Below are 121896 nucleotides of genomic sequence, written 5' to 3' on the forward strand. Positions count from 1 at the left end.
CTTGCGTTCACTTTGGTCGAGATCAAATTTCCACTTAAGTCAACGCAAGTTTTTCACAGTTTGGCCACCCAACGCAAGGCCATTTTTTACTGTTAACTTTAAATACTTAATTGCAGCGCGTAGCATTTTAAATGGATTTTTTTGCAAACTTGCTGGCACTTGTGACTAAGCTTGCGAGTCCTTTTGGCCACCCAACGAAAGTCTGTACGCAAGTTCAACTTGCGAATACTTGCGTTACCGTTTAGCTAGGGCTTTATATGGAAACAAGTACTAGTAAGGGTGGTGTGGGGAGTCCTCTCCGAGAAGTGGCTGATTGCGTCATGCTGGCGTAACAACTTTCAGCAAGAGAAGTAGGAGCGCATGTGTTATTATAACGAAAAAGCACCCTTTGAGTGAACTCAACGAAGATTCGCCAACAAGGCTCTTGTTCGTGCCCTGCGCCCTCTTCCGAACGGTAAAGCAAATACAAGGACACTGAAACACGAAAAATGCGCATCATGACTAATGCTCGCGCTGAAGTTTTAGTGTGCTTTACTTTAATATTCATTCATAAACCAGACTTACACATAAGTTCTAAAAGACATACCTAAAGAGTTTTGTTTTTGCCCAAGGATAAATCTTCCACCACCTTGAACTTTTTCGTTGGTTTTGTACCCGTCTCCTTGTCGAAGTTGCTGATCAAAGTAAATGCGATATTCTCCTCTTACGGACCTCCAGCTCACACAGATATGATGCCAACTCCCATCAGTCAAATTAGAGTCAACAGAGACCGCTAGCCTAGTAAAGGAAAAATAGAAATACAATCAAAACTCGCCCAGCGACCACTCTAGTATCGACTCTATCTAGCTAGTAAGCGATCGACATTGTACGTAAAAATCCGTGTCACTCAAACTCTGTAAGTAGTAGATAAAATATGAGCGGGAGATCTGTATGGGCGTTTACAGGGAGGAGGCGAGCCATTGTAAGCGCCCATACAGATCTACTTGTGAAATGAAAACAATAAATTGAATACAAAGTATTGTTATGCGAATCAGTACTCTTATAAAGTTTTTTTTTTAGATCTGTATCAAAAGTTAATGAATACTTATTAGCTGAGCAGGAGTTTGTATCAAAAGTTAATTCTATTGTTTGATTTGTATTGGGGTTTACAGTTATGTACATGTGATCTGAATATGGTACTGGGATTGGTTTGCACCCTTATGAATAATTAATGATTTTTACAATTAATTATAAATGCTCCCGTAAGCAGGGCTGTAACCAGATCTTTGGCATAGACGAGGGAAAATCCTGCTAAGAGGTTCTGGAGGATATTCCCTCCAGGAAATTTGAAGAACTAGAAGCTCTGATACTCTTTTTAACACTTTTTGTAAGGTATTTCTTGACAAAAATCAATCTTGTTCAACTGGGGATTATTTTTTCCCAACTAATCTTTTTTTTTAAAATTTTAGGTTAAAATCAAGACGACGCAAGTGCCTCGTCGTGCCTCGTGCTAAATACAGCCCTGTTCAGGAATTATTAACTGGTCATTTCCTTTGCCTTTATTTAGCCCTCGTGAGCGACCAGACAAAAATTCTGATTCGGATTCGTATAAGCAGAGTTCATCACTTAAATAAAATACAACATACTACAAAAGATCAAATTTACCATAATATATCATCGTTCAATATAATGCTCGTTGGTAAAGATCTCGACTTGAAAGTTATCATGACTTTTGGTTGTAGTAAGACTGAGTGTTATCCTGATACCAAATTACAGTCAACTCTCTCTTAACGGACACCTCTATAAGACGGATACCTGGTAATGTATGCCTTATTGCCTGGTAATGTGTGCCTTATTGCCTGGTAATGTGTGCCTTATTGCCTGGTAATGTGTGCCTTATTGCCTGGTAATGTGTGCCTTATTGCCTGGTAATGTGTGCCTTATTGTCTGGTAATGTGTGCCTTATTGCCTGGTAATGCCGTTTTTCAGTTATTTTACTGTAACTAAACTGCCTATATGACGAACACCTCTCTTAGACGGACAACGGAAACTTTGAAATCGTTAACGGATACTTCGGAAGTGTTTTTTATTAGTGAAAACGCTTCAAAACTCTGTATCGAACTAAAGGAAAGTTAGTCATTGCCTTCGAGATACCAAGCTTACACACCAAAAACAACGGATTATTTCTCTGCTTAAGTGTATGGCTACTAAAGAGGTCGTTTTCTACTCACATTATTACAGTTATAGTATTACATCCTCGATCTGCGTACCGGTAATTCTTCTTACTAGTCAGCCGCATCCAATAATAACTAAATATTTATTTCGGATTTAGGGAGGTGGTTATAACAAGTGTACTCGACGAGGACCCACATTGTGTAGGGGTAGGGGGCTATGCAAGACACCACCTGTCTGAGCCAAATGGACAAAATTTATTGATCCCAAAATTCAAATTGAAACTTTTATATTAGGTGTGCATGAAGCTTGCATTGCTGGAGAAATGGCACACGGAGGTTTGAATATTTTTCTTAGTTTCTACTCCTGATAGAGTGTTGGGAAGGGGGGAAGGGGGGAGGAGGTACATGAAGAGACCACCTGTCTTTTTTCAAAGTGGTGGGTCCTGTCTGAGTACAATAGTTTGACCATTTCCCTTTATGCTAGATGTACCTCATATCCCATGCATTGATATTCAGTTGAATGGTGTTTCCGTCGATAATTAACCACACAATAGCTGTGACGTGGACATCATTTGAGTAAGAAAAGATGGTGAGTTCACCAGACCACGCTGTCGTCTTTATCCACGCGCATGCGCTAATTGTTTTCAGTTCATCAACATTTTTATAACTTGCAATAGCATAGCTGTTGTTTGACTTTTTGGAAAAGTTGAGTGTGTAGTCGCTTTCTTTTGCTACAAAAGAAGAAGAAAGAGAATAGGTCTCATCTAAAGTAATTTTATAGGAAAATGGAAAGTGTTATTTTACTTGCCACACACGCCCTCTTAAATCATCAATGTCGAACAACAGCAGCCTACCACTTTAGTTAGAGAAATTGCTTATTGAGATATGTTAATTAACTTCAACGTTCTCAAAACATAAGGAGCTTTAACTCGCACAGCTTACCCGTGAGTTCAATGTCATTGTTATAAGAGATCTCAACACTTCCCATGATTCCCTCTCTCAGCATGGACCACGCAAGTGCATCTCCACTCTCTGTACCAGGCTCCCTAGCTAACGCTGCCACAGCTCTTGCGGAAAGCGCCTTTGTCCAGATGTTAAACCCATTAAGATCTCCCATGAAAGCTTTTTCTGGATCATAAGCTCCATCTGATACAAACTGACCAAGGTGTAAAACACCTCCACCGTGTACCGTGTAATCTTTTATTTGACTTTTTATTTCCGTAAACTGCACAACACCATCTAGGTAAATATGCCAAACAGTCGTGCTGGAATTCCAATCTACACAGAAGTGATGCCAGTAGCTGTCTCCAATAGGCGGAAACTCATATACAAGTCTAAAATGTAAAACAATTAATTTGCTTATTTATCATTTTGTACACATGGATATACAGACTCCTCCCATAAGTAGACACTGAGTCATAAATAGCCCCCTCCCCATATGCAGACTTGTCAGACATGTCTCTTAAGTAGACGCTTCCTGGGCGCTTACAAAAGCTTTGACTTTTTTTTTTTTTTTTTTTTTTGGGGGGGGGGGGGACAAAGCGAAAAAATGTCATTCAATTTTTATTTAATTTATTTTATTTTTGCATAAAAATTAGACGAAGATCTCAGCGCCAGCAAGTTCGAGGTTTCAATCGTCGGGTACCTGGTGAGAGACGAAGCTCAGAGCCAATCAATAAAAACTTCTCTTCATGTGATGTGATTTTCACGAACGCCCGTCCACCGTGACTTTACTAACCCTAAAAAAGTCTTACATAGTTCTAGCGTGCGTAGCAGGCGTCTGTGTAGTTTTAGCGCACGTGTGAAAAATGCGATAGGCGCAAGCAGGAGCCCATCAACTGGAGCCTTCATCTCCCATACTAACCCTTGGAGTCAACCCTTTCCCGTATTAATTTATTTTTAGAACTCATCTCCCGGGGTCTCTCGCGGGAGTTTTCGCACCTCTGTCAATCATTTGTCGCATTCCGCTGTTAGTCCATGAGCCAGGACCTCAAAAATCTATTTCCGTAGCACCCCCAACCGAACAAAGTTTCATTGGTACCAAAACAAAGCTCAGGGCCTAGTGTTTTATATTCAACTTGTTTCCAGCTGTAAAAATGGAGCTTAACGAAGAAAATGAGGTGTTTGTAACAGGGGGTGGGTGGGGATAAATTTGAAATATTAGATCGGTGTTATATAACAATGCTGATATCTATAACATCGTTACACCAATATTCATTAAATTGGATGAGTTAAACAATCGATCATACTCTATAATATGAGATGCTATTTAATGAATTAGCGGACGCCATAGAGGCCATTGCTAAGGCCTATTTATTGAAACAACGACACTTCAAATCCTGAGTTTCAGCATGAAAGTTAAATGGCTGCGTTTTTAATAAAAGCTGTATTAGCGCAATAAAGGTTTAAAATAGGAAGCAATATACAAACTAAACTACTCTACGGGTGAAGAATTTCGGAATTAGCAAGTATTTTTTTGCATTTTGAGGTATTTAATACTTTAGCAACCATTTGTTTACATGCAAACCTTTGTGTACAGTATGCACACTGTCAAGCACACTGCACGGTTATATCCGGCAAGTACAGCGGTAATGAAAAAAATGTAGTGAAATATATTGTGCTAGAATGAAATGTAGTCGTTTTTGTACCAGTTACGTCATTATGGCAAAGATTGCTAGGCAAGGTTATTGAAAACGTTGTTCTTTATTACCATACGGAATGGTGAGTATACTGTACTTCACGAATAGCTGGTATATCAACTTCACAAACCCATCTCAGTTTTGTGTTCATATATGTTCCTAAACTCATTGAAATTCCGCGAAACATGAAGAAATAAGGAACCGTTAAAAATAGGGAGAAACCTATTCAAACAAAACGACAGCTTCTATTTACAGAAATGATGGTAAATACAAAATGCTATTGATAATGCCTCCGATGGCTCTAATCATTCTTTGACACTCAAAATGTTATTATAATAATAATAATAATGATAATGATAACAGTAGTAGTAGTAGTAGTAATAATAATAATAATAATAATAATAATAATAATAATAATAATAATAATAATAATAACAATAACAATAAAAATGATAACAATAATTATAATTAAAACACATTTAAACAAGATTACTGCATCATTTTTATATCAATGCAGGTCCTGAAAAGAAAAAGATCTAACAATATGTATAAAGAATCACAATATTTGAAAAATAGTACATAAAAAAGAAAATTTCAAACGTTCCAATGGAGTCGCAAATTCTAAAAAAAATGTGTTTTTCTACACATATTAATTATAGGTATTAACTAAATTAAAAGTCAGTATCTTCGGGGTCGCTCTTATCCCCGTCTATGTCCTTCTTGCTTGAACAGCTGGTGCAACTACTGTCCTCGCAAAGACATGCATCTCTGCAAAGCATACCACTTCTTTTCCAGGATCAGCGCCGACTCTGGCACTGTACCTTGCAGCCACAACACTGAAACCAGCTCCATCACCGCCTCAGGTGCTAGAGCTTGGTCTGTATAATCAATATTCAGCTCCTAATCCTTTTATATATCATCCGTTACCAACTGAATTATGGGCTGTCGGGTTTGCCTCCAAAGCATTTCTCCAAATATAAGCCTGTAAGGTTGCTGTATATGTTTCTTGAGGGCAGACATTCAGTGGCTTATGGAGGTGGTGCGACTGTAATTCTTCATTTTGCAGAATAAGTGGTATCTAACTTGATTAACATCTTTCCCTGCCTTTCCATACAAAAAGCACACAAGTTCTTCAACATCTGCTTCATGTTTATCCCTCACATGTTCATTATCGTGGCCAAGGGGAAGAACTAGTTCTCGTAGTTTGTTATTTCCTTAATATAACTAGCTTAAAAGCTTTCATTTTCCGTTTGCCGGAGAAGGCACTAACCGAATCACAGCTAGTCAGTGCATGAAGGCCCGGAAGCACTTTACATACTACTTCCCCTAACTGATTGCAAACACTGGTTCACGATTCGTGAATGATTCTGAGTCCTACTTACGATGGCAATTCTTGCTGGGATGTTTGTTTGATGATGGCTTGCGAGCACTTCCACGTCGGCATCAGAAGATTAAATACTCAATCGTCGATGACCATTGTGAATGCATCCAGAACGTGCAAAAACATCCCAGTTCTTCCTGCTCGGTATAAAGCTCTGGGACTGCCGTTGGCAAAACACGACCATCGCTTCCCGTAAGTCTTGTACACAAGGAGCCATCTGTGACGTACAAAACACGTCCTTCTAGCTTGTGAGAATACGAATGTCTTGCTCATTCACAAGCTAAGCAAGGAAATGAAGCAGGCAAGTCTTCCCAGTGCTCAGAAATGTCTTCCAATGTCATGAGCAACGTTGCTGTTGAGCTACTAATCTCCACAGTCTGTCCATCCCGACTGCGCTTGCTTCTTTCAGCATTTTTGATTGAAATTACAGGGTACTGATGCCCGGCTAATAGCACTATATGCACTGAAATTGTCTGGCACATATGTCATTGCTTGAATCACAGCCATGGTATCAATGATAAAAAAGGTAGAAAGTAGTAAAGAGCCGCCAGCACGGAACATTTTTATCCAGCAGTTTAGGCAAAACGGCTTTGTTTGTCTTTGCCAGCAGTGATCCATTAAGTGCTGCTAAAGACCAAGGTAGCGCGCCTAGTTGGTGTGCAAACACGTCTCTGATATACCTTGCGATTTTCATCTGGAGTCTGACCAATAACAAGAAGTCTGGCGATGAGATTTCTGTCTGCCTTGAGAATTACATCCCTGCCTCCTGTCTCCGCGGCTTTTCATTTCACTGCATTTGTAAACGTTTACAGCTTCAGTTTGGTGGGGGTGTCGAGGGTGGCATTTGTCAGGATTTGTTACCAAGATACTAGATTGACAGACGCGCTTTTGTACGGGCTCATTGGTCACTTCCTCGTGTGCTGCTGGTTAAGAGGAGAGTTTCACTTTTTTCTATCAGCTCTTGTCGCGTGGTCTTTATTTGTGCATGGCCAATAGCACCTCTTGTGATATCCTCCCTTAGGACCTTCGCTCTAACATCCTTCCATTACTCTAAACACTTCATCTTTCCTGATTTGCACAGGTTTAAAATGACTTCTATAAGTCTTATTGTTAAAGACACACAGATTGCCTTTAACATTTTAACGTGGCAAAGGCATTTACCTCACTGAGTTTGGTTTACTACCAGCAGGCAATATGGTTCAAGTCGCTACATTGTACATACAAAATATTCAAAGCTTATAAACAAAGGCACTCGAAACCCTCTAAATGAAACACACAGTCAAGAAAATGATACTCGAACATTGTGCAAATGGCATTCACTATTGATGCTGCAAAAATTTGTTATCTTATTCAAATATAATCAGCAATAATCTTATTAGATAATTACAAAATAATAGTATTGATAATTAGTATAGGTACCAACCACAAAAACCACAGATACAGAATAATGCAAAAAAAAAAACATTGGGAACTTTTGCAATCGTAATTCTCTGTTTATATATACAATATAACATTTTACTATACTCGACAGTCACCCATGAAAAATGAGTTTTGAAGATCATGCTCTCGTTTTACTTTTTTAATCGTGCGATTGGTTACAAAATCAGCGAATTGGCTGATTTTGGTGATGTTCTCAGAAAACCCAAGGAACAGCCACATGAGAATCAAGTTACTGGCATCGTATATAAAGTGGAATGCAAATCGTGTCCTTTTGTATACATTGGTGAAAGTCAACTATCCTGGAACTCTCGAGGGGCAGAGAACTAACCTGGCACTCGAGGCAATAATGAGTCTAAAAAGAATAAAATAATCTTTAAAGAGGAGGCTCCCCTCACATGACGTCGTTTTCAGGGAGGTCTTCAAATAAAACTAATTACAAGGTTAAAAATCAAGTTAAAAATCAAGTCTGCTATAAAACAGCACTCGGAGACCACTGGACATGACATTCATCCAAACTTTGTAGAACGAGGCGTTTGCAGCCGAAACAAAAGCTTATTTTTAAAATCTTTGCATTCCACTGTAAACACCGAAGCTGTTGATGAACGCCAGCCTTTCCCTAAAGCGTATTTGCCACTTATTGTATGCCTTAGGGACCGTCGGAAGTTTTAAACTTTTAAATTTATTCTTTTAGTAATTTCATTCTGAGGAAGGCAACAGAAACGTTGCCGAAATTTAATTTTAACATTTTAAAGGTAAGATACAACTATATTTTTAATTTTATTATGACCACTGATCACCCAAACAGCAATAATTTTTGAAATACTGCTATATTTCAGCTGATCGTACTACTTTTACGTCCCAGCTGTTCAAAAGTCTACATGTAAACAAATGGTTGCTAAGGTACTAAATGTCTCAAAATGCAAGGAAATATTTGCTAACTGAGGAATTTTTAACTCGAGGAGAAGTTAAGTTTGTACATTTCTTCCAATTATAGCTTTCATTGCGCTATAACAACTTTTATTAAAGGCGTGACCATTTAACTTCTATTCTGAAACTCAGGATTTGAAGTGTCATTGTTTTATTATATAGGCCTTAGCAACCGTCTCTATGGTGACAGTTAATTAATTACAACGCATCTTATGTTAAAGAGTATGATCGATTGTTTAATCCCTGCAAGTTGAGTAAAGTTTGATGTAATGGGGTGGGAGATATGGGCCTTGTTATAATACACCGACCTGAATGTTCTAAAGTTATCCCCACCCACACCCTGATAAAAACCTCTCGTTTTTTCCTTTGAGCTCCATTTTCGCGGCTGGAAACAAGTTGAATATAAAACACTAGGCCCGTAGCTTTAATTTGGTACCAAGGAAACTTTGTTCGGTTGGGGGTGCTACGAAATTGCTTTTCCAGCCACTTTTTACGAATTGGCTCATGGACTATGTGGTTACGCAAGCTGTGATATCTAAAACAATGGCGAAACGAGAAGGGAAGACTGCAGAATGTTGTTCCTTGTCGTGCTCTAAATTCAGTATTTCTTCGAAGGAAGACTTCAAGTAATGCTATGACTTAAAAACGGCGGAATTTTGTACAAGTCTGTCAAACAAGTAAGAGCAATTATTCGAAACGCCGAGACCGATCTCGCAACTGCTAAATTACAAATATTTTTGAAAAGAGAATGGATAGGCGCAACAGATCGGTCAATATTATTTGCCGTGTAATTCTTCCGATAAGAAGGCAACTAGATAAAAGCTGATCGATTCTAATCGTAGTTGTGAACAATAAATTTTACTGGGTTGATAATACACTCACACCAAACGAACGTATCAATGGAATAAATTTATAATCAAGGTACGCACTTTGGCCTGTACCAACACATTACAAATCAAATTCTACAAGGCATTCAAAACTCTGAGTGGCAATAATTCAGACAAGCACTAGCTTGTGAACGTTAAGGGTTGACAGGTTTGGTCCTTCGTGGCGAAGGCACTAGACAAACATTAGAATAAAAATCTAAACAGCCGATCCGGCTAAACGACCCGTTCGGCTCAGTTTAGAATTCTCCAGATAGTACAGGCATAGAGTTCTCTTTGAAAAATACAAAGCAAAAGAAATGTACGGGGATTGAAATAAGCGGATCACACGGTCTCTAACCGAAGAAAGATGTAACATTCAGGCCGTTGGCCTGTACGCGTATAATTTTAAAATTTAAGATCGCAATATCTCACCTCTGCAACAGCGACTCAACGATCTCTGCTAAATTCCAGTTGCTGAACTTTAGAAGAAACAAACACATATCATTTTCCTGAGGTTTTATTCGAAGCATGATGATCTTTATATTGGCTGGATCTTGGAGCATACGGATAGTCAAAATTTGCATCGAAGTCATCGCGTTTATAGTGTTCATCGCCGTATCAAAGAACACGCGTTCGCCACAGCTCGGCCCATATTTCTGCTTTCGTTCAGGAATAGATCTTAAAAATCCAGCGTCAAATCTCACAGTACTGTTTACGTCTAATACACTGCATGTAAAAAGGGGGTACAAACCAGAAATTGGTCAGATTCAACACAAGCAACTGAAGCAATCACATATTCCCGATCAACGCAATGCTATATTAAAACTGACTTCATTTTCAAGGACAAAAAAGTGGTTTATTAATTAACTTTTAACCGTTATTCATTCACGAGAAAACCAGGCTCTCTCGGCTGTAAAATCAGGAAAGAAGCAAAAATTCTAAAGGAAAACGGACAGGGAATGTGCGTACGACATTGGCCGCCATTTTTTTTTTTACATCGTCGCTCTAGCTGCGCTGCATGTGGTCTGACCACAGGAGCAATGTTTTCGCGGGAAGTGTGTTTCTAAAAATAAAAATATACGGGAAAGGGTTGACTCAAGGGTACAGTACGTATGGAGGCTCCAGTTGATGGGCTCCTGGCGCAAGACGGCCACGCGAGGGAAGAGGCTTTTATTTTTTATCTTGTTACCTCCCATTTTTCTCTCACGTGGCCGTCCGCGCCTTTCGTGTTTCTTAAGGACGTTCGCGCAAAAATTTTCTACTCGATAGACTTCTTTAATTTTTTTTGCTGCGGTCAGATAATGAGTTACTTGTGTCGGAAATGCAAAAAAAAAGTAGGGGTCCACCGACTTCGTTTCAGAGAAAAAGCGTGTGGAAAACTACCCTAATTTGGGAAATTGGCGCACGCTAATTCAGTATGGTTTGCAGGGTTTATTGTTAAAAATATCGAAGATGAGTAAACAGAGGCTAACGATCTTAATCACGTTTTGTAGAAGTGCGTCTGTTGCGTAAATAATTCTTAGTTTTGCCATCTTTTTTGTAAAATTTAAACCCTGATAAAACGAATTTGAAACTGTCGAACGGCAAAATGGAAAGCTCAAAAAGTGGAATTCAAACCGTCAATATGACAAAAAAATCAAACTTCCACTCGATAGATTTTTTTTATTTTCTCACAAAACGTAGATATCAATTAACAAAAGTAGTCCATTAAGAAAAAAGTAGGGGTCACCGACCATTTAAGAGAGCGAATTGCAAGCAAAGCGAGCACAACGGCAACCCACCCTATATGTTCTTAGAAATTTTACTCAGCGCGCGCGCTCAATGTATGGCGTGGCATGGCGTTGCGACATGAATTACGTGCGCAGTAGGGATGCGCATAAACAATTAGTGCGAACGTCCTTAAATGCGTGCTCAAAAACTACACAGGCACCTGCTATTTTCGCGTTTCTTAAATGCATGCTCAAAAACTACACAGGCGCCTGCTACGCAGGCTAACTTAGTTCAATCAAGAGTCAACAGTCGTAAGCTTACTTTGATGGGGTTAAGCTGAGCTGAAACCTCCAAGATGACCCAAAATAAGCCTCGATTGCTGGATTAAGCTCACCAGAGGCAACATAAGAGAACACATTGAAAGAGTCGTGGGAAGTTTTCATCCACCAGCAGATTGTTCCTGCACTGAGAGATGGCATGAAGGGGTTCCGAATAACCACGTTGTTAACGGATGCAGATGGAAAATCAAGAATAAATCTTGATTCTTCAGCTATAAAGGAAAAATATCGTAGTGATTACAACTGATAAAAAACGAACACCCGATCAAAATAAACAAGAAGAAAGGAACAGCTTGATAAATCAGTTTAAGGTGCTCGTGGCTCTATCTAGTTACGTCATCATACCAGGTTTGGAGCAAATTTCTGGCATATTAGTTATGGGCTGAGAACTGTTATTCATTATATACTTACCTATTATCACCTCCCCAAGAGGAACCAGCGGGGATTTCTGGAGATAATTGCATAAAACTGGATTTTTTTATCCCTTTTACGCGAAAATAAATAGTATATATATTTTACACATTCATTGTTCTTTTATTACGTCATATCGCCATGCAAGGTCAAGAAAACACGCAAAAAATATGAGACGGTATTACATTGTAGTATTCCGTATTATAGGTTTTCGTCTCGCAAAACTACGGTATTTAGTTTCAACTTATAACTTATAACTATATAACCTTATAACTTACATGTTGTGTTACATGACGACTGTAATCCAATCTGAGCATGCCCAGTAATTTCCTTCCGAAACTCACTCCAACACGTAATATTTCCAATCATTTGATTCTTGTCATCCAATATCGAGACATATTCTTTATAGTCGATTGTTCAATAACTTGGTCCCACAAGTTAAACTGAGTGATATTACCAACAAATGACTTGGCGGCATTGGTAGTGTTGACCTGGTCTTTACCCAGTACCAGTCTTCCACTTCCGTGTAATGACAGTCCAGTTCCCAGGCCACTACCACTGCCTCTCAATGCTCCATCCAAGTATACGTTCCAGTCTCCTGCAGCGCTACTCCACGTCAGGCAAACATGACGCCATTTCCCATCGTTCAATGATATCAGACTTAATTCTCTGTCAAAGAAACATAATTTTGGGGAAGTAAAACTTAGCCCCTAGCTAACGTCATTTAGATTTGCTACACCCTGCTGACGAGTCCCAATAAGAGCGAAACAGCTGTCCACGGTTCCAACCCTGCTTTGTCGGTTCTGGTCATGTTGGTGTCTCGCAAAGTCTACTTTTTTACGTAGTTTCAACCTTGCAGTATTGTTTGTTATATAACTTTTGGGGGTTGCAGATACGCACCAATGTTAAATATGATTAAGAGAAAGAAAGAAAGAAAGACAGACAGTTGAGTGTCATCGTGGATGTTTTAAGCTGCCAAGACAGCAAAGAGCGTCTTGAGGAGTCTTCTAAACAAAAAGGGGCAATGTCACCAAGATTTAGTGCCACTTGAAACTCCAATGAAAGTGTTAATATTAATTGGAAATCCACTTATAGTGGCCTGACCTTGCCAAAATACACCGTGCTATTCATGATAATTGTCAAAAGTGGTGTGGCTACGGGCGGATAGAAAAAAAGTGGCCAAAAGCTTGAAAAAGTTCGGCCGTCGTTTTCAAGTTCAGTTTGACAGTGTTACTTGGAAGAAAATCACGTAAAAACAGTCGGATAGGATTTATTCATTTCGTTGAATGAATTTATGCCTTTCTTTTATTGTTCAAGGGCTATGTTGTTAAACAGTGAGTGAGCCCTCGCAGTTCTAGCATGGTTTACATAAAAACTTAGAAGACTTCTTATGACACTGTCCCTTTTAGGTAAAATGGCCTGATTACTGAATAGCCGGCCGGACTGCTTGTTTTTTGCCAAAAAAGTGCTAAAATAATGATAATTTTTTTAAAAAGTGCTCGTGGGTTACATAAAAAAGCTCACTTTTTTCGGATTTTTTTAAACATAGAATATTACATTTTTCAGATTTTCAGTTACATTTTTCATTTTCTGCCTTGGCTGCCTAACTTCCATTGTTCCTCGATGACAACATGGATGACGCCATCTTGGAACGAGTGTGATGGACTGGGTTTCGAGAAGGCAACCGCTGACCTATCAAACCTATTCCCCAGGCCTCCTCGGCTCCTTTGACTAAAATGAGGACAAAATGCATCTGGGAGGCTTTGAACACCAAAAATAAAGTCAGACAGTGTGCTTTTTAACACAAAGTTATACAAATAATAAGTCGAAAATCCAAAATAATGCTAGCAGTGCTTTTTGGGATAAAATGTAAAAAAAAAAAATGTTCGCGAAGCCAAATAATGCCAAAAAAGTGCTAGCACTATCGGTAAGAGCCTAAACATAACGTGTGTTCACCTGTTTTCTTGTAGCATGAGTAATGTACAGTTTTCATTGGTTTCACATTCCAATGAAAGTTCTTTGGTGTCGACGTCATGGTGATTTCGTGTGACGTAAGAAAACAGATGAAAAGAACCTGGATCGGTTGTTTGAAGCCACATACACATTGTGAATGACGTAATTGTCGTTCCCATGCTTACAGCGGCAAACGTGGTTACGCTTTTGTTTGGAAATATGATGTCATAGTTAAACAGATTATCTGAGGAGAAAACAGTGTATTCAAAAATATGTCATCGTAAATATTTTTAAAATCCTTTCATTGTAAAATGTCCAATGACAGATCCAATGGTACTCCGCCTAAGCTTAATGCTTGTTGCATTTTGGTTGAGAAGCTGTCATTGACAAAAGATTCCTCTAAGTACTTTATTTGAGTGAAAAGTTTAAAAAATAGATGTAGTATACTTCTGTAGTATGTGAAAGAGGTATCTTCCAAAAATAAATTAAAGGATAAGGTTTAGGACTTTGAAGAGGCGCGCACTATGACTTTTAACTAGACTAGGCCTAAGATGGTTTAAAGAAGGAGTTATATAATTACGGATTTAAAAAGTGTGTTTCTTTCTCCCTATAATGGCCTATACGGGGAGGCTCGGCCCGAAAGGGGTACCTTTTTAAGGCTTCAGGTATATAAAAGGGTAGGGATTTTACGAGTTTAGGTATATGAAAGGGTATGGAAATCTGTCACTTAGGTTTCAAAAGGGCCTTATTAAAATATTTCGAACGGACGCAATTTATGGCTGTATTATTTTAATTTATTAAGCGCTACATGAAAATGACAAGAAAACGTCCTGTTTTAAGTCTACGTCACGTCTTTTAGGTTTGAAAGGGTTACCTTTTTCAGTTAAAGGTATACGAAAGGGGACAATCTGTCAAAAGGATATGAGGGTAAGGGGTAACCGGGGCGGAGCCTCCCCGTATAAAACTTGAGTACCCCGCCCCCCCCCCCCGGGATTTCTTTTATGTCAAGTTGAATGTAATTTACCTTACGTTTTTTAGGTGCCTGAACAATCCAGTGAGAACAAAATAAAAAGAAGCATCAGTCTGTAAAAATAACTGTTGTACTGAATTCGCAAGCATTTGGTGAAATACTTATTGTCTGCCAAATTGACGTGACCATTGGGGCATATGTTAATCAAATTCATACTCAAACGTTTTTATAAGCGAATTTTGTTGCGACGTCATTGAAATCAATAAGCAAAGTACACCACCTTTCAATGATTGACAGCTGTCACCATATGTTCCAAACTTGCACTCGCACGTGATCAGTGAATCAATCAAACAAGTCTCTACACACTTGCCACCATTCAAGCATGGAGACGAGGCACATTTGGAGGGAGTCTAGTCCACCGAAAGAAATGGAAAAAGATTAGCTGTACAGTTGAACGTCTCAAATACGGACACCGATTGGACAGAGCGAAGTGTCCGTGGGGTCTGCGTATTACAGAGGTCACCACTATGACGTCACTTTTATGACTCTACAAGCAGCTTGGAAGTGTTCAGCCAGAACTTATCATCTTTGCATCTAAATTTATTATTTGCAGCATTTAGAAACATTTTCTATCAGCTACATCTACTGTTTACGAATTACTGTTTTAAACGAAGTGATCTACAATGAAATGCTGCATGTAAAAAACACATTGCTGAAAACGTCTTAGGTGAATAAAGCCGGGGATTTTTTGTTTTGTAACCAAAACAGGGAAATTGTTTTACAAACACAAACTACGTATTATAAAGGTTTTTTTCTAAAGAAAATATGATAGAATTTTGTCGGGACCTCCGAGATGGTCCGCAATAGAGAGGTGTCCGTATTAGAGAGGTGTCCCGGGAAGTATGTGCTGGATAAAAAAGACCAAACGCAAGATTTCATAAGCAATAATCTGCAAACCTTTTGAGTGTCGAAGTATTTGTAACCGGGCCTTCTGTGGAAGTCACGTGACCTCGTCGCCATTGTGGCGTCATTTAGTTCACAGTTATTTATTCCTTCGTCTTTATAGTTGTATGACAAACACTGCTTGGTATTCAGACACTCGAACGTGCAAGATATGACATCCGGGACAGTAATGTTGGAAATCACATGACCATAAAGGCTATAATCTAAAAGAAAATTAGATGTCAGTTGCTTTATTTTCTAAAAGAAAAGAAATGGTTTTGTTGTTATGGCTTGTAGCCATTAAGTAGTTAATTTATCTAGAGCGATTGTTCTGTGAAACGGGATTGCTGTTGGTGAGTTGAACTGTCACCTTTCGAGTTTACTGAATCTTGTTTGAAAGATGTCGCGAGCGTATCCAGCGTTTTCGTTTGCCAAAATAAGAAGTCCAGAGGATAGTACATGCGCAGTATTGCTCAGTTTCTAACACTTTCAAATATAGCTTACTATACCAATTACAAGTTTACAGTGGAGTCAATAGGCTTGAGGAGTTGGTTAAACAAACTGTTTAACCAAGGAATCGCTAATGGTTTCGTACCGTTTCATAATCATTGCGCCGTTTGAAGCTAATGCTAGCGTCTGCAACAGGGCAGGTGATCACATATGAAACTTAAAGTTTTACCATATTTAGTCATATCTACAAAATAAACTAGAACTGTCTCGTAACGACAAGAGTGTCAGAGTATATATTTTCACTTTTTTGTCTTTTCTTAATGGTTTTACATTGTTTTGAAGTACTTAACTGTTTTCATATGTAATTAGGAAATTCATGGAAGGTAGACAAAATAACAAAGGATCTCTATGACTGAAATTTAGACTTTATCCTTGCATTAATCAATTGGAAATTCTTGTAGAGGTCGAGTATGCATTCACTTGGTAATAATGTCTTGATCTAAGCAAAGATGCCGAGAAAAAGCATTTACAGCATGAAGTTACATATATAACTTTAGCAAATTTCGGTTGTTTTGATCTTGATCAATAATTTTTCTTACCCAGACAAATCAAATGAAATTAAACCCCCAAAAGCTGATTTTTATTTCCTTTTTTGTCTATTTGAATAGGAAATCAGGATGTTTCTGTCGTTAATTAAACGTCGAGTGTTTTTTAACTTCATTAAAAATTTCGCCCTAAAGGTTATAAAGGTTATTTTAGACCCTGTCACACCAATGCTGAGACACGTTTTACAGCTGTTTAGCTTTAAATTTTTTTTTTCGACTTCAAATTTGGCACAATGCATCAGAAGCACAGGCTAGAGCTTACTTGAACCCTGTGTAGAATTTAGTCTCTCAATTTACTGTTGCTGGTTTTCATTTTGTTAAACTTCGTTTGACTGAACATGTTAAACGAAAGAAATTATTTTAACCACGTTCGTTGAGTATGCTCATTGTTTTTTTTCCTGAAATAATTCTCGTGCATTCTCCGGCGTCATAAAAAAATGAAAAAAAAAAAATCACTTTTATCTTTTTAAAAGTTAACGATTAATTTAAAATATTTCAAAACACGTATGGATTGTGGGCTAAAAACATTTATATTTACGCGGCCTGGAATTTATGTCAGTGCATTAAGAATTGTCAGTGCATGACGCTTAATGATTGCTAGCATGCAAAATAAAACAGTTCAGGAAAAGTTGAATATACCAAAACTAACCTGTGTAAGGCTGTTTGAAATCTGCCTCTTGTTTGCATTTGTTCCTTAAGATATCAGACGAAACATTCGATGGAATGAACCACCACATCAAACACACTAGAAACACTCTCTCCATCTTACAAAACAGCTCAAAAAAAATAAATTCACGAATTCTTGTAAAGTACGGTACGCAAGGAAAAGTTGTATCTGTACGTACTCTCAAACACTTGCCTTGCTCAGCGAAAACACTGGTCATTAACAAATAACCGATAAGAATAGAAAAAGAAAGAAAATAAAATTCTTTGAGTAGTACAAATTAATGAAACAATAGAAAAATTACAGATGTGATTAGTTGAAACATATTTTTTGCACGAAATCAATTGAAGCAATTAAATATAATTTGCCACAACAAATTTTTTAATGCAGTCGTTTTTTTGTACCCAAATGTCAGTATATGACTGATAAGGCCTATTCGCACTTGAACAATGCAAGTTTCGATACGTCTCGATATTTTCGACAAAAAATTGTCGCGACAAGTTGTCAAAGGCATCTTAAAAAGAACAAAAAGTGAAATTACTTGTGCTGTAAAACCTTTCACGTGCTGCTGGCATCCTGATACATTTCCCAGTCGCTTTATGCAAAGTAAAAACGCCAAATCACCAAATTCTTTCACAACCACATTAAAAGAGCTACGTCATTGAGATTTTGTGGATTTTTGGTCTAAGCTGTTCTAAATCTAGTAGTAGGCAAGTAAATCCGTGAAAAACATCAACTTTGAACATTTGAAGGAAGATATAACTTAGTTTGCGGAGAGAAATCAAACCACAGCTATAAATATCTTTTTTTTAAAATCGCGCGGAAACAACCTGAAAAGTTTAGCCTTAACTTTTCAAGTTGTTATCCATTTCCATTCTAGCCATCCGCGGTTTCAGTGTTCTAATATGGCAATTTTTATTACATGGACTATTATTGTTTGAATTCCTACGTGACAAACATTATTTGGCTGTTCCAAAAACTGTGAACAGCCCCTCTAATTTGAAAAGTTATGCATGATAAGACAAAAATTACGACGGTTATAAAACAATTCATTTTACCATTACATTTTTAGGCAAAGAGAAAATAAAATTTGGGTTTTGTAAACCTCAATACATTTATTCTGAGTACTTTAATTTCTCAGAAGAAAAAACATTATGGCCAATCAACAAGTCTTTTGTTACCCTTAATTAGAAACCGTCAGCGGTCCTTATCTGTTCATATAGAACTAACAGAATGAAATATTACAGTGGTAATTGAGTCAATCCTTCGGTGATATTCTCTTCCTTGAAGCAAAATGGAGTGTAAAAACGAAAATTCACTGCTATCTCCTTGACCCCCCCCCCTCCCCCCTATTTCCTCTAACTTTATTTTTTATTCTATTTTTTCGCGACGAAAATAAATTTCTTTCAAAATAAAAATTGAAAAATATCATATAAATGTTGCTTGTGTCAAAAGTGCAAATGTTCGGGGACCCTTCATCTTCTACCTTATTACTGAAAAACAAAAGTCCCGATAGTGTTCGACTCCAACTCTTCTCCCATCTTTACTTCGGACAGCCGCCTTTTCATGATCAACACTACCGTTTGTTCCTACAAACAACAAAGACAGCAACACTTTATTATTTTCACTGCTGGTAAATACCCGGGGTTCACGGCTTGTAAATGACGGGGATGATCGAATGGAGGCAAAACTCAGGACCCAAAAAAATCCCGAAGTCTTCCGACATTACCCAAAAAAATCCCTGGACCAAAAATAACCCCCCAAAAAAATCCCTTGTCAAATTACCACTAAATTGCCAGGAGGGGCAAAAACATAACACAAAGAACGCTCGTTTTGTCTATTCATCATACCATAAATACGCCAAGGCACTTTAGTTCGCTTTTAATACCCCCAAAAAATCTCCTATCTAAATCAAGTCACCCCAAAAAATACCTGCCAAATTTTCCAACCCCAAAAAATCCCGGAATCGAAAATTTCAAACCCCAAAAAATCCTTCGATCATCCCCGTCATTAACAAGCCAGAGTACCCCCCCCCCCCCTGGGGTAAATACGTGCAAAGATTATTTTGGGGCAGGCTTTAACTTAATTAAATACACAACAGTAACACAAATGTTACGTAGTCCCAAACACGTTTTGCGATAGTGATAGTCACTGCTTGTCAATGCATCTTCGTTGTAGCATCGCAGTCGTCTTCCGCTTTCAGAGCCGTGCAGATTAGCAAAGTCAAACAACGGGAAACTGTTCAATAATTGCCATTCAAAAGAGGCGCTATTTTGACACATTGCATTTCGTCTTTCTTGGACAGTGATATCCAAACGACAAAGAAAAGAAAACGGCGTATAAGGATCCCTCTTTTTAACCCCAACTCCAACAAATTGCTATGAAACTGACTCGTTCCTATTCTTCTATTATGAGAAAATTGTAAAGTGAGAAAAATGATGTTTCTTTCTCATCATTTCCAGCGTCTATCTTTTAGAGAAAGACTGGGTCTTCAAAGGATAAACAAGCCCCTTCGCGTCAAAAAATTAACTTCGTAGTGAGTAGGGTGATCATTACCTTTTCAGAACTAGACTGTCCACAGCCCTCTATTTTTTCGTGTTTTTTCGATCGATGAGCGCGCGGTGAGAACGGCGGACGCCAGCGCAAAACGGAAGAAGCAAGGGGGTGGGCTCGCTTACCGCCCCCCTCCCCCCGCGCGCTCGCTTCGTTTGCTTTTTTTGCGTTGAAAAATCGAGAGGCTGTGGACAGTCTATTTCAGAACCTAAGTTTGAAACTTTAGTTATCGTTGTAATAGAATTAAAGAGGTTTACAGCGCGACCACGTGTACTAAGCATTAGCTGAAGTTTGACTCAAAATGAAAGGTTTTGTTTGCCGTAAACTTGAGCATGCGAGGCACACCTTCAATTTTAGCATCCGGGTAAGGAATTTTAATAATTGGCAAAGGTATGAGCTTACCTGGTACGAAACACTCAGAGCCTGGAATAACTTGAACATCTCCACCCAGGCTGGATTTCGAACCCACGCCAACGAACCATATTGCCATTAATTCCACAGACCACATCCTCTCCCCATGTTCTCGACGTATGGTAACTCTAATTTTTCCATCCAGACATTTACTCGAGTGATTTCCCTCACATGTGTCAAAATCATTCTGTCCTGTTGAAATGGATATAGAAATTGCAGTTTATAAGCAAGATTTTGTTTGTACTTTATTTTATGTCAAATAATTTTCCACTCTTCTCAACATCTTCGTGGTCCCGTTTTAGCGTGCAGAGACGCAACACTTGCAGGTCTATTGTGTCATGTTGGCTTACAATCATTCTCGTCCCCAGAGCCCACGATCCTTCTGCTCTGCGCGTAAACCAGAAGGATTGTGGGCTCTGGGGACTAAAACGGGGAGTTAAAACTCTCCCAGCAACCACTTTAGTAAGTGAAAAACTGTGTCACACAAACTCTCTAACTAAAAGCAAGAATTATCAGCTGGTCGTTTCATTTTTCTTTTTGCAAGATCGGGCGCCCCATAGGATCGCAGAGCGGAGCCTCATAACCATAGAAACAGGAAGATCATACGTCAGGTAGAAATTAAAATTTTTCATGGTTATCATGCCTGCATGGTTCGCGAAAAAAGGAAATAAAAAAGGATGCGTGTGGAGAGGGCCTGAGCTTCATTCATATCAGAATTATGTAGGAAAAAGCATATATAGAAGGAAATTGTCCTTTTTAATTAAACAAGGTTCTGAAATTGTAGATAATTAGCACCTCTTACATGCTAAAATGATTTGACAGGTCTCATAGTTAACTAGTTGAACTGCGTATATTTTGGCAAAAACTAATTGGTGTTTCTTTTTTAAATTATTAGTGCTTTAATACAACAACAACAACAACAATTTTATTGGTATTAAAACATTAAATGTTTTCGCAGCTTTAAAAGTTTGTTCGTTTAACTGAAGACAAACTTGTTATCCTAAAACCCAGATTTGGTAATTTCGCGTTTTTGCTTTGAATGAGGGATGCCAGCCGCACATGCAAAGGTTTTGTACAAGCAGAAGCCCATTGTACACGTAATTTCACCTTTTGTTCTCTTCAAGACTCCGTGCCTCCGATGACTAGTCTCGACAACTGTTTTCTCAGAAATTTCGGCATGGACTTATCAAACGTTCATTGTGCAAATGCTAATTATCGGCTATTTCAGCCGACATGTAGCTACAAACAAATGACTGCATAAGGAGAGTGCTTGTGATAATTGTATTTAATTGCTGCAAGTGAATCCGTGCAAAAAAATATGTTTAAATTAATCACACCTGTAGTTTATATAAGTTATTGTTTCATTCATTAGTACTACTTAAATAATTTTTTCTTTTAATATTAACGCCCAAAGGTTTCGCTGAGCAAGGCAAGTGATTAGGAGTACGTACACATACAAGTTTTCCTTGTGTAACTTACTTTACAAGAATTCGTGTTTTTTTCGAGCTGTTGACATGAAGAGAGTGTTTCTCCTGTGTTTGATGTCGTGGTTCTTTCCATCGAATGTTTCGTCAGATATCTTGAGGAACAAATGTAGACGAGAGGCAGATTTCAGGCAGCCCTACACAGGTACGTGACGGTACATCAGGTACATGTTAGTGAGCGTATTTTTCTTTAGAAATTCAACTGTTCCTGAACTGTTTTGTCTATCTAGCAAGCATTTAAGCTCAATACTCGACACAACAGATTTCCGGCCGCGTATAAAATATGAATGTTTTTACCCCACACTCCATACGTATTCTAGAATGATTTTTTTAACAGAAACTGCAAAAAAAATAGAAAGTAATTTTTTTTACGTGTAAACGGCGGATTAAGCACAATAATTATTTCAAGAAAAACTTTCTGAACATCGAACATACACAACGTACGATCGTAGCTAAAATAATGTCTTTCTGCTGCGTGAACACATTGTATAATTAACCTAATATCTCATTAACACCAACAAAACCTGTCTTGTTAAACGAGGTTTATTAACAAAATGAAAATCAGTATCAGAAAACTTAAAGGTTGAATTTTACTGTAGGGTTCAAGTAAGCTCTAACTTGTGCTTTTACTGCATTGTGCCAAATTTGATCGCAGTCGAAAAACCTCGGTGAGTAACTTTTAAAAAGAAAACAATTTTAAACCGTGTTCCAATAAATATTTGATGAAGTTAAAAAAAAATGAAGATTAGGGTGTAAATTAACAACAGAAACATACTAATTTACTGTTCAAATAGGCCAAAAAGAAAATAGAAATCCGCTTTTTTGAGTTTCCATTTGATTTGTCTGGGTAAGAAAAAAATATATTGATCAAGATCGAAACAATCGAAATTTGCTAAAGTTATGTAACTTTATAAATCCACTGCTTTAGAAAGCACTTTATTTCTTTATCTTTAATTCAGTTTTTTTATGTGGAAATGACGACTGTCGAAGACTATTTCGTGTTGAAATATAATTTCTGCTTCCCTGGCTTCGAAAGTCGTTAAATGCATGCTATTTCTCAGCATCTTTGCTAAGAAACTGTTACAAATGCATATTCGACCTACCGTAGAATTCCGGTTATAAGCCCTGGGCTTATACAACTTCGTAAGGGTTTTTTAGTGGGCTTATAAGCGGAGGGGCTTATATCCGGGAAGGCTTATAAGCGGAATGAAAAAAACGTTTCGAAACGAGCCCCGGGAGTGTTGATCGAAATACGTTTTTAAGTTAAAAAAGTACAAAAAAGCGACATTTAGCCCTGTTCAGTACTGTCATCCGGAAGAGGGGGGCTTATATCCGGGGGGGGGGGCTTATAATCGGATGTATGTTTTTGTTTCCAGGTTGACGGGCCTATAACCATGGGGGGGGGGGCTTATAAGCGGGGGAGCTTATAACCGGAATTTTACGGTATGCGATAATTTCGTCAACAGTTAGTCAATCTAGTAAACTTTGACATATCAAAACATGAATACCAAGAGTCAATCCAGAATTCGAGAAAATCAGGCTTGTTTGAAAACAAAAGAAAGCGACAATCGTCGCTATGGTAGCCTTTGTGACTAAGCGACCAGTAAAAAAATAATGGTAATAATTTATAATTATTAAATTTATTGGTCATATTTGATCATTATGGTATATTTTGGCAAAAACAATGATCGAAGATTGGCTTCCTTGATAATTTTTATATTCAAAACAACCACCCTAGGGCTTAAGAAACTACATCGAGCCTCCTTAACTCGAAAGGTGACAGTTCAACTCATCAAGAGCAACCTTTACAGAACTATTACTACAGCTAAATTATCTAAAAACATTTCTGGCTACAAGCCATTTATTTATTTTCTTTTAGATTATAGCCTTTATGGTCATGTGATTTCCAATATTACTGTCCCGGATGTCATATCTTGCACGTTCGAGTGTTTGAATACAAAGCAGTGTTTATCATACAACTACAAAGATGAAGGAGTAAATAACTGTGAACTGAATGACGCCACAATGAAGACGAGGTCGCGTGACTTCCACACGAGGCCTGGTTACAAATACTACGACACTCAAAAGGTTTGCAGAATATTGTTTATGAAATCTTGCCTATGGCCTTTTTTTATCCAGCATGCACTTGCACCAAGGCACACTTATAAAGTTTAATTACAGCTAATTAATTTTGGTTTCCATTTCTCTCGGTGGCCTAGACTCCCTCCAAATGTGCCTCGTCTCCATGCTTGAATGGTGGCAAGTGTGCAGAGACTTGTTTGATTGATTCACTGATCACGTGCGAGTGCAAGTTTGGAACATATGGTGACAGCTGTCAATCATTGAAAGGTGGTGTACGTTTTTATTGTAATTTATTCGCAGCAAAATTCGCGAATGAAAAAGATTTTTGGATTTTTCATTGTAGCGTTTGAGTATCCTAGTAGCTGTGACCATAACGATCGCATCAGGGCTTTTGAGTTGTGTTGCTGAAGTTGAAAATAAAATAAAAGAAATACCCTAATCTTCTACACCCTACCCTGGGTGTAGAACATTCGACACCATGTTTCGCTATATTGATTTGTTTTTATCTCAAAAAAAACTCAATTCACTATTATCTTGAATAAGGTAAAATAACCCAGTAAGCCACTACCTTTCTTATTCGCTTTTTTTAAACACTACCGGTCTCTATTGTTTTCTAGGGATAGGGGCATTATTGTAACCTGTTATCTATTGTTTTTAGAATCATTTTAAGGCATGTCTCGTACCGAGAGTCCAAATAACCCGCTGTTGCGAAAATGAAAAAAATGACGTTTTCACGCCCAAGGGAGGGTGGGGTGGATCGTGTACCTTGTGGAGGCGTGTGATAACATCGCGCATAATATTTACGTCGTTTCTTCCTTTTCCCTTCAGATGAGCTATTTAACTACGACATGATATTTCAAAACAAAAACGGCAACGCTTCTGCCGTTGTAAGCTTGGACACGACAATTACGTCATTTACATTGTGTTTGTGGCTTCAAACAACCGACCCAGGCCCTTTTCATCTCTTTTCGTACGTGACAAGGAATGATACCAAGAAGCTTTCGTTGGAATGTGAAAGCGATGAAGACTGTAAATTACTCTTGCTTCAAGATTACAGGTAAATTAACCTTCCTCGTCACGTAATTACCTGCAAACAGGCCGTAATTTTCTTGAAAAAGTCCGTTTTGCTTTGCTTTCCTTTTTTCTCATCGATCATTTTCTTCCCTCTCGTTGTTGTTTTTATGCTTTATTTTGGAATAAAAGACATTTTAATGTAGGTTGGTAATAATCAAGCTACAGTCAAACCTCTCCTTACGGACACCTCACCTCTAAATCGCTAGCTGTGGTTTATCATCGCTCCGTTATCAAAGACTTCACTCTGTGATCCCACTCAATTCATTTATTCACGTAACAAGTTACTTCGAAACCTAAAAGAATTAACAAAAGTTAAAAATCTAAACTAACAACTGCGACAAGATAAAAAATATCAGCAAAATACGATGCGAAATTATTGATATTTACCCAGTGGCCCCTATAACAAAGCAAACCCTCTAGATTAAACGACTTTTGATCATGATTTTGCCGCTACAAAATAACGAATTCGAATTATAAACTGACAAAAAAAATGCAAATAAATTGCTTCACTTCCACTATGCAAATTTGTAACATGCACGGGCACAAAGTTTCGTGCGCTATTTCGTGATCAAACGAAACAAAGACAGTTGTGTCCATTTAGTTTCTGTATTAAAGAGGTTCTACAGCACCATGATGCTCAACTTCTCGTACTTTTGAAGCCTACAGCATTTGGGAAACATAAATCACTTTTAGATCTACAGTTTAAGCTAAGTAATTTATAGGTACACACTTGTAATATTGCTATTTCCATTAAAGATAACACGCAGAAATTTTCAGCTGAAATAAATACTTCTCCCCCTCCCCCCCTCAAAATATGCACTCCACCCCTCCTTTCACGATGTTGTGCAAGGCACTTATATCTAGAGGAGTAAATACTCAATGCCTTAAAAATATTGTTTCATACAATGCCATTCGCCTTTAATAGTCATGAGAAAATAAATCAATAAACGAATAAATAAGTAAATAAATAGATAAATAAACAAATAGATTGATTAATTAATTAATAAGTAAATAAATGAATGAAAATGAATGAATGAATGAAGACTGTCACTGATTTAATTCTATCATTTTGCGTTTGTCTATAGTTAAACGACTACTTACCTTATTGTTACTTATTTTCGCGGGACTTAATTTTCGCGATTTTCAAAAATCGCGAAATTAAAGACCCGCGAAAAAAGGTTCTCGCGAAAAATAACGACGCGAACTTTAATACCCTTCTACATAATTCGTTATAATTAATCAACGTTATGGTCAGTTTACCACATACTGTTCTTGGTACAGTCGTCAAACTTGCTCTACTTTGTTACAAAAGAACATGTCAAACTGTTTTAAACGTCGTTTTGTTATGTGGTTTTGTTCAGTGCCATTGGAAAGTATTTTCGTAGAAAATTAAAATCAGTTTTGTTAATTTTGAGACTTACTGTTTGTTAATGTAGACTAGTATTTTGACACAGTTTTCGCGAAATTTAGTTCCTTAAAATGTATTCTTTTGGCCAAATCGCGAAAATAAAGTCCCGCGAAATATGCCCGTTATATTTTCGCGAAATTTAGTTCCCGCGAAAATTAGTAACAATAAGGTAGATAGGTTTCTTAAGCCGTAAGTGCTCTTCATTTCGCTTTTCATTAACAGACAAGTAAGCTTGGTATCATTGAACGATGGCAAATGGCGCCACGTTTGCCTGACGTGGAGTAGCGCTGCAGGAGACTGGAACGTATACTTGGACGGAGCAGTGAGAGGCAGTGGAAGTGGCCTGGGAACTGGACTGTCATTATACGGAAGTGGAAGACTGGTACTGGGTCAGGACCAGGCCAACGCTGCCAAGTCATTCATTGGTACTATCAGCAAGTTTAACTGGTGGGACCATGTCATCGATCACCCTTCTATCAAAAACATGTCGCAGTATTGCTACAGAAATCATTCTCTTGGAAATGTTTTGTTTTGGAGTGAGTTTCGAAAGAAAATGAATGGACAAGTTGAAATGAGATCCCAATCATCATGTAACACAACAGGTAAGATATAAAGGAGCGAATATTAATCAAAAATACTACACATTTTTATCCGTGCTTATCTTCTAGCAACTTTCATCAGATTGTAAAATATTTCCAAGTTTTGAAAATTAAGTATGCAACTATCTTCTGTTTAAAATAAGAGGGTCCTGAAAGGGGGGAGGGGGATATTAAATCCCATTTTCAGCCCAAATTTTGCCCAAATTCAATATTCCAGCCTATTGTTTTCCCAATTTTCAAATTGCAAAACCAGTTCTATTGTTTTGATAAGATTCCCATTCCCTTTGACCCAAATCTAATTTTCCCAGTGAGAATTCGCCCTTATCCAAGTTTTCATTTTTCCTTTTTGGGCCCTTCAAATATAACAAATGTATTTAACAATTAATATGCATATTATCATCTTAATACATAACGTTTGTGCCAAATGTTATTAGGGCGATCAGTGTTTGACATAATAAAAATTTGGTTTGCATCTGATCTTAAAATCGGTTTCAAAAGGTGGTAAAAAAACACGTATAAAACTGAATTTTCGGTAACTCTCTGTTACCGTCATCATAATTAAAATTGGTTCAGTTTTTGCATAATAAGTTTTTATACACCGCCGGTCTCTAGGGATGTTCCCATGTTAAATAAATAAACTTGTGAGAAATGCACATGCTCATTCACACAGTTCATGTCCTGGATAGAATGTAGCGCTTCTAGGAATAGGCGTTGTTGCCTATTGTTGACATTTTTTTCTAAAATTTCTACCTAATCCGGATGAATGTTAAGTCTGTTGTTTCCGCGTGAAATCTTATTGCGCTTTCGTTATTAGATCTTGTGCCAGGCTTGTGCTCTGCGCCGCGCGAATTCCACGATCTTTTGCTCTCTCTCACATAGGCAAAATCACATGTTTTGCATTTGACTTTGTACATAATTCCCTTGATCTGATTTGTGGCGGGGCGGTGTTTTGGTTTCTTAAAGATACTGCCCAATGTTTTAACAGGCTTGAAAGTCCATTCAGTTGTCTCACCAAGTTTGCGTTGAACAATATTAATCGCCAAATCGTAACCTTCCTGAATCCCATTTTTGTCAGCCATGAAAATTGTATTAAAATAGTTTCCCACTTAATAAAATAGCATCAAAGATACAAGTTTACCTTACTGTTTTGATGAAAATTTTGTATACATTTTACTAACCTGCACCAAAACCAGCGCCATCTTGTTTTGATCTCGCGCGAAACATGCGCCACCTTGTTTTGCGAAAACTGCAGGCCGCGCAAGTGAAACCGCTACGGTTGAGCCGATCGACGCTGTCAGTGTATCTGTTTACATGATACCGAGACAAAATTCAAGTCATTCCGGAATGAGTCAATTCCGGCTTTCATTCCGGAATGAAATTTTCGTTCTGGAATGAATTTTCATTCTGGTAGCGTGTAAACACAAAACGAATTTCGTTCCGAGATGAAACTGCATCTCATGAAACCGCATATGGAGGCCACAGTTTGAACTCAGAGCGAAAAAACGTAAAAGCATTTACTGTTTAGCCCAAAGAAGCAGTACTATAGTCAAATTGCTCACAATTAAACATGTTTGCGCGAAACATGCGCCATCTTGTTTTTATCTCGCGCGAAAACCACGCACGTCAAAACGCCTTAGGTTGAGCCGGTCTACTCTGTCATGTGAATGCAGAACGAACTTCATTCTGGAACGAGTTTCGTTCCGGAATGAAAATCACTACGGAATCATGTAAACAGGCCCTTAAAAGCACAGCGGTTATGTGACCCAGTAATAAATTGTCAAAAGTACAGTTTCAATACTATGATGATGTGTTTGTTGGATAGAGGAGCCATGTCCACCTGGAAAGAAGACAGATGATCCTCAAGGCCGTTGTTGTGTTTTTCAATTCGTGTATAAGGGAGTGTCTTACGATTCCTGCACCAGTATTAATCATACTAAGTTGTGGTGTTCGTTTGATGCCGTCTACGCTGGACAATGGGCTAACTGCGGTAAGCTCTGCTCTATATTTAATACCTTAAGGTTAATATTATTAGCGGCTACTAATTTTAGCGATTTTAGCGAGTTGGGCAAAAATCGCTAAATTAAGTGCTCGCTAAAATTTGTGTCAGTCTAATTTAATACTCGTTAAATTTAAGTAGCCCCTCCCACCCCAAGAAACAAAATTAAATATAGACGCCATTAGCGTATTAGTTTGTGATTTAATATAAGGTTAAGCATGACGTTTAAGGAAAACGGCAAAAATTTGCCGTCTCTATTCAGTTGTGTGTAGAGTAGAGTAAAATTATTTGTATTTGCAATGAATAGTAGGAGACGTTATTCCATTTTTGTGTGCTTTATTTACGGATTAGAAGAAAAGAACTCAGCCAAAATGGACAGATTTTAGAAATCAGTCCAATTTTCAACCTTCCTTCGAACGGACGAATCGCAGCGGTAAATCTGCTGTAAAGCAAATCATCCCGCAAATCGTAGCATGTAAACCGGTCTTTATGAAATCAGAAATGAATCCTGACGGATATGTTTATAGCTGTTCTTTTATTCGCTGTTACAGTTATTTTTCACTAATTAGGTTTTAATAACCTAAATATATTTTCTTGAGGGTTGAAAGAAAAGTCATTAAAACTTATAGCGTTGACGGCTACAAGACATGTTTCCAGCTCTTTTTGGTGAAGATATCGTCTTCGCTCGAAACAATAGATTCACACCAAGCGCGTTGCTAATCCCCCACAAATATTTCTGGAACTCCGCCGTTCAACGGCGCCTTTTGCACTAAGAAGCAACCTCTGGCTTGTTGTGTTTGTTTACATGTATGTGATTCCCATTCCAAGTGACCCAAATCCCATTTTCCCAGTGAAAATTTGCCCACATCCCAGTTCCCATTTTTCCTTTTCAGGCCTTCAAATATAACAAATGTAATTAATAATTAATATGCATATTATTATCTTAATACATAAAGTTTGTGTCAGAATTTTGCTTCTCTCCTCAAAAGGTCATGGAATTATATAAAATCTATAAAACTAGCCCCAGAGCGTTGGCCTATTGGTTAGCACATCGAACTCCAGATCGAGCGGTCCGGGTTCTATCCTAAGCCGGGGGTCACTGTATATTCTTTGGCAAGACACCTTACTTTCAGGGTGCCTTTCTCCAGCCAGGTGTAGCGAATTTAATGATGCGGGCAGTGGCTTGGGAACGAAATACTCCTAGACGCTGAATGCTACGAAAACCAGGATAAGCTCCGGCGGTATTGGACACTTAGCCCGACGTAGACATTTCTCAAACTTCTGTCACTTTTATAAGGAAGTTTCCCCACCCCCAACCCCGACTAAAATTTCCAGCTTGATCCTTTGTCGTTATTTAATATTTTGTTTAACTTTAAGTGCTGGGCTGATCAAACAGCTATAAAGACTGATTTTATAAATTTATTTTGGCCCAATCATGGTTCGGGTTGAACGTACAAAACCAACCTTTATCTTCATCAGGGGCGTAAGTAAAAATGGGAACAAACGGTTGCAAAAATTTAACCACAGCTACTTATTTTTTTCTTTTTCATTTATAGCTGACGAATCAAGGTTTATTCTTAATTTCCCATCTGCTTCAGTAAACAACGTTGTTGTTCGGAATGTTAATATGCCATCTCTAAGTGCAGGAACAATTTGCTGGTGGATGAAAAACGCTAAGAATGATTTCAATGTCTTTTCTTACGTGGCTCCTGGTGGACTTAACTCTGCGCTGGAGATTTATTTCGGCATATTTTGGAAGCTTCATTTGGGTTTAGGATCAACAAGGTAAGTACAATTTTCACTGTTGAAATTTTCCCTTCAAGCTTGTGACCGTTTCAAATGAGATGAAGAAATTATTCTTGCAATTCTTCAAAGCAAGCTACCAAAGCAGAGCTGGCGACATCCTCTGGACGCCTAGAAGGCTTTGGATAAAACAAAATACAGTTACACGAGGCAATTTTTGTTGCAACGCAAAGAAGACGACTTAAAAACATTGCAAGTTGCAGAAGGGGTGTCGCGTTTGCAATTTTTGTTCGCAATTTAAAACGCACCCGCTTAAAGTTATCGTCATGAAATTTCCCGCGAGCAAAGGGTGCGCTCTGATTGGCTCATTTTAATAAGATTGTGTTACAATGGCGAGTGACGTGTCACACAGAGCAACTTGTCTCGCAACGTAGCGAAAAGTAGAGAATAGGGAAGATGATCGTCTACTCGTTCGTCACATGATGGAATCGTTTTAAAGCGTTGATTGCTTCGACTGCTATTCTGCTTGTATTCATCAGGCGATGAGACCGAGTGTTTTACGTGTCGCTATTTGTAGCATTTTGTTTTTATTTTTATTTTGAATTTCAGAGTTACATACAGCGGCCCACCTCTTGCAGACAGTTATTGGCATCACTTGTGCACAGATTGGAATTCCAGCACGACTGTTTGGCACGTTTATCTAGATGGCGTTCTACAGTTTACGGAAACGAAAGGTCAAATAAAAGATCGCACGGTACAAGGTGGAGGTGTTTTTCACCTCGGTCAGTTTGTACAAAACGGAGCTTATCATACGCACAAACCTTTCCAGGGAATGCTAACAGGGTTTAATATCTGGACAAAGACGCTTTCCGCAAGAGCTGTGGCAGCGTTAGCTAGGGAGCCTGGTTCAGAGAGTGGAGATGCGCTTGCGTGGTCCATGCTGAGAGAGGGAATCATGGGAAGTGTTGAGATCTCTCATGGTAATGACGTTGGACTCACGGGTAAGCAGTTGAATTCGTCATTTTGAGCTAGAAAACAACCCTATCGCTCGCTTCCAGTGTAATCGATGCGTTGTGTGATGCGCAGAATATGTGCGCAATAAAAAAGGAGGCACCGTCCTTAAGTGATACCAAAATCTTCAATATACAATCTTGAAAGAAATTACCCCTGGACAAAATATGGGTCGCCCACTACCTCTCGGAACAAGTTAATTCATTGGTTCTTAAAACAGTAGATAACAGGTGACAACAATGCCCCTAGCCCTGAATAACAATAGAGGAAGTGTTTACAGCCGGCGAATGAAAATAGAGGTTCCAGAGAGGTAGTGTCTTACTGCAAAATATCCGCGCATCGAATAATAACTGAATGTACATGTATTACAATCTTTTGCAGCGAGGGCAAGCGAATACACTCTTAACTTCACTAGGAAGTCCAGCAACAGCTACGCTGACGTTAGTGGACCTAGCATTTACATGACTCAACTTAGCGCATGCGCGTGGATAAAGACAACAGCGTGGTCTGGTGAACTCACCATCTTTTCTTACTCAAATGATGACCACGTCACAGCTATTGTGTGGTCAATTATCGACGGGAACACCATTCAAATGAACATAAATGCTTGGGATCCAAAGTAAGTCAGTCAGTCCGGGCGCACAGGCTCGTTGGGACTATACACTTCTTGCGAGTGTGCTTGCAGCTAAATAGCTTATTACGCCATTTGCAATACCCTTGTTTTGTCAAATTACTTCAAAATTATGCCAGGTTTGGAAATTATGTAAAAAATTAACAACACAAATTCAAGAGACGCGGTAGCCTGATGGTTACCGCGCTGGACTCCGGATCGAGCGGGCTGGGTTCAAGTCCTGGCCGGGGTCACTGTGTTTTAACCTTGGGAAAGACACTTTACCCTCTTATTGCCTCTTTTAACCAAGTGTATAAGTGGGTACCGGCCAATTACTGCTTACTGCTAGCATTCTACCCAGGGGAGGGGGAAGAAATATACTGCTGGTCACTTCATGCTACGGAAACCGAGATTACACATCACAAGCTCTGGCCTGATGGGCCACTGGGATCGTATGCACACTACGCCATCCCTTCGCTGATAACACAAAAAAATTGCTAGTAGAAAATAAAGATAAAAATGAAAAGAAAGATGTAATTTTCATATGTTTTTCACTTACAACCAGAGGAGTTTCTGTGAGCTCTAACTTGGCGGACGGAAGTTGGCATCATGTCTGCATCAGCTGGAATATGAGACAGAGTGGACCATACTGGCTGTATGTTGATCAACAAACAGTGCTACATGGAACGGGATACAAAACAAACGATAAAGTTGTCCGCAATGGAAGATTCATCATTGGACAAAGACAAACATCTCTGGGTAAGCCATTTAGCCAACCTCGTTTCCAAGGTCTCTCCCACCCTCCGCCTCCAGAGTGAGAGAAAAGGGTCTCTCTTTCCTCGCCCTGGGGGAGGGGGAAAGTGCGGGGAGAGAGAGACCCTGGGAACGAGGTTGCCTATTAGCTTGGGTTGTATTGTAAGCCTGGTGGCCTTAAAATTAAAACAATGCGCAAAGTAGCAAACCTGCAATCATGCCGTCCCTTCACCACCCCCCCTTCCCCCCAAAAAACATAAAGGCGCCTGATCGCAAGTTTAAAGCGAGCAAGCTCAACGAAATGATATTTCCTGTTCTAATTATTTTCCATTCTTGCCCTTAGCAACTTGCATGCCGACGTTAAAACGTACCACAAAAGATCATAAAAAGTCCAGACAATTGCAAAGTAAAACAATATCGAACGTATAGCTAGTAAATCATGCCCACAAAATAAGAAATGCAATTTCTATAATTTCTTATTTGACAGTACAAAGTGCCTTTGATGCATCAAAAGCTTTTGTGGGTGAAATGACTCGACTGAATGTCTGGGATATTAGATTGGAGCCAGAATACGCGGAGAACATGGGGAGAGGATGTGGTCTGTGGAATGGAAACGTGGTTCGTTGGAGTAAGTTGAAATCCAATTTGGTTGGAGATATTCAAGTTATTCCCGGCTCTGAGTGCTTCGTACCAGGTACGCTCATTTGTGCATGTCAGCCATAACAAATAGCAAAGCGCGCGAGTGACACATAGCTTCAAACAAGACTGAGACAAACAAACTGGAATGCCCGACGATCTGAGCTCTCTTCATATATTAATCGAAGTGAAGCTGCTAAAACACTTTTCTGAAACGAAAATTTCCCCTACATTCCTTCTATTTCTCTTAAAATGTTGAAGAATGTCTTTGACGGGTCCAAATCCGGTTATAACTACACTGTAAAATATATTTGGTTTTATCTTTTAAGGTTATTCCACTGAAATAGAATCTGCACTGAGATTTCTGTCAAACTTTGCCTGTTGATTGTTTTTGTTTTTGGAACCTAAATTTTGAAATAAAAATGGGGGGGGGGGGGGTGCCCATGCACGTTTAGGAGCAACAGCACCTTGTTTATACCCAATAATTATATATAAATCGTTATAATAATATTGCCTGCTAAATTCACGTTTTCTACGATTATTTCCTATTCTACACTGAGGATTGGTTCAAATTTATTCTAACTGAGAAAGAAAGTTACTATTCATTTCAAAACAACAGAAAAAATGATAGGACACCGTACTCGTTTTCGAGATAATGACGATTTACCTCTCTGGCGAGGTCCAGCCGTAAAGCTAAAGAAAAAGCCGCCATTTTCTAGCTTTCTTTCCTTTGTATTATTTCCTCAGATATCAGTGTCCAGGAAAGACGCAATGCCATGTGTCAAAATAGCGTCTCTTTTGTCGAATGCCAAGGATTGAACAGTTTCTCGTTGTTTGACTTTGCTAATCTGCACGGCTCTGAAAGCGGACGACGACTGCGATGCTACAACGAAGATGCATTGACAAGCAGTGACTATCACTACCGTAAAACATTTGACAAAGTGAAAGGATCAACATGTGCTAAGAACATGCCTCAAGAACTGATGAACATAACTCGTTAAATTTTGTGTGGCTGTAATTCGAGTACTTAAAGTTTCCGAAAGTTTTTAAAGCTGTAAGGGCCTGATTATAGAGGCGGGGCTTGCCTCGAGTGACATGCCAAGATCACGACAGGAATTGGAAACAGTAAAAAAAAGTGTGTGTTATCTTTTCTTTCGCGTTGACAAGAAACTGGTGGTTTTTTTTAAAGAGTCTTAGTTCCTTGCCCCCGGGTGGGCGATAGGGCTGTTTTTTTTTTTTTACGAGTAAATCACGAAAATCTCAAATCCTTACACTGCACGTGCTTATTTGAACACTGTTTATAAAACAACTTTATCACTGCTTAATTAAATGATACTGACTCGTAAGAGCAGAGCTGGTGAATCAGTGGCCCTCCTGAAAAGCTAAAATTCAGGTGTGATCTTACAGTGGAACACGTTCATGATCATACGGGCACGTACCAAAGGAACACGCAAAAGTGTCCGTATTATCGGGGTGTCCAAATTAACCTAGTCTCCCTCGCAGCCGTTTTTAGTGTCGTCACGCAACATTAGGAATTTTTGTTGCGTGACGACACCAAAAACGGCTGCGAGGGAGACTAAAATTAACCAGGCTCTGAGATAAAACGTCAAGGGCACATATTTTATAGTCTTTATAAATACAAAGACTTAAACATGCCATTTGAAAGCAACAAAACGATGGCTATAATGCCTAACTGAATTGTTTTCCAAACTGAAGAAACGTTACGCTTATTCACTGAGTCAAATAAAGAAATTCAATAAAAAAAAATATACCTAATGCTGATACGAAAATCCTCTACAGAAAAGCGGTGATTTGATCAACACTGCTTAAAGCGACGTGCATGTCAGCTGTTTGGGGGGGGGGGGGGGGGGGGGGGGGGGGGGGGGGGGGGGGGGGGAGTGGGGTAGAGGCAACGTGTCCGGTGCGAGCTGATACGGCGAGGTGTCAACTGTTTGGGTGGGGAATAAAGTGTCAGTCGGACCCGGGGGGGGGGGGGCGGAGCAGATACAGTGGAACCACGATTTAACGAACCTCTATAAAAAAAAAAAGTCCTCGATATAACGAACGATATTTTTAGTCCCAGTAATAGCAATTATATGGAAAAGAACCTCGATATGACGAAACCTCGATATAGCGAACACATTTTGCCAGTCCCTTGGCCTTTCGTTATATCGATGTTCCACTGTATACAGGGCAGCATAATGCTGGCACGAATTTTGTTATAATCATGATCCGACATAGATACCGACGTAGAGACAGATTAATCTCAATTCTAGTGTGAAGTGGTATCGTCAGCGGAGTGGGAAATCCGGATGAGTTGAACGAGGGTTCTTTTCCTAAAAAGGTGCTAATGTGGGAGGGGGGGGGGGGGTGGGGGGGTGGTGAGAGCGCCCTCCTCCCATTGCGGGGGGCCGCCCCCGGTTTTGTGTTTTTTTTTTTTTTTTTTTTGTTTTTTTTTTTTTCCCCCCCCCCAAAACACACCTTTTTTTTTGGCGGGGGGCCGTGAATTCACCCCCAAAAAAAATTTTTTTTTTTTTTTTTTTTTTGTAGACTATTCTTCTTCAATTGGCAGGGGAGGAGACACGTCACGGACGAAAATTTTCTTTTTATTTGCGGCTTCTTTTAAAGATTTACTAATAGATATACAGTGGGGCCCAGATGTATTAAACGAACCCCTTTCGACTGAAATCTGATCTGATCGAAAAGTGTCCGTAAAGCAAAGTTAACTTTGTATGCATTTGAGAGTTTCATTAGGTAACAGAACTGTCCGTTGAAAGAACTTTTTTGTCGGGACAAACAAAATTGTCCGTAATAAGGGGGTGTCCATTTACTGGGGTTCCACTATATATACTACAGGTAAAACACTGTAATGACGAATTTCGATAAAAAAAAATAAAAAATAAAGCTAACGCTGATACGTAAATACTCTACAGTCAAAAACGTGGTAATTCGATCAGCATTGCTTTAGGGTTAAAGACTGATACACGTAAGCTGTGGGGTGGGGGGGTAATGTGTCAGTGCGAGCTGATATATACGGCGAGGTGTTATTCTTCTCGTGACCATTAAATTGAAATACGAAACTCCCCGCAAGGAGAGATAATATTTATTGTTTTATTATCTTGAGAAAATAATTAAACTGGGTTGTTTATTGAAGTTTTTTTTTTCCTACCCCCCCCCAAAACAAAAAAAAAAAAAAGAAAAAAAAAAAATTTAAAAAAACAGACTGTTTGGGCGGAAAAATAACGTGTCCGTCGGAGCAGATATACAGGGCAGCATAATGCTGGCACGAATTCAGTTATTATAAGTTATAATCATGATCTGGGCATAAATACCAACGCAGAGAGAGATAAATTTACATTCAAAAGTGGTGTTTTTTTTTTTTTTTGAGTATGAACGTGTAAAGCGGAATTGTCAGCAGAAAAGGAAATCCGGAGCACTTGAGCACTTGTGGACTCTTCTATTGACTCTCTATTGAGGAGTGATATGCGACAGTGGCAGGGGAGATGACGCGTCACAGACGAAAATTTCCTTTTTTTGCGGTTTATTTTGAAAATTTACTAATAGATATACTGTGGGGTCCAGATGTATTAAATCTCCTCATAAAGTCCCTTGCCAGGCGTTCCATTTGGTTCCGGGAGCAGCACATCCTACTGGATATTGCGTTATCGATCCAAAATGTCCTTCATCACTGATAATTTTCTTTTTCCCGGCCATTAAAGGTTACTTACATTAGTTAGCATAACTAACTAATCCCCGTTATAGAAAGCCTTCCCCGGGAATCCTCGAGAGCAGCTAAAATGATAATTTTAATCTTTTTTTTATCACACGTACCGATGTCAGTTGTGAAACAGTGCCAACAACATGGCGGACGGACGAGAGCATAATTTAGAAACAGTCACGTCTATGGAGTGAGCATTACGTGTTTGTATTCTTGACACCTTGACATTCTGCTTGGGTGTGGGTGGATGGCGTGATCGCATTTCAGATTATTTAACCTGAGTGAGTGAACTTGAAGCTCAATAGCACTCTTCTATGCGCGTTAGTACGTGCAACCAAACTGAAGGAAAAGTAACAAGCCATGGCTGTTCTTGTGACATCCTTTCAGTCCTTTGTTTTGCTGTGTTTGTTTGAGTCATCTTTATCAGCCCCAGCTGGTAAGTGTAGCCATGAATATTAAGGGCTATGTCACGCGGATTTCGCAGATTTTTGGTCTAAACTGTTTTCAAGTTGCAATCCGTTTCCATGCATCCGAGCCATCCGCAGCTAAAGATGCCCGTTACAAGTTTAGCGCGCCATGTCCGGTTTATATAAAATGTAGAATTTTTCGGTATTACATAGATTACATCGTTTGGAAAGATTAGTATAAGATTTGGCCTTGGCTAGGATTTTCCAGGAGATTGTGTCCTTCTTTTAGGTGATCTTTTAGGTGCCATAAATGTTTGCTTAGTTCTACGTGACTTTTATATAAACCGGAAATAATAACATGGCTGTTCAAAAATCTGGTAAAATCCGTGACATAGTCCCTTCACATCTCTTCGTTCCAGTGGTGCACCAGTGGGTCTACACCGTGTCTGTCCTTTCACGGAAGTTCTGTTCCACTGTAGTACGTAACTTGCTGCACAAAAACTTGGAAAAAAATCAGCAGAGAGAATCTGGATGGAGTCTGCCAAAATTTTAAGTAGCGATATTCGGGGAGCGATAAAAGAGAAGGAATTGGCCAAACTACTTTGACATTTACGGTAAAATAGGTCAAAACAAAAACACTTTTCAAAGTCCCAAATTCAGTTTGTAGTATGTAATCCCGGTATGTAATGAAGCCAAAAGAATGAAATAAACAGTCAATGATGCGTGACACTTTGGATTAAAGTAAAAAAATTCGAGAAAAAACTCTTTTAAGTGTCAAAAAATTAATATATACAGACGTTTCGGGCAGAGCCCTTCTTCAGTGTAATGTAAAAATGCCGATGTTAAAAAGCGAGTTGCGCCATACGAAAAACAAACGGCTAGCGCGCGCAATACGAGCGCGCGCGAAATTTACACAGTCGATTAATTATGGATTGATGTACAAATGAAATGCACGGCGCATGTTGTTGATATGCGCAGGATCAGTCAAATAAAACTGAAATTAATGTTCAGTCCGCTTGGTCTGAGAGAACCGAGCTCGAAAATCAGTCGCATTTCCTGCTGTTTCCGGCGCGTGTTGCCGCCACTGCACTGTTTCAGGCCACAAACCGCTATGTCGTCGACTGAGTGGGAGGCTGAGTTGAAATGGGCCCCAAGAGCGTCTATACCATCCGTGATCGCTTCACCTGTCAGTCTGAAAATGTTGTCTATTGCATCGTTTGTCGCCGTTGTTCGGTCCTATACATCGATGAGACTGGGAGGCGCCTCCGGGAACGTTTCAGTGAGCACTTGCGAAGTATCCGTAACCTCTCTCCTGGCTTCCCGGTGGCTGAACATTTTCAAGCAAACAGGACTAACTTTGTAAAACTGTTCAGCCCGACAACATTTCAAAAACCTATATCGCGATCCGTTTCAATCTTTGTCACTTTTGGCCATCCGTGCCTTCTTTTGTATTTTCTGTGTCATTGAAATGTTCCTTCACTGTTTTAGAAGGTTATTTTTATATTTTGTCGAATTTGATGCTCATTTCCCATTCCTAAATTTGGCTAAAATCCGTGACACAGTCAAAACTTTTTGTTTGCAGCATCTCAAACAGGGCCAGCACGTTGTCCAATATTTGGGATTCCCGATGAATGCCCAGCAGAACCAGAACATTTTTGTCTTTCTGATGATAACTGTCAACTTGGCCTGAAGTGCTGTTACACGGGGGGATGTGGACTCGAGTGCGTTGGTGAGTTATTCAAGACTTTGAAGATTTATCAAATTTTCTTTGGATAACACATGAGGAATTGTTGCATCTCTACTCTAAAAAAGAAATTTATTCAAAAGTTACTATTTTATTTCTTTAGTTCCAGACCATGGTCCCCTTGTAAGTTAGCTAAAAGAATCGTTCTTTTCTTCTTGCAGCGCCATCGAATTCAACACCAAGCAAAACGCCGCCATCCACTTCAGGTAAAGTCATTCATTCATTCAAGTTTAGTCATTCATTTTGAAACAAGCTAGAACTAAATAGTGAATACATGTAATACAAAAATTTTATGAGTTTCACTGGAAAAGAAAAAGCTAAAACGATCTAAACATCTCAACTATTCTCACTGCATACATAATTAGCCCGTCACGCGGAATGGCTTAAGTCCGTTAAATTCCAGCGTGTTGCACCTGCGCACTAGTAGCATGATGCATTGCGACCTTCGCTTCAAATATCACAGTTTCAGTCACCTCGTGGCCAGTTCAACGGAGTTCGGTGAAGTGACGGTAAAAGTTTTGCCTCTCCCACCTCCCCTGGTGGTGGTCGATCACTGCTGTATCCTACATTCTACACGCCAATTGCCCTGGCAGTCGCGGGTATCTTCCCATAACTTAGCTTCCCGTGTCAGAGCAATTGTATACAGTGAGAATGTTTTACTATCCATTTTTTTCTCGAAAATGGATTAATAATTAATTTATATGACTGATTAAATTTTCGACACTCCCGCTAAATGTCCAAAAGAGGTTTTCAATGATTGTTTGAAGGGATGAACACTGTCCAGATGGCATGAAGTGCTGTAAAAAGGGCTGAGGGTCAAAGCTGAGGGTCTGAATGGGGTTAAGTGTTTAGTGTTATTTGCCCATCATTTTTAGTATTTGCTGTTACATTGGCTAATTTTTTTAAATACTGTTAAGTATTTGGAGGTTTTATCATGAAAAACTGTAGCATTGTAAATCTTTTTCTGCTCTTCAAAAATCGGATAAAATCTTTCATGAACTTAGAGAAAATTATCGAATTTCTTCTCGGAAATCTTCGTTAGTCTTCAAACATCTTTAGTAGTCTTCGGAAATCTTCCGAACTGATCGGAAATCGTCAGAAAATGGCCGAAAACTTCTTCATATACTAAACAAAATAATATTGTCCATTTTGGAGCCGTTTTTGTTTCTTTTTGGAGAAAATTTACTGTTACAGTCAATTTTTTACTGTCAGTGTAAAAATGCCTTAACTTTTACTGTTTCCTGTTACAGAGCCAAAAAAAATAAGTGTTTAGTGTTATCAAATTGGCCCTTTGCAGTTAATGATCACGTGGTACAAAATATTACCTTGCTGGAGGGCAAGCAAAGCACTGTGACATTCAAAACAAAGAGACTTCCACCCGGCAGTCATGCTTGACTTTTTTTCGTTGTTAATGCTCCAAGAGCGGAGCCTGGTCTCCAAGCGAAAGCAGCAGCAGCGCACGCAGCAGCATACAATATTCTCCAGTATGTTTTGGTACACATGCAGTACTTTGTTTTAGTTCTTTAGTTCAATATTTAGTTATTTTTTATTTTTCTTTTGTTTTATCAGTTTATTTACTCTTTTTTTTTTCTTATTTTCTTTAAATTTAAAGATGTTATTGAATTTTGTCTTGCAGACAGTGATCCTTGCTTGAAAAACAATGGTGGCTGCTCGCATGACTGCAGTTTTGTCAATGGAAAGCGCATATGTTCATGTCCTGAAGGTTATAAACTGTTTTATGACTTACAGACATGCAAAGGTTTGTAGTAAACCCATTAAATTAATACAATTTTGTAAAATAAAGATGAAAAAATCTGTACCACGCGTGTATGATTTTCAGACATGCAGAGGTATGTAGTCAACTTCTGTTTAAACATTAAATTAAAACTATTTTGTTAAATATAGAGAAAAAAGTTATACCACGCGAAAGCTCTCACTTAACTGGTTTCATTTGATGAGGCCCTGCCAGGGTAAATTCCGACAAGCGACATGGCCCAAAAAGTAGCGACAGCACATAAAATGAAATCACGACAAACGACAACCCCCTTGGAAAAACGTAAATCCCCCCCTCTTCCCGCACCCTTAACGGCAGGGACTCTTTAATAAAGACTGATAACTGACGCATGAGGTAACTTTAAACTGTAAACTATAATATTTTTTGAAAGATAGATATTTATTTATTTATTTATTTATTTATTTATTTATTTATTTATTGCATTTACGTTTATTTCACAGATGAAAACAGTTGCTTCTTTGTCGGAGATCACAAGTGTCCTTATCGTTCTAGGCTTTTTTGTGAGGACCTACCAGATGGAAATACCACGTGCCTTTGTTGGCCTGGATACAAGAAACAAAATGGCACATGTCAATGTAAACATTTAGCGTTTCTGTGATCAATATCTCATTTCTCCTTACCATATCATGCTTTGTCAAGCGTACAGGTAATGAGAATAAAGAAAATCATCAGCTGGAGGAGGAGGCAGCGTGGCCGAGTGGTTAGAGCGCCGGACTTGAAATCTGGATTTGTTCTCGGTCGTCCTGATTTCAAATCCTCGGTCATGCTTGTAAATAGCCAACTGGTCTGCCTCCTGTCAGTTGGGATTTTTATCCATGTTATGTTTATTTAATATATTATATTTGTTCAGTATTTGTTTCATATACACGGCCCCACAAGCTTCTAGCTTTAAACATAAACCGTGTATAAATAAAGTTGCTTTTTACCTTTAGGACGCTAAACACGGGCTTTCCATTCATTCAAAACTTTTCGTAACAAAACAAACAAATTTCCAGGAGCTCATTGCTAATCTGATGTTTGTCCTTAGTATGAATACAGGCACATATGTTTTCCTGAACTATTAGAGCGTATTTAGCGTTGTCAATTTTTGATAAAAGAAAAAAAAATGCAAGGGAAAATCGTTTAAATCACCAAGATCATTGTATTCAACTCTGGAGCAAAAACACATCAGTTTTAGTCAAAGTTTGAGATGGAACGTAACAAAACGACACCTGTTCTCGTCTTGACAATGAATTGCATCATAGCATTGTCAAAGAAAGCGAATCAAACGGATTGTTTCCAGTCTATATCAAATTCTCAGAACCTAAATGGAAAGAAATATATTGCTGTGGGTAAGGATATACCAAATTTTGAGCGCAATTTGATCAAATAGTGCGTTTATTTTAAGTCATTGTTTGATAAAGGTACTCGTGTAATTAAATTATTTTTTCCATTCGTTTTAATTAGCTTTACCTTAAACTTCTGATAGGGAACTAAATTTAATAGTATATTTTTTCTTTCCTCAAGACTATGACAAGTGCAAAGCAATTCCTGGCAGGTGTGGTGTGGGAGTTTGTCACAGCACCTCTTCAAGTTATTTCTACTGCTCCTGTCCAAAGGGTTCTTACAGGACCGCTAAGTACTCTGACAGAGAAACTTGCAAAGGTAAGAAGGGTGATCTCGCCAACTGCAAAACTTTACACCGATTGCTGTTCCTCTAGAAAAAACCGAGTAGTCGGTTTTTTTCTCTCAGGGCTCGATCAGCGGTTTTACATCGGGAACTCGAAGGCAAAAAAGGCGGCATGGAAAAAAAAAAGAATGGGTTTGGAGGAAGACGTTTTTCCTCGCGCACCCTTGTCTCACCCCAATCCCTCCTCGCACCGCATCCTATTTTGATTTCAAAAAAAAAAAACACGCACTGCGCGTGCGCAGTTGCCGTCAAAACTGCCGCTTGTAAACGTCTCTAGTTTCGACCCAATCGTTAAAATATTTACTGAAAAGCTAATTTTTATACACTGCATATGCATAGAGAATTTAACAATATTGGTATTCACCGCACAGCGGTCAAATTGAACGCCGCGCGCGCGCACAGTTCCTGTGCAATTATCGCCAAAATTCTCCATACAAAGTCTTAAATTTTCCGAAAGCTTTCGCTTTAAAGCCAAAAGTTAACGCTGTACCTGGAAAGTTAAAGTTTATACGCCGCTTATGGATTGGAAATTTGATAATTAAACTCGACTGAGTTTCCCAGCTTGAAATTTTCTTTCACCGTTCTATTTCTATAACAATTTCTTACAAAAGTTTACACACTTTCGAGTCAAATTCTCAGAAAAATTCGATGCGCCGAAAACCGGAGGTGACGTCGTTTTTGCGTTTGACCGCCGTGAAGGTGAAGTTATTTGGTTTGCCGCTGCCCTTGTTATAACGGTTTTTTTCCTTTATTTTTCCTCTATCGGCGAGAAACTGAACTACTGTTAGCCCACGCGACGCGCTATTGATTCAAAGAAAGTGGTTGGTGTTGTCTTCATCGATTTTCAGAAGGCTTTCGAGAGCGTATCATACGCTATTCTTATCCACAAATTGAAGCATTATTTTGGAATTGATGGTTATCTGCTTGATTGGTTGAAGGTCTATCTTAGCAATAGAAAACAATTTACCGTCATGAACGGAAAGAAATCAGATTATGCACAAGTTACTTATGGTATACCGCAGGGGTCGGTACTCGGACCTACTTTATTTAATTTGTACACGAGCGACCTACCTGATTCAGTCACCTCAGGTGAGGTTTATATGTACGCGGACGATACATCAATCTATTGTGTGGGCAACACGATTGACCATGTTACCACACTACTTAATAATGCATTGAACGAATTACTTTTATGGTGTAGGGAGAACTCTCTTTTTCCACACCCTGAAAAGTGGCTTTATTTAGAGGAAGCTTCATTGGTCCATTAAAATCACTACGCAATATTGACTGGGTGACCCATTCTAGACTTCTCGGAGTCACTATTGACAATAAGCTCACATGGTCACGTCACATCTTGGAAGTTACGAAAGCGTTTGCACAAAAATTAAACCTCATCCAAAGAAGTAGAAACAGTCCGCCATATTGTAATTTTAACAACAGCCTGAAGAAGATCAGTGAAACTGATCGAAACGTCGGTCCGGAACAAGCCCTCAAACGAAAACGGGTATCCAAAATTTTTAAGCCGTCCGAATGCGTAGCACCAATTTGTGGTGCCGAAGGGAAAACGCTATTCCCCAGTCTCTTTGTGATTGGATACAATTGAACAATGGTCGTTCAAGATTTTGTTTCGTGGATAGGGGGCAAAGGCAAGGCCAATACTCAATAGTATAGGGAGTGATGTCAATGGTGCGACACAGCCTAAGGACCCTTGCGCAATGGCAATTACGACGGTGACGATGCCAAAAGCGACGCATTGTCTTTTAAATATGCGTCGTTGTAACTTGTATGCGGCGAAATGATACGAGAAAATTCGTCAAGCCTTCCTCTTTACTAATGCGTAGTCTGAAAGCTGTGCGATGGGATTGTCAGGTCGAAAATCGGCTCGGCGCTGGAAGTGTTCTACTTTGGAGCTGTTGGAGTTTCCATCCTTTCCATATAATTAGATGTATAGTAAACAGCGAAAGCAAAATATCCTTCAATCTACTCAAATTCACCATTTCGAGCCAAAAGAACGACACTAAGCAAAAGGTAGGAAAATGTACGTTTATTCGGCACAAATTCGCTCATGTTTTGCGCCATTATACGCAATTCTACAAACCGTTAGGTAAATTCCATACATTATCTATAAAAATGTAAATGTGCACAGACTGCACACAAACAGTTTGTCTGGGCCCCCTGTGGTCATCCGCGCAGACTGTCATACTGAACGATGATGTTTTTGAATTTTACTGAATTTTTAAATTGTTGTTATAAAAGTGAATTTTGTTATCTTTTTAATATTTTATTTTTGCAGTAGCTTTAAACTTTTAACCGCGGTTAAAAAAGTTATTATTATTATTATTATTATTATTTTTTTTTTTAATATATAGTTCTTCTTTTATTATTGCTCTCGAAGTCGCTTTTACTATTTTTCTACATTTTTTAAAGACACTGTTTTTATTATTATGTAAATAATATGTTTATATATAAAGTTCTTAAAAAAAAAAAAAAATTATTATTATTATTATTATTATTTTTATTATTATTATTATTATTATTATTATTATTATTATTATTATTATTATTATTACAGAGAACACGTAAAAATTATGCAGTGAAAAATTATAAACCAAATAGAGGATGACAATCATTAAAATGATGTGGTTAAGCTTAGTGCAAAGGAGAAGCCACAAGTCAAGCGGCCCACACTGCCTAAACTTATCCCGGTTTCTGTAGCATTAAGCGGCTAGGATTATTTCTACTCCCCCCTGAATGGGATGCTAGTCCATTGCATTATGTCACCGGTACCCATTTGTACACCTGGGTGGAGAGAGGCACTATGAGAGTAAAGTGTCTTGACCAAGAACACAACACAAGTGACCCCGGCCGGGGATCGACCTCGGACCGCTCGATCCGGAGTCCGGCGCACTAACCATTAGGCCACTGCGCCTCCCATCATTAAAATGGTGTAGTTAAGCTTAGTGCAAGTTGTCAGTAAATGTAACGATTCTTCAGTCAGTTTTGCTAAGTGTCGCTTTGCGCATTTCCTGCATTCGTTTTCCTGCAGTCAGTTAAAAGATACTCGCACCTTGCTACGGTCATTTTATTATGCTCACGATCAGTTCGTAACTCATAACCCGTAGCTTAACAATCCTTGTTCCGTGTTGGTTTCCTGTAAGTTCTGTGGTGTTTTATACTTTACTTTAACAATGATGATAAGCGCGAGTTGGGAGTGGGGAGATTTGGAGCGAGTGCGAAGCACGAGCGGTGGGGGATGGGAAGGAAAAAAAGAGAAAGGTCTATCGTGTTTCCCTTTGTTCCCGCTTTCCTCAAATTTTCCTAACGATCGCGAGAGACTGCGGATGAGGCAGAAAACTTGGTATTTATCGACTCAGTGTGCAATAAATCACTTATTTTCTACAGATAGAGACGAGTGTGCTGAGGGCAGTGGTGGATGTGATCAAGTGTGTTTAAACACAATTGGTTCCTTTAGCTGTAGCTGTCATCCGGGGTATTTTCTGGACATCGATGGTAAAACGTGCAGAGGTAGGCTTGTTAGTACTGACTCATTTATATGACAAACTGTTTTAAGAAATGTTGCGTTGTGCTTAATAGCCTTCTTAAAGTCTCTCTGTCTCGCTAAAATGGCCAGCCGACTGTGCAATATTTGAGACTCCCCCTGGAATTTCAGAAGATGCTTCCAATTATTGAGTCTGAAGGGTTATCAAATACTTAAACCCAATGCTTCAGCTAACGGTCACATAGTACAAAGTAACAACTTGGTGGAGGGCAAGAAACGTACTGTGACATCCACAAACAAAGCGACTTTAACCAATAATGCTTGACGTTTGTTTTGAATGTCCCAGAGCCTGCTCTCCAGCATGGCGGATTTTGTACCACGTGACCTTAAGCTGCAAATGGCGCATTTGCTTTGGCGAGTTGTTATTGAGTTTACGGGTTTCAAGAAAAGAGAAGAGCCCCCTTCTTGATACCTGCCTAGGAGCTGAATGGGCTACCCTGTTTTAATCATACAAATTAAGTTTTACTTACTAAGATAACGGAAAAGAAAAAAGAATGCTCTCTAGTATCCCTGCGACATCGAGTTCTCGCAAACGACGTGCTTGAGCAAGACATGCGAAATGATCGGTAGAATGATTAATTGGAAGAAACAGCTGTCCCCTTCATCCAATCTACTTACCCCATTCTCTAGGCACCTATCCTATATACACTGCGGCCCTACTCCCCGCTAGCTATGATTTGTTGCAGCCAGGGGGCAGAAAGTTGGCACTTTCAGGGACCGCGGGAAATCAATTTAAAGTGGTAGGGCTAAAAAGCTGGCTAAGAAAAACAGAATTAGGGATCACTGTTCCGCCATTTGTTCTGTACAAATTCATAGCGGAACTCCCGCGCTATTGGCGCGCGCGAACGGAGCATCGCTAAGTAAGCAAATGGTTATCGAGCAAGAAATTTTGGGGGCCGCCATCCCCGTACGTACTGGGGAGGAAGTGTTCTTTTAGCGCTTTTGTCGGTGATTCCTGCACCTACGTACGTACTAGGGACGAAAAAGGTTCCCCGCCCGTGGCTAAAGAAAAGGAGGGGAAATTGCAAACAGCAAATAAAGCTCGCAGGGCAAGACAAAATATAGAAAACTGGTAAAATTTCTCAGCAACAGCACACAGCAAAACATCTGAGAGGTTTATTGCCCAACTGCTCTGTTATGTTGGCCATTTTTCATATGTGAGTGTATCGAAATCTCGATGCGTCTTCACGCCAAAAAATGTGGCTCTCGTTCAATTGCTACACGGTTAAATTTTAGTTTATTGGTCTCTGGTCGCATTTTTCGTAAAAGTAAAACGAGCAATTGACATTATCTTCTATCCACTGGATGATGTGAACGTTTTTAGTAGGAACTAAACAAAGTTACGGATATGAAAACGCTGGAAAATTTGCTGCATGGTATTCACTGTGTAGGCTGCCTGTATGAAACCGCAAGTAAAAAGAGTAACAGAGAACATTTCTTACCCAATTTTTCTCCCACGATGTCCTCAAAAGTCATCTATATTCCGTGAAATTGTGGAAAACGAAAATGGTTTACGAGGAGACCCGAAATAATTGCGAATGATATTTCTTGTGCAAGTCCAGTTTGCTTGTTTCTGTTGTTCGCTGTTGAATCTGCGGCTGTTATCATCAAGAATACAGTAGGCTTAACTTTAGCAGATGATTGTGTTAAAACGAAGCTAACAACTGCATAGATGAAGTCCGCTGAAGAAAGATACAGGACCCTGATGCAAGCTACACCTGTACTGAATTGCTGAGCTTGATTTTATGACAGAAAATTTCGTGATGTTTTTACTTTATGAACGCAGTTACGATAGATTCCGTGTGGGCAATGTTTAAATTTTCCCATTTAGGTCATTTTTAAACAAATGGGTAGCTCCACTTTTAGCCTTGCTTAAATCTATATATTACATTATCCTTTTCACCTGCATGAAGCCATAAAATATCAACCCAACCAAAAAAGTTCAGCCCCTCCCCCTCCGCGGCCCCTGACTTTCCTTTGACGGCAAAGCAGTGCCTGGAAACGGTGCAAGTCTGTGTCAATCAAGCCGTTGCCGCTTAGGAAGACGTCACCCAAAGTTTTGTTGTTGTTTTTTCTCAGAAATTAAAGATTTAACATCAATGACTGCATGCGTGTGAAATGCCATGTTCTTTGCATTGTCAGCCAGATTTCTCACCTGATGTTTCACTTCATTGAGAATCTTTTTCCTGTTTTTATTTGGAAATTATTACATGTCATATTAACAATAATATATTTTACAGGAGTTTACAGAAAACACACACGTACAAAGACACACACAGTTTATTAAATTCATTGTTTGTTAATATGGGTCTTGTGGATAATGTAATAAGCGCTACACAGTCTAATTACATAATCAAAGTGTCAAAGACTTGAACTTCCACTTCTTATAAAATTTTTGCCGTGTATTATTTTTCTAAGCGATTAATAGATTTTATGTTAATTCTTTTACAATAATAAATAACTGATTTTCCGACCAAAATACAATAATTCAAGAAGTCATTACTCTTAAAATTAATGACACCTACAATAATGTCCTTCAAAAATAAAGTAATAACTCATTCCAAAAGGTTTTCGAGAAAGGACAATCAAATAGCAAATGTCCTATCTCCTCTCTACAAGGTGGCTCGATACAGTTTTTTCTGGGCTATACCTTCAATTTGCAATTGGCCTTTAAACGATCTTCCCTGACTCAACATCATATATTGGTTTTAGATTGAAGTTTACTTTGATGTATATTTTAAGGTTATCGATATTTCCATGGCAACGATAAACAGAAAACCGCCAAATCAGTAAAACCTGATTTTTGCGTGAATCAGATTTGTCGCTTAAAAACTAATACCAGCATCTTAAACCATGATGTACTGCAAATACTGCTTGTTTCGCCAACGTAACAAGCATTACAGCTTGCACAAGAAAATTTGTACACGATGTGCGTACGGAGCCTGTCAGGGAGAGGATCTTTCACGTTGAGTAGGTATCGGGAGAACAAGTGCTTAATTTTAAAAGTATAATAAACAAATTTGATGTCGATGGGTTTACAGAATCGATCGATTAGCTTGCGCACCCTTTGTTGTGCAACACCCGAAAAATGCCCGATGTAGGGGATCTTGAAATAGTGCTTGGGCAACTCCTGTTGCTCGAAACCTGTTGAAGGTCGTGTGTCGTTCCCTACTACTGCTCTCGTGACATAACGGTGGAGTAACATGTCTAATACATGCTCGGGATAGAGATTCTTACGCAAAATATTAAATAAATTCTGAATGTCATTGTGAAAACCCAACCACGTGTTGTTGATCTTAAAGGTCCTGACAATGAGCGTTTTAACCAGCCCCATTTTGTAGCAAAGGGGTATAAAGCTTAAAAATTAAATTTTATTTTAATTTATTAATCTATTAACTTATTTATAAATTCCATTCACGTTTATTTCACAGAAAAAAACAGTTGCTACTTTGTGGGACGACAAAAGTGCCCTTCTTACTCGAAGTCTTCGTGTAGGGACCTACCGGATGGAAATACCACGTGCGTTTGTTGGCGTGGATACGAGAAACAGAATGGCACGTGTCAAGGTAAACATCCAGCGTTTCTGTGATTAATATCTCATTTCTCCTTACCATATCATACCTTGTCAAGCGGATAGGTAATGAGAATAAAGAAAATTATCAGCTGGAGGACGCTAAACACGGGCTTTCCTTTCTCTTAAGGTCTGTCGCCTGAGCTAGAAATTTGGGAGTCTGGTTTGATGAAAAAATGTCCATGTCTACACATATCAGCAAGGCATGCAGTAGTGCGTTCTTTCATTTACATAATATTAGGAGAATTAAGAAATATCTATCTGTTGATAGTCTACGTACAATTGTTCATGCTTTTTATTACCTCTCGACTGGATTATTGTAATAGCTTAATGTATGGACTGCCAAATCTTCAAATTTCCAAACTGCAGCGTGTTCAATATGCCAATGCAAGACTAATTATGGACAAACCAAAGTACTCACATATAACCCCAGCCCTCTTCGAGCTTCATTGGCTTCCCATTGCTCATCAAATTAAGTTTAAGATTTTAATTCTTACCTTTAAATCAATTTATGGACTTGCGCCATCTTATCTTAGTGATTTGGTGAAAGTTAAGCAAACGAGCTCATACTCGTTACGCTCAAATAGTAGCCTATTATTAGAAGTTCCACGGGAGACATTATGTGCCCAACACTTGGCGGCAGGTCCTTCACTTCATCTGCACCAGCTTTATGGAACAGCTTGCCGGCCGACCTGCGTATTATTACGACATTTGGGGTTTTTTAAAAGTAAACTTAAGACATTTTTATTTAGATCAGCATTTTAATGTATCTTTTTAAATTTTTACTGAATTTTACCTTTAGGTTTTAGTTGTTTTATATATATGTATACTTTTTATTGTTTTTAATTAAATTCCTGTAATTTAATCCTGTAATTTAAATTCCTGTAATTTAATCCTTTAATTTAAATTCCTGTAATTTAATCCTGTAATTTAATTGTTATTTAATTCCTTTAGGTTTTAGTTGTTTTATATATATGTATACTTTTTATTGTTTTTAATTAAATTCCTGTAAAGCTCTTTTGATCAGTACATGTAAAAAGCGCTATATAAATTATTAAATTATTATTAATTATTATTATTACTACAAACCTTTTGTAACAAAATGAACAAACTTCCCCGAACTCATTGCTAATCTGATGTTTGTCGTTAGTATGAAAACAGGCACAAAGATTTCCCTTAACTATTACAGCGTATTTTCGATAAAAAGAAAAACAAAATGCAAGGGAAAATCGTTTAATCACCAATATCATTGAATTCAACAACAAAATGACGCCTGTCCTTGTCTTGCAATGAATTGCAACATAGCATTGTCAAAGAAAGCGAATCAAAAGGATTGTTTCCAGTCTTTACCAAATTCTCAGAACCAAAATGGAAAGAAATATATTGCTGTGGGTAAGGATATACCAAATGTTGAGCGCAATTTGATCAAATAGTGCGTGTATTTCAAGCCATTGTTTGATAAAGAGACTCGTGTAGATATAGCTACATAAATATAATCATGCATGGTATAATCAAATTATTTTTTCCATTCCCATTTGTTTTAACTAACTTTACTTTAAACTTCTGATGGGGAACTAAATTTAATATAATAGTATGATTTTTTCTTTCCTCAAGACTATGACGAGTGCAAAGAAATTCCTGGCAGGTGTGGTGTGGGGGTCTGTCACAATCAGCCTGGTTCTTTCTACTGCTCCTGTCCAAAGGGTTATTATAGGACCTATATGTTCTCTTACAGAGAAACTTGCAAAGGTAAGGAGAGTGATCTCGCCAACTGCAGAACTTAATACCGATTGCTGTTCCTCTAGAAAAACCCGAGAACGCTAGACTACTTGTAGTCGGTTTTTTGTCCTTGGGTCCGACCAGCGGTTTTACATCGGCAACTCGAACGCAAAAAAGGCGGCATGGACGAGAATGGGTTTGGGGGAAGACGTTTTTCCTCGCGCACTCTTGTCTCACCCCAATCCCTCCTGCACCGCATCCTCTTTTGATTTCGGAAGAAAAACAGACTGCAAGCAGTCTACGACAACGCAGTCCACAGTCCAGTCCACCACGGTCAAACACACTGCGCGTGCGAAGTTCCCGTCAAAAACTGCCGCTTATAAACATCTCAATATCTCTAGTTTTGAGCCGAAAGTTAAGATATCTACTGAAAAGTTAAGTTTTATACGCTGCGTATCATTATGCATAGAGAATTTAACAAATGTTATCCACCTATCGGCTCGTAATTTGGTTTGCTGCCTCCATTTTTTTGTTTTGCACGTTTTCCCTTTAAACTCTTACAGAGAAAACGTTAAAAATATGCAGCCACAAATTATAAACCAAATAAGACAATATATACTGGAGGATGACATTTATTAAAATGATGTCATTAAGCTTTGTGAAAGATTTCAGTTAATGTCTCGATTCTTAAGTCTGTTCAGTGTTCAAAGCTACTCGTACCTTGCTACGGTAATTTTATTGTGCTCATGATCACGTTCATTTCTATTAGATGATGACGAATGCTTTAGCAACCCACCAGCGGATTGTGGGAAGGGTGTTTGCGTCAACACTCCTGGGAGTTACATCTGTCAGTGTGATCCTGGGTACAAGTTCAATGACACTTCGAAAACTTGCAAAGGTCAGTAAAAAACAGTAGGATTATTAACTACCCAGTAGCCTGTCCTACTGTTGCGTGCTTAATTCTACTCGCGCGCGAGCGACATACGAGATTCGACCTGAACTTTTTATACCGTAAAATTCCGGTTATAAGCCCCCCGCTTATAAGCCCCCCCCCCGGTTTTAGGCCCATTAACTTGGAAACAAAAAAATACATCCGGTTATAAGCCCCCCAGATATAAGCCCCCCTCTACCGGATGACAGTACTGAACAGGGCTAAATGTTGGTTTTTTGGGCGTTTTAACTTAAAAGCGTATTTCGATCAACACTCCTGAGGCTCTTTTCGAAACGTTTTTTTCCTTCCGCTTATAAGCCCTCCCGAATATAAGCCCCTCCGCTTATAAGCCCACCCAAAAACCCTTACGAAGTTGTATAAGCCCAGGGCTTATAACCGGAATTCTACGGTATGCATGTAGCGCCTCTGATTGATTGGGTCGGGGCCTGGGGGCGTAGCTCTCGCAAAGTCTCACGTAAATGGCTCGCTTCCCTTCAAGAGGACAAAAGAACCAAATAACAGAAACAATGCCCCTAGCCACAGAAAAATAGCAACTGCTACACCGGAGGACCAGTAGATTTACAAGCTTACGAGAGCTGCTTCACTACTTATTTGATCGCTATCGCTTCTAGAAACTCAAGCACTCACAACTTTATTCCAGATATAAAATTTTTTAACTATGCATCATTTTGGTTGAGATACGCGGCAAAAAAATGTACTATAAAGTATTGTCTTCGTTTCTGAAGGACGCGAGGACACGGATAATTTACCTTGAGTGCTCTTAAAAAATGTGGGCCACTCTTGTTATAGTTTATAACACCAAACTTAACTACCCTTGTTCCGTTTTGCTTTCCTGTCAGATCTGTGGCGTTGTCAACCTTATTTTAACAATCATTTGGAGATTTTCTTTGATTTTAAAGCGATTTTGTATTTACAATGATTATCAGCGCACTGAAAGATAAAACTTTGCTTCCTCCTCCACAGGCTTTTCCAAAAGGCCGATTGAGCGCGGATTCCGAGTCGGGAGTGGAGGGATTGGGAGCGAGCGCAAAGCGAGAGCGGTGGGTGGTGGGAAGGGAAAAAAAGAAAGGTCTCTCGTGTCTCCCTTCGCCCCGCTTTCTTCAATAATTAACTAGCATTTCCCCAATGATCGCGAGCGACTGAGGACGAGGCAGAAAACTTGGTATTTATCGACTCAGCGTGAAATAAATCACTTATATCCTTTTTTTTAGATGAAGACGAATGTGCTGTGAGCAGTAGTGGATGTGATCACGTGTGTTCAAACACAATAGGTTCTTTCAGCTGTGGTTGTCATCCGGGGTATCTTCTGGACACCGATGGTAAAACGTGCCGAGGTGGGCTTAATAGTACTGACTTATTTATATGACAAACTATTCTGGTTTGAGAAATGTTGCGTTGTGTTCAACAGCGTTCTCAAAGTCTCTATGTCTCTCCAAAAGGGCCAACCGCGTCTGTCCAATATTTCAGAAGATGCTTCCAATAATTGAGTCTGAAGAGTTATCAAATGCGCCCTTTTCAGCTTACGATCACCTTGCTGGAGGGCAAGAAACGAACTGTGACATCCAAAACAAAGCGACTTTAACCAGTCATGCTTGACTTTTCTTTGTTTTGAATGTACCAGAGCCTGCTCTCCAGCATGGCGGATTTTGTACTATGTGACCGTACGCTGCAAAAAAGAGCGTATTTGCTTTGGCGAGTTGCTATTGAGTTTACGGGTTCAAGAAAAGAGGATAGAGGCCCTATGGATACCTGCCTACGAGCTGAATGGGCTACCCTGCTTTTAAGCATAAAAATAAAGTTTAAATTACTTACTAAGATAACGGAAAAGAAGAATACTCTCTAATTTCCCTGCGGGCAGCGAGTTCTCGCAAACCCGGGGCCTTGACGTGCTTGAGCGAGACATGTGAAATGCAGGCGGTGTGCGCACTGGGATCGCTTTGCATTGTGGTTGTAAAAATTTCAAGATGGCGGCGAAGATGGGAAAATTTAGTAAGTTACAAGCTTCGTTTATCGATACAATTATTTATTTTCTGAGCTCCTTTTCTACAGTTACAGAAACTTTTACTCACTAAGATTGTATTTCTGTCAACAAAATAAGCAATGTATCTTATTTTCATCAAAAACGCGGACAACGAAAATGCATCCTGTTCGAGCATGTAATTTGAATCCGTCTTTTCGTGAGCTATAATTTTTCGTACATTGCTCATTGAACGAAGAAATTGGTATAAACTGTTTCTATAATGTTTGTTCTAAGCCAGGGTATAAACGCTCCCAAACGCTCCCCGCGTTGTGTTGTAGATTTTCCGAATTAGAACAGACATGTTTTGGTTGCAAATATGGCTTCGAAGAGGTGACAGATACAAGAAGTGATCGCATGGGGTGACTTGTTAAATCCTGAAATAGAAACGATCGGTTTCGTCCAATATTAGTAAGGTTACCAGCGGTACGTAAAATGTTTTAAATCGCTTCATAGCAGATAGAAAACAACAGGCTTACCCTGAAGAAATACAAAAAATGTATTGGCTTCTTGTGAATCTGGAAATTTGATGAAGTTATTTGAAATCATATTATTCAAACGAGAACTATTATAAATCAAAGGTGTATATAAAAGCTGAATCAAACCTTATGGGGAAGTTCATTCAAGGGGTTTTTGATGTAGAACATGAATTTCGAGATCATTTTCTTAGCTTCCAGATGTTTTCTATAATAAAGACTAATTAAATTGAATGAAACTCTTTATGCTTGACTCTTGTGTTCATTGTTTACATGTATAAAATGTGTCCATTAAACACAGGTGATGATTAAAAAAATACACCAATTTGTGAATTTCAAAGGTGACTTTATGATAAAGATCCCAAGACGACAACAAAGATACTCAGGGATTTGCTCATTTTTATAGGCAGAATGTATACAGTGCTAAAGTGGTTATCAGGTGAACCAAGGACAGGGAAACAGCTTGCTATTGCTATAAAATAAGACTTGAAAAAAATTCCCTTGGACCACCACATTCCAAGATTCAGGTGCTGACACCATGTTATAATTCAATAAATTGGGGAGGGGTTAAAAGGAATGAAAGAAGACTTTCCTTGCATCATAATTTCTGATCTGGTTACTTTTTATTACACCTGCTAATGTAGACTGATCTGAAGCTGAAAGGTTCATGAGTATGCTAATCACTGTTTTACAATTCTAACAAGCAATATGTATGCTAATTTATGTGTAAAACTGTTTTAGGAGGTATGTAAACATGGGTATGACTTGTAGGCTTTTAAAAAAATAATAAGAAAATAGGACATGTTTTGATACCTTAATACTACCACAAAAGAACTAACTGGATATATAAAACTATGAAATTCTCCCAAACTCTCCTAGTGACTCAATCAGGCTGTGTAAGCACAAATGCCATTTGCTGTTTCATAGCCATAATAAAACTGTTAAATTACTTTTATAACAATCACACCAAAGAACTGGCATTGACAAACATACAGTAAAATGCAGTTTTTCTATACAATAACAATCTTTTATTAGAAAGCTCCATTACTAAAAGTGGTTTACATAGAGGTACTAACATTAGACACTAGATTTTATTAGATTTAAAACTTTCTCAACCACAGGCTTTTCCAAGTAGAATTTACTGAAGGGGAAATGGTGCTCAATAATTTATATAAAAAATCAATTTGCAAGAGGAAGTCAAACCTCAACCGTAAAAATAACAATAAGAAGAACTGCAAGAAGAAGCAAACGCCTGGAAAATCTTAAATTATAAAGGATCCAGTTCATAACATTTTCAGCATTTTGTACCAACTTTGGATGAGTTTGTATAAACATAAACACTAGAATACATCAGTACAATTCTTATCATGCAGACTCTGTACTTTATACAACACAAGGCAGCTATTAAATCAAGCCTTTTTGACGCCGTGTTTCGACTGAAAGCTCGAAACGATCAAGTCGATTTCAGTACTCAAGGTGAAACTGAACAGACAGAGAAATCAAAACATTTCGAACACTGGCCATCTTACCTTGAGTTTGCTCACGATTGTTTTGGAATCACTGACTGAGAGTAAAAAAAGGCGAACTGATCGTGAATGATCGAACAAAGTGATATTGGGACCAGGTATTAAGTCGTCTTGCAGTAGTTGGTCTTGCATCGACTGCTATCGATGCACCGGCAAGGTATATAAGCTTCATTTATCCTTCGCTCACATGGACCAACATGCGAATGTAACAAACGGTATGTAACAAGAGGCGAAGACAGTTTTCCCAACAAAACTCGAACTTGTTTGTTCATTAAGGCTCTTTTAAAGGAAAATATAGCCAATCTGTTGATGTGCGCAGCGTATTTAACGAATTTTGCACGCCTTCGTCGCTTCCCACCGATGTGCACTCCACCACGACTTGTCACAAATGATCAGAATTTTAATTTCGACCATGATGCATAGCGATCCCAGTGCGCACACCGCCTGTGTGAAATGGTTGGTAGAATGGTTGAATTGGAGAAACAGCTATTCCCAACATCCAATCTACCTAGCCCACTCTCTAGGCACTTATCATATACACTTCGCCCCTGCTCCATGCTAGCTTGTTGCAGCAACCAACTGCCCACAGTCTGAGGATTGCAATACAATATTCTTCAGTATGTCTTAGTGCATATACAATACCTTTGGCTTAGCTCTTTTTCTCGTTTATTTATCTATCTATCATATGCTTATTATATTTTTATGTTAAGATGATAAAGAATCTTTTTTGCAGACATTAATCCTTGCTTGAAAAACAATGGTGGATGCTCGCATAACTGCAGTTTGGTGAAGGGAAATCGCATATGTTCATGTCCTCCTGGTTCTCAACTGAAGTCTGATTTACGGACTTGCAAAGGTTTGAAGTAAACGACTGTTTAAACGTTAGTGAAATATAGGTGGGGGGAGGCTGGGGAACTGTACCACGCGAAAGCACTTACTCGACAGGTTTCATATGTTTTCATTTGATTGGTCCAGCACACGGCTAGATAGAGTTCGATCAACGAAATGAAAAGTTAGAACCACCTTGCACAGCATGAAAAACAGTACCACATGAAAGTACTGTTGCGTTATTTTCTACCCTTTTTAAAAGCTAAAGACGTAAGTAATTATTCGTGATAACACCAACAAACATTTTCTTAATCAGAGCCCGAGAAATGAATTTCTCAAACTTCACGGCTACAGGTAACGGATGATGTAGCATCATTTTGTAAAATCATCTTCTAAGCAATTCAGTGGAATTTAGTGGAACTTCGAAATTTGTTTTCGATGTTTTGGCGTTGTCAGAAAGGATTTCTTAGTAAGATATTTTAAACAGTTACACAAAATATTCCTATAAGATGTAAATAATTTTGGTACACTCCATAATTTTGACCAATTAATACTCGAAATCCTGACGGATTCCGTCTTAATTCCATTTGCGTTTATTTCACAACGCTGTCAACTTCTTCAGGTAAAGTCATTTCTTCTGACACAAACTAGCTTGAAAGAGCAAAGCTAATTTTAAGTAATAGATCTGATTAGTAAACAGACAATTCATAACTATCATTGAAAAAAGAAAACAGTTAAAACGATTTAAATTTTCCAATGAGGTCCTTATGTCAGTAGAGCTCTTATTAGAATCGAATCACTTTTCTTCTTCTACAATTTACTTTTATCATTCATATAATGGATAATGAATAAAAAAAGCTCTCTTTTTTCTCCTACACTCTCTCCGATAGGGAAAGCTGTCTGTCCAATATTTGAGCCTCCCGCTGAATGTCCAGAAATTCTTGACAACTTTTGTTCGTCTGATGATAACTGTCAATATGGCCTGAAGTGTTGTACCACGGGCTGTGAACTGGAATGCGTTGGTGAGTTTAGCCAAACCTGTATATTCGTAGATAACTCTGAAGTGTTATCAATTTGCTTCGCATAACACATGAGGTATTGTTGCCTTCTCCTCCAAAACAAGAATTTTTTTAACGTTACTATTTTATTTGTTTAGTTCCAGACATTCGTCCCCTTGGAACTCCAGGTAATTTCCCTGATTTTCTTGTTATAATTATTTTATTTTCACACTGGTAAAGTTTGCTAAAACAATCGTTATTTTCTTCATTTAGGCTGCATTCATTATTTATGCTACGGGGGGGGGGGGGGGGGGGGGGGCAGAGGATTTTTTTTTCAGCGGCTCGTCTTTTTATATCCCCCCCAAGGTCCATACAAATTTTTATAATCCCCCCATGCAATCAGCCGAAAAATGAATACCCCCCTCCTCCCTCACAAGAAATATCAAAATAAATATCTGTATAATAGTACACTACCTTATTATTTAACAAATAAAGAAGCCTAAGCCATGTTTTATACTGTCATAAAACACGACGGGCATTTGAGAACACGAGGGAAATGTAGAAAACATGAGCCGCAGGCGAATGTTTTCTACATTTCTCGAGTGTTCTCAAATGCCCGGAGTGTTTTATGACAGAATAAAACATGGCTTAGGCTTCTTTATTTGCTTTATGATATAGATTTTAGACACCGCGAGTGAAATGTTTAATTAAAAATATGTACAACAAGAGCGAGTAAACAAAGATGAAAAGCAGAAAATAGTTTACGGGAAGACCAGAAAACTGACACAATTTCATTCAGTATTCGACGTAAAATAAGGCTAAGCATTTCAGGTAAGTTTGTTACCTTTTAATCTTGATCTTGTCTTTTTGAACTTCGATAAACTTCACCGACTGCACCGAGTGCAATTTCATCTCAGCATAATATAGTAGTCTCGATGACATCCGTCCCTTGCTTCGTTCGACTTGAACAAGGCGTATAATTTCCAGAAAAGCTATTGCTTCGGATATTCCCGTAAACCTTAATTATTGTCACAATCAAGTTCCAGCATGAATAGACGATTTAAGAGGAGATTGTCGAAGAAAAGCTTCGAAAGAAAACTCTCTCGCTCGCTTTCCTTGCAAGTTTCATTCAACTCAAGCAGTGGACACCGCGCCACAATTTTTCCCGCCTCACTTCGTTTACATCAAAATGAAATGTCCAGTGGATTTATACTTAAAAAGGAATTTAATAAAACAATTATTCCATTCGCCCTTGTTGGATACGAGTGGTTATAGCCAACGAACAGTCAACGACGCGCGAAGCACTCGAGGAAAGCTGACGAAAAACAATAAAACATGATTTTTCTATGTTTTATACTCTGATAAAACATAGGTTTTTAGCCAATCAGAGCGCGCGTAGACTCCTATCTATATTATAAAGGAATATAACGAAGCATTTTAACAACGCGAACAAAATTTACGCGTTACAATAAAATTAACGCAAATTCAAGAAAGGTTCTGGTTAAATCCTTATAGTAAAAAAGTTAACATCAATAAAATTAATGCAAATTTTTGAAATTCGCGTTAATAACAAGTATCGTTAATTTCCTATAATAAGGTATATATGTTTGAGATTTCAAGAGACATGTTTAATAACAACATCGAGAGAGTTTTGACAGTTTATGTCATACCTATGCCAGCCAGTCTAAGTAGCGCAAATTAGGTATAGATAGCCTGCCAGCTCGTGTATGAGTACTACCAGGAGTATTGACTGTCACTCTCGTCGACAAAAGCAACAACCTCATCATCAGTCATCACTCTCACTATCACACTCATCCACGGATTCATCTCCGCTGTTGCCATCCTCTTCACCCTAATTTTCCGGCGTTCAGCATCATTCCTCTCAAGTGCGACATGTGCCATTATTCCCCTTATCTTATAATTTTTCTTCCCAAGGAGAGAAAGTTTATGACGGTCTAAATATTTGTTAAGTTCTTCGACGTATAGCTTGTTCATATTTTCAAACGTGGACGTGATAGTTTTCCAGTCATATTGTTCATATCCTTTCATGTTACTTTCTATGCTGTATCGAAACATTACACAAACTAGCTTGAAAGAGCAAAGCTAATTTTAAGTAATAGATCTGATTAGTAAACAGACAATTCATAACTATCATTGAAAAAAGAAAACAGTTAAAACGATTTAAATTTTCCAATGAGGTCCTTATGTCAGTAGAGCTCTTATTAGAATCGAATCACTTTTCTTCTTCTACAATTTACTTTTATCATTCATATAATGGATAATGAATAAAAAAAGCTCTCTTTTTTCTCCTACAGTCTCTCCGATAGGGAAAGCTGTCTGTCCAATATTTGAGCCTCCCGCTGAATGTCCAGAAATTCCTGACAACTTTTGTTCGTCTGATGATAACTGTCAATATGGCCTGAAGTGTTGTAACACGGGCTGTGAACTGGAATGCGTTGGTGAGTTTAGCCAAACCTGTGTTCCGAACTGAAATGTTATGTTAATTTTGTGCAAGGCGCATTTTGTATTTACCGCGTGGGGACTAAGTCCTAGTTATGAGTTTATGATTATTGTTGAAAACGTGTGCTCGACGAAGAGCAGATGAATATTGTGGAACACGTTGCGTTTTACGTTTTATGGAATAAATCGTTTATTTTCAACCTGTATATTCGTAGATAACTCTGAAGTGTTATCAATTTGCTTCGCACAACACATGAGGTATTGTTGCCTTCTCCTCCAAAACAAAAAAAAATATTAACGTTACTATTTTATTTGTTTAGTTCCAGACCGTGGCCCCTTTGTAACTCCAGGTAATTTTCCTGATTTTCTTGTTATAATTTTGTTATTTTCACACTGGCAAAGTTTGCTAAAACAATCGTTTTTTATCTTCATTTAGCGCCATCGAATTCAACGCCGAGCGAAACGCCGTCATCTTCAATTATTCTGATACAAACTAGATTTGAAACGTGAATGCTACAATTGACCAGTTTCAACAAAAAAGAAAACAGCTAAAACGATCTTAACATTCAAATATTACAGTTTGTACTCAAAAATGGAAAATTACTTTTTTTCACTTAGCCGAAATTCTAAGCCGAACACGACTTTTTCACCACTGCTAAAAAATAAAAATAAAAATTGAAAAATAGGCTTGTTTTTATTTGCAGTCTCTCCAACAGGGACAGCTGTCTGTCCAATGTTTGAGTCTCCAGCTGAATGTCCAGTAGAGGTTGAACATACTTGTGAAGAGGATGATAACTGTCCACATGGCCTAAAGTGTTGTAACACGGGCTGCCAACGCGATTGCGTTGGTAAGTTTGACCTCAACTGTATACTGTAAATTTTCGAAATTCTGAAGAGTCATCATTCTCCCATAGAGAGGCTCATCATTATTCCCAAACACACGGCATATTGTTGAATCTATCTCTCAGTCAGTTTCCTACAAAACGCGACATTTGTTTTAACAGTACTCTACATTAGTGACCTGCAGTACAGTACAATACTTTACTTTACTTTTTAGTACTGGACCCTGGTCCCTTTGTCACTCTAAGTAATTATCTTGAAATTTTATTTTCATGTTTGATAAAATAAACTTTCGTTTCTTTTTGATGCAGCGCCATTGCGTTCTAATTCTAAGAAAACAGCGCCAACTCCTTCAGGTAAAGTAATTTTTGATAAATACTTTGAAAGTGATAAATTTTGAAACATATATATCGATTTGAGTAGCAAACGCCACAATTCGTAAGTTCGAAAGTGCGAAGGGTACTGGAGTTACATTTAAATCTAATGTTTTTACTAAAATGTGTTAACTATTTCAAACTAACATTTGAAAAGTGTTCCTGGCCTAATGGTTAGTGCGCTGGACTCCAGATCGAACGGTCCGGGTTCGAGCCCTGATGGCCGGGGTCATTTATGTTGTGTTGTGTTATTGGGCAAGACACTTATCTCTCACAGTGCATCTCTCCACCCAGTTGTATAAATGGGAACCGGCGAATTTAATGCTGAGGGGGTAACCCTGCGATGTACCAGCATCACATCCATGGGAAGTAGAAATACTCCTAGTCGCTTCGTTGCCACTGAAACTTGGATAAGCTCCGGTCTGATGGACTGACTACTAGGCTCGAACCCAGTCTTGATCTTTCACCTTTTATGAGTACTGAAATTTGAAAGTAAAATCTTCTTTTCTTTTTGCAGATTCCGCAGAAGTGTCAGAAAGACAAGTTTAAAAATCCAGCTATTATCAGCGGCCTTGTTTTGCTAATTTGAGAAATAAAAATAGTTACTGAACAATGTGAACTGTGCGAACAACCTCGTTCCCAGAGCTTTTCCCTTAAAAAAAGCCCTGGGAACGAGGTTGCTGTGCGAACTAACGTATTAACAAGCAGTATATCGTAGGATCATGTTTATAAATAACAGACTTCCGTTGCTATAAATCCGTAGTTTTAAATGTTGATGTGTATAAGATAAAAAATTGCAATAAAGCAAGTCTGTCTATCCCAGGCAACATATATGTCCTTGTGTGTTGGAAGATAGATATCCTATAATATTTTAGACCAGTCCTCACAGTCTGCTAGAAACAATCAGTTTATATACGAAAATTTTCACTTATCAAACTTAATTAACTTGAGCTTGTGTGCAGCCGTCTCCTTTCCTTCCCCTGGAAAAGAGGTGGGAAACAGTAGAAGGCAGCACGCAGGCTTAACTCAAACGGAATTTGACAACGAGCAAACTGTCAATCAATACTGGAACACTGTACCGAAACATGGCGATGTTGAGGAGAATAGAACATTCTTGTTTAGTAATTAAACCCTTCTAATTAACCCTACTAATTTTAGCGATTTTTTCAGAGCAAGATTTAGCGACTATTTAATTTAGAGATTTTCCGAAAAATTTAAAAAGTTAGTGATATTGTGTAAACCAGTTTTAATGAACATATAGCTAAAATGGAAATTAATGTTTAGTAAAAGCACAAACACTTCAAATTGAGCGAACATTTGCATTGCCAGAAAGAACAAAGTTAACGGCATCTATTTTTAAAAGAATTTTTCAAGTCGACAATGCTTCTTATTTTGTTTTCCTTTGGGGTGGGAGGGGAGGCACTTAAATTTAACGAGTATTAAATTGGACCGAGACAAATTTTGGCGAGAACTAATTTTAGCGATTTTAGCCGAACTTGCTAAAATTAGTAGCCGCTAACAATAGTAACCTTCAGGTACCATCGAATTTTTCAGTGTCTTCCTCGGCGATTTGCTCCACCATACTTGTTTGCTTCGAAATAATCCCATAAGCGCTCGCGCCTACCCAGGCCGCCACTCTCCGTGAAAAGTCAACATTTTCAGACGGGGATAGCTTGCCAGTAGCCAGGAGTTGTTGTTGGAGTCCACCTGGTAATTTACACCCCTAAGCGAGACCGACAAAGAGGATCCCCGCCCGTTTCATATGTGAGTCCCTCCCACCTGCCGGACCCAACACCATGCAAAATTTGCCCAAGCCTGCGTATTCACATAAAAAACATTTATATCATATGCAGCAAGTTTCATTTTATCAGTTTTTATTACAACTTCAAATCACTCTTCGTAGTCACTGCAGTACACAAATGTACATATCGGTTGGACTTTCATTGGTTGGACTTTCATTAGGTTTCTTCTCGTGGTTCCCTTTTGAACGCATATAGATGAAATATGTTATCACTAACTACTATCGAAATAAAAAACATGAACAGAACATTAAAATCATATCCAGTACGTGACACTGGCGCGGCGTGACCAACTTATGCTCACCTCCAGGTACGCAAACATTAAACGAAAATAAATGCGAGCCCGAGTCGTTGCTGATTGATCAGCGGTATTCCCACTCCCTATGATCTCGAACATACTACGGCGCGGGAATATATTGCATCTAAGTAAGTAGCAAGCCTAAATATCACACCAATAACCGTACAGTGACACTCTGGGGAAACACAATACTGTTTAATAGGCGACTGGCGAGAATTTGGTGGATTTTTTTTAACGAGTTAATCAAGAAACTATCAACTTTATCACTGTTTCGTTTACTGATACTGACAGTGGCCCTCCTGAAAAAGCTTCAATTCAGGTCGGTGACCTTACTAGAAGGTAAAATAAAGATGAAATCCAATAAAAATATACCCAATGACATTATGTTGATACGGAAATCTCCTTCAGAAAGGTGGTGATTTGATCAACATTCCTTAATTGGGGTAAGTACAAGACTTTGCAGGCGCAGACGAAAAAAAAACAAAAGCAGATTTAAAATTCAGGTGGATTCCACTCGGTGTGATTTCGTAGATTTCACGTTGTGGACTGTGCATGTATACAATGACTTCTGTAAACCATGAAAATACAAAATATAACATATCAGTTTTCATCTGTTTGATCAGCCTTGCATTTTAAAGGTTGTTTATTTACAAACTGAATGACCTACTAGCGACTTGTCAACTATTTGGGTGGGAGATAACGAGTAAGTAATGCTGACACAAATTTTGTTGCAACATCCAAACATAGATAGCGCCCGGGGGGGGAGGGGGTACTCCCATATGTGGCCCATATAGGTATGTGCCGCCCGATAGGGTATGGTTTTTGAGGTTCTCGGTCCTTAAATAGGGTATCATTTTTGCTCCTTTTGGCAATGTGTTCCCGGTGTGATCCTTAGATAGGGTACCTAAATTCTATTAGCTAAAATAAACGCCCAGCTAAACGAAAAAAAAGGTTTCTTAAAACTGAATTTTTTGTTCAGGTATTAGAAAAGCGATTTTATACAGATTTGTGTCTTGCCGTGGGCGGTTAGCCGTTATTTGGGTCGTCACGGAACGCTTCTCCTTCCCTTGAATAGGGTGTCATTTTTCGGTTTTGGGCCTTTAAAAGGTATCAATTTTCGCTTTCTTTATCCTTAAATAGGGTCAGGGTTTAAGAGCCTTGGCGGCACACCCCTATCCGAAATTTATGGGAGTACCCCCCCCCCCCCCCGGGAGATAGCGACGCAAGATAAACTATTTTGCAGATAAACTCATAAGTTCGGGGCTGGGTTGACAAGTTAACTGACAAAGAAACAACCAAATAAACGTGGTTAAAGCGAAAACCATTTAGATACACATTTAGTTTCACTAGTTTAACGAGCAAAGAGTCAGATTAATTTACATTCTGGTATGAACGTTTCAAGCGGTATCGTCAGCAGAAAAAGGGAATCCGGAGGACTTGAACGAAGATTATTTTGCCTAAAAGGGTGCTAATGTGGACTCTTCTACTGACGTTTAAAGCGCCGTTTTTACTGATTTAGCCGGCCGAAGGCCGGTAAGACAGAAGGCCGGTCAAAAATCAGTTAAAAAGGCGCTTAAAACGGCCCGCGTAGCCGAAGAAATACAACACATGATTCGATAAACGTTTCATTGATCTTCATTGAGATATTTAGAGCGACAGGGCAACATAATTCTGGCACGAATTCTGTTATTATAAGTTATAATCAAGATCCGGGCATAAGTTCCAGCGAAGAGAGATTTATTTACATTCAAGTAAAAACGTGTGAAGCGGTATCGTAAGCAGAGTGGGACATCCGGAGGACTTGACCGAAGATTTTCTCTATTAAAAGATGTGCTAATGTGGACTCTTCTATTGACCCTCAATTGAGGAGTGATATGCGACAGTGGCAGGGGACTGATGACGCGTCACAGACGAAAATTTCCTTTTTTCGCGGTTTAATCCACGTATCAATGTTAAGCTGCTGCGGGGGGAGGCCGGGCATAGGCCGAGCATTTGAACTTAGCTGAGACTTTCTGATCAAATGCCCAACCCCAGGGCATGTGTGGATATTCAAAAGAGACACTTAACTGCAATTAAATGTTGTAAGAAAGTCCATTAAAACGGTCAAAAGTCTCCACCACGGGAAAACAATTACTGTCAAATCCCCCGCCTATGCCCGGCCTCCCCCCAGCGGCTTAACATTGATAGGTGAATATTTTAAAGATTTACTAATAGATATACAGTGGGGCCCAGATTTATTAAATCTCCTCATAAAGTCCCTTGCCAGGCGTTCCATTTGTTTCCGGGAGCAGCACATCTACTGGATATTGCGTTATCGATCTAAAATGTCCTTTGTCACCGCCGCCCTGATAATTTTCTTTTTCCCGGCCATTTAAGGTTACTTACATTAGTTAGCATAACTAACTAATCCCCGTTATAGAAAGCCTTCCCCGGGTTTTTATCAAACGCACCGATGTCAGTTGTGAAACCGTGCCAACAACATGAGCGGACGAGAGCATAAGTTAGAAACAGTCACGTCTATGGAGTGAGCATTACGTGCTTGTTTGCTTGACACCTTGAAGTCAGTTCTGCTTGGTGTGGTTGGATGGCGTGATCGCATTTCAGATTATTTAACCTGAGTGAGTGAACTTGCAGCTCAATACATTCTCAACACGTTAGTACGTGCAACCAAACTGAAGGAAAAGTACCAAACCATGGCTGTTCTTGTGACATCCTTTGTTCTGCTGTGTTTGTTTGAGTCATCTTTATCAGCCCCAGCTGGTAAGTGAAGCCATGAATATTAAGGGATATGTCAAGGGGATTTCGCAGATTTTTGGTGTAAACTGTTCTGTAATTAATGGTAGGCAACTTAACCCATTTTAAAAAAATATTATCTTTGAACATCTAAAGGAAGACATAACCTTAATTTGCGGATAGAAATCAAGCAACGGCTATAGATATGGATTTTTTGAAGACGCGTGGAAACTACATTATATAAAAACGTTAGCTATTATACTTTTTCAAGTTGCAATCCGTTTCCATCCGAGCCATACGCAGCCAGATGCTCGTTGACAAGTTTAGCGCTCTGCAATTTTAAATAAAAATGAAATATTATTTTTAGGTTTCTTGCGACACAAATATATATTTATATATTTATTGGCTGTTCAAAAACTGGTAAAATCCGTGACATAGTCCCTTTAAACATCTCTTCGCTTCAGTTGCACCAGTGGGTCTATACCGTGGCTGTCCTTTCACGGAAGTACTGTTCCACTGTAGTACGTAAATTGCTGCACAAAGAACTTGGAAAAAATTCAGCAGAGTGAATCTGGATGGCGTCTGCCAAAATTTAAAGTAGCGATATTCGGGGAGCGATAAAAGAGAAAGAATTGGCCAAACTACTTCGACATTTAGCGGTAAAATAGAGATAGGTCAAAACAAAAACACTTTTTAAAGTCCCAAATCCAGTTTGATGTGTGTAATGAAGCTATTCCGTTATAAAAAATATAAAGAGTCATGAATTCTGAATGAAATCTTAGATAAGGTGACGGTCTCGCCTTCTCTGTCAGTTTGGAAACGGGTTACCTATTTTCGACATGACCCAAAGCAGTTGTTAGCTTCCCTTAACAATCTGGTGTTTTTTCTCGGCTTAATATATCTACTACTACTGCGTCTCGGAATCGAATGTAGGACCGGCCGCAGCTGTCCGTCTTAGAGAGGTGTCCGCTCTGTAGAGAGTCAAAGGTAGCATGACACCAGTAATTCCGAGATAATAAAGCTAAACCTTTGCGCAATGCAACAAGCCTTTGCAAACTGCAAAAAGACTTAAATAATAAAAGGACCGTATTTGCTTTTTAAAGGAAAAATTGAGAGCTTCTACAAACTGTAACACTGTAAGTAGAGAACGACCTTTTTATTAAAATGTGCACGGCAACTGTAGTCTTGACTCCCCACATATATTTTTTGTACTTACGATCAATTAATCAATCAAAATCGAATAAGTCGATAATAATAATTATAATTGTGTGATCAACTTAATGGATTTCCAATATTCTATTGATTAGTATCGAATTCGATCGACTAGAATCAAAGTTTATCGACTTTCGAAATTATCGACATGTTACGTCCTGCTTATATAAATAGATCGAGAGTCGAAGACATTCGGAGTGTAACGTGAAACATTCGGTGCTTTCAGGTGGATGTGACATTGTCTGCCTCGCGGTTTATGATCCAGTGTGTGGAACAGATGGGGAAACATACAGCAACGAATGCACAATGATGCCTGAAGCTTGTGAGCAGAAGAAGAAGGATATTTCAGTGTCTTATAAGGGCGAATGTAGTGAGTACAATGCGATATTAACGTGACTGTGATTTTTAACAGTGCAATTTAACGATTTTCAAGTTATTATCGATTTTATCGACAAAAATACAGACACATTTTTCACATTTTTCAGCCACGAAATTCGGGTAAAGGAAGGTACGTTTTTTATTAGGGAGGGGGGGGGGGGGGTATTATAGATTTTTTTTTACGAAAAAATTCCTGGCCTTCCCACTTCCTAGAATGACAGTTTTGTTGCATGACCCTCCACAAACACGCACACAAAAACATGGACCCTCCCCCCCCCCCCGAGAAATGAGCAAAACCTATTGTTTTTGCTCATTTGCATTAGGTTTACACTCATGCAAAGTCCGACGTTTGGCCCGGGTCTGAAGAGTTCAGTCAAATTTGCTTCGCACAACACATGATCGTATATTGTTGCATCTTTACTCCAGAAAAAGAAATTTATTCTAAAGTTACTATTTTATTTCTTTAGTCCCAGACCGTGGTTAGGGCTTACCAAAAGTTGCTCAACAACTTTTTGGAAACTTTTCATATTTCGAGAAACTATTTCCCCTTCAAGCAACTTTTTTCCTCTCGAGCAACTTGCTGCATTTTGAAAAATTTCCAGATCGAAGATATCCGAAGATTATCCGAGTGTTGTTCAAAGGCCATACGAACGTTTCCGAAGATTGATTTGGATTTTTGCAGCAACTTTTGAGCAACTCTTTGAGAAATTACATGCAACTTTTTTGGGATATCTCGAGCAACTTGTGGGAAGCTCTAACCGTGTCCCCTTGTAAATCCAGGTAGTTTTCCTGACTATCTTGTTGTAATTAAATTATTTTCATACACTGGTCAAGTTAGCTAAAAGAATCGTTCTTTTCTTCTTGCAGCGCCATCAGGGTGGAATCCAACAACAAGCAAAACACCGCCACCTACTTCAAGTAAAGTCATTCATTTTGAGGCAAACTAGAACTAAATAGTGAATACATGTAATACAAAAATTTCATGAGTTTCACTGGAAAAGAAAACAGCTAAAACGATCTAAACATTTCAAATATCCATTTTTCCCCTTGAAAATGGATTAATAACTAATTTATATGACTGATTAAAATTGAAAAAAAAATTGAAAAAAAAAAACATTTTTTCGTTTGCTGTCTCTCCAACAGTCCCAGGCGTGTGTCCAATTTTCGACAATCCTGCTGAATGTCCAGAAGAGGTTTGGAATTATTGTTTGAAGGACGATCACTGTCCAGATGGCCTGAAGTGTTGTAACACGGGCTGTGGAAACCGATTGCATTAGTGAGTTTAGCCAGACCTGTATATTCGTAGATAACTCTGAAGTGTTATCAATTTGCTTCGCACAACACATGAGGTATTGTTGCCTTCTCCTCCAAAACAAGAATTTTTTTAACGTTACTATTTTATTTGTTTAGTTCCAGACATTCGTCCCCTTGGAACTCCAGGTAATTTTCCTGATTTTCTTGTTATAATTATTTTATTTTCACACTGGTAAAGTTTGCTAAAACAATCGTTCTTTTCTTCATTTAGGCTGCATTCATTATTTATGCTACAGGGGGGGGGGGGGGGGGGGGCAGAGGTTTTTTTTTTTTTCAGCGGCTCGTTTTTTTTATCCCCCCCAAGGTCCATACAAATTTTTATAATCCCCCCATGCAATCAGCCGAAAAATGAATACCCCCCTCCTCCCTCACAAGAAATATCAAAATAAATATCTGTATAATAGTACACTACCTTATTATAGGAATATAACGAAGCATTTTAACAACGCGAACAAAATTTACGCGTTACAATAAAATTAACGCAAAATCAAGAAAGGTTCTGGTTAAATCCTTATAGTAAAAAAGTTAACATCAATACAATTAATGCAAATTTTTGAAATTCGCGTTAATAACAAGTATCGTTAATTTCCTATAATAAGGTATATATGTTTGAGATTTCAAGAGACATGTTTAATAACAACATCGAGAGAGTTTTGACAGTTTATGTCATACCTATGCCAGCCAGTCTAAGTAGCACAAATTAGGTATAGATAGCCTGCCAGCTCGTGTATGAGTACTACCAGGAGTATTGACTGTCACTCTCGTCGACAAAAGCAACAACCTCATCATCATCATCACTCTCACTATCACACTCATCCACGGATTCATCTCCGCTGTTGCCATCCTCTTCACCCTAATTTTCCGGCGTTCAGCATCATTCCTCTCAAGTGCGACATGTGCCATTATTCTCCTTATCTTATAATTTTTCTTCCCAAGGAGAGAAAGTTTATGACGGTCTAAATATTTGTTAAGTTCTTCGACGTATAGCTTGTTCATATTTTCAAACGTGGACGTGATAGTTTTCCAGTCATATTGTTCATATCCTTTCATGTTACTTTCTATGCTGTATCGAAACATTACATCTACAGGCCAGGCACACTACTTGAAAACTTCAAATAACTACTATAGTCTCTCAGAATAATAAAGGTACCCTTGTTGCTTACAATCCTTGAAAGAATTAGGCTGCTGTATTTATCTTTTTTTTTCTTTCACTTTTTTAAAACTATTACAAAAGCTAGACAGAATCTTACAGAAAATAAGCATCCCCCCAGTAGATATTTAACAATTTTCATATCCCCCCTTTTTTTTTGCTCTAAAAATTTGAGAACCCCCCCCCTAAAATCCTCTGCCCCCCCCCTGTAGGATACATAATGAATGCAGCCTTAGCGCCGAGCGAAACGCCGTCATCTTCAATTATCCTGATACAATCAAAATTTGAAACGTGAATGCTACAATTCACCAGTTTCAAGAAAAAAGAAAACAGCTAAAACGATCTAAACATTCAAATATTACAGTCAGTACTTTAAAATGGAAAATTCCTTTCTTTTTTTCACTTAGCCGAAATTCTAAGCTGAACACGTTTATTTCACCACTGCTAAAAAATAAAAATAAAAAATTGAAAAATTAGCCTGTTTTCGTTTGCGGTATCTCCAACAGGGACAGCTGACTGTCCAATATTTGAGTCTCCAGCTGAATGTCCAGCAGAGGTTGACAATAGATGTTTGACGGATGATCACTGTCGTCCAATTGGCATGAAGTGTTGTAACACGGGCTGTGACCTCAATTGCGTTTGTAAGTATAGCCAAAGCCGTATATTTTAGATATTAAAGAGTCTGAAGAGTTATCAAATTGGCCCTATGCAGCTAATGATCACGTGGTACAAAGTATCACCTTGCTGGAGGGCAAACAACGCACTGTGACACTCAAAGCAAAGAGACTTCCACCCGGCAGTTCGACCGCGGTCAGAAATATGCAAAAAACAAGAAAAGTACTTTAAAGATAAGGTTTTGATTTTCACAGTACAAAGATTGGTACATAAACTGTTTCCTGAGGATTTACTAAGTTTTTTTTAGCTTTACTAAAAAAGTTCTACGTGTTTGAGAATAGCGACATGAGGACTTGTCGGCGCCATTTTGTCGAAGCACTTTGGTTCGGATGCGGAACATTTAAAAAGTAAAAAGTCTCGTTTACCTGTGGAAATGGAAAAAAGTTTACCCGCGACAACTTTTTTATCCATCCTTGCTCATACTAACACTTCAAGATGAACGAAATTTCCCGAAATAGGAAGAAAAGCTACCCGCGGTTAACTCTCTTTGTTGTGAATGCTCCGAGAGGAGCCTGGTTTCTAAGATTATGTACTTCTGTTATGAACGAATAAATAAATAAATAAATAAATAAATAAATAAATGTTTATTTCCTTCTTTTTATTAGTATGATTTTTTCTTTCCTCAAGACTATGACCAGTGCAAAGAAATTCCTGGCAGATGTGGTGTGGGGGTTTGTCACAATCAGCCTGGTTATTTCTACTGCTCCTGTCCAAAGGGTTACTATAGGACCAGTAGGAACTCTAACGAAGAAACTTGCGGAGGTAAGGAGAGTGAACTCACTAAGCTATTATCACTATTATCTGTACTTTTTATAGGCTTTTGTTAAGTAATCTTCGAACTATTTAAATCATATTTGTTAACATCCACGTAATTAAGGTCAGCATGATAATTCTTATCTGTTTTTGCTGCGAAAATGTTATTTTTGACCTAAAAGTGAGACTTAGCAGGATCTTGACGATCTGAACACAACTCAACGAGAGTACTTGCGTCACCGAAAAGCCACTGTTGCGGTGCGTACAAAAACATTGTTTCTAAAGAATCGTTAGGGAGGATATACCAGGAATCGCTCCGAAAACAAATGGACATATCACAGCCTCCGTTTTAACAAGTATATAAAACCGTTTTAGAAATATATAAAATCGCTTTTTATCAAGCCATTATCGCACAAAAAATAAAAAAAATCATCTACAATCGAATGCCATTCACCACCAAAAAACAAATTACAAACATACTCTAGCAAACATCAGCAGGCTAATATAAACAAAACCAATTTTTGCATAAGCATTATTTTCAATTTCTCTTGGGACGATTGTACGTCATTGTAAATCCCAAGAGAAATTGAAAACAATGCTTATGCAAAAAATTTGGGGGGTAAGCAAGATGTATTATGAGAACGGTGAAAACAGCCAATTCAAAAAGTCATTACTGATAAAATTAATGACACCTACAATAATATCCTTCAGAGATAAAGTAAAGTATTAAAATACCAATACTAAAATTATTCCAAAAGGTTTTCGAGAAAGAACAATTAAATAGCAGATGTTCTATCCCCTCTCTACTAATCCACAGAAAGAGCAAATCATGTCCGAGTCTACAACTCCTATTTTTTTTCAAAAGAATATTTGTGCAAGTTATGTAGTAAAGAACTTTAAACTGGAAGTCTCTTAAATAGGTTTCTATGCAAATAGTAATTGGTAGAAGGTATATCTCAGATAAATCCCCTTGGTCTCATCAGAGAAGGCATTCCTGAACTCAGCCCAGAACTAAATCAACTCGGCATAGAATTGGTGTGATATATTATAATCCTTATAGCTTAGGATCATAATCACAGAGAAAGAAAAAAAGACCCTTAAAAGGTTTCAGCAGATAAGAGAGGTAGCACTTCCAGTCAGCGTTTTCACTAGCGTACAACTTTTTTGAGCCATGACAACCTAAGAGATTTTGCTAGAGTCTCAAAGTCTAACACCTTTAAGGTGATTCCCTAGAAATAGAACTGCTCATAGATTTCAAACCAAACTTTGCCGGTTGGTTGTTTACCTTAAGGGAAGTTAAATTTTGAAATAAAAAAGAGGGGTCACTGTAGTGGATGTGCGGATTTAACCGTGGATGATCCGGATTTAACCAACAGTAAAAGAGAACGACGCCATTACACTCGTGTACATTTAATCATCACATCTCCAGTGTCATGCTGGGTAATATATACATGGGGGGTGGGGAGGGTAAGGCTTAAGTAACAAACACTACATTCCTCCCTTCTTCGAATAACTCGTTGTGTTGGAAGGCAACAAAAACAGAATAAAACCTAACCAACTTTATAGGCATGCAAATGTCTCTGAATGTCTTTTCCTGAACTAACAAAGGCTCAACATTTTAAAACTGGCATAAGTACAAATGTAAAACAACAACTAATAGTTCCAGTTCAGTTCAAAGTTCCAGTTCACATCTGGATCTAAAAGTTCTACCCTGGGACCAACTGAACGCAGCCTAGAACATAATCTTGAAATTTAGAGGGTACTCTCTTGACTCTTGACGGGCGTAGGGTAGTAGCATCACTTTGTTCCATGACATGTTTGTATCCACTGGTTTTTCTTCGCTTGTTGTTCCAGAAGGAACAGGTTCACTAAACTCTCGGCTTGGTGAAGTTTGTGTGCTCTCTGAGCCTCCGAAACATCTGATGACTTACTGGTGGCTGGTAATACATCATTATCACGCTCGAGATACTTTTTCACATGGGTCACATTCCGACGGTACTGTACACCATCAGCCTCGACAAGAACACTATTGCCATTCTTCTGAACAACTGTAAAGGGAGACTGTCTGAATGGTGTTGACAGTTTATTTTCTTTCTCCTGTCTCAGTAACACCTTATCACCTTCTTGAATCTCGCTCTCACATGCATTTCTTCTGCTGTCTGCATACACCTTCCCTTTCTCTTTCCGCTCACTGTCACGATCTCTGACTTCATCTTCAATACTGAACTCTTGGAGTTGGGGTAGTTTGGGTCTGATGCGTCTTCCAAACAACAATTCTGCTGGGCTAACCCCAGTTGTAGAATGTGGTGTACTACGATACATCACTAAGAAGTTGTCCATCTCTGATTTCCAGTTGCGACCCTCTGCTTGAGCAATACGCAGGCGCTTCAGGATACTGCGGTTTTGTCTTTCGATTTCACCGTTGGCCTGTGGCCATAAGGGCGTGGTTTTCCTGTGTTCAATTCTGTTCTCCTCCAAGTATTTCTCGAAATAGTCACTGACAAACTGCGGTCCATTGTCAGTCCTTAGGGACAAAGGAAGACCGTGAGTGACGAAAATCTTGGACAGCATTGATACAATCTTCTCAGAGGTAGTCGATTTGGTAAATTCCATTTCGAAGAATCGGCTGTAGTAGTCCACCACGACAAAGACATAATCACCGGAAGGCAGTGGACCCAACAAGTCAGCCGCTAGGTGTTGCCATGGTGCAGAAGGCAACTCTGTACGTGACATCGGCTCAGGTTTAGATGGTTGTGAAACTAACTGACAGCCATGACAGGTCTTACAAGCTTTCTCCGCTTCTTTGTCGATGCCTGGCCACCACACTTTGGTTCGCAAACGTTGCTTCATTGATACAATTCCAGGATGACCTTCATGTGCCAACTTTAGTACTTGACTACGAAGTTGCTTTGGTACCACAATTCGAGTTCCACGAAGAACTAGCTTTCCAATTGCACTTAATTCGCCTCGCACAGGTAGGTACTCTTTGAATTCTATGGCATGCCACTTTCCATTCAAGAGACATTCTCGTACACTTTTCAGCTCTGGATCATGTTCTGATGCTCTCTCAATTTCACGAGTTGTCAAGGCAACAGGCGTTGATTCTTGAGCTACCCACTTCACATACTCCTCTGTTTGGTCTTCGTCTCTTGGCGGCGTCACTGGATGTAGGAGGCGTGACAAAGAATCTGCAATATTCTGGGGACCTGGGACGTATTTCACGGTAAATCTGTAAGGTTGCATTCAGAGAAGCCATCGCTCGATCCTAGCACAGGTCTTGGATTTAGGGGAGAAAATACATTCCAGAGGTTTGTGGTCAGTCATTAGTTCAAATTCAGCACCATACAAATAGGCATGAAATCTTTCGCAGGACCACACTATTGCCAAAGCCTCTTTCTCCGTTTGAGAATACCGGCGTTCTGTATCGGACAAGCTTCGGCTTGCATAGCTAATAACTCGTTGCTCTTCCCCTTGCTGTTGGACTAGTACAGCTCCTAATCCTACAGGGCTTGCGTCAGCAATCACCTTAGTCGGGGCATTCTTATCAAAGTATCCAAGTGTCTCTGCACTGGACAGTCGCTTCTTTAACTCTTCAAATGATTTCTGTTGCTCCAGTCCCCACACGAAGGGTTCACCATTCTTTGTTAGCTGGCGGAGAGGTGCAGATACCGTTGCCAGGTCAGGAATAAAACGTGCAGTAAAATTGACCAGTCCCAGGAAGCTCCTCACTTCCGCAGCACTCGTTGGTTCCCGGGCGTCAACAACTGCCTTTACTTTAACATCTGCTGGACCAATTCCACGTGCTGACAACACATGGCCCATGAATTCCAAATGCGACATCTTAAATTGACACTTGTCACGGTTCAATGTCAACCCCTTGCTGCTCAATACTCGGACCACATTCTCAAATCTTCTGTCATGCTCCTCCTCAGTGGCTGCATGCACTATCACATCATCAAGGATGTTATGGGCGCCATCACAATCTTGCAGAACTTGCTGGAGAACCTTCTGGTACATCTCAGGCGCACAACTTATACCGAACATGAGACGCTTGTATCGGTACAGTCCCTTATGTGTGCAAAATGTAGTGATATCTCTTGATTCAGGTGACAGCTCTATCTGATGGTAGGCAGAGTTGAGATCCAATTTGCTGAAAAACTTGCTCTGATTCAAATCTTGTAAAACTTCATCGATGGTGGGTACTGGGTAACGTTCCCGCTTTACTGCCATGTTGGCTTGACGCATATCGACACACAAACGGATGTCACCTGAGGGCTTGGGTACGACTACCACTGGTGATACCCACGAACTTGGACCACTCACTTTCTCAATTATGTCTAGCTTAACAAGTTCATCCAGTTTGTCACTCAGCTTATCACGAAGGTGGTATGGAACTCGTCTAATTGGTTGTGCAATGGGTTGTACCTCTGAATCAATTGGGACTTTTAGCTGAAAATCCTTCAATGTGCCAATACCTTCACAACATCCGGGAAATTTTTCAAAAATGCTTGGTACCCCTTCTGCTCCATCTGTAGATACCTTTAGTGAGTTAACTTGAGGACCCAGCTTCAAAACTTCTAAGGCAATGGCAGTTTCTCGCCCAAGGAGGGCGTGTCCCTCATTTTCAATAACAACAAATTCAACCCCACTCAACACTCTCCCTCCAACAGACACTTCTGCAGTAAATGTGCCTGCAACTTGTAATGGCTGATTACTGCCATATGCAAATAACTTCTTGGACACCTTGCTCGACACACATTCAACCTTATTTGCTTTCAGATACTCCCACACATTACGACCTATGACATTGCAACTAGCACCCGAATCAATAATCATTGTTACTGTCAAACCTCCTATTTTCACAGAAATTTTGCCATCACTTGAAACATTACAATCGTCTGAAATGCCAAAGGCATATTCACAGTCATCACTCTGCTTATCTTCAGCTTCTACTTGCCTTGCATGGTGAGGCGGACCATCCTTTCTTCTGGCATCTGGTCTTCGTGGTCCTCTAGCTCCTCCATTTTCACGACCAGTGTTTTGTTTCTTCTTAGTTTTACACACAGCCTCAAAATGTCCAGTTCCTTTACACCATCTGCACTGTTTCCCTCTCGCTGGGCATCGGTGATCATCAGCTTTATGTCCCACATTTCCACAACAAAAACATTTCACATTCCTTGTGCTCGCATCTCCTTTGTAATCAGACCTTCCACTCACACTATTCACCTCACTACTGACCTCGCCACTTGCTCCTTCGATTGAACGTGCCTGTTTCTCAGATTCTTCCATAGACCGGGCAATTTCTCTTAATTGTGGCAGTGTCAAGGCTCGACCTTTCTGAAGTAATTTTCGACGGAGTTCGTGTGACAAACACTTGCTAATCACTTGATCACGAATTTGTTCATCCACAGCAGCGCCGTCTCCAAATTCACAGGTAAGGGCTTTCTGTCTCAATCTGGTCACAAACTGTTCGATGGTTTCGTTGGCCAGTTGACTCGTCTCACGAAAACAAAGCCTTTCATACGGAACATTCGCTTGCGGTTTGAAATATTTATTCAAGGTCGCCTTTACTTTCTGATAACTATCTGTTCCTCCTTCTTCGTTCAACGTGAAATAAATATCTTGAACACTTAAACCAGCAGTATGCAGCAATAAAGCCTTCTTCTGATCGACATTCTTGACTCCTTTTCCCGCAGCATACAATTCAAAAGCTCGCAGCCATCTTTCCCAGCGTGCAGATATACCAGCAGTTTCGGTACAGTCAAATGGCTTTAAACCTTGTGTATCGCTCAAATATACACTTGCCATCGCAGAGGAACTTTACCAACGACCGTCCTCGTCGCCAAAATGTAGTGGATGTGCGGATTTAACCGTGGATGATCCGGATTTAACCAACAGTAAAAGAGAACGACGCCATTACACTCGTGTACATTTAATCATCACATCTCCAGTGTCATGCTGGGTAATATATACATGGGGGGTGGGGAGGGTAAGGCTTAAGAGGCTGTATCTGTAATAGTGGTCTGCCCGATCTGGCTTGTTAAATAGATTTCGCTCTTTTCTAGTGTGTTGCAAGACTTTCATGTACTTATACTAAAAACACAATTCACCTGACCGGATCATTAATTTTTTTCGAGTTTTTAAGGATTTTCGGTTCACCCGAACGAGCACTTGTAACGACCACTGTCAAGGCTTAAATTTACCACAACTTTGAAAATTAATTAAAAAAGAACTAACAACTTCTGTACCAAACAAACACTACAGCCTGTTAAATTATGTCTTTTTAATTTATCACACCAACTTTCACGAACATTGAGCTCGAATCAAGCTAGCAGCAAAACATTAATGACACCCCTATCACACACCTTGATGAAACACTTGAAAACGGCTCAGATTCAAACTTTATTTTTGAAAAAGTGAGGCGGTCTACTTCAATCAAACCAACGCAGCCGAAAAGTAGATGTAATAGAAAATGTTCCTATCGAAAAAAAACTTTTGGTATCGTCTTAATGAAATATTTACAGCTGTGTAAACTTGCCCAATTTCGAAGATCTTCATGTTTGCAGCCATTTTGAGGGACTCGTCAGGACGAGGAGTTTCATCAACTGGCCTCGCAGACCTACCTAACACCATCAGAAATAAACAAAGATTAGATATAAATGCATTGCAGTTCAACTGAAAGAGAATAAATCGTGTTTAAAAATGGAAGCTCGACTTACATTTAAACGATTTCTACGGGCGTAAGGTCATTCTTGTTCGAATTTCGCTTGATGATTCCACAACAAATAACAATATTTGACACGCAGACTTTGACTGAATGTAGCGTTTGAATCAGTTAAAGGTAGTAACCTCGTGCTTTCCCTTCTTTACCGGCGTACAGCGAAGTCGTTTTCACGACAAAACAGCAAGCATCAGGTAAAGAAGACCAAACTGACATGTTTATCGATTGGTCGGTTATATACTTCATGTATGGAGTACCGTAGTGTACGGTATGTGTACCGTATAGTGCCTCATACATGAAGTAGTGACCGACAGGCCGTTTCTTCAGCTGTTTCTTCGACGTTCAACGTTTTGCGATGGAAAATCTTTGCTGTACGCCAGTAAGGAAGGAAAAGCAAAAAGTTACTGTCTTGAGCTGATTCATAGGCTACATTAAGTCGAAGTTTGTATGTCAAATATTGTTATTTCTAGTGGAATCATCGAGCGAAATTCCAATAGTAACAACCGTACGTCCGTAGACGTCCGTAACAGTCAAAATGTAAGTCGAGCTTCCATTTTTAAACACGATTTATTCTCTTTCAGTTGAACTGCACTGCATTTATATCTAATCTTTGTTTATTTCTGAAGGTGTGAGGTATGTCTGCGAGGCCAGTTGATGAAACTCCTCGTCCTGACGAGTCCCTCAAAATGGCTGCAAACATGAAGATCCTCGAAATTGGGCAAGTTTACACAGCTGTAAATATTTCATTAAGACAATACCAAAAGGTTTTTTTCGATAGGAACATTTTCTATTACATCTACTTTTCGGCTGCGTTGGTTTGATTGAAGTAGACCGCCTCACTTTTTCAAAAATAAAGTTTGAATCTGAGCCGTTTTCAAGTGTTTCATCAAGGTGTGTGATAGAGGTGTCATTAATGTTTTGCTGCTAGCTTGATTCGAGCTCAATGTTCGTGAAAGTTGGTGTGATAAATTAAAAAGACATAATTTAACAGGCTGTAGTGTTTGTTTGGTACAGAAGTTGTTAGTTCTTTTTTAATTAATTTTCAAAGTTGTGGTAAATTTAAGCCTTGACAGTGGTCGTTACAAGTGCTCGTTCGGGTGAACCGAAAATCCTTAAAAACTCGAAAAAAATTAATGATCCGGTCAAGTGAATTGTGTTTTTAGTATAAGTACATGAAAGTCTTGCAACACACTAGAAAAGAGCGAAATCTATTTAACAAGCCAGATCGGGCAGACCACTATTATAGATACAGCCTCTTAAGTAACAAACACTACAGTCACCGTATTCGTTTAGGAGCAGGAAGACCTTGTATTTTCCATATAATTCTTTATATTTCCTTTGCGAGTAATGCTGAAAGTGCACGTTTTCGGTGATTATGTATTATTCTGCCATAGAAATTGATCTGTATTCATTTTATAGAAAGAATTTGATCGCTACTTTCGAACTAAGAGGAAAAAATACTAGGTCACCGAGCTCGTTTACGAGAAAACGACGATTTCTTTCTCTCGCGAGCCAAGCCGCATAGAAAAAAGCCGCCATTTTGTTTATGTGCGCGCGCTAATTAGTATACGTAATTGGACTACATGCTGTCCAATTTGGAAATAATTTGATGAAAAAAATTCCGAGGGCAGCCAAAATTGGACGAGGCCGTAGGCCGAGTCCAATTTGGCTGTCAGAGGAACTTTTTGAATACATATTAATTATATAGCTTGTAGTCAGTGAATCCAGCATAAACAACAAAACTTATGTCCAGAACGGGAAAAGCATTCAACAATAGTAGGCATAACACAGCACATGCAACTCACTCAGAGCATTGTCTTCACAAATAAAACTTAAACAAAACAGTGCAATTTTATTCACCTGAGTTTGCGAAGCTTGCTACAAAGTGAGTGAAAACACTGCATCAATCAATGAAAGTCGTAAACAAAGTGTCCGAAGAGCTTAACAACTTCTTGAATGTATCATACTCCTTTCCACTATATCGTTCGTACTTCATCGCCGTCTTTTCTTTTCGAATTTCAGCAAAAAACGACAAAGAATTGCATCTAGCTCATGCCTCATGGCGATAAATATCTGACAGATTTCTTGCTTCGCTTCGCTGCACTTACGTTTACCCAAGTTTTGTACTATTGGAGGTGTTTTGCTCTTGGTTTTTGCTTCTTAGTGTAGCTAGCTCCTCTTCTGACAACGTAGAAAATTTCTCTTTGTTGTTTCTATTGCTGAAAAGCTCAAAAGGAATAGAAAAACGTAGCAAACTTGCTCCATAAAATTCCGCCATTGTCGACTCACAATGCGACCAGTTTACAGCGCTGACGCTATGCTTTGTGCTAATTGGCTAATATCCATCACATGTTGTGTTTTCTTCGATTTGATTGGCCGAGACGAAACTGTCCAATTTATTTTAAATTGGACAGATTGTGAATTTTACCAAAAATTTCTAATTGAAACTATCCAAATTTAATCCCAAATTGGACAGTTCCCAGAAATTAAGGAAAAATAGCTGTGCTGACAATATAGGATTTACTGACGGCTATATAATTACGCGTAAAATTCTGCGCAGTAAGGATGCGCAATGCAATACTAGGGAATCACCTTAAAATTCGCGAGGCCCTGCGAGTCACGTATTACTAGTTAATCTATTAACTTATTTATAAATTCCATTCACGTTTATTTCACAGACAAAAACAGTTGCTACTTTGTGGGACGACAAAAGTGCCCTTCTGACTCGAAGTCTTCGTGTAAGGACCTACCGGATGGAAATACCATGTGCGTTTGTTGGGATGGATACGAGAAACAGAATGGCACGTGTCAAGGTAAACATCCAGCGTTTCTGTGATCAATATTTCATTTCTCCTTACCATATCATACCTTGTCAAGCAGATAGGTAATGAGAGTAAAGAAAATCATCAGCTGGAGGTTGCTAAACACGGGCTTTCATTTCACTCCAAACTTTTTGTAACAAAACGAACAAACTTCCCCGAACTCATTGGTAATCTGATGTTTGTCGTTAGTATGAATACAGGCACATAGATTTCCCTCAACTCTTACAGCGTATTTAGCGTTGTCAATTTTCGATAAAAAGAAAAACAAAATGCAAGGGAAAATCGCTTAATCGCCAAGATCATTGAATTTAACAACAAAATGACGCCTGTTCTTGTCTTGCAATGAATTGCATCATAGCATTGTCAAATAAAGCGAATCAAAAGGATTGTTTCCTGTCTATACCAAATTCTCAGAACTAAAATGAATAGAGATATTTTACTGTGGGTAAGGATATATCAAATTTTGAGCGCAATTTGATCAAATAGTGCGTTTATTTCAAGTCATTGTTTGATAAAGAGACTCGTGTAATTAGCTACATAAATATAATCGTGCATGGTATAATCAATTTTTTTTCCATTCCCATTTGTTTTAATTAACTTTACCTTAAACATCTGATGGGGAACTAAATTTAATAGCGTGATTGTTTTTTCCTCAAGACGTTGACGAGTGCAAAGAAATTCCTGACAGATGTGGTGTGGGGTTAATTTGTCACAATCAGCCTGGTTATTTCTACTGCTCCTGTCCAAAGGGTTATTTTAAGTACGCTGGGAACTCTGACACCGTAACTTGCGAAGGTAAGGAGAGTGAGCCAACTGCAAAACTTTACACCGATTGCTGTTTCTCTAGAAAAACCCGAGAACGCTATACTACTTGTAGTCGGTTTTTTTGTCTCAGGGTCCGGCCAGCGATTTTACATCGTAAACTCGAATGCAAAAAAGGCGGCATGGACGAGAATGGGCTTGGGGTGAGACGTTTTTCCTCGCGCACTCTTGTCTCGCCCCAATCCCTCATCGCACCGCATCCTCTTTTGTTTTCGAAAGAAAAACAGTCCAGTCCACCACGGTCAAACAAACTGCGCGTGCGCAGTTGCCGTCAAAACTGCCGCTTGTAAACGTCTCAATTCTCTAGTTTCGAGCCAATCGTTAAAATATTTACTGCATAGAGAATCTAGCAATATTGGTATTCTCCACACAGCGGTAAAACGCCGCGCGCGTGCGCAGTTCCTGTGCAATTCCCGCCAAAATTCTCCATACGGTAACTTAACCCTCGGACGTACAAGGGGGGGGGGGGGTGGATGCCACCCCCCCCCCATAAGGTTTCTTCCAAATTTTGAAAAGAGGATTTAATTTACAATGCTGAAACTTTCAGTAGCTGTTCATTCATCCTTTACGGAAATTTTGATAGGTCAACCATGTGTCCATGATATTTGACGTTGCCATGGCAACGTCATAAATACAGGCAGGTCTTGCCAAAAATCGTCATTTTTAACATTTTTCTTTATTTTTTCCAGTTTTTTGAAACAGAAGTTCAAGATTTGTTTATTTTTACATTCCATAAGCATTCTGGCTTGATTTTGCATCAATTTTCTTTATTTTGTGACTTTCTAAGAAAATGTTGAAATCCAAGATGGCGGATCCAAGATGGCGGCTCAAATGACGTCACGTGACGTAATATGACGTCACAGCCAATTAAAATTATGTCATCTTGTAGAGTAAGCTAAGGGCTTTCTTATCAGTGTAAAATAATCTCGCTACGCCTTAATATAACGAAAACTCCGGGGAGGGGTTCCATCCACCCCCCCCCCCCCTTGTACGATGGTGGGGGTGTGAGTTTGCTTGTACGTCCGAGGGTTAATTTTCACTTTAAAGCCAAAAGTTAACGCTGTACCTGGAAAGTTAAGGTTTATACGCCGCTTACCGATTGGAAATTTGATAATTGATCTCCACTGAGTTTCCCAGCTTGAAATTTTCTTTCACCGTTCTATTTCTATAACAATTTCTTACAAAAGTGTACTCACTTTCGAGTCAAATTCTCAGAAAATTTCGGGGCGCCGAAAACCGGAGGGGACGTCGTTGTTGCTTTTGACCGCCGTGAAGGTATTCACCTAGTTTATCGGCTCGTTATTTGGTTTGCCGCTGCCCTTGTTGCAACGTTTTCTTTGTTTTGCACATTTTCCCTCTTACTCTGACAGAGAAATTGTAAAAATTATGCAGTGAAAAATTATAAACCAAATAGAGGATGACAATCATTAAAATGGTGTATTTAAACCTAAAGCAAGTTGTCAGTAAATGTCACTATTCTTCACTCAGTTTTGCTAAGTGTCGCTTTGCGCATTTCCTGCATTCGTATGCCTGCAGTCAGTTGAAAGATACGCGCAACTTGCTTCGGTCATTTTATTATGCTCACGATCAGTTCGTAGCTTAACTATCCTTGTTCCGTGTTGGTTTCCTGTAAGTTCTGTGGTGTTTTCAACCTTACTTTAACAATTATTTCGAAATTTTCTTTAATTTTAAAGTAATTTTGTTTAAAACAATGATGATAAGCGCGAGTCGGGAATGGGGAGATTTGGAGCGAGTGCGAAGCACGAGCGGTGGGTGATGGGAAGGGGAAAAAGAGAAACGTTCACCCGTGTTCTCCCTTTGTCCCCGCTTACCTTAATAATTAACTAGCATTTCCCCAACGATCGGAGAGAGAGACTGGGGACGAGGCAGAAAACTTGGTATTTATCGACTCAGTGTGCAATAAATCTCTTATTTTCTACAGATATAGACGAGTGTGCTTGGGGCAGTAGTGGATGTGATCACGTGTGTTCAAACACAATCGGTTCCTTCCGCTGTAGCTGTCATCCGGGGTATTTTCTGGACACCGATGGTAAAACGTGCCGAGGTAGGCTTGATAGACCTGACTCATTTATATGACAAACTGTTTTAGTTTTGGAAATGTTGCGTTGTGCTTAATAGCCTTCTCAAAGTCTCTCTGTCTCGCTAAAATGGCCAGCCGACTGTGCAATATTTGAGACTCTCCCGGGATGTTTAGAAGATGCTTCCAATTGTTGAGTCTGAAAACTGATTTCCAGTCCGTACTGCACGGCCACAGACTCGGAGTTTGTTTTCGTTTTTGTTTTGAATTCGTTGAAACGTTACACTTCGGTGACAGCATACATAAAGTTTTTTAGTCCGCCATTACAGTTCGTTTCGTTCAAGAATTTCCGATGAGCTGAAAAGTCGGTTTGAAATAGCGTCAAGGTTCTTCTACTCGTTATTGTTTGTTCTGCAAGGATATCTGGCGTTAATAATGAGGAAAAAAGGTAAGTTTGTTGCGGAATTTTTAGTTTTGCTTGTAAACATTCCTTCGTGTGAGGCTCACATAAACATTGCAGCCGAGATTGCGCAGTAAATGTAAATGTTGTTTATAGTGGTCATGCACTTAGCTTTATATCTCAACGAGATAGCTAGTTTACAGGCATGCCACTGAAATAGAGGAAACAAATATTACGCAGTACGGACTGGAATTCATCTTACAGGGTTACAAAAATTCCCCCCTTTGCAGCTAACGGTCACGTAGTACAAAAAAACGCCTTGCTGGAGGGCAAGAAAAGTTCTGTGTCATCCAAAACAAAGCGACTTCAACCAATAATGCTTGACGTTTGTTTTGAATGTTCCAGAGCCTGCTCTTCAGCATGGCGGATTTTGTACCACGTGACCGTAAGATGCAAAGGGTCGATTTGCTTTGGCGGGTTGCAATATTCTCCAGTATGTCTTAGCACATATATAATAATTTGTTTTGGTTCTTTAAATGAATATCCCCTTAAAACTCCGAGTATATTCTATTAATATTTTTTAATAAACTTTCATTTCTTTTTTATGCAGCGCCATAGCCGTCAATTCAACTTCTTCAGGTAAAGTCATTTCTTTTGATATAACTGAACTACATTGAAAGTGATTAATTTTGAAACATAGATATCCGGATATAAGTAGCAAACGCCACAATTCGTAAGTTCGAAAGCGCGAAGGGTACCGGAGTTTCATTTAAATTTAATGTTTTTACCCAAAATGTGTTAAGTGTCCCAAGCTAACATTTGAAAAGTGTTCCTGGCTCAATGGTTAGTGCGCTGGACTCCAGATCGAACGGTCCGGGTTCGAGCCCTGGCGGGGGTCATTCATGTTGTGTTGTGTTCTTTGGCAAAACACTTTACTCTTACAGTGCATCTCTCCACCCATGTGTATAAATGGGAACGGGCGAATTTAATGCTGAGGGGGTAACCCTGCGATGTACCAGCATCACATCCATGGGGAGTAGAATTACTCCTAGTCGCTTCGTTGCTACTGAAACTGGGATAAGCTCCGGTCTGATGGACTACTAGGATCGAACCCAGTCTTGACCTTTCACCTTTCATGAGTACCGAAATTCGAAAGTGAAATCTTCTTTTCTTTTTGCAGGTGCCGCAGAAGTGTCAGAAAGACAAGTTTAAAAATCCAGCTATTATCAGCGGCCTTGTTTTGCTAACTTGAGAAATAAAAATAGTTACTGAACAATGTGAACTGTGCGAACAACCTCATTCCTAGAGCTTTTCCCTTAGAAAAAGCCCTGGGAACGAGGTTGCCGTGCGAACTAACGTAACAAGCAGTATATCATATAGTTGTAGGATCATGTTTATAAATAACAGACTTCCGTTGCTATAAATCTGCAGTTTTAAATGTTGATGTGTACAAGATAAAAAATTGCAATAAAGCAAGTCTGTCTATCCCAGGCAACATATATGTCCTTGTGTGTTAAAAGATAGCTGTCCTATAATATTTTAGACCAGTCGTCGCAGTCTGCTTAAAACAGTCAGTTTATACACGAAAAACAAAAACTTATCAAACTTAATTAACTTGAGCTTGGGTGAAGCCGTCTCCTTTCCTTCCCATGGAAAAGAGGTGGAAAACAGGATAAGGCAGCACGCAGGCTAAACTCAAACGTAATTTGACAATTTGACAACGAGCAAACTGTCAATCAATATTAGAACATTGTACCGAAACATGGCAAAGTTGAGCGGAATAGAACATTACTGTTTAGTAATTAACCCAGACATTACCATCGAATTCTTCAGTGTCTTCCTCGGCGATTTGTTCCACCGTACTTGTTTGCCCCGAAATAATCCCATAAGCGCTCGCGCCGACCCAGGCCGCCACTCTCCGCAAAGCTAGTGTCAACTTTTCAGACGGGGATAGCTTGCCAGTAGCCAGGAGTTGTTGTTGGAGCCCACCTGGTAATTTACATCCCTAAGCGAGACCGACAACGAGAATCCGCCCCTTTCATATGGGAGTCCCTCCCTCCTTGACCCAACACCAAGCAAAATTTGCCCAAGCCAGTGTATTCACATACACAACATTTATAACATATCCTGCAAGTTAAATTAGTCGGGTGATTTATATGTTTTCCACTCCCGGCTCGGAATAAACTTCCTTACAAAGTCTGCAGTTATCAGACGAAAAAATTGAAAAAGATGTCAATTCTTCATGTAACACGAGTTACGCAGATAAAAAGATTAAAATATAACCGACTTTCCATTGTTGAGTATTGTTTAATGTAAATTAACAATGTTCACGGCAACACTGATTTTATTACAACTTTAAATTACTCTTCGTAGTCACTGCATTACACAAATGTACACATTATCGAAATAACAAACAGGAACAGACCATTAAATCATATCCAGTACGTGGCACTGACGCGGCGTGACCAACTTATGCTCACCTTCACGTACGCAAACGAGAGTCAATCCGAGCCGGAGTCGTTGCTAATTGGCCAGCGGTAAGTCCCAACTCCCTGTGATCTCGAACATACTACGGCGCGGAAATATATTTCATCTAAGCTAGTAAATAGCACTCCGGTAAGCCTAAATGTTACACCAATAAGCATACAATGACACTCTAGGGAAACACAATACTGTTTTATATAAGGCGACTGGGAATTTGACATCGGGCTCGGACTTGATCATGACTCGGGCCTCCCCGGGTGGGGGGAGCCTTAACCCGACAAACTGGCGTAGGCGAGAATTTCGTGTGTTTGGTTAAAGCGGAAACCATTTAGATACATATTATGTTTCACTAGTTTAACGAGCAAAGAGACAGATTAATCTACATTCTAGTATGAACGTTTCCTGTGGTATCGTCAGAAGAGTAGGAAATCCGGAGGACTTGAACGAAGATTATTTTGCCTAAAAGGGTGCTAATGTGGACTCTTCTATTGACTCTCCTATTGAGGAGTAATATGCGACAATGACAGGGGAGGAGACGCGTCCCATACGAAAATCATTTCTTGTCCGAATTATTTCCTTTTTATTTGAAGTTTATTTTGAAGATGTACTCTTAGATGTACAGTGGGGCCCAGAAAAAAAAGAGCCCCCTTTCGACTGAAATCTGATCTGATCTGAAGCCTGTCTGCTCCATGTTGGAGCACAGCCCACCGACAAAGCTCCTCCAAAAGTCCCTGGCCATGCAAGCGTTCCATCTGTTTCCAGGAGTATCCTCTCGACTGGATCCCACCATGTCCTTCATAACGAATGATATTCTTTTTCCAGGCCATTTTCCAAACAGAACCCTGGTATAACTAACCCGAGTATCCTTGAATTGACAGCAATGTATAACAGCTAAAATAATGTTTTGTTATTCTTTTATCTCACGCACTGATGTCAGTTCTGAAACGGTGCCAACGATATGAGCAGAAGTTCTTGTCTGGTGTGGGTGGATATAACATGATCGCATTTCAGATTATTTAACCTGAGTGAGTGAACTTGAGCTCAGTAGCACTCTTCTCAACACGTTAGTACGTGCAACCGAACTGAAGGAAAAGTACCAAGCCATGGCGGTTCTAATGACCTTCTTTGTTTTGCTGTGTTTGTTTGAGTCATCTTTATCCGCCCCTGGTAAGTGTGGCCATGAATATTAACATCTCTTCGTTTCGTTGCACTTGGTGGGTCGCAATGGCTGTCCTTATGCACCTATCGATGTTAAGCCGCTGGGAGGGAGAAGGTCGGGCATAGACAGGGGATTTGACAGCAATTGTCTGCCCTTGGTGGGGACTTTTGATTGTTTTAATGGAATTTATAACAAAATTTATTGAAGTTTAGTGAATTTTTTGACCATCCACAAATGCCTTGCGGTGGGGCATTTGAACAGGAAATATCAGCTAAGTTCAAATGCCCCTCCTGAAACTGCCGCGTATGAAATGTTAGATGAAGTCTCTCTTACCCCGAAACTCTGTCAGTTGAGAAATGGGTTATTTTCGACGTTACCCAAAGCTGAGTTGTTATTTTAAGCTGTCCTAAACCATTCAGTGAATGGTTAATATATCTACTGCTATTGAGTCTCGGGCTCGAATGTGATAGAAAACTTTTAAAGGTAAACTTTTTTAAGAACGTTAAGCGCCCGGATTTTTTAACAAGGCTCTCGGCGTTCCGTCTCGGCAAGTCTCGGATTTTATCAATCTTCACCTTCTGGGTATATTTTTCACAGGTTATTTTTTACTGTTATTCCTAAAGAGACTGAATTTACCACAACAGGCATATACATGTAGCAGGTAAATTTTGTCCGCAAGGCAAAAGTATACTTTTGATGAAAACAACATTCCAAATTCTACTTTTTTATGAGCTAGATTTTCCAGAACATAATACGGCTTCGGCTAGAACTCTTGACTCTAGGTCACCGGTTGGATCCCTTAATACTGAGTTAATTTCTTACATAATTTAATATGCCTTATAAAAACTCAGCGACTCAAAGGGTAGTGCAGATCTAGAATGCAATATGGCCAATTAATTGACATTATAATAATAGCTTCGTTTGAGAATAAGTCAAATGAGTTCACTTTCCAGTTTGAAACGCTTTTTTTATGTTTACTTGAAAGATGTCGAAAGACCGATCGTGATACCTTTTTGGTTTTGACACGAAGCAAAAAACTAATTATAAACCAGATGTCAACCTTCATACGGTACGGTACGGGAGAAGGATTTCCCTTTATATTGAAACGTCACACACGCAGCCGATCAGTGAGATCCAGTTAGGGTAGGTATACATGTCTCCCGTCTCGAGTTGAAAGCTTGTCATGCCGCAACTAAGCATGGTCCGCATGAATTTTGTCTAAAGACGGACGAGAGTTACAGAGCAGAAGCTTCTCAGATATTTTAATATTTCAACCAATTAAAAAAGACGTCAGTAACCTAGGCACACAGAGCAGAAGTTTCTCTGGTATTTTAAAAAGGCAGTTATTGTGTTTTTAATGTCTCGACCAATTAATAACGAGCATAAGTTCCTTTCAAAAACGCTGTTTAAATTTTTCGATCAATTAAAAAAAACATAAACTCTGAACTAAATACACGGAGCAGAAGTTTCTCTGGTATTTTAAAAAGGCAGTTAATGTGTTTTTAATGTCTCGACCAATTAACAACGAGCAGAAGTTTCTTTCAAAAACGTTGTTTAAATTCTTCGACCAATTAAAAACAACATGAACTCTAAACTAAGTACACGGAGCAGAAGTTTCTCGTGCATTCTGAAAGAGCCGTCAAGGTTAATTAAGTTTCTTTGACAGATTAAAACACGACGTGTCTAACTTGAGTACACAATAGTCGTGAGTAACCTAGTTACACAGAGCAGAAGTTTCTCTGGTATTTTAACTCTCGACCAATTAAAAACGACGTGACTCTGAACTTAATGCATGGAGCAGAAGTTTCTCGTGCATTTTGAAAGAGCCGCTAAGATTAATTTTCTAAATTAAAATAAATACTTTTGTGCTCTTCAAGTGAAAAGTACAACTTTTATTATCGGCAAACTATGTTTGCTCTCTTGCTGTTAAACAGAGATTTCGAGTGAGGAGAGAGTGTTGAACTTTACCAGTTATTAGATTCAATTAAAAAAATTCGCATAGCCATAACATCCGAAAAATCTAACGATGACAGTGAGCTTATTTAAAAATCATTTAATGTGCATTTTCCGAATATAAGTGAACAGAATTTGAAATCAATGAAGCAGACAGCGCTACATTCAAAGCGTTGTAAACAAGACAACGTTTGACCTCAGAACTACTAGTTCATACCCACGCCGAGTATCGAATGTCGATTATGAAATGTGACTCTTAAATGTAACGCAAATTTTGTTAAACAGCATCAACAACAACAGGACATCTAAAAATAAATGTTAGATTCCTGGGAGATTAAATTAAAATTTCTGAGATTCTGGCGAGTAAGTCAAATGGCACGCTTCACAACTTGCCAGCTACTTTTATTTACGTTAACGTTTTTGGCAAAATATTAAAGACGCCCTTGTTAAACGTCATCGCTTCTTCATGCATTACGTGCCGTTTATTTTATAGAGCTATATATGGTTATGACAATCAAAGACCATGTTCACACTTGGTACCCCGGCCCAGTACCTTAATCTTAATCTCTTAATTTTGAATTTGAACTATTATTTTGCAGGGCCTCACTGAATAACACCTTTGGTGACGTGAGCTCCCTGGATAAAGAACATTATTATCATTATTATTATTATGTACGATTCTTGCTGGGCGTTGATAGGACAATAAAATGACTTTTTTTCGGGAATATTGTTTATTTGCGCCCGCGTAGTGTCATTTGTGGCCCGAGCGCACAAGGACCGCAAATGACACTACAAGGGAGCAAATAAACAATATTCCCCGGCCCAAAAAAGTCATTTTATTATCATTATTATCACTATACAAGGCCAAATAACATCCGGATAGCTAACACATTAAAATGAACACAAGAACAATAACACAATTACTTCGTCGCAAAGAAAATTTTACACGATACTACTGAGGCCTCTGTCTTATTGTGTAGTTGTAGTATAAAAGAGCTAGCTGCAGTGCCTCTTAAAAGAATGAGCAATGGGTTGATTCGTGAATAATAATACTTTACAAACTTAGACTTACACATTCCAATTGAGCTTCGGCGTAAAATTCTTGCAATACTGTAGGTAAATTAGCTCGACCAGAGATGCACAAATCAAGTGAACGATGTTTCGTTTCCCGCAAGAAAACAAAAAGTTGCTCTCTCTGTCTCTTCGCCTTGTGCATTTGCTTCTAAATTCGATTTTTTTGGCTGCATTTTGTCCCATTTACATCAAAAAGACTTTGAGTTTTCTTTCCGAAGACAATTCGCTCAGTGACAAACTATTTGAGGCTGCGTTAACTTTAAAGCTTGCTGTACGCGTACGCACCTAAATGGTTTTCCCGCGTCAGAGATGCTGATTGGTTAAAATTAATCGGATGATGAACCGAGAACCAATCAGCTGCAGGGCCGTTAATACAATAACGGCCCACTAGGAGTCATTTGCGGTCCGCAAAGCGCGTGTTTTCAAGAGGGCGGTTTTTAATTTGGCCGCGTGTATTGATAATAATGCAGTTTTGAACATTACTTTTTTTACATTTTCATTTTACATTTGAACGTTATGATTTTTATTCTTAGGCCATTTTAACTTCAATATGATTTTTATTCTTAGGCCATTTTAACTTCAATAAAAATAAAAAACACACTGCGGTGACAAACATGACAAGACAACGCATGTCAAAAAAACTTTGATTTAAAAACTTAACGTTTCGTATGTTACAACATACATCTTCAGAAGTGACCGTTGAAAAGATTACAACAAGATTTAAACGTGAAATAATAGACTGGTACCTAATCTACAAAAATAATGACAATGTTGTTAATTAACAACAAACAGACTTAAAAATCTGCAGAAGAAAAACAAACATTATGGCTAGTAAAGAAAAAGTTTCTCACTGCCAACATCACATCAACGGGTCACAACATCAAATGGGATCATTTTGACATTCCAGCAACAGGACGATCAGATATACATTGTAAAATAAAGGAGACATTGTTGATTCGTGATTTAAAACCAGCCTTAAATGAAAACGTTGGCAGTGAGAAACTTTTTCTTTACTAGCCATAATGTTTGTTTTTCTTCTGCAGATTTTTAAGTCTGTTTGTTGTTAATTAACAACATTGTCATTATTTTTGTAGATTAGGTACCAGTCTATTATTTCACGTTTAAATCTTGTTGTAATTTTTTCAACGGTCACTTCTGAAGATGTATGTTGTAACATACGAAACGGTAAGTTTTTAAATCAAAGTTTTTTCCGACATGCGTTGTCTTGTCATGTTTGTCACCGCAGTGTGTTTTTTATTTTTATTATGATTTTTACTTGTAATATTTTATTGTAGTATATATTAAGGTTTTTAAATTAATGCATGATCCTTTTTTTATACAAATTTCATTATATATATTTAGTAATTTTATTTAATAATTTTTTAATTTTTAGTTTTTAATTAGCAGCATCCCGTTGATAACAGTACGCATGTACTGAAGGGTTATCCTGGATAAACATTCGCTTATTATCATCATCATCATCATCATCATCATCATCATCATCATCATCATCATCATTATTATTATTATTATTATTATTATTATTATTAAAATAAAAATAACTTTATTTCACAATAATCATTAAAAATGTACACACATCGATAAAAAGATACAGAATAAAAAAACAGCTGTTAAAAAAGTCAATAAAATGTCTTTGCAATTGTATTAATAATAAATAGTATTTTTATACCAATTTTTAATAATGAATTTTTATACAAATTTTATTATTATTATTATCATTATTATCATTATTATTATTATTATTATTTATTTTCATACACTGGTAAAGCTAGCTAATAAAATCTTTCTCTTCTACTTGCAGCGCCATCGAATTCAACGCCAAGCGAAACGTCGCCAACTTCTTCAAGTAAAGTCATTCATTTTGATGAAACTAGAACTAAATAGTGAATATTACAAAAAGTTCATCAGTTTCACTGGAAAAGAAAACGGCTAAAACGATCTCAACATTTCAACTACACTGTATCCCTTTTTTCTCGAAAATGGATTTATAACTTTCTTTAATAAAGTGAAATTCTAAGCCAAACACATTTATATGACGGATTAAAATAGAAAAAAAAAATAGAGAAAAAAACATTTTTTCGCTTGGTATCTCTCCAACAGGGCCAGCCGTCTGTCCAATTTTCGACATTCCTGCTGAATATCCAGTAGAGGCTTCTAATAATTGTTTCAAGGATGATCACTGTCCAGATGACATGAAGTGTTGTTATATTGGCTGTGACCTCGATTGCGTTTTTAAGTAGCTGTATATTGCAGATATTCAAAAGTCTGAAGAGTTATCAAATGGTCCCTATGCAGCTAATAATCACGTGGTACAGAGTATCACCTTGCTGGAGGGCAAGCAACGCACTGTGACATTCAAAACAAAGAGACTTCCACCCGGCAGTAATGCTTGACTTTTCTTTGTTGTGAATGCTCCAAGAGCGGAGCCTGGTCTCCAACAGGCTGGGGTTTGCAATGCAATATTTTCTAGTATGTCTTGGTACACATGCGGTACTTTGTTTTAGTTCTTTAGTTCAATATTTATGTATTTATTTATTTATTTATTTTTTCTTTCGTTTAATTAACTTATTTACTACTTTTTGCTTATTTTCTTTAAATTTTAAAATGTTATTGAATCTTGTCTTGCAGACAGTGATCCTTGCTTGAAAAATAATGGTGGCTGTTCGCATGACTGCAGTTTTGTCAATGGAAAGCGCATATGTTCACGATCATGTCCTGCAGGTTATAAACTGGCCACGGTACCGTTTATCATGTTTTTTGGTTTTCAGATATGCAGGGGTATGTAGTCAACTTCTGTTTAAACATTAAATTAATAGAATTTTGTTAAATATAGAGAAAAAAATATATACCACGCGAAAGCTCTCATTCAACAGGTTTCATTTGATGAGGCCCTGCCAGGGTAAATTCAGACAAGCGACATGACCCAAAAAGTAGCTACAGCACATCAAATGAAATCGCGACAAACGACAACCCTTTTGGTAAAACTTAAATCCCCACCCCCCCCCCCCCCCACACACACACACACACACACACACACACACACACACACACACACACACACACACACACAAACGGCAGGGACTCTTTAATAAAGACTGATAACTGACGCATGAGGTAACTATAAACTGTAAATAATAATATATTTTGATAAATAGTTATTTATTTATTTATTTATTTATTTATTTATTCCATTGGCGTTTATTTCACAGATGAAAACAGTTGCTACTTTGTGGGACGACAAAAGTGTCCTTATCGCACGAAGTCTTCGTGTAAGGACCTACCGGATGGAAATACCACGTGCATTTGTTGGCGTGGATACAAGAAACAGAATGGCACGTGTCAAGGTAAACATCCAGCATTTCTGCGACCAATATCTCATTTCTCCTAACCACATCATACACTGTAAGGCGGATAGTTAATGAGAATAAATAAAATCTTCAGCTGGAGGATGCTGTGTTGATAAATTACCAAATAACCAGGGCCGTACCTAGGATTTTTTGTCTGCGGTGGAAACACCGCACACCTTTAGTTTTCTTAGTTTTTTAAGTTGTGTGTTTTTTTAGTTTTCTTAGTTTTTTTAATTTTCCTGGCGGGGGCAACTGCCCCCCCCCCCCCTGCCCCCTCCCCCTCCGCCGCTATGTACGGCCCTGATAACGTTGAAAATACGAGCTTCCCTTTCACTCCAAACCTTTTTGTTACAAAACGAACACTGAATTTCTTCGAACTTATTACTGAGTTGACGTTTGTCGTCAGTATAAATACAGGCACATAGATTTCCCTTAACTATTACAGTGTAATTAGCGTTGTCAATTTTCGATTAAAAGAATAACAAAATGCAAGGGAAAATCGTCAAAATCATTTAAATCCAGATCATGTATTCACTATGAAGCAAAAAACACATCAGTTTTAGTTAAAGTTTAAGAAGGAACGTAACAAATGGCGCCAGAACGAGTTGAGTCGTCCTTGTCTTGACAATGAATTGCACCATAGCATTGCAAGAGAATACTCTTCACTTGTGAGCATTGTCAAAGTAATCGTATCAAAAGGACTGTTCCTGTCTATACCTAATTCTCTCAACTAAAATGAAAAGAAATATATTGCCTTGGGTAAGGCTAGTTCAAATTTTGGGCATAATTTGATCAAACAGTGCGTTTATTCCAAGTCATTGTTTGATAAAGTGAGTTCTGTAAGTACCAAGATAAATATATTCCTTAATAGTATATCTAATTTTTTTCCATTCCATTTCGTTTTAATTAACTCAAAAAAAAAATTAAATGTACCTTTACCTACTGGGCAGGGCATCTTTAAAGAGCCTGATGGGTTACTTATGAACGAATAAATAAATAAATAAATAAATGTTTATTTCTTTCTTTTTATTAGTATGATTTTTTCTTTCCTCAAGACTATGACGAGTGCAAAGCAATTCCTGGCAGGTGTGGTGTGGGGGTTTGTCACAATCAGCCTGGTTCTTTCTACTGCTCCTGTCCAAAGGGTTATCGTAGTAAATATATCTTCCCTGACGGAGAAACTTGCAAAGGTAAGAAGGGTGATCTCGCCAACTGCAAAACTTCATGTTCATCGCTGTTCCTCTAGAGAACCCGAGAATGCTAGACTACTTGTAGTCGGTCCTTTCTCTCAGGGTCCGACCAGCGGTTTTACATCGGGAACACGAACGCAAAAAAGGCGGCATGGACGAGAATGGGCTTGGGGCGAGACGTTTCTCCTCGCGCACTCTTGTCTCACCCCAATAAATAGTAATAAATAGTTATATAGTTATTTATTTATTTATTTATTTATTCCATTGGCGTTTATTTCACAGATGAAAACAGTTGCTACTTTGTGGGACGACAAAAGTGTCCTTATCGCACGAAGTCTTCGTGTAAGGACCTACCGGATGGAAATACCACGTGCATTTGTTGGCGTGGATACAAGGAACAGAATGGCACGTGTCAAGGTAAACATCCAGCATTTCTGCGACCAATATCTCATTTCTCCTAACCACATCATACACTGTAAGGCGGATAGTTAATGAGAATAAATAAAATCTTCAGCTGGAGGATGCTGTGTTGATAAATTACCAAATAACCAGGGCCGTACCTAGGATTTTTTGTCTGCGGTGGAAACACCGCACACCTTTAGTTTTCTTAGTTTTTTAAGTTGTGTGTTTTTTTAGTTTTCTTAGTTTTTTTAATTTTCCTGGCGGGGGCAACTGCCCCCCCCCCCCCCCCCCTCCCCCTCCGCCGCTATGTACGGCCCTGATAACGTTGAAAATACGAGCTTTCCTTTCACTCCAAACCTTTTTGTTACAAAACGAACACTGAATTTCTTCGAACTTATTACTAAGTTGACGTTTGTCGTCAGTATAAATACAGGCACATAGATTTCCCTTAACTATTACAGTGTAATTAGCGTTGTCAATTTTCGATTAAAAGAATAACAAAATGCAAGGGAAAATCGTCAAAATCATTTAAATCACCAAGATCATTGTATTCAACTATGAAGCAAAAAACACATCAGTTTTAGTTAAAGTTTAAGAAGGAACGTAACAAAATGGCGCCAGAACGAGTTGAGTCGTCCTTGTCTTGACAATGAATTGCACCATAGCATTGCAAGAGAATACTCTTCACTTGTGAGCATTGTCAAAGTAATCGTATCAAAAGGACTGTTCCTGTCTATACCTAATTCTCTCAACTAAAATGAAAAGAAATATATTGCCTTGGGTAAGGCTAGTTCAAATTTTGGGCATAATTTGATCAAACAGTGCGTTTATTCCAAGTCATTGTTTGATAAAGTGAGTTCTGTAAGTACCAAGATAAATATATTCCTTAATAGTATATCTAATTTTTTTCCATTCCATTTCGTTTTAATTAACTCAAAAAAAAAATTAAATGTACCTTTACCTACTGGGCAGGGCATCTTTAAAGAGCCTGATGGGTTACTTATGAACGAATAAATAAATAAATAAATAAATGTTTATTTCTTTCTTTTTATTAGTATGATTTTTTCTTTCCTCAAGACTATGACGAGTGCAAAGCAATTCCTGGCAGGTGTGGTGTGGGGGTTTGTCACAATCAGCCTGGTTCTTTCTACTGCTCCTGTCCAAAGGGTTATCGTAGTAAATATATCTTCCCTGACGGAGAAACTTGCAAAGGTAAGAAGGGTGATCTCGCCAACTGCAAAACTTCATGTTCATCGCTGTTCCTCTAGAGAACCCGAGAATGCTAGACTACTTGTAGTCGGTCCTTTCTCTCAGGGTCCGACCAGCGGTTTTACATCGGGAACACGAACGCAAAAAAGGCGGCATGGACGAGAATGGGCTTGGGGCGAGACGTTTCTCCTCGCGCACTCTTGTCTCACCCCAATCTCTCCTCTCACCGCATCATCTTTTGATTTCAGAAGAAAAACAGACTGCAAGGTGTCTAGTCAGTCTACGACAACGCAGTCCACAGTCCAGTCCACCGCGGTCAAACGCACTGCGTGTGCGCAGTTCCCGTCAAAACAGTACCGTCTTTTTAAAATTTCTCTACTTTCGAGCCAGAATTTAACAATAATATTGGTATTCACCTAGTATATGGGCTCGTAATTTGGTCTGCTGCTGCCCCCAGGGGGGTACTCCGGGATCAAAGTGACGGGGATGATCGAATGGAGGCAAAACTCAGGACTCAAAAAATCCCTGAGTCTTCCGACATTGCCCAAAAAAATCCCTGGACCAAAAAAACACCCAAAAAAATCCCTAGTCAAATTACCCCTAAATTACCAAGGCCGCGCTAAGGCACTTTAGTTTGATTTTAATACCCAAAAAAGTCCCCTATTTAAATCAAGTCACCCAAAAAAATACCTGCCAAATTCTCCTACCCAAAAAAATCCCGGAATCGAAAATTTCGACCCCAAAAAAATCCTTCGCACATCCCCGTCACTTGGACCCCGGAGTACCCCCCTGGGCTGCTGCCTTTTATGTAATGTTTTCTTTGTTTTGCACATTTTTCCTTCAACTCTTACAGAGAAAAAGTAAAAAATTATGCAGTGGAAAATTATAAACCAAATAAGAAAAAACTAGAGGGTGACAATTATAAAAATGGTGTAGTTAAGCTTTGTGCAAGTTTTCATTAAATGTCACGATTCTTCAGCGAAGTTTGCTCAGTGTCGCTTTGCGTGTTGCCTGCATTCGCATGCTGCGGTCAGCTGAAAGATACTTGCGCCTTGCTACGGTAATTTTATTGTACTCACGATCACGGTCATTTCTATCAGATGTGAACGAATGCTTTGGCTGCCGACCAGCGGATTGCGGGGAGGCTGTTTGTGTCAACACTCCTGGGAGTTACATCTGTCGGTGTGAGCCTGGGTACAAGTTCAATGACGCTTCAAAAACTTGCGAAGGTCAGTAAAAAGCAATAGGATAATTAACTGCCCAGTAGCCTGCCCTACTGTTGTGTGCTTAATTCTATTCGCGCGAGAGCGACATACGAGATTCGACCTGAACTGTTTATACTAAGGACGTAATTCTACAGAGATTCCTATAGTGCCTCTGATTGATTGGGTCGGGACGTAGCTCTCGCAAGGTCTTACATGAATGGCTCGCCACCCTTCAAGAGGACAAAAAAACCAAATAACAGAAACAATGCCCCTAGCCCCCAGAAAAATAGCAACTGCTACACTGGAGGACCAGAAAATTTACAAGCTTACGAGAACTGCTACACTACTTTTAAATTGATTGCTATCACTACTTGAAACAAAAGCACTGATGAAGGGGTTATTCCCGAAATGTCTGACAACTTTATTCCAGATATACAATTTTTTAATTATGCGTCATTTTTGTTGAAAGATACGTGAAAAAAAATGTGCTCTACAGTAAGCCTTGTCAATTTTCGATAAAAGAAAAACAAAATGCAAGGGAAAATCGTCAAATAATTAAAATCGTTTAAATCACCAAGATCATTGTATTTAACTGTGGAGCAAAAACACATCAGTTTAGGTTGAAGTTTGAGAAGGAGCGTAACAAAATGACGCCAGAACGAGTTGAGTCGTCCTTGTCTTGACAGTGAATTGCACCATAGCATTGCAAGAGAATACTCTTCACTTGTGAGCATTGTCAAAGTAATCGTATCAAAAGGACTGTTCCTGTCTATACCTAATTCTCTCAACTAAAATGAAAAGAAATATATTGCCTTGGGTAAGGTGAGTTCAAATTTTGAGCATAATTTGATCAAACAGTGCGTTTATTCCAAGTCATTGTTTCATAAAGTGAGTTCTGTAAGGTACCTAAATAAATATATTCGTTAATAGTATATTTAAATTATTTTTTCCATTCCATTTCGATGTACCTTTACCTACCGGACAGGGCATCTTTAAATAGCCTGATGGGCTACTTATAGGCTCTTACCGATAGTGCTAGCACTTTTTTTTGGCATTATTTGGCTTCGCGAGCATTTTTTCTACATTTTATCCCAAAAAGCACTGCTAGCATTATTTTGGATTTTCGACTGATTATTTGTATAATTTTGTGTTAAAAAGCACAATCTGACTTTATTTATGGCGTCCAAAGCCTCCCAGATGCATTTTGCCGTCATTTTAGTCAAAGGAGCCGAGGAGGCCTGGGGAATAGGTTTGATAGGTCAGCGGTTGCCTTCTAGAAACCCAGTCCATCACACTCGTTCCAAATGCAAGATGGCGTCATCCACGTTGTCATCGAGGAACAATGGAAGACAGCCAGCCAAGGCAAAAAAATAAAAAATGTTACTGAAAATCTGAAAAATGTAATATTCTATGTTTAAAAAAATCGGAAAACAGTGAGCATTTTTATGTAAACCACGAGCACTTTTTTAAAAAAATAGCATTATTTTAGCACTTTTTTGGCAAAAAACAAGCTCTGCTTTAAGCATTTAATGCTTTTTTATGAGCACTATCGGTAAGAGCCTATGAATGAATGAATGAATGAATGAATGAATGAATGAATGAATGAATGAATGAATGAATGAATGAATGAATGAATGAATGAATGAATAAATGAATAAATAAATAAATGTTATGATTTTTTTCTTTTCTCAAGACATTGACAAGTGCAAAGCAATTCCTGGCAGGTGTGGTGTGGGGGTTTGTCACAATCAGCCTGGTTATTTCTACTGCTCCTGTCCAAAGGGTTATTATAGGACCGCTAGGAACTCTGACGGAGAAACTTGCAAATGTAAGAAAGGTGATCTCGCCAACTGCAAAACTTCATGTTCATCGCTGTTCCTCTAGAGAACCCGAGAATGCTAGACTACTTGTAGTCGGTCCTTTCTCTCAGGGTCCGACCAGCGGTTTTACATCGGGAACACGAACGCAAAAAAGGCGGCATGGACGAGAATGGGCTTGGGGCGAGACGTTTCTCCTCGCGCACTCTTGTCTCACCCCAATCTCTCCTCTCACCGCATCCTCTTTTGATTTCGGAAGAAAAACAGACTGCAAGCAGTCTACATGCAACAACGCAAACCAGTCCAGTCCACCGCGATCAATCGCACTGCGCGTGCGCAGTTCCCGTCATAACTGCCGCTTATAAACTTCTTAATGTCTCTAGTTTCGAGCGAAAAGTTAAGATATTTACTGAAAGGTTAAGTTTTATACGCTGCAAATCATTATGCATAGAGAATTTAACAAATGTTATCCACCTATCGGCTCGTAATTTGGTTTGCTGCCTCCCTTTTTTCGCACGTTTTCCCTTTAAACTCTTACAGAGAAAACGTTAAAAACATGCAGCCACAAGAGAGTTTTCATCCCGATCCCGCCTGCTAACGTCTCACTACATCGAAGACTTTTTCCCGTAAAGCCCACAAGTGTGTAAGTCTCCTTCGTCTGTTATACACAAAAATGAAGCCGCTTTAAAGACCGGTTATTTGAAATTGATTATCTTAGTAGCAATTGAAATCCAAAACACCTATATAATTTAAATATTCAGAAGAAATTACTTGCCTAAGCTTGGGCTAGTTCAACACTTTGAAGGGGCCCCTAGTTGCTTCATCCTATCGCGTAATTAAGCAACGGATGCCAGCTAAAACGATTTAAACATTTCCACTATTCATTTTTTTTTTCGAAAATGGATTAATAACTTTCTTTAACAAAGTGAAATTCTAGGCCAAACACATTTATATGACTGATTAAAATTGAAAACAAAAAACAAAAAAACAAAAAAATTTTTTCGTGTCTCTCCAACAGGGCCAGCCGTCTGTCCAATTTTCGACACTCCTGCTGAATGTCCAGAAGAGGTTTCCAATAGATGTTTTAAGGATTATCAATGTCCAGGTGACATGAAGTGTTGTAACACGGGCTGTGAACTCGATTGCGTTTGTAAGTATAGCCAAACCTGTATATTGTAGATATTGAAGAGTTATCATCAAAATGGCCCTATGCAGCTAATGATCACAGGGTACAAATTATCACCTTGCTGGAGCATGTGTGGAGGGCAAGCAACGCACTGTGACATTCAAAACAAAGAGACTTCCACCCGGCAGTAATGCTTGACTTTTCTTTGTTGTGAATGCTCCAAGAGCGGAGCCTGGTCTCTAAGCAGCGGCAACCAACTGCCAACTGAAATGCATTATATTCTCTAGTATGTCTTAGTACAATACTTCGTTTTAGTTCTTTAGTTCAATATTCAGTTACTTTTTAATTATTTTTCTATCGTTTTATTAATTTATTTACTATTAAAACGCGACAGTTTGTCTAGACAAACATGAATGTTTTACACGCGAGAAAACGCAGAAAAAAGTTAGCCGTTCACGGCCGCTCGAAAATGGTAGTAGGCGCAAAGGGCCCATTTAAAGATGAATTCCAGTCCGTACTGCGCAATCTCGGCTGCAATGTTTATGTGAGCCTCACACGAAGCAATGTTTATAAGGGACGGACCATTATTTTCTTGGGAGGGGGGGATGAAAAATCTTCCTCTGCAAACTTTTTTTTTTAGTTTACGTACCTCTGCAAACATTTTTTTCGAAATTCTTACTATTTTTTGTTATACATATCGTGTTTGCAAACAATTTATTTTGCCTTTCCAGGCCCTGCAAACAATTTTTTTCAATATTTTTCATCCCCCCCCCCCCTCCAAAAAAATAATGGTCCGTCCCTAAGCAAAACTAAAAATTCCGTGACAAACTTACCATTTTCTTCATTATTAATGCCAGATATCCTTGCAGAACAAATGATACCGGTAGAAGAACGTTGACGCTATTTCAAACCGACATTTCAGCTCATCGGAAATTCTTGAACGAAACGAACCGTAATGGCGGACTAAAATTCTTCATGTATGCTGCCACCGAAGTGTAACGTTTCAACGAATTCAAAACAAAAACGAAAACAAACCCCGAGTATGCGCAGCACGGACTGGAAATCAGCTTTAATAACCCTTCAGACTCAATAATTAATTGGAAGCATCTTCTGGACAAAAATGGAAAATTACTTTTTTCACTTAGCCGAAATTCTAAGCCGAACACGTTTATTTCACCACTGCTAAAAAATAAAAATAAAAATTGAAAAATAGGCTTGTTTTTATTTGCAGTCTCTCCAACAGGGAGAGACTGCAGGGAGGTATTCCCAAACACACGACATATCGGTTGCATCTATCTCTCAGTCAGTTTCCTAAAAAACACGACATTTGTTCTAAAATAACTACTTTATTTGACCTGCAGTACCGGACCGTGGTTCCCTTGTTACCCCAAGTAATTATCTTGAATTTTTTTTTTTCATGTTATTTTAAATAAACTTTCGCTTCTTTTTGATGCAGCGCCATCGAGTTCCACTTCTAAGCAAACAGCGTCAACTCCCTCAGGTAAAGTAATTTTTTAATAGAAACTACTTTGAAAGAAATTAATTTCAAACATAGATGTCACTGTTGAGTAGCAAACGCCACAATTCGTAAGTTCGAAAGCGCGAAAGGTACCGGAGTTACATTTCAATCTAAAGCCTTTACCAAAATGTGTTAAGTGTTCCATACTAACATTTGAAAAGTGTTCCTGGCCTAATGGTTAGTGCGCTGGACTCTAGATCAAACGGTCCGGGTTCGAGCCCTGGCCGGGGTCACTTGTGTTGTGTTGTGTTCTTTGGCAAAACACTTAACTCTCACAGTGCATCTCTCCACCCAGGTGAATAAATGGGTACCGGCGAATTTAATGCTGAGGGGGTAACCCTGCGATGTACCAGCATCACATCCATGGGAAGTAGAATTATTCCTAGTCGCTTCGTTGCTACTGAAACTGGGATAAGCTCCGGTCTGATGGACTGACTACTAGGCTCGAACCCAGTCTTGACCTTTCATCTTTCATGAGTACAGAAATTCGAAAGTGAAATCATCTTTTCTTTTTGCAGTTGCCACAGAAGTGTCAGAAAGACAAGTTTAAAAATCCAGCTACAATCAGCGGCCTTGTTTTGCTAATTTGAGAAATAAAAAATAGTTACTGAACAATGTGAACTGTGCGAACAACCTCGTTCCCAGAGCTCCTTCCCTTAAAAAAGCCCTGGGTACGAGGTTGCTGTGCGAACTAACGTATTAAACAAGCAGTATATCATATAGTTGTAGGATCATGTTTATAAATAACAGACTTCCGTTGCTATAAATCTGTAGTTTTAAATGTTGATGTGTATAAGATAAAAAATTGCAATAAAGCAAGTCTGTCTATCCCAGGCAACATATATGTCCTCGTGTGTTGGAAGATAGATATCCTATAATATTTTAGACCAGTCCTCACAGTCTGCTGAAAACAGTCAGTTTATACACGAAAAATTTAAACTTATCAAACTCAATTAACTTGAGCTTAAGTACGGCCGTCTCCTTTCCTTCCCTGGAAAAAAGATGGGAAACAGGAGAAGCAGCACACAGGCTTAACTCAAACGGAATTGACAACTTGCTCGAGTAAACGTGGAACTGAATTTGCCAGTTGCTCGAGCAATCTGTCAATCAATATTGGAACATTGTACCGAAACATGGCAAAGTTGAGCGGAATAGAGCATTGCAGTTTAATAATTAACCCTGAAATTACCATCGAATTCTTCAGTGTCTTCCATGGCGATTTGTTCCACCGACACCGCGAAGTGTCAACGTTTTTACCGACGGGGGTAACTTGCCAGTAGGTAGAAGCTGTTGGCTAGGGTGGCACAATTAAACGGGCACAATCACATCGTGAGATTCTTCACAGAAGGCTGGTTTTGATCTCGGAGAGTTTTGGGTATGGTTAACTCGAGTTCCACTTTTGTTAAGTTTGATGCCTGTTGATACAACAAAAAGGGTTGGACTAAGATTTTTCCGAGTTTCCTGAAAAAAGAAATCTATTTTAGATAAATCCCGGGGTGAAGGAAGGGGGCTCAGCCGGGAGGCGCTTAGTCGAGACAAGGCGCTAATTTCATATTTTTTTAACCAGATTTCTCATAAGTGCCTAAATAACGAACTGTTAAGTTGCCTTACAACTCTGCCTTTATGGAATTACCTATCTACCAAAACAAGTGCGGTGTTTTAATAGTCTCCAGATTGAGCAGTTTGTGTTCGAGCCCTAACCGGAGGGGGTGGGGGGTGGGGGGCATAGTGCTCAGATTGATAAGGCAAAAACGCATCAGTAATAAGTTGTTTAGGTTGTGAAGGAAAAGGGGAGACGATCTGGGGTTTGTACTGTAGAAGAGAAGGGGTATTTTCTTACTCAAAAAGCAGGGTCTTATAAGAGAGAGAAGGGAGGAAGAGAGCAAAGGCTTAACAGAAGATTTACGGCCAAAAAACTTCGTCAAATGAGTGACGGTGACCAGTATAATTCAGGAGGGCGATTAGTCAAGTCATTAAGCTCACCAGTGATTTATTTGCAGGGGATAAGGCGTGACTTTCCGCTTCAGATACGCAAACGGCCATGGTATGAAAAATGTAGTATCATGGTCTGAAAATGGATAATTCACCGGCACACCCCCACCAAAAATTCCCCCTTCCTTCCGGCCCCTCCTCGTCCTTCCGGCCTCTCCTCCATCTCCCTTCCTCCCAGGACCCCTTGGAATCATTCGGTAGCTACGGTCTCATTATTCCTGTATTAAAATATTTTTTAAAAAAAACTAAGGGTGTCTTTGTTGTTGTTGGTAGTTCGATAGCATAGAAATATCTTTTGCTACGTTGGCGTGCAAGATTCCTTTTTTGTGCTTGACCAGACGAAGTCACTGAACCAAACCGCTCTCTAAGATTGATTGACCCACAGGTAGCCCAAGCTCAGTGAGCATCCCGTACCATACCGTATGTTATGGGGTTATGTCTCGAGCGAGTACGCAACAGTCGAAATATAAGGATTTGTATGGGAAGTGATCATCATCCTTCTCTCCGTGTGGAGAATAGGGCCGGAAATTATACTAGAGTAGCAGTTAAATTTTTAAACCTGAAAACACGAGCGAGTTTTGAATAAAAAAATAATTCACCGTACCTTGCTTCAGTCGTTTGTTTGTTTCCAGTGTTTGCTTGTTTTTTGTTCGTTTCTGGTCGATTTACGTTATTTAGGTGGTTTTCTGTTCCAAAAACTGTTCAAACTTTGCTCGTATTTTAAGACTCCTTATATTTTGACTACTGCGTGACTCGATGCGTAACATAGCAGACATAGAAGAATCAAAGCACGGACGCTCATTTATCTTGGCCTCCCTGTGGTTAACGTTCTCAGCATGTCACATCACGTAACGTGGGCAGAACAGAGCAGATGTAAGGTGATCGCTTGAAGCTGTCACGGAAAACGCTCTCAGCGTTCAAGTGCTATAAATATAACCCGCAGTGCAGCAGCCTGAAGGGAAAGAACCGTGTCATGGCGATGCTTGTGACTACCTTTCTTTTGCTGTTTGTTCTCGACTCATCCTTGTCAGCCACTGGTAAGTAAAGACTCCGCCACATGACAGCTTTACTCTGTCACAGTTTTGTTGCACGCAAGCTTTTTATCTCGGTAATATTAACTGTACCTGGCTAGACGCCAGCACAAACTACAGAAAACGTTTGCAACCATTTGCTGTTTTACTATCCTTAGATTATGAACAAGGTAAATTGCTATTTTAGGATACAGGGATAGAAAGATTTGTATATTTTAAGACAGGATGCTGTAGCTAGGGAGTTGTCCATCTTAAGCTGCTACGTAATGTCGCAATCAGTTTTATCTGGCCGCTACGTAATGTCACAATTAGACTACGCAGGCAAATACGTGATGTCGCAAACACAATTAAAAGACTCCCGGCCTTATCCGATGAAGAACTTCATTTTCTTTAAGCGTAACTTGTAGAAGATCAAAATAGCGTCGATGATTTTAATGCCCCAAATTTTCTGACGAAAAATAGCTCACATTTTGGGTCCTTTGGCGTTTGTCCCAAGTTGCGACATGAAATATAGCATTTCTTATCAATTGAAGTGTTGACAGTAAATTAAAAGGGTCAATTCGCAGCCGTTAGGGACGGCCCATTATTTTTTGAGGGGAAGGGGGTTGGGCCATTTTTTTCTGGGCAAGATTTTTTCCAGCCTTTTTTTCTGTGCATTTCTTTTGTTAATTGCCCCCTCCCCCCGTCAGAAAATGTCTGCCCCTTATTTAGGTCGTCACGCAAGTGGAGAGAAGCGTTGAATGAACCTATCCCGTTTTAATGTGAAATAGGTGCTTTTAAATTGTTTTGAAGTGTTTGAGCGCAAATATTCAAAATGAACTAATTAAAAGCGAGAGAATTTTTTGCTTTAATTTGTTAAAATATATATCGACTGCCGATTGTAGGAAACTACAAGAAGTTACAAAAAAACTTCAGTCTTGATTTACTCTAAAACGCTCTTACAGATTTTTCTAAGATTTTGTCAATCCACTACACTTTAACATATCAATAAATGAAGAATACCAAGACTCAATCTAAATTTCGAAAAAAATCAAGCTTGTTTAAAAACAAAAGAAAACGACAATCGTTGCTATGGTAACCTTTGTGACTAAGTGACCAGAAAAAATTTAAAATTTGGTCATATTTGATCATTATGGTGTATTTTGGCAAAAACTGAACGTTGGCTTCCTAGATAATTTTTATTTTTAAAACGACCGCCCTGGGGCTAAAAAAACTACATCGAGCCTCCTTAATATGTAAAAATGAACACTAATCATTTAGAATATGACATTATTTACACAGTAAAGCCTTGTCCAAACTAGCCTGCGAACAGGCTTTCTGGAGAGCGCTCGGCCGGCGGGGCAAAAAAACATATTTTCCTAAAAGTCAACATTTTTAATCAATTTTAGAAATAGGTTCTTATAAAAACGGGGTCTAATTTGCAAGTTTTAGCCTAACAGGTTCCTAAATGTAAGGTTCTTACTGGCGGGTTTTTACGGTAATTAAAATTAATATAGCGCAAAAAGATGCGATAAAAAGAAAAAGTAAAAAATGACGATAATTACAAACTTAACATATTTACGAAGTAAAAACTACAACCTACAAACTACACGTCTGTAGTCTTCGTTGTTGTTTTTGTTTTGTTTTATGATAAATAATGAAATAAATTACCTTTATTTAGACACGGTGATGTTTAAAGCTATAAGCTTGTGGGGCCGTGTGTTTCCGATCGAATTGGAATTTATTCGCTGTTTTCACCGTTCCCATAATACATCTTGTTTACCCCCTAAAATGTTTGCATAAAGCATTGTTTTCAATTTCTCTTGGGATTTACAATGACGTACAATCGTCCCAAGAGAAATTGAAAACAATGCTTATGCAAAAAAGTTGAGGGGTAAACAAGGTGTATTATGGGATCGTGAAAAAAGCGAATAGAAGTGTTGGTTTTTGTGGATGGAGGAAAAATGGAGATCCCGGAGAAAAACCCTCGGAGCAAGGACGAGAACCGACAACAAACGCAACCCACATATGACGCCGAGTCTGGGAATCGAACCTGGGCCACATGTACATTGGTGGGAGGCGAGCGCTCTCACCACTGCGCTATCCCTGCTCCGGAAGTTCAGTGTTGCTGTCTAAGCCCAGGATCTAGGGTATAAACGAAAGGTGTAAAAATCCCCAAAATTCCCTATTTTTTCCCTCTATTATTTCAGCAGAGAACTGTGGCGCTGTCTTAACAAACTCCTCTGGTGAAATTACATCCCCCAATTATCCAAACAACTACCCAGATGGCACAACTTGTACCTGGAAAATTTCTCCTGGAAAGACCCACGTGAATCTCACTATCGAGGACTTCATGGTAAGTGTAAAACTGAACACAAAAATATGTTCTGCACAAGTTTAATAAAGGACCCTAGTGAGTCACGCCTTTGTTTTTGTTACGGTATTATATTTTACCAGAGTTCCAGTAATACAACTTACAGCAATGCAATAAGATTTCGCTTCACCATACAGTTTTTAAAATTTCGATGGCATCGAAAATGGCGGAGGCTGACTCAACCTCGTTCCTAGGGTCTCTCTCTCCCCGCCCCCAAGAGCCCCTCTCGCTCTTGGGGGCGGGGAGAGAGAAGCCCTTGGAACGAGGTTGAGGCTGCCTAGGGTCCTTTAACTAAATATTTAGGCCCGATTATTAAAAAAATAAATGTGTTTTCAACTGGGATAAAGCCGATTGCTATAATTTCAACGTCTGAACGCAGTTTCGGTGCATCTTGCTCATATTTTATTAGACATTTTTCGGATAGTCGGGGAGCAACGCGAAAAACCGGATTAGCGCAAACAAAAAGGCCAGAGGGAAAACTGGCGAGGGATACAGGCTAAGTATGAAGAATCGTTGTATATGACATTTTTACGAGCCAAAAGAAAGCATTAAAGTTCAAATGACGAGTAAAATTCCACAGTGACACAACACACTTAGCTAACTGATAAATATTTTTCTTTTCCAAATACCAAACTTTCAACTGTGTCTTGTGTTGCGCTTGACCACGAGAACCATTAAAGAAGATAACAAATAACCTGTTATAATTAACCAGTTTTCCAAAGAACAACTATTGTAGAAAATTTGTAATAATTTCGCGCGTTATTTATACTCTACCGAGTGGAGTCGTATATCAATATTTAGCCTCCGTCCATTGGTTATGGCGTCTACGCATAATTCTCAATTCTGTCACAAACCCACAGGAATAACTTAGGCATCGTTTTAATTCTCGGCCCTTTGAGTCCGTTAAAACTGGCAGACAGGTTTAATATCTTACGTAATTTACTTTCCTTTTCATTTAGCTTGAGGATTCTAAAGATTGTAAAGAATTTGACTCTGTTAAAATCAAAGTCAAGCAGTCAGGTCGATATTCCCCGGAAGAGGTTTATATTTGTGGCTCGCTGCCTTCTCGCGAACTGAACTTGAAGGTTGACGGAACAGCAGTGGAAATCACGTTCACTAGTGATGCGAGTGTCAACGCCAGAGGCTTTAAAATCAGCTACCTGAGCTACGGTATATATAGCAACGTTTATTAGTGAGACTATGTTGATATTGAGTTTATGGGCTCGTGGAAAGTGAAGATAACGGAGAAAGGTGAACGTCTTTAATCCCACAACCCTGGGCCTTGACGTGCTTGAGCAAGACATGTAAGATGGTCGGTAGGAAAGTAAATTGCGAGAAACAGCTACCCCCTACATTCAATCTACCTACCCCATTTTCTAGGAACCTATCCTATACATTGCGCCCCTCATCCCCGCTAGCTATGACCCTTGTACATGTGTCGCAGCAACAAAGTGCCAACAGTGTGAAGATTGCAATGCATTAATCTCCAGTACGTCTTGATACATATACAGTACTTTGGTTTAATTCTTTAGTTCAAGATTTAGTTATTATTTCTTAATTATCCTTTTTTGCAGACATTGATCCTTGCTTGAAAAACAATGGCGGATGTTCGCATAACTGCAGTTTGGTGAAGGGAAAGCGCATATGTTCATGTCCTGCAGGTTATAAACTGATCTATGATGAACGGACATGCAAAGGTTTGTAATAACCCCCCGTTAAACGTTAAGAAATATAGCATTTAGTGAAATATAGGGGGGAAACTGTACCACGCGAAAGCACTCACTCAACAGGTTTCATTTCATTGGTCCGACACATACACTAGAGTTTTATCCACGAAATAAAAAGTTAGAATCACCTTGCACAGCATAATAAACAGTATCACATAAATGTACTGCTCGTTATTAAAAGCTAGCCATGGTATATTGCAATTCCTGAGTTTTGATTGGTTTACAGCCCATGGTATATGAGCTAATATACCATGGACCACAAATATGGCAGGTGTAGGCGTCAGCGAAAACAGCCGGGGGGGGGGGGGGGGGCACAAATATTGCAATTCTTTGAGTGTTTTTAATAAAACAAATATTCCACTCGCGCTTTTCTCGGGTCAACGTTTCTTCAATCAGGTATATATAGAATATAATAAGACAATTAATTAATTCAGTCATTCCATTCGCGTTTATTTCACAGACGAAAACAGTTGCTACTTTGTGGGACGACAAAAGTGTCCTTATCGCATGAAGTCTTCGTGTAAGGACCTACCGGATGGAAACACCACGTGCATTTGTTGGCGTGGATACAAGAAACAAAATGGCACATGTCAAGGTAAACATCGGCATGGTTTCTGTGATCGCTATCTCATTTCTCATTATCATATTATACATTTCCAAGCAGATAGGTAATGAGAATAAACAAAATCATCAGCTGGAGGATGCTGTGTCGATGAACCACCAAACTACGCTGAAAACACGGGCTTTCCTTTCACTCGAAACTGGACAGGGCATCTTAAAATAGTATGATGTTTTTTTTTTTTTTTGTTTTTTAACAGTATGATTTTTTTCTTCCTCAAGACTATGACGAGTGCAAAGAAATTCCTGGCAGGTGTGGTGTTGGGGTATGTCACAACAAACGTGGTTATTTCTACTGCTCCTGTCCAAAGGGTTATAGGAGTCATTGGCAATCAAATGGAGAAACTTGCAAAGGTAAGGAGAGCGATCCCACCAACTGAAAAACTTCATTCTCAGCGGTGTTCCTGGGGAGAACACAGCTACGCTGTCCACAGCCATTCTCGACCCCAGAGCACCTCTTTTGCGCATGACTGACGCAAAAGACAAGAGCTCTGGGGTCGAGAATGGTCCACAGCGGTCAAACGCGTTGCGCGCGCACACTTCCCGCCAAAACTACCGCTTTTAATGAAATGCCCAATTTTCGAGCCTTAAGATATTCACTGATAGGTTAAGTTTTTAAACGCTGCAAACAGGGACGGCGGAGCATTTTTCCAGGTGGGGGGAGCTGACTAGTGACTTGAAGTGGGGGGGCTTAAGAGACTCTTCTCTTAGTAAGTCTTTATTTTTTCGGAAAAAGTGGGGGGGCTAAAGCCCCCCCAGTCCCCCCAGCTCCGCCGTCCCTGGCATATGCATAGAAAATTTAACAATGTTATCCACCTATCGGCTCGTTATTTGGATTTCCGCTTCCTTTTTTAGCGTCTTTTTGTTTTGCAAATTGTCTCTTCAAACTCTTTCAGAGAAATGTAATAATTATGAAGAGATAAATAATAAACGAAATAGAGGATGACATCATTAAAATGGTGCGCTTAAGCTTCATAAGGTTTTCAGTAAGTGTCTCAATTGTACAGACAGTTTTGCTAAGCGTCGCTTTGCGCGTTGCTTGTATTCGCACGCTGCAGTCAACTGAAAGATACTCACACCTTGCTACGGTAATTTAATTGTGCTCAAGAGCTCACGTGGTCATTTCTTTCAGATACGGACGAATGCACGAGCTACAGACCACCGAATTGTGGGAAGGCTGTCTGCGTCAACACTCCTGGAAGTTACATCTGTCAGTGTGAGCCTGGGTACAAGTTCAATGACACGTCGAAAACTTGCGAAGGTCGGTAAAAAAACATCAGGATAATAAACTACCCAATAGCCTGCTCCTACTGTCATGAGCTCAATTCTACCCGCGCGAGAGCGATATCTGAGATTTGACCTGAAGGTTTATCCTGAGGACGCAAGTGTCTCTGGTTGATTGGGTCGGGTAGCATCTGTCGCAAGGTCTCACATGAATGGTTCGCTACCCTTCGAAAAAAACAACAGAACAAACAACAGGAACAATGCCACTAGCCCCCAGAACAATAGAAACTGCTACACTAGAGGACCAGAAAATTTGCAAGCTTGCGATAGTTGCTACACTACTTGATTAATTGCCTTGAAACAAAACACTGATGAAAGGGTTAATTCCCGAAGTGTTTCACAACTTTATCCCAGATACCGTAGAATTCCGGTTATAAGCCCTGGGCTTATACAACTTCGTAAGGGGTTTAGGCTGGGCTTATAAACGGAGGGGCTTATATCCGAGAGGGCTTATAAGCGGAATACAAAAAGAGTTTCGAAAAGAGCCACGGGAGTGTTGATCGAAATACGTTTTTAAGTTAAAAACGCGTAATTAAGCAACATTTAGCCCTGTTCAGTACTGTCATCCGGTAGAGGGGGGCTTATATCCGGAGGGCTTATAATCGGATGTATTTTTTTGTTGTTTCCAAGTAGATGGGCCTATAACCGGGGGGCTTATAACCGGAATTTTACGGTATACAAAGTTTTTTGTTATGCATCAGTTTTGTTAAGAACTACGTGACAAAAAGAAATTGCGCTATACAGCATTGTCTTCGTTTGATTGAAGGACGCTAGGTCACGGATATTGCACCTTGGGTGCTCTTGACAAAGCGGCAATTGTTTTTAAGCTCGTCACTTGTAATCTTTCTAAATCTTACCCAAACTCAACCAACCTTTGTCCGTTTTGGTTCACTGTCATATCTATGGTGTTTACAACCTAAGTTTAACAACTATATGGAGAATTACTTCGATTGTAACGAGACTATTTTAAATAATTAAACCCAGTTACTTAACAATGACTATAAGTGCACTGAAAGATATGACTTAGTATTTATCGACTCAGCGTGCAATAAATCACTTAAATTTTACAGATGACGACGAGTGTGCTGTGGGCAGTAGTGGATGTGATCACGTGTGTTCAAACACAAACGGTTCCTTCAGCTGTAGCTGTCATCCGGGGTATTTTCTGGACAGCGATGGTAAAACGTGCCGAGGTAGGCTTATCAATAGTAAGGCTTATAATAACAGTTTTGTTTTTAGTTTAAGATATGTTGCTTTGTATTCAACATCCTTCTCAGAGGGGCCAGAAGGGGTAATTTGGGAACTAGGGTTTGGGTAAAGTTTCACTGGAAAATGGAATTTGTTTCACTCGGACTGGGAATCACAACCAAAAAACAATAGAACTGGGAATGGGATTTGGAAAACCGGGAAAACGATAGGATGAGAAATGGGATTTGGGCAAAATATGGGCTGGGAAATGGGATCTACATCTCTCTCTCCCTTCAGGACCCTCTTCTCAGTCTCTAAAATCTGTTTTCAGCCGTGAAATGGGAAAGTCTCGGGCGCGTCCGCAAGACTAAAGCTTGCCAAGAAGAATCACTTACGATGTCCTGCAAAGATTCTCTGAACACGCTCATTATATTCAAAGCCTCGTACGCTGGAGATTCAGAAGTTTGCCCTTACAAGCCAAATAAGCCTCTTCCTTTCAAGCAGATCTTTGAAGTAAAGGATTACAAAGAGAGTCTCTCTTGCAAGGAAGACGTGACAGAGAAGATCAACAGATGGTGCGGCTGGAAGAAATCATGTGACCTCACAGTCAACCCTGCAATCGGCGAACTTTGCGGCCCTGGAGCTGATCGCTATCTGTCAGTCGTTTATTCTTGTGGTAAGTTCCTTAACTAATTCTAGCATGCGCAGTATGTAGAAAGCTGTTCACATTTGAACCTTCAACATCAAACAAAATAGTTGGGATGGTTGTAAAAACATCCCAGATTACAGAGTTTCGAATTCAACTTAGCATTTACCATTCCTGGACTGTTTAAGAATCCCCCACCCCCACTCCCCTTATCAATTTTGGTTCCTCACTTTACAATCTTGTGTGTGTAAGGTCGTTATAAGCTCAACATTGCATAGGGGAGGAGAAGGGAAGAACAAAAGTGTTCAAAGCTTCCCAACACTTTTGTCTGAGGTAGTATGCGGGAAGTTGGTCACATTTAAACCTAATTATATGGCCTTGCTCTGACCAGTCTTCTGTAGCTCAGTGCCGGGTAGAGCGTCTGACCGGTATGCTGCTTTTGGGACAACCCGGAAAGTCCAGAAAGTAGCTTGAAGCTTTACATCACTTATCTTAATTATAAGCGTTTCTTTTTAACTTATTTTCTTCGATTTAGAACCAACAAACCATTTTAATTACAACGTCGAGTCCTCGAGTAAGATGGGGTACCCCCCTGTATAAGCTATATACCTATGCACATCCCTTTGTAAGGGTCGCTACTTTTGGATAGCTTGAGGATATACCAACTAAAAATGGTTTGAATGTATAATGTAATGAGATGCAAGGGATAAATCTTGTTGAAAACCATTTCTATTATAGCCGAACAGAGTAGTATATTAACTAACAACTTTTAATTAAAGTTGAAATCAAAAAATCGGCTTCAGATTTGCACAATAGAGGTCTTGGCAGATCAGTGAGTGGTGAAGTCAACTTGCTTTGTTTTTCTCGATAAGCAAACTAGGACACGAAATCACGTTTTACAAATTTTAACTCAAGTAGCTTACAGCATTACCGAAAAGCGCGATCCCATTATTCCAGAAAAAAAAACTGACAATTTTTAGCAAACTCGACTTCTAAACGCCGAAGATATAAAGCTTTTAAACGTGGTACCCCTGCCCAAAATTTTGCCTTATGAATTTATTCATGGTCAAGTATCCACCACGACCTTAAGTCAAACTTTACGTTTGAAATAACTACCGTGCCATGACTTTCTGGAGGTCGTTACTTTAATGTTAATATTTGCAATGCTTACAACCGTGAAATGTTATCACCACTTTCAGAGGTTCGTAACTTTCGGAACTTTTCGTTCACTTTCTTTGACTTGTGTTTTTGTCTTTCAGGAAGGCCTCTGAAGTGCCGTCCTCTGCTGCGATCTGACTCATGTTCTGGCCCAGCAAAAGATGAATGTAAATCGGACAAAGAATGCCAGACCACTCAAATGTGTTGCTTTGATGGCTGCAAAAAAGCGTGCCTTGAGCCTGTCTTGTACACCAGCTAGACTCTTGACCCAGGTCAGTTTAATTCTGTCTCAAAATTTATCGTCGCTGCTTTAGAGAAAGGGAAATAAGAGAATAGCGAGCTATTCATGCGAGACCTTGCGAGAAATGTTGCCCGCCCCAGTCCGTACTGCGCAGACTCGGGGTTTGTTTACGTTTTTGTTTTGAATTCGTTGAAACGTTACACTTCGGTGACAGCATACATGACGTTTTTTAGTCCGCCATTACAGTTCGTTTCGTTCAAGAAGTTCCGATGAGCTAAAACGTCGGTTTGAAATAGCGTCAAGGTTCTTCTACTCGTTATTATTTGTTCTGCAAGGATATCTGGCGTTAATAATGAAGAAAAAGGTAAGTTTGTCGCGGAATTTTTAGTTTTGCTTGTAAACATTCCCTTTGTGTGGGCTCACATAAACATTGCAGCCGAGATTGCGCAGTACGGACTGGAATTCATCTTTAACGTTCTGACATTTGTTTATTGATTTTTGTCACAGGTTGCTCCTAAAACCTTGTTGGAAAAGAGAGCTGCTATTTTACATGGATTGGACAATCATAAATGAAGTGAAACAACTTACCATGATTAAGATTGATTAATTAGTGGCATATCTATTTTGAAGATAGAATAGAGAATAAAATAACTGTAGTATACAGCGCAGAAATAAATGATTTCAAAAAAAAATTATGTCACGTATTGTTGTGTAGTTCAATGAATAAAACAATCTCACAAAAAGGTTTCACTTTTTACCTTCTTTATGATGGCAAGAAATAGATTTTACAAAACGACTGTTTTACACAAAGAACCCATACACCCATACCCCCTACAGAAGGTGTTTTCTATTTGAGCTCCCCTCGTCCCCCCTCCCCACCTCTCTGGAAATTCACCTCAGTTGAGCTTCTTACTTCAGTTGCTACAAAGACTTTGGCTTTTGAGACCTCCCTCACCTTCACAATTTTCAGTGATCTTTCTTCTAGACAGCCCTCTATTATCTCCTATTTCACTTGAATCGTTTAATGCAGGAAAAGAATTGTAACAGAAGTGGACGCCAATGCCAAAATGAGAGGCGCAAGGGATTGGGTGAGGGGTGGGGAGGAAGAAAAATAATACTTTTCTTTCCTTTGCCCCCAGCCCCCTCATCTTTTCTTTCGCTTTTGCTCCACTTGCTGTTTGTCTTGCATTCTTTTGTGAACAGTCCTTCTTCCTTGGGGTGGTTTGGATATTTCCTGGAGCTACAAATTCTACACATGGGTACTGTTTTGCATGGACGACATTGGTATTGTGTCATACTGCAGCTTTATCAATAACACAAATCGTTACACCACAAATAACAAGGGACATTCCTATGAAAGTGCCTGTGAATAAAAAAAAATATAGCTATCATCAGATGGTAGATCAAACATCAGAGATAATACCAAATTGTACTAAGGGTAAAATTGAACATTTACACTAGCAATGACTTTGTAAATACCAGCCTCATAAATGAGCCTTCTTGCTAACATTATTACACCTTTAAAACTACTGTTACTCTGAGTTTCATTGTGCAATTTTAACAAAGTGAGCAGTGTGCAAAGAAGTGCATGTCGGATAGCCTGGGACTAGTGAATTTTGCAGTTGGGCTAGTGGATTTTATCCTTAACTTGACCAAAGGGCAAGTGAAAGCCTATGAGGAGCATTTTTGAGTTAGTTTTCGGTGATCATGCTTAGAAGGATTTTTTGGACTAGTGAAAATGACTTTCGAGCTAGTGCATGCGTCCTGGCTACAGCTTGCCCACTGTAGCCTGAGGGGCAAGCTAGAAAGTTCTATTTCTTTGCACCGGGGTGAGATTTGCATTCTTTCTGACCAACATATTTGATACAAAAGACCCTTTGATCTTAGCTTGTTGAGGTTGGAACATTGTGTAGTTCCAGAAAATATCCATACCCTGGGGAGGGGGGGTTCTTATATGAAACGGATGTGGATGCTTGTCGGAAATTTTGAAAAGAACCCAATCTGGGTGTGGCTCGGCCGCTCCAACTTTTCTTGACCCCTAAAAGATACCAACAAACTAACAATATACCTGTATTTCTTCGTTTTTAACCCTAAACGAGACCATTAAGGCTAAAAATATTGGCTTTTTTCCCAGAACACCCTTAGCGAGACCAAAAATCCGAAATTTACACCCCTAAGCGAGACGACGAGCATTTGCGAGTCCCCCCCCCTGGGATCCATACTCCCCCCACAGAAGGGATTGGAAATTTCCTGGGGGGTGGGGGGTCTCAAAGACCCAAAAATTTTAAAGAAATGTATGAAATTGAACTGGAATTTCCAGAGAGGTGGGGGGTTCTTTTAAAAAATCCCTTCCATGGGGGAGGTATGGATATTTTATGGAACTACACATTTTGAAAAAAATGCAAACTACATAAATTCTTATGAATAATTATCTGTTATTGCAAAAGAATAGACTAAGGACCACAACCTGCATTGATATTGCCTTCTCCTAACAGCTTTCCAGTCAGCGTTGTTATAATCATAGTCAACGAGTTGGTTATCGGCACAGCAATTGATAAGTCTACAGGAAATTAATTAACACACAGTATTACTGTATAAGTTAATTTGATATATTTTTTTTGGTCAACTACACATAAAAACAGATGTTTGTTAAATATAATTACCTACAGATGCAAGCGTCAGGTAGTAAACAACTGATCCACACTGGTTTAACAAGAAAGGAATCAGATACTGTCAAAACAAAAAAATAATACAATTATTTTACCTGTAATAATTACCATATCAGTAAAAAATTCCTATTTCTTATTGGTCCTCTATGCACCTACTTTTTACGCAGTTGTAGCACCTGATCATGTGGCTGTCCAATAACGACATGTAACTGGATCACTGTAATCTGACACCTACACCATTCATGTATAGATTGCAATTGCAATTACATGGGTTTTTTCTTTCTGTTTCTTTTCTGTTTGTAAAACTGACGGAATACATGCGGGTGGTAAAGGGGAGCATAGATCAGTCATCGCATATCACAAAAAATAAAATAGCCATTTCTCAATAATTTCATGAGAAAAATAAAGGCCTTTCAGGGATAAACCCTTTACCAACCTCAATCACATTTCACGAGAAAACACAGCCATGTCTTAATTAACATTTTTAAGACTTTCTTTTCGACTGTTAAGGGCTTCCACAGACAACCTAACCTGAAATTTTGTTATTGATACAATACTTAACTTGGTAACTGCACCTTGAGTCATGCAGTTCAGGGATTGGTAGCAATTGAATGTGTTCAAGACAAAATTATAATTGTCATAATGTTGCTCCATAAAATAATTTAAAAAAGGATAAAAGGGGTAAAAAGTTATTAAAGTTCTTAAAATCAAAACGTTTTCAACTCTAAGGTCAGAGGCCCTGTTAGGGGGGGGGGGGGGGTCTTCATGTCCCCCATCTGAATTTCAAACCTTTTCATGTCACAATTTCAAAAGGTTCGCATGTCGCTGTCAGAATTTCGAATTCGTCCATAGCAACTGATATCGGAAATGGTTGAGTCCGGAGTGCATAACCTAAAATAATGCGTTCTCGTAATTCTGTCGCCAAAATATTCCCTATTCTTGGATCTGTCAATTAGATCTGTTGGCACAGACGAAGGAGACACCTTCCTAGGGGGGTCTGGGGGCATGCTCCCTCCCCCAGAAAATTTTGAAAAACTGAAGTAACTAAGACGTGTTTTTCTTTATTCTGAGCCGGTACAAAGAGAACATGGAGTGAATTATTTTCAGAATGATGGATCATTATGTAGTTACTTAACTTAAGCAGCCTAAAAATGAACTGTTAGAGCGTAAGATTGCAGTCATTCAATGCAGGAGAATGGTCTTTACAAGGTCAGGCTATTTTGCCTATAAGCCATATTAAAAAGCGCCGATGTCACTGTCGATTTTGCTCTTTTCTTTGTCGCTGTCGTTAGTTCACGGGAGCATCTCGTCGTTCGCCGTCATTTCAGCTCCTTCGTGTCGCCGTTTCAGTGCCGCGTCGCCTGTCGGAATTGACCCTAACAGGACCTCAGGTCATCATTTTAACAACTTTTTATCCTTTTTAGCCTTTTTTAAATTAACATTATAATGATTGGAATTAAGTGGAATTATTTGGAATTACCCACCCAATTTGTCCCTCTGGCTCTGCTGTGTTAAACCATTACTCTAAACTTTTCCAACTATTGACTATTGTAACAAGAGCACAAAGAAAATCGCGTGAAGCTGTAAATGCTTCTTTTTACTTGACAAAAAACACAGGACTCGTAATTATAATACAAAAATTTATGCTGAACTCAGTACTTGAGGGTTTTTCTCTCACCTTCCAGTTGGATGCAAGAAAGAAGATTTCTGCCAAAAACTGTCTGATGCGACCTGATCTATGAATGTCCTCTATTCCCTTGCTTCCTTTCCTTATTAGCGGGTTTGTGGAGCCCCATAACATGGACACAAAGCACAACCAGAATGCATCATCTGTAAGTTCAAGTACAACATATACATTTGTATAAACATTAGTGTTACAAGTAGCTTCGCTGAAAAAATTTACGAAACTTTTTTAAAATGCCAAAATTTTAGCACCGAGCTGAAGCATGAGTACACTTATTCAATACTTACAGAGGGTATTACTCATTGCTGATATAAAGAAGATAAAGGTAACTGTTCCAGCCTTTGGACAGCGTTTCTAAAGTGAAAGAGCGTGAAAAAATCAGACCGACAAAAAACTACCATCCGCCATCTTTACTCTTCGTGCGTATGAGGCAACCTCGTCCCCAGGGCCTTCTCGGTAAATGGCAGTCGTTACGAGATGACCCTGGCCAAGGCTGATATAACGGCATCGCAGAGTGGTCTATTCTAACCTCAATCCTGATTGGTTCATGTAATCCAAAACAAATATGGCGGACAAGAGTGGGTCTTGATGGGGTCGATTTTACTTGAAATTTAAGCCATTTACAGCTGCAAAGGTAAGTCTTTTCCAATATATTTATAATTCTTAAGATTCAAATAATTCGGTAGAAGTAGAAGCGTTAAATTCACTTCATTGCGAACTTTTCGCTTTGCTGTTTTGACTGTTTTATAACTTAATATTCCTGCCGAAAGTAGAACCTAGTTCTGTCGGAAAGTAACATTCAAGATGAAAGAGTCATTTCGACACCGGGCTGCAGCTATGTACGAGATGCAAATCTAAAACGTAAAGGAATTTCTGCCCGTCGTAGACATAGTTGGACCTAAAGTGCTCGTGTTCTTTTTCGGAGGAAATTCGATTTCAATTTGTCGCGTTCGAACACATATCATCACCCATTCACTGTCTGCATTCTTCCGAATATGATATTGGTGCTTTCTAAGGGTCTGTTCTCATTATGAATTTATTTATACCACTCCTTTTTTGTAGGTCCTTATACAAGTGGTGGACGTGTTTTAAATCATGCTCAAGTAGTGCTGGAGAAAATAGGTGACCAAAGGAGATAAATTAAGCGTGTTAATAAGGGATCTATTAAAATATTAATTAATTAATGTGAAGGATAAAAAAACTTTGGTCAATTTAATTTCTT

At 39.0% G+C, this 121896-nt stretch overlaps 5 protein-coding genes across 10 annotated transcripts in view; 3 read left to right on the plus strand and 2 right to left on the minus strand.

The window, feature by feature from the left end:
• The window catches only part of LOC144645643 (uncharacterized), a 15805-nt gene extending 1907 nt beyond the window's left edge, over positions 1-13898 (minus strand). Inside the window, exons 1-6 of the mRNA XM_078505202.1 lie at positions 13822-13898; positions 12144-12534; positions 11438-11666; positions 3096-3487; positions 2644-2884; positions 587-777 (exon numbers count right to left, since the gene is read on the minus strand). Coding sequence (XP_078361328.1) covers positions 587-777; positions 2644-2884; positions 3096-3487; positions 11438-11666; positions 12144-12234 — 1144 coding nt within the window. The 5' untranslated portion in view covers positions 12235-12534; positions 13822-13898. The remainder of the gene's footprint in view (positions 1-586; positions 778-2643; positions 2885-3095; positions 3488-11437; positions 11667-12143; positions 12535-13821) is intronic.
• Positions 13899-21927: 8029 nt separating this feature from the next.
• On the plus strand, positions 21928-35211 carry LOC144647500 (uncharacterized). Its single transcript, XM_078507299.1, has 12 exons — positions 21928-22042; positions 23777-23985; positions 24117-24246; positions 24808-25036; positions 26684-27063; positions 28883-29047; positions 30613-30841; positions 31409-31800; positions 32192-32429; positions 32986-33179; positions 33661-33867; positions 34557-35211. The coding sequence occupies exons 1-12, from the start codon at positions 21928-21930 to the stop codon at positions 34808-34810; spliced, it is 2742 nt and encodes a 913-aa protein (XP_078363425.1). The 3' UTR covers positions 34811-35211.
• Positions 35212-37820: 2609 nt separating this feature from the next.
• Positions 37821-117064, plus strand: LOC144646582 (uncharacterized). Of its 6 annotated transcripts, none has more exons than XM_078506220.1 (30): positions 37821-37963; positions 39517-39663; positions 39840-39884; positions 41315-41437; positions 41914-42048; positions 42980-43117; positions 46545-46667; positions 50133-50267; positions 51887-52021; positions 52761-52889; positions 54155-54277; positions 57696-57818; positions 58669-58812; positions 58947-58976; positions 61104-61247; positions 70293-70322; positions 71853-71987; positions 72649-72783; positions 82174-82308; positions 82975-83112; positions 85082-85204; positions 95478-95612; positions 96671-96805; positions 97088-97222; positions 98285-98419; positions 99517-99645; positions 101315-101449; positions 102457-102588; positions 104021-104065; positions 104602-104925. In XM_078506220.1, the coding sequence occupies exons 1-30, from the start codon at positions 37888-37890 to the stop codon at positions 104631-104633; spliced, it is 3459 nt and encodes a 1152-aa protein (XP_078362346.1). In that variant the 5' UTR covers positions 37821-37887; the 3' UTR covers positions 104634-104925. The 6 variants fall into 6 exon arrangements, with proteins under 6 accessions (XP_078362346.1, XP_078362347.1, XP_078362348.1 ...); XM_078506217.1 differs by lacking the exons at positions 98285-98419; positions 99517-99645; positions 101315-101449; ... (1 more) ...; positions 104021-104065; positions 104602-104925 and adding exons at positions 112027-112158; positions 112937-113065; positions 114159-114281; ... (1 more) ...; positions 116182-116352; positions 116829-117064 and having other exon boundaries at positions 37822-37963; XM_078506221.1 differs by lacking the exon at positions 101315-101449.
• LOC144645644 (uncharacterized) lies at positions 64663-70229 on the plus strand. The gene is made up of 5 exons (XM_078505203.1): positions 64663-64687; positions 67019-67319; positions 68731-68874; positions 69750-69800; positions 70026-70229. Exons 2-5 carry the CDS (start codon positions 67253-67255, stop codon positions 70157-70159), a joined length of 396 nt encoding a protein of 131 aa, XP_078361329.1. The 5' UTR covers positions 64663-64687; positions 67019-67252; the 3' UTR covers positions 70160-70229.
• Positions 116790-121092, minus strand: LOC144646586 (transmembrane protein 234 homolog). Its single transcript, XM_078506225.1, has 5 exons — positions 120962-121092; positions 120669-120820; positions 118985-119051; positions 118789-118881; positions 116790-117684 (listed from the first exon to the last, which is right to left on the minus strand). Exons 1-5 carry the CDS (start codon positions 120975-120977, stop codon positions 117614-117616), a joined length of 399 nt encoding a protein of 132 aa, XP_078362351.1. The 5' UTR covers positions 120978-121092; the 3' UTR covers positions 116790-117613.
• Between the last annotated feature and the right edge of the window lie 804 nt (positions 121093-121896).

Source organism: Oculina patagonica, chromosome 3, assembly GCF_052425735.1.
Source record: "Oculina patagonica isolate OP01 chromosome 3, crgOcupat, whole genome shotgun sequence".
NCBI lineage: Eukaryota > Metazoa > Cnidaria > Anthozoa > Scleractinia > Oculinidae > Oculina > Oculina patagonica.

Bases quoted from the DNA above. Each gene is read 5' to 3' on its own strand.
- LOC144645644 (XM_078505203.1), top strand. From the start codon at position 67,253: ATGGCTGTTCTTGTGACATCCTTTGTTCTGCTGTGTTTGTTTGAGTCA. The intron at 67,320-68,730 runs GTAAGTGAAGCC...CGGTGCTTTCAG, and splicing joins ATCTTTATCAGCCCCAGCTG to GTGGATGTGACATTGTCTGC. The intron at 68,875-69,749 runs GTGAGTACAATG...TTCTTCTTGCAG, and splicing joins GTCTTATAAGGGCGAATGTA to CGCCATCAGGGTGGAATCCA.
- LOC144646582 (XM_078506217.1), top strand. From the start codon at position 37,888: ATGGCTGTTCTTGTGACATCCTTTCAGTCCTTTGTTTTGCTGTGTTTG. The intron at 61,248-70,292 runs GTGAGTTTAGCC...TTATTTGTTTAG, and splicing joins CTGTGAACTGGAATGCGTTG to TTCCAGACATTCGTCCCCTT. The intron at 114,953-116,181 runs GTAAGTTCCTTA...TTTGTCTTTCAG, and splicing joins GTCAGTCGTTTATTCTTGTG to GAAGGCCTCTGAAGTGCCGT.
- LOC144647500 (XM_078507299.1), top strand. From the start codon at position 21,928: ATGAAGAGAGTGTTTCTCCTGTGTTTGATGTCGTGGTTCTTTCCATCG. The intron at 23,986-24,116 runs GTTTGCAGAATA...TCGGTGGCCTAG, and splicing joins AATACTACGACACTCAAAAG to ACTCCCTCCAAATGTGCCTC. The intron at 33,868-34,556 runs GTACGCTCATTT...TTATTTCCTCAG, and splicing joins CTCTGAGTGCTTCGTACCAG to ATATCAGTGTCCAGGAAAGA.
- LOC144646586 (XM_078506225.1), bottom strand. The intron at 119,052-120,668 runs GTGAGAGAAAAA...TTGTTTTGACAG, and splicing joins TTCTTGCATCCAACTGGAAG to TATCTGATTCCTTTCTTGTT. The intron at 118,882-118,984 runs GTAATTATATTT...AATTTCCTGTAG, and splicing joins CCTGACGCTTGCATCTGTAG to ACTTATCAATTGCTGTGCCG.